At 42.4% G+C, this 144,179-nt stretch overlaps 1 pseudogene; it reads left to right on the top strand.

Moving 5' to 3' along the window:
- The first annotated feature begins 58,339 nt into the window (after positions 1-58,339).
- LOC106966725 (40S ribosomal protein S27-like) lies at positions 58,340-116,579 on the top strand (annotated as a pseudogene).
- The last annotated feature ends 27,600 nt before the right edge of the window (positions 116,580-144,179 follow it).

Genomic DNA, 144,179 nt, shown 5'->3' with positions numbered 1-144,179 from the left:
AGAATTGCATGTTTGAAAGTTGCGCAGAGAATAAATCTTAAAAGTTCCTGGCACAGAAAATTTTAACTATGTGTTGTGACCGACATTAACTAGACTTACAACGGTCATCATTTGGGAATATATACAAATATCGAAGCGTTATATTGTACACCTGAAACTAACATGCTGTGTGTCAATTATGGCTCAAAACAAAACAAAACAAAACAAAACAAAAAAAGCAAAGGACACACGAGGAAAAAAATCCCCGACTCCTCAGGCACATATCACAACTCTTTGGTCACTTTAATACTTTGGTATTAAAAATTCCACCTAGTCCAACCCATTTCAATGCTCCAACTCATAGGGCATCTGGGTGGCTCAGTTGGTTAAGCGACCGACTTCGGCTCAGGTCACGATCTCGCAGTTTGTGAGTTCAAGCCCCGCGTCGGGCTCTGTGCTGACAGCTCAGAGCCTGGAGCCTGCTTTGGATTCTGGGTCTCCCTCTCTCTCTGCTCCTTCCCTGCGCATGGCTCTGTCTCTCAAAAATAAATAAATGTTAACTTTTTTTTTTAACTGCAATTCACTGCCAATTTCTTCTTCATCTTCTTTCTCCCCTCAGGAACAGCCAGACTTCAGCTTCAGGGACTTAGAGCAGTAAGGAAATACAACTGGCTCTTATTCCTCCCCTCTCTTTTCAGAGTCCCTTTCTCCCCTGCAGGGTTGGAGATGGGAAGAGCTCCTGGTATACTCTGTATTTAGCTGTCACTGCTTCCTTCATTATGAACGGCTGGCCATCAATGCCCTCTATGAGGCAGGTATCCAAATCACAGGCGTGTGTGAGCCCTTCTGGAACTGTATGGATGTGTGGCCCCTCCTTGCATTCTCCTCTTGCAATCTCTTCCAAGCCAGCATCTGTAGCATACTTCGGAGCCTCTGACTGCTGGGAAAACCTTCATCCGCCAGCAGCCCTCTTGGGTAGCATCCTGGCAAGATGACTCCAGCCTGGCTGCCTTTGGTGGCATCCATTTGACCAATGGGAAACACATACACACTTTCCATGCCAAATTGGGAGTTCAGGCCATTCCACTGACATCTCCTCTCTTTGCCCTGCCATGTCTCTTCTGTTATCTTCTCCTGCTGCTCAAAGCATCATAAAGGACAGATGAGACGGTCCACTAGATACGCAGACGTTGAAAGAAAAGACAACATGGCGAGGTCTTCCTTTTGCCAAACCTGCAATTTCTGGCAAGCAGTTATCTCGGAGTCTTCTCCACCCTAACTTGCCGTTGGAACGCTCCTCCTCTTCTTTTTTTTTTTTTTGAAAAAGTATTTTCTTTACTTTTGAGAGGGTGGGGGGAGAGGGGCAGAGAGAGAGGGAGAGAAAGCATCCCAAGCAGGCTCTGGGCTGTCAGCGTGGAGCCCGACGCAGGGCCTGAACTCACAAACTGTGGGATCATGACCAGAGTTGAAACCAAGAGTTGGAAGCTCAACCGACTGAGCCACCCAGGTGCCTCCCCTCCTTTTCCTATTTAAGAAGAAAGAGGTCTTGGGGTGCTACCTGGGTGGCTCAGGCGGTTAAGCCTCCGACTTCGGCTCAGGTCGTGATCTCGAAGTTCGTGAGTTCGAGCCCCGCGTCCGGCTCTGTGCTGACAGCTCGGAGCCTGGGGTCTGCTTCGGATTCTATGTGTCCCCCTCTCTCTGCCCCTCCCGTGATCATGCTCTGTCTCTCTCTCTCTCTCTCATTAAACATTAAAAACTTTTTTTAAAAAAAAGAAGAAAGGGGTCTTATTGTGGTGATCACTTCACAATATATGCAAATATTAAATCATTACATTGGACACATGAAACAAACATGCTATATGTCAATTACATCTGAATTAAAAAAAAAAAAGAAATCCAAAGAAAAGGGGAAAACTATACCACTTCATACATACAGCTTTATACACATAATTTCTCAAAGGTCCCCTATGCGAGGGGCAGATCCAGGAACCGGCTCTGGTTCCCTGATTCCCAGGCCCCTGCCAGTTGCTGGAGCCCCCCACCCCCACCCCCACCCCCCCACTCTAACACTGACTTCAGAGGCTCTGCCTTATTCTTGCAGCCAGACTGACACGAAGACTCTCAGGCAGAGTTGGTCCAAGATAGAGCAGCCTTACTCAGGATTTCATCTTGCTGACGAAAGCCAAGTTCTGGTAAAGAAAGGGTTATCGACTGCGTCCACTACCCTGGGTGCTGTGGGCAAGCTTGCATAATTGAGCTTGGGGTCTTTTCTCACGAGGGTATTAGGGAGTTGAAGGAGACAATGAGCCGTCAATTGTGAACACAGATTTAAGCGCTCAGATGATAGGAATAGCTGGGGAGAGTTTCACGGGGGGGACTAAGGATAAGGCTTGACGGCCAGGATTAGTGCTTACGGGACAAGAGAACTGTAATCAGGCAAGAAGGGGCATAAAGCAGGTCTGACTAGAGCACAAGATTTTGTGTTGGGGAGGGAGAGTGGAAGAAGTGGTTCAATTCAGTAGAATTACCAGACCGCAAAATTCGTGGAGGCACCTTGTCTTGTCCACCCGTGTGTCGGGAGGCCTGGAGCGTAACAGGCTCCATGAATATTTAGTGCTTGCCGAGCCAGTAAAGATCCTTGAATCTGGATTCCATCCTGTAGGTAAGAGGGAGCCTTCAGCGTTTTCCACTTGAGCGTTTTCCAAAGTGCCTTGAGAATTAGTTCAAGTTTCATTTTGTATCCAATCTTCACCATGCTGCACCTCTACCCTACAGAAGGATATCTCCAAGTGAAGAAGGGCAAACCGGCAGTCCCCGCCCACGAAATAAGGCTGAGGAGTGACCAAAGTAGTGTTCGTTTTTATTTCTTTGGCTGTCATCAGAATAGAAGGTCTGATGATATTTGTGTCACTTCCTGTGGTTTGAAAACGCAGATTCACATTCATTTGCGTAGTTGATAGGACTGTAAATTTGCCCAAACTTCTGAAAGGCAGTTTGGCAACACGTATCAAACGTTTGAAGAATGTTCATATACTTTGACTCGGTATTTCTTAATTCTAGAAATGGAGCCCAAGGAAACAAAGACGTAAACAAAAATTGAGCATAATTGAGAAAAACTAATAGCACACTGAGTACCTAAACGTTTGTGAATGTTCAAGTAAATTTCATACTATTCAACCAAGAAAATGTCTGTCGTAGAATAACGACATACAAAAACGTAAACATATCCACAAAATAGATTGGAATAAGTCTGGAAAAAATACTGCTAAAATATTGGAGGGTGTTTGCTCCAGGCGGCGACATTATTAATAACTTATATTCCAAGTTATCATGGGTATTTTTTATAATCAGAGAAAAACCACGCTTGCTGAGTTTATTTCATAATCTATCTTTGATTTTGTCTTCTCGCACCTACTGCAGAGGCAAAACGGAGAAATGGAAGTAACAATAAATTCAGTGCAGTTTAGTTCTGAACATACCAGTGGGTCTTTAGGGACTTTGCCTGACTACCCTAAACCCATTCCCAGAATAAACCTGCAAATCCCTCCCTTACCTTCGCGTTCTTGCCCCAATATGGCTGCCCATGCAAATAACCAAAAAAAAAAAAAAAAAAAAAAAAAAATTTTTTTAAAGAAAAACAAAAAAACACAGTTCAATTCAGATGGTTCTCTGCTCTGTGAGGTCGCAGCGAGGAAAGAGAGTGGCGTGTGTAGCTCTAAGCCTGGGATTCTCTTTGAAACTCTAGCCTAAACCTCAATTCTTCTGCTGCCGGTCCTTAAAGTTGGTCTAAAATTTGGGTTTTTTGAAAGTTTATTTATTTATTTTTGAGAGAGAGAGAGAGAGAGAGAGAAAGCATGAGCATGAGCAGGGGAGGGGCAGAGAGAGAGAGAGGGAGACACAGAATCCGAAGCAGGCTCCAAGCTCCGAGCTGTCAGCACAGGGCCCAACGCGGGGCTCGAACTCAGGAACGGTGAGATCATGACCTGAGCCGAAGTCGGATGCTTAACTGACTGAGCCACCAGGCGCCCCTAAAATTTGCTTTAAAAAATGAAGGAAATAGAATATAGAAGTTTTGACACTGTTTACTATACTCCACCCCCCCCCCCCAACTTTGCAGTAATTATGAATCTCAGGAAATAGGGCTACAAGTCTCACACGGGCAGTTCCCTGCTTGGGGACTTTCTGCCGCCATCATCCAAAGCAATGCCTGCGTAGCAGCCGGAGCGGGGGGTTCTTTTCTGAACTCCGTGCCCTATGGCCCACAGTCTTTCCCCTTTCTTTCCCTCTTACCTCCACCCTCGGGGCCACATCTACTGCTCACACATGCTCAGTCAGCCCCCTGAACTGCACAACTACGTACAGAGCTTGGCAATTTGAAGCTATCAACTATACGCAGCTTCGGTCAATTGCAGGTACACAGGCCTATTATTTGAATTAGCTAGACACAGCTTACTTGTTAATTAGGCCCTTAAAGAGGCTGTTGCTCCAGATTTTTCTCCAAGGCTGGACAGCTCACACATTTGGCCCTCTTCTTTCCTGACAGACCAGCAGGCCCACCCCTCAGGGTTGAGGTAAAATTGCACCATCGTTAAATACACCAAAACTGTACCGCAGATAGTATTTAGTGTACCTACTGATTGTAAAAGGGATATTTTTGTTTAAGAAAATCACGGAATAAGAAAAGTATAGAGTAAAACAAAAATTATCTATAATGCCTCCACCCAGAGGAAACCACTGTTGTTCGATCGTACGCTTTATATATCTGTAAATGTCTATGCGTCTATATGTATGTATAAACAACAAAATCAGTTTGCTATTATTTAAAAAAGTTTTAGGGCCAGTTTGGGCACCTCGTATTTTATTTTGAGCATTTTTTTGTTAACATCTTTTTTTTTAATTTTTTTTTAATGTTTACCCATTTTTGAGAGAGAGAGAGAGAGATCATGAGCAGGGGAGGGGCAGAGAGAGAGGGAGACACTGAATCCAAAGCAGTTTCCAGGCTCTGAGCTGTCAGCACAGAGCCTGACCTGGGGCTCAAACCCACGAACCGTGAGATCATGACCTGAGCCAAAGTCAGACGCTTAACCCACCGAGCCACCCAGGTGCCCCTGTTAACATCTTTTAAAACGGCTCCATCAACTGATGAATGGATAAAGAAATTGTGGTTTAAATTGTGGAGTACTACGTGGCAATAAGAAAGAATGAAATCTGGCCTTTTGTTTTTTTATTAAAAAAAATTTTTTTTCAACGTTTATTTATTTTTTGGGGGACAGAGAGAGACAGAGCATGAACGGGGGAGGGGCAGAGAGAAAGAGAGACACAGAATCGGAAACAGGCTCCAGGCTCGGAGCCATCAGCCCAGAGCCTGACGCGGGGCTCGAACTCACGGACCGCGAGATCGTGACCTGGCTGAAGTCGGACGCTTAACCGACTGCGCCACCCAGGCGCCCCTGAAATCTGGCCTTTTGTAGCAACGTGGATGGAACTGGAGAGTGTGATGCTAAGTGAAATAAGTCAGAGAGAAAGACAGATACCTTGTGTTTTCACTCTTATGTGGATCCTGAGAAACTTAACAGAAGTCCATGGGGAAGGGGAAGAAAACAAAAAGAGGTTAGAGAGGGAGGGAGCCAAAGCATAAGAGACTCTTAAAAACTGAGAACAAACTGAGGGTGGATGGGGGGTGGGAGGGAGGGGAGGGTGGGTGATGGGCATGGAGGAGGGCACCTGTTGGGATGAGCACTGGGTGTTGTATGGAAACCAAGTTGACAATAAATTTCATATTAAAAAATAATAATAATAAAAAGCAAAATGGCTCCATAGCCTCCTATCACATGGGGTCAGCAATTTATTTGACCTGTTCTCGGTGATTTATAATTTTTCAAGTTTTCATTGCTATAAATGATGTTTGGGTAAGCATCTGTGTCTAAATACATTGTTAAGGATTATTTCCTCAGGATAGATTCTTAGAAGGGTGATTCGAAATCAATGGAATGGTTGCTTCCAGGTTTAAAGCCGTATTCCCAAATTACCGTCACGACGTGCGCCAATCCACATTATCCCCAGATGTGCCAGGGTCACCCTATTTATTTGCATCCCTCATTTACCACCACAAAACAGAAAGAGTCTCTGTGGATCTCGATGGACCTTTATAGACGGTGACCTTTTGATATGGCCACGGAGCCCAAGCAGTGGTTTTGTTATCGGACGTCTCTTAGTTACATTTCTCGGTCAATCCCACTTAACATCCGAACTCTCACCCGAATGTAGTAAAAGTTACAGGACGAAAATGTCCATGGGAAAATCTTCACCAGCTGCCAGTTGTGATTTCAGACCTGACACCATGGCTGGAGCTGTCTCCACTTCACCACTACTCTTCGTCCTCCCCCTAGTACCCCTTACTACATTCGGTTCCATTTCCAGCCCAAACGTCCTACCATGGGCTGTTACAACCACGGGAACATTCTGAAGACGAATCAATAAGTGATTGCGGAGCACATTAGAAGTCTAAATACAGCCACCTAATAGCACAGCACAGCCATGTAAAGTACATGACCTTAAAACCACTGTAAGATGGAATGACTTAAACCCAGTGGCTGCAACTGTAATGTCATCTATGAGTCTACCCGGAGATGTTCACTTACTTATTTTACGTTACTTGGAAAGAAGATTTATCCTCAGACACCCTTACTGTAACTCTTGCTGATGTCTTAAGAGTTCCACATAAATATCTGGGGGCAGAATTTGAGTATCTGTACATCATGGATTAAGTTACTAAATATGAGGTCAGAACTAGTCTGATGTATGAATCAACTTCTTTCAGAGCATCTCCGTCTTTCCACTTCCCTTAAAAGGCGCGGTTGGCTTTTCATGTGTCTGTTTCTTGTTTCTTTGAATAAATTGTTAACCACTTGTATGAGAATCCTATAAACGTTTGGGAAACAGTCTTTGAGACGATTCTTTCTGTCCACAGGAGCCATGTTGAATACATTCAAGTTGTTGGAATTTACGAGATAGCAGCCTAGTCACAGAACAGGTATTGTCCTAGATCACCTCATGCAACAAGCCTTGTAAGGCGATTTGTGATGATCTCTACCTAGTAGATGACACAAGGAAGCCCTCACCCAAGTCATGACCATCAAAAATGTCTTTAGATGCTGGCAAATGTGCCTGGTGGGGGAGTAGTACCGCCCTCAGGAATGTTTCATAACTTCTTTGTAGTGAGGTTTCCATTTCTACTTTCCACTTAAAGCTTGAGGTTAGGGTGAAGAAGGGAGACATGGCTTTTGAGAGGAAAACCTTCGAGTTGGACAGAGGCTGCTAAGAGCAGTAGGGTATATGTAAATTGATACACTCTTAACCTCTCCCCTACTGCATTGTTTTAACCTTTGTTGTAGGTTTTTTAGATTTTATTTTGTAGGGGGTTTTTTTGGGGGGGGGTATTTGTTTGTTTGTTTTTTTAAGTGGGCTCCACACCAAGCATGGGGCTTGAACGCACAACCCTGAGATCAAGAGTCGCATGCTCTACAGACTGAGCCATCCAGGTGCCCTCCCCTAGTGGATTGTTTTAAGGAAGAATCAACAAGAAAGGTGCATTTGCACTATGAGATAGCACATATTTAGGGGAAATACATCAGAAAGGTTGAGAATTTCCTGTGTATAACAAAATGGATCTTTATGTGAATTCTGTCTGCCAGTTTCCTCATTTGGAAAAGGGGAACAATGATATAGTACTTGTTTCACTGACTTATTGTGATGATTCAATAATAGAATGTAAATAAAGTGCTCATCAGGGCAAAAAAAAGAAAAGCACTTCAAAAAGGCAACTCCCTTTATGTAAACAACAAAGGAAAACTCTTGGAAAGCTGTTTGGCTAGTTTTTTTCCACCTTGACATTATGATTTGGGAAACTCGAAAACAACAGCAGCAACAACAACAACAACCACAAAGTGGTACTGTATCTATTTTTATGAGCTAATCCATAGAAATTTTCCTGAACAATCTTTCTAATAATCTTCCCGTCCAGATGGAATTCAACTTTCTGATTTGTAACAGGGAAGCGATTCCTTGAATTTTAAATCCTTGCATGGTTATCAGAAACTAGGCCAGGACAATTGGTGGAGACCAGGGAAGCTGCCCACAGGACCTGTGATTCACATGCACCCATGCACCCGGAACTAGAGAGTTCCAGCTGCGATGGAACCTCTACAGGGATTATCCAAAACTTGTAAAGTGAGAGACAGTGCAACAGGGGGTGGCTGGATTTGGGCCAATAAAATCATGTTAAACCTGTTTGGTTCACGTGCGACTGAATTGGCCTGTGACAAAACACACAATTATGAGGCCAAAAGCTTGATCTTTTCTGTATCACTCAGAAAAACCCACCAGTTGAACGGAAAGCATGGAAAGTTCAAGCTCCTGTACCTCCCCGCTTAAATCACAACAAATTTAACATGGAAGCTTCAACTACAGAGTAGTTTGAACGGTAAAGAAAGACATTGGTTTCCATGTACATAGAGATTGAGCAGTCAAAAGCTCTGTTAAAAACATCTGTATTGTTCAGCCCCTCCCTTTTTGTTCTCTTTCTTCGAGGCACAAAGTCTAAGATCCCTGGAGGGCCATGAGAAAAATGAGGAAAATGTTCCGGTTTTGTCTCAGCCTCCTTAAATCACCCTTACGTTTCAGTGTCAATGTTAACTCAGCCAAATAACTCAGTGCTTCAAGAAAGAAAAGTGTTGTTTGTACTGGCGGAGAAGATCTCTACTGAGCTCTTGTTGATTGAGGGAATGATTACACCTAAGGGGAATCTGAGAGATTTCTCTAGCATTTGCCTCTCTTGCCAGCCTGACTTAAATCTGTCCTATTTCAATGTGTAGTATAGATTCCCTTGGTTTACTCAAGATCTGAACTAAGCCTTCAGGAAGTCCATGTTTCTTTCTACGTTACTCCCACCTCCGAGAAATAAAAGTCCAAAGCATGAAATCAAATTCATCAGTGATCCCACCCACCAAAATGTAATATTTTGGCACATCCATAAAATTTAAATCTTTTTTCTGCGGAGATGTGTACAGTAAAACCTTGGTTTGTGAGCATAGCTCGTTCCGGAAACATGCTTGTGGTCCAAAGCACTCGTACATCAAAGCGAATTTCCAAAACCATTGGCTCGGTTGTGATCGTGTGACGTTCGGCGTTACGTACGACTCGTGTCGCAAGACATCATTCGTTTATCAAGTTAAAATGGATTAGAAATGTTTGCTCGTCTTGAGGAACACTCGCAGAACAAGTTACTCACAATCCAAGGTCTACTGTATTTTAAACAAGTGATTGCTTGGTATATTTTTTAGCAGGTGTTTTTCCTTACTTATTATCTTACACGTGAATATGTGTATACATACATGTGTACATATAATAGAAGTGCTATGTATGTACACACAACATACTGATAAAGAAATGAACAAATTGTAAGTATATGGTTGGACGATGTTTCACAAAGTGAACATGCCCCATGTAATCATCACCCAAGTCAAGAAATATTACTGGCTTCCCTGTGCTTTGAGCTTTCTTCCAACCACACCACCCATGCCAAAAGTAAAACACTACCCTTACTTCTCTCACCGTCCAACTACTTTTGTTTCTGAACTTTGTACAAATGGAATTGTAGCTATGTACTTATTGTTGTGTCTAGATTCCTCTGTGTCCCATTATATTTATAAGATTCACCCAAGTGGTTGCGTATGGCAGTAACGAGTTTCCCTTACAATTGTACAGAAGCCCATTGTGTGAATATACAACAAGTTGTTTATTCCTTCTATACTTGATGAACATTTGGAATGTTTCCAATCCTTGGCTCTTATGAAGAGAACCGCTAAGCAGATTCTTGTACATATCTTTGGTGCACTTATGTCCACATTTCTCTTGTATCTAATTAAAAGCAGAACTGCTGGGTTGTAGGCTACGTTAGCTTTAGCGTATAGAATGTCCGTTTTGCAAAGTGGTGGTGTAAGTTTACATTCTCACCAGCAGTTCGTGGGCATCTGGCTGCGTTACATCCTGGCCAAGCCTTGTTATTACCTATCTTTTTCATTTTAGCCATTCAAGCGGATGTGCATTTACGTCTCAATCTGTCTAACCCTTTTGACTATTGGGTTGCCTATCTTTATTGATGTGTTAGGAATTCTTTAGGTATCCTGGCTACACCGACTTGGCTGGATATATGTACTGTAAACATCTTCTCCCAATTTTTCACTCTCTTTAATGATGGTTTAAAGAACACAAGTTCTTCATTTAATTATCCAATTTTATAGCACGGTCTTGATTAATAGAGTTTTTTGTGTTCTATTCAAGAAATCTTTGCCCAAAGTCAGTAAGATATTCTCCTGTGTGTTTTTTCGGGAAGCTTTACCATTTTATCTTTCACATTTAGATCTATAATCTGTCTGGAATTGATTTGTGTATCATGTAATAGGAAGGGGAGATTTCCTTTTTTTCTATTTGCTACCGATTGACCATGAGTCCAACGCCATTTATTGAAGAGGTCCCTGCCGCCCTACAGGGAAACCAAATACTCATATATGTAGAGACTGGTTTCTGAACTCTCTTTTGTGCCCTCATTGCTCTATTTCTCTCATTTTGTGCCCATATCATCATGCTATGTTAATTATTGCAAGTTCTATTGTAAGTCTTGTTATCAGGCATGTAGGTCTTCTATCTTTACTCTTTTTTTCTTGATTATTCTTGGCCCTTCCCATTTCCATAAAACCTTTAGAATAAGCATGTCAGTTTCCACGAAAACACCTGCTATGGTTTTAATTGAGACTCTTGTGGAACTTACAGATCAATCATAAACATTGATATTTTTATAATAGTTTGCAGTGCTATACATGCATGGTATATGTCTCCACGTATTTAGGTCTTTTTAATATCTCTCAGTAGTTTTTTATAGTTCACTATGTATTGACCTGGCAAAATGTGCTCTTTTAAAACTTCATCTTCTATGATTGTTTCTGGAATATAAACACAATTTTACATTTGATTTTGTGGTTAATAACCTTAATAATTCACTTATTAATTGCCAAAGTTGCTTATAGATTCTTTTAGGTTTTCTACATACACAGTCTCTCGTCTGTGAATAATAACAGTTTTGTTTTTTCCTTTCTAATCCTTACACCATTTTTTTCCTTGTCTTGCATTGACTAGGACTTCTGGTACAATAATAAATGGGCATTTTTGGTCTCATCCCCAATTTTGTCTCATCTTAGGGTGTATTGAGGGGGAGAGCCTTTCATATTTTGTCATTAGACAGGTTTCCTGTAAGCTTTTGATATATACTTATCAATCTTTAAAAAAATTGTATCTCTTTCTAGTTTGCTACAAGTTTTATTTTTTTAAGTTTTAAATGGATTTGGGGCACCCGGGTGGCTCAGTCGGTTGAGCATCCAACTTCAGCTCAGGTCGTGATCTCGCGGTCTGTGAGTTCCAGCCCTGCGTCGGGCTCTGTGCTGACAGCTCAGAGCCTGGAGCCTGCTTCGGATTTTGTGTCTCCCTCTCTCTCTGCCCCTGCCCTGCTCATGCTCTGTCTCACTCTCTGTCAAAAATAAGTAAACATTTAAAAAAATTTTAAATTTTGAATGGATTTTATCGAATGTGTTTCTCTGCATCTGGTGAAATAAAATACGAATTTCTCCTTGATTCTATTAATGTGAATTACAGTCTCTGAAATAAGCCTAACCTATTTGGGATTTTTTTTCTCTTTTTTAATATAGCACTGCACTTTATTTGATAACACGTGAGGATTTTCCATTATACAAAATTTAACATGTTACAAGGATCTGACCATGTCAGTAAATATGGGTCTATTTTATCATGTGTAATGATTGAATCCATTCCCATATTGATGCACTATCATGTAAGTTGTTTTGAAAATTTTGCCATTATAAACAGCATTGCACTGAACACCTTTGGGCATACATATTTAGCTTATACTTGTTTTCCAAAGTCTTCTTTGTTTTGCTTGAATTCAGCAATAGCTTTATAAGTATCAACTGCCAAGAATAGAATCCAGATTTCCTGGTTGCTGTCTGTAGGTTTCCCGGATAGCAGAAGCTCCCTAATACTCTCTTGAGTTTTCTCCTATTGGCCCTGGCTGAACACTGATATCTATTCAAAGGACACAGGAACTAGGAAGTGAAAAATCTAAATACCTTAGTGCTAAAATTAAAAATAACCTCAGGGGCACCTGGGTGGCTCAGTTGGTTGAGCATCCAACTCTTGATTCTGACTCAGGTCATGATCCCAGGGTCTTAGGATCAAGCCCCGCTTGGGGTTCCATGCTCAGTGTGGAGCTGCTCAAGATTCTCTCTCTTTCTCTCTCTCCCTCTGCCCCTCTCTCCTGCTCACATGCGTGTGCTCCCTCTCTTCTCTCTCTAAAATAAAAAATAACAATAAAAATAAAATGTAAAAAAATTTAATAACCTGGGAAAACACTTCACGAAACAATTGAATGTGGCTTCAGGGAAACCCAAACTGATCATCACGAGAGCAAGGTAAATGAAGTCAGAAACACTAGATTCACGTACCAATTACCAGCCATGTAATCTTAGGCAAATCCATGCTTGCTGAAACCTTGAGTTTCTTCACCAATAAAATAGGAACATATTAATATTAAAAGACTGCTAAGAAGATAAAATGAGTAGCCCTTGCTACTGTATTTTTATAGAGCTGACAGTCAGTGAATGACTTTTCTTTTAGTCTCTCTGAGTTAAGAGGCTGTGACACAAAGAAGAAAAGGAAGGAGAAGGGGAAGAAGAAGAAGAAAGAAAGAGGAAGGAAGGAAGGAAAAGAATCTGGAAAGGATTATCTAGTTTTTCTTTGAGGATGCTCAGCAAAACAAAGTATGTCTTTTCCTCCATCAAGATCTTCCTTTCGCTTTAGTACATGTCAACAAATTAAACTTCTCAGGCTTGAAAAACGCCTGGAGAGAAAAAAAAAGGTGTATATTATTAATGACATCATTTATTTTCCATGGTCACCGGAATGTCCATGTAAATATCTTCTCCAGATGACTTTTTAACATGTCATGTAAGGCTAAAACGCCAGGGTAAAGTCCTACTTTAGAGATGACTAATTGGGATCAGAGTAGGTACGTTTAGTTATGAAATAATTGAGTCACACTCTCAGGGTACACCTTTTGATCTGAGGGTGGTGACATAAAATGAGCAGAAAGCACTCAGGGTATGATGCATTGGTTAGTTATTTCAACTTACTGGCACTTATGCCAAAGATAGCTTACCCTTAATGGCAACCCTGAGTCTGGGGGCCAATGTCATCTCTTTGTGCTTCCACTGTTGGCCTTAGTTTTACCCTCTGGGGCTACAAGAGTTATAGTGTAAATCTTGTTTATGTGACAGTCTTTCAACTATGTAAAGTCAGTGCTCAGGGCGCCTGGGTGGCTCAGTCGGTTAAGGGTCGGGGTCTTGATTTTGGCTCAGGTCACGATCTCACGGTTTGTGAGTTCGAGACCCGCGTCAGGCTCTATGCCGACAGTGCGGCCCTGCTTGGGATTCTCTTCCTCTCTCTCTGCCCCTCCCTCGCTTGTGCTCTTTCTCTCAATGGAATACTACTTGGCAACGAGAAAGAATGAAATCCTGCCATTTGCGGCAACGTGGATGGAACTAGGAGGTATTATGCTGAGTGAAATAAATCAGTCAGAGGACAGATATCCTATGTTTTCACTCATATGAGGATCTTGAGAAACTGAACAGAAGACCATGGGGGAAGGGGAGGGGGAAAAATAGTTACAAACAGAGAGGGAGGGAGGCAAACCATAAGAGACTCTTAAATACAGACAACAAACTGTGGGTGGATGGGGGGTGGGGGAGAGGGGAAAGGGGGTGATGGGCAATGAGGAGGGCACCTGTTGGGGTGAGCACTGGGTGTTGTATGGAAGCCACTTTGACAATAAATTACATTAAATTTTTTGAATTAAAAAATTAAAAAACAAAATAAAATAAACTTAAAAAAATAGTCAGTGCTCATTTCTCAATGTACTTTTCAGTAAATATGATTATGTAAACCCAGCTTACAGAAGAACAATAATCTTCTAAAAGCACAGGTATAGCCTATTTTCAAGTAATAAGTCATGACATCTGGTCCTATAGGATGAAGCTATTCCCATCTTTATCAAACCATCCAAATCAATACTCCTGTAAAATCAGTAGGCAGTTTAAAAAAAAGGGGGGGGGCATGAGAAAGTTGACCCTTCGTGAATATCTGTTTATATAGCACCAACATTTGAATATGTGTATGACTTTTAAATTTCTTAATAAATCCTGACTTATCGAATTGTTGGATGGATGATTGAAAGAAAGGAAAGGAGGTGTTAGAACTATCTTCCCCCTTCCTTTTTATTGACTTTTGCTACGGAGTAAAGAGCAGTCCAAGCTGCAGGAAAACTGCATCCACTGACTCTCGAAGCCAAAAATGTTAGAGCTCTAAGAGACCTTTAAGATCGCTGGTCCAACCTCCCTATTCTGCAGATGAGGAAACCGAATGAACAGAGGAGGAAGAGGATTTGTTTTAAGGTCATTCAACCAATCCGAAGTGGCACTGACCTTCCAATCCCAATTTACGGCTGTTTTCACCATTCTTGTTTGTTTATTGTTAATGAAATTCCAGTCAGTGAACATCCAGTGTAATATCAGTTTCAAGTGGACGATACAGTGATTCAGCATTTCCATGCATCACCCACTGCTCATCACAGCAAGCGCCCTCCCTAATCTCCATCACTGATGTCCCGCGTCCCCCTCCCACCCTTCCTCCAATGGCAATCATGCGTCTCCCCTCTATAGACAAGGGTCTGTTTCTTGGCCTGCCCCCCTCTCTCTTCTCCCCACCCCCTTGCTCACCTGTTTTGTTTCTTAAATTCGACACATGAGTGAAGTCAGATGGCACCTGTTTCCCTCCAACTGACCCGCTTCACCCAGCACGACACTCCCCAGCTCCATCCGAGTCACCACAAAGGCACGACGACGTCATTCCGTTCCCCGACCAAGCGATATTCCAAAGAATATATACACCACATCTTCTCCATCCGTTCACGAGTCAGTGAACACCTGGACTGTCTCCACCATCTGGCCGCTGTAGATGAGGCTTCCAGAAACATCGGGGTGCACATATACCCCTGCACTAGAGAGAAGAGCAGTTCCATTTTTTTAACTTTCCAAGGACCCTCCACACCGTTCTCCAGAGTGGCTGCACCAACCAACGCTCCCGCCAACAGTGCAAGAGGGTCCCCTCACCGCATCCTGGCCGACACCGGCGGCCTCCTGCGTTGTTCAAATCACCAGGTAAGTCTGACTACAATGTTGACTCACACGTACTTCTCACTGCAAGGCTGTCTGGGGTATGGTTTTGAGAACCGTTTGCCCAAAGAAGGAGCAATTTACAAATGTATTGCTTGTTCTTCTGCGCCTACCTTCCCAAATCGATCCAAACCCCTTCTCTGCCCAGTGGGGTTGCATCAGCAGTGACCGTGCTCCTTTGTGACCCCAGCTCCTGCTCATGGCTGCCCCCCACCTTCCACAGATCCCAGCTCTCCTTGGCCTGAGGGTAAGAACTTCCCACGCTTGCTAGTCCCATTTCTTCCTGGTTCCCTTAAACTTTGCCTACACCCCTGTGAAGAGCCCCCTCATTAAATTTCATTCAGATTCTTAATTGAGCGCATGCCCCATTTTTCTTTCTTTCTTTCTTTCTTTCTTTCTTTCTTTCTTTCTTTTAAATTTTTGAGAAAGAGAGAGAGAGAGAGAGTGCATGAGCAGGGGAGGGGCAGAGAGAGAGGGAGACACAGAATCCAAAGCAGGCTCCAGGCTCCGAGCTGTCAGCACAGAGCTGGACGCGGGGCTCGAACCCACGGACCGTGAGATCATGACCTGGGCTGAAGTCTGCGCTTAACCAACTGAGCTTAACCCCGGGCGTCCCAGAGCGTATGCCCCATTTCTTGCTGAAATCCTGGCTGATACACAAGCAGCCCTACATCTTTCCCATATAATGCCTCGACTTGCGCTGAGCTTTTACATTGCGTCCCTGGGGAAGGGAAACAAACAAACAAACAAAACGAAAAACAAAACAAAACGCAGGCACACCGTAGCCCCAAACGGAGAGTTGGCTTCTCCAGACTCCTTCTTTGGAAATCCTCAGATATCCCTACTTGTGTATTTTTACCTTTGGTCTATTGCTGTTGGCAGAAATTAAACATCAGCTATCTGCTTTCTGTAAATAGGCAGGAGATGTTGCAGCCGACCGAGAGCACCAGCTCTGCACGTTGTAACAACATTTTAAGAAAGCTTCAGTGCAGCGCAACGATTTCAACTTCTTGTCAAAACTCATTCAAAGAGAGTGCGTTTGTGCAACCACCTCCTTGCAGGACCATTTTTCGTTTTTTCGACAGTAGCTGGCAAAAGAGCCGCGGTGAAACATGTCCATAGTCTTCCCTAAAGGTGGTCTTGCTCCTTGGGGAACGTTGCAGTATCTCTGTGGCGCTTCAGTATCATGGAGAGATGGGAACTGACCTGAATATGAGCCCAAGGTTAACCAAGGCCAAGGAGAAGAGAATTTGATCCTCTCTGGGCATTAGGGACTTAATATAGTTATTTTGCCACGAGAACTAAGGCAACAGCTCCACGCGCATACAAACACGCACGTCCACAGAGTTCTATTAAGGATCCTCTGCACTTTCCTTGCCTAATTTGAAGCACATTGTTCTTTCTTTCTTTCTTTCTTTCTTTCTTTCTTTCTTTCTTTCTTTCTTCTTTCCTTCCACGTAGTCAATGTATGCTCCAAATGATCCCCCTGGATCTTTTTTCTAAACCACTAACAGATACCTAACTCGTAAAGTCACTTTCTTATGTTTAAAAACAAAACAGGGGCCCCTGGGTGGCTCAGTCGGTTAAGCGTCTGACTTCGGCTCAGGTCAGGATGTTGCGGTTTGTGAGTTCGAGCCCTGCATTGGGCTCTGTGCTGATGGTGCGGAGCCTGCTTGGGATTTTCTCTCTCTCCCTCTCTCTCTCTCTGCCCCTCCTCCACTTGCACTCACTCTCTCTCTCTCTCTCTCCCCCCGTCTCTCTTTCTCTCTCTCTCTCTAAAAATAAATAAGTAAACTTAAAAAAATTAAAAACAAAGCAAAACAACTTTCACTGATTTTCCATTACCTTCAAAACTGAATTCAAACTCATTTACATGGCATACACGGTCCCTCATTATCTAGCCCCTTCTAACCTCTCTAGAATCTTCTCACACTCCTCCCATTTCAATTCTGGGATCCAGCCAAACACAGTGCTCTCACACTTCTGGGCTTTGGTTCATACTATGCTCTCCCTCCCGCCCTGCCACCTCCCTCCCTCCCCTTTGACTTAATTGCCACGTTCAGGTGTAAGCTTAGATATCACCTCCTCCAGGAAGCCTTCCCGAATACCCCAAGTTTAAGTTAGGTGACTGTTTAATATGCTTCCCTAATATCCTACAATTTCTCTTTTTCAGTGCTTGTCATTGCCTAATGTAAATATCTATGTATTTGTTTCCCCCACTAAACCAAAATTCCTCAGGGCTGAGAATTAGATCTTACTGGGTTATGATGAGATCCCAAGCACCTAACACAATTCGTGGTACGTGAAAAGCGCGCCGTATGTGTTTATGAAATGAAAGAAAGAACATCCACTTTCCTGTGGCTTTTTACCTGTAAGTCCTCCCTCTGGAACCACATAGTTGCATTCTTAGATCAATAGGTGGTAAGTTACGGGAAATCTTCTTTGAAAGAAAGTCTTACCCTGGTTCTAAGCCATCTCTGATCCCTCTAAATGTCAGGCAGTTTTGAACCACTATATAGTGGGTTCTTGATGGCTTCAGACTAAACTAATGTGACAGATACATTCATAGCCCAGGGAATTAATTCCTTCATTCATGCAATAAATATTTATTTCTTATTTTACATGTATGGAACCATCCTAGGCATTGAACATATAACACAGTTCATAAAACAGACAATAATCCTTATCCTCATGGAGTTTACATTCTAAGTGGGATGAGATTGGAATAAAACAAAGCGAGTAAACTATATCAGTCACTAGAATGTGATAAGTGCTAGGGAGATAAATAGAGCAAGAGAGAGGGTGAGAGATAGTCAAGAGGGGATGAAATTTAAGGTTTTTTTGTTTTTTTTTTTTTATTTTACAGACAGTGACCACACGAGCAGCAGGGGAAGAGGGAGAGAGAGAGAATCTTAAGCAGGCTCCACACTGAGCGTGGAGCCTGACGTGGGCTCAATCCCACGACCCGGGATCATGACCTGAGCTGAAATCAAGAGTCAGATGCTCAACCGACTGAGCCTCCCTGGGCGCCCCAAGAGGCGATGAAATGTTAAAAGACCGGATGAGCTGGGCAGATATCACAGTGTTCCAAGCAGAGAGAAAAACAAGTGTAAATGTCCTCAAGCAGAACTGTTCCCGGAGGATTCAGAGAACAGCATAAAGACCGGCAGGGCTGGGGCCAAGCGAGCAAGGAAGGGAGTAGAGGAGGTGCAATCAAGTCAGTAATGAAGTTGGAAGTGGGACCAGGCATGTAAGGCATTGTAAACCATCATCACGGTTTTGAAGTTTACTCTAAGTGAGACAGGGAGCCCCTAGAGGGCTGTGAGAAGTGACACGGCCTGATTTGATGTTGTAAACAGATCACTCCAGAAGCTGTAGGTAGAACAGACTACCGTGGAACAGACCAGTTGAGAGACAATTACGATACTTCAGCCAAGACGAAGCCGCCGTTTTTTAAAGAGAAAGAGGGAGAGAGAGAGAGCGTCCCCAGCAGGCTCCATGCTGTCAGTGCGGGGTCTGACGGGGGCTCCATCCCACAAACCGTGAGATCACGACGTGAGCCGAAATCGAGAGTTTGACCCTTAACTGGCTGAGCCACCCAGGCGCCCCGAAGCCGCCATTAATTGAGATGGAAAAACTGAAGGAGGAGCTAGACTTAGAGTTTTTGATGTATTGTCTTTTCAATGCCTACTGTACATCTGAGTTGGAGGCCTTGAGTTGGCTACTGGATGTGTGAGTTTGGAGTTATGCGGAGAGGTCTGGGATAGAGATAAATTTAGGATCCGTCAACAGACAAATGACCTTCAGTTTTTTTTAAGGTCTGTTTATTTACTTGTTTTTTTATTTGGGGGGGGGGAGAGTACCAGCAGTGGAGGGGCAGACAGAGAGGGAGAGAGTATCCCAAGCAGGCTCGCACTGACAGCATGGAGCCCGATGTGGGGCTCGATCCCACAAAGCATGAGATCATGGCCCGAGCTGAAATCAAGAGTCGGTCACTTAACTGGCTGAGCCACACAGGCGCCCCAGATGAATGAGCTTTAGAGCTGTAACATGGGATGAGATCAGAGGAGACACGGAGGGAGATCAAAGTTATGAGGACTGAGCCATTGAGAGGTATCAGACCCCTTCAATGTTGAGGGGTAGGGTAGATGAGAAATGAAGAAAATGAAGTAGGAGGAAAGAGTGATGTCTCAGAAGCCAAGGGAATCTAGCGTCCCAAAGAGGAGGGAGTCATCAACTGAGCAAATCCCACTGATGGTCAAGTAAGATGAAGGCTGAGAAACGATCATTGGATTTAGACTCTGAAGGTTCCTGGGAATATTGACAAGAATAATTTCAGTTCATGGTGACAACAAAAGCCTGATGAGAACTGGTTTAAAAGAGGATGGGAGGAGTGTCTCGGGTGGCTCAGTCGGTTAAGTGTGTCCAGTAGGTCATGATCTACTGGTCCTTGAGTTCCAGCCCTGCACTGGTCCCTCTGCTGTCAGTGCACAGCCTACTTCAGATCCTCTGTCCCCCTCTCTCTGCCCCTCCCTGGCTCTCACGTGTGCACTCTCCCTCTGAAGAATAAATAGACATTTTTTTAAAAAATTAAAAAATTAAATAAAATCGGACGGGACTAGAAGAAATGAAAACAGCGAATAGTGACAACTCTTTGAAGATAGGAACTGAAGTAGTGATACATTACGGAAGCTTCTCAGGACTTTAGGTTACACATAGGGTGGCCAGATTTAGCAAATAAAAATGCAGAACACCCAGTTAAATTGGAATTTGTAGTAAACAGGTCATTTCAGACAAATTTCAGATAAAATTCTAGATAGACCATTCTTAGTACAAATATGTTCAATGCAATATTTGGTATAGATGTGTACTAAAAATTCTCTGTTTATATGAAATTCAAATTTAACTGGGCATCTTGCATTTTACCTAGCAACTCTAGCTACAGATAAACTCTAACAGGATAGACATGAATTTAAAATTTCCAGCACTTCCAAATCTGTCTAGATTTCTGAAATGTTCCTGGCTTCCTGGGCCACCTCAGAGAACAAGGTAACTAGTGACATAATGGAAAGGTCTGGAGCATGTATCTCTGAGGACAGGAAGAAAACAAAACAAAACTGATTAATATTCTCTTCTCACCAGGGACCCTGTAGAAAGGCAAAGCAAATCACATAGTCCAAGACTGCTCTTTGGCAAGAAATCTAAGAGTACTCAATCATCCTCAGACCATCTGTAGTTGTTTAGAAATGGGTGAACAAGGTGGTTTTTTCCTAGGCAGAGGCAGGCACCAAAATGAAAGACAAAAGCAGTAGGGTAGGGTAGAAGAACATTTTCATTCTACGATGGATGACTAAAGAAGATTTAGGCTAATAAGGGGATACGGGCACCAAGCGATTGACATAAATGTTACATAGATAGTAAGTATTGCAGAGATCAGTTGATGTAACAAAGTCGCCTTAAGCAGCTATGGTGTGTTGGTCACCGTGTGCGAAGCTGAGAGGCAGGTAGAACTGAATGAGACCCACCCCCCTTGCAAAGAGTTGAAAAGGAGCAGACAATTGAAAAATCATCGTAGGTTGCACAACCTCTTTGACCTCATTTCCTACCTTTCTCATTCCCATCCAGCCCACTGAGACGGCCTACTCGACTTCTGGGCCTTTGCACCTGCTGTTTCTTCTGCCTGTTAATGTTCATCCTTCAGATGTCTCCGGGGCTCCCTCCCTCCCTCCCCTCCTTTGCTCAAATAGCACCTTCCATAGAGGTTGTCTATAGCCACCTGACTGAAAATAACATCCATCACTCTCTCTGTGCCCTGCTTCATTTTTCTCCACGATACTTAACGCCTTATGAAATGCTATCCATTGTCTTGTTTAATCCTTTACTACCTGTAACCTCCGATTGGAATGCTAAGGTGAAGGAGATCCTTGGTCTGTTTTGGTTATTACTGTATCACCAGCACCAACAATGACATTTGGTGGATGAATGATGCTGTGCAGTTTTCCTAGAAACCGTGCCAGGCAATGCAGCTACGTGAACTCATTTAGCTGAATTCCTCACTACAATACCATGAAGTAGGTAGAATCCTTCTCATTTTCCAGATGAGGAAATTATAACACGAGAGTTAACGATGTATGGTAGGCAAACTGATGCCTCCTTCCCAAAGATGTCCACATCCCGATCTCTGGTACCTGTGGGTGTGTTATGTTACATGGCAAAGAGGTATTAAAGGGTAGAGAAGGAATGAAGAAGGAATTGAGGTTGATAGTTAGTTTGCCTTGAAATGGGGAGATTATCCTGGATCGTCTCAGTGGGCCGCGTGTAATCAAGAGGGTCCTTAAAAGTAGAAGTGAGAGGCAGAATGAAAGGTCAAAGTGATATTATGTGAGAAGGACTCAGCTTGCCCTTGCTGGTTTTGCAGATGGGGGGTGGGGCCACAAGGCCAAAAATACGGGCATCTTCTAGAAGCCGGAAAGGCAAGGGAACAGATCCTTCCCCAGAGGCTACAGAAAGGAATCAAGCCCCACCAGCACCTGGATCTTCACCCAGTGACACTTATGCCATACGTCTGCCTCCTTCCAGAACTGTAAAACAATAAATTTGTGTTGTTTTAAGTCACCAAATTAGTGGCAATCTGTTACTGCGGCCAAGAAAGTAAATAGGCTGAGTTACCCGAGAGCAACTAGTTTGTGATAAAGACATTTTCAACCCAGCTCTGACTCGTGTATCCTGCCCTGTGTCAGGCATCACAAAATGCTATGGGGGTTCAGTGAAAACAGAGAGCACTTGTAACCAAGGCACGAGGAAAGGTGTCCTGACACAGTTAGAATTTGAACCGGGCCCTGAACGATTGGTAGAGCTTCCAATGGTGAATATATCAGAACAATCCAGCGTCCATCAATCAAGGAATGAATACACAAAATTGTGGCATATTCATGCAATGGACTACTACTCAGCAATAAAAGAAGAACCAATGATGGTGTATAATGTAAGAGACATCAATCTGATGGACAATTTTGAAAAGAAAGAAACCAGATAAAACACACTACACACCGTATGGTTGTAATTATATGAAGTCCAAGAACAGGCAACACTATATTGTTAGAAATCCAAACGTGGTTTCTGGGAGGCAGGAAAACTAATTGGAAAAAGGACACAAAAGAACTTTCTAGGGTGATAAAAATGTTTTTATTTCGGGGGAGTAGTTCTATGAATGTCTAGAACTTTCAAAATGCATAAGACCAAACACTTGACATTTCTTTAACTTATTGTATGTTAATTACGCCTTTAAAAAAAGTTTAGTATGAAAAACAAGATACGCGCCTCAAATTTAGAAACCGAAAGAAAACAAAAATAGTGTAATTGGCTTGGAGAAGTTCTACTTCCCAGTTGCATATCAGAATCACTTGGGGAGCTTTGACGTATACATATGCCAGTGCTGACCCATTGGTTTGTGATGAGTCCCAAGCATGGGTATTTTTTTTTCAATCTTGAGAGAGAGAGAGAAAGAGAACGTGTGTGCACGCCTGTGTGCGCATACACAGGGGAGGAGCGGAGAGAAAGGGGGACCGGAGGACCCAAAGCGGGCTCTGCGCTGACGGCAGAGACCCTGAGGTGGGGCTTGAACTCACGACCGGCAAGATCATGACCTGAGCCACAGTCGGGCACTTAACCTACGGAGCCACCTAGGCGTCCCAAGCATAGGTATTTTTATAAGCTCCCCAGATAGTTCTTATGTGAAGTCAGGTTTGAGAACCAGGGGCTGAAAGCACAGGTGCCATAAAATAGACAAATGGTGAACGTCTCGGGACACATGCTAAGGAGTTTTAGGTCACCTCCAGGGAGATACAGACACAATAGAGGTTTTCTAAACAAGAGGGAAAAACTCAAAGCTGCCCCTTAAGAACATTGATCTCACATCTGTGTCGTCTGTGACATAGAAGGCTGGACCGGTGATCCAGGCAGCAAGTAATGTGAGGCGGAACTGATGCGATGGCTTCTGGAATGGAAGAGGGATCAGGTGGATTTCTTCAGCCGTTCAGTCAATGGTTAGTCATCTATCTGAAGAGAGATGGATGGCAGTGCCTGGGTGGCTCAGTCGGTTGAGGGTCTAACCCTTGATATCGGCTCAGGTCGTGACCTCGCAGTTCATGAGACCGACCACGGAGCCTGCTCGGGATTCTCTCTCTCCTCCTTCTGTCCCTCCCCTGCCTGTGCACATGCGCTCACGCGCTGTCTCCCTCCCTCCAAATGAAGAAACGAAATACGTAAACCGAGAGGGATGAGTAGATTACATGGATGAGCACGTTCATTTATTCAGCTAATCAACACATATTCATGGAGTGTTAAGCTGTCATTCTCTAGGAATAAAGTAGAGGAAAAGGCAGATGTGCCCCTGCCCTCCTCAGACTTGCCTTCATGCCACAGGTAGTTTGGCTATAGGGGAGAGGCAACGATAGAGAGAGAAAATGTAAGGCTGATGGTGGATCGAAATCAGCGAGTCGATAACAGAGAAGACTCCCTTCAGATAAGGGGAGGAAAGGAGAAGAGGCTTGTTTTGGCTTGTTTCTACTTGCGTCTGTGGTGTCTGTGCTGTATCTAGGTACGAACGTGGAGCTAGAGTTTAGGAGGCAGATCTCGGATAGGGACAGGGATGTTACAATGACTCAAGCCGGTGACGTTGGTGGGTTGTGAAAGTATACGGAAAGAAGAGGGAGGGAACGGAGACTAAGCCCTCGGGAATGCCCTCTTCAGGGCTCGCCACCAGATAACATCAAACACAGAGCAGTAACTGGAAGAGTGTGATAATACGGAAGCCAAGGGAGGGGATTCACGATGGAAAATGCTGCAAGGACACTGATAACAAGCCACTTGGGTTTGAAATTAGGAAGTCATTGACAAAGCTGCTTTGTCAGAATGGGTGGCTGTAGAATTAAGATTAGACGTCCCAGCCTCCCTCTCTGTCTCTAGAATGCCCTAGACCCTTTCCCCATTCTGGTCACAAAAGCCTCCAAGGCAGGTTTTTGAATCCGTACAACACAGGGGTGAACGTTTAACCAAAAGAGCCCCTTCCATCAGTGGCAAAATATCTGAGTTCCAGTCCTGACTCTGCCACTTGTTGGCTGCATGATCCTGGACATCTCGCTATTGGAAATAATGCTGTGGATGGGGGTGCCCGGGTGGCTCGGCTGCTTGAGCGTCCGACTTCGGCTCAGGTCACGATCTCACAATTTGAGGTTTCGAGCCCCGCGTCGGGCTCTGTGCTGACAGCTCGGAACCTGGAGCCTGCTTCGCATTCTGTGTCTCCCTCTCTTTCTGCCCTTCCCCTGCTCACACTCTGTCTGTCTGTCTCTCTCTCTCTCTCAAAAATAAATAAACGTTAAAAAAAAAAAACTATAGAAATAATGCTGTGGGGGAGTGACATCAGCAAAATGGCTCCAACAGCCCCAGGCAGCCCCCATGACATGAGGTTCCCAGCAGGCTCACGTCAATCAAAAAACCTGCTTGCACCGGCACCTGCCTACTCCAGCAGCCCCAAGCACCTCCCCAAGCTTCCACGCAGAGACCCCCTGCAGGCTTCTAGGAACACAAGCCTCTGTCTTCCCTTGGCACCTGCCAGCTGCAGCAGCCCCAAGTGGCTCCTGCGACCCCAAATGATGTCCTTGGAACCAGGTTCCTGTGGGCTCCTGTGAACCCAGACCCTGGCTCACCCTGTGCCTACCTCCTCGAGTAGCCCTGGGTTCCTCCCATAGCCCCAGGTGACCTGCACGGCAATGCTCCCTGTGGGTTCCCAGGAACTCAGGACCCCGTCTCCTTCTGGTGCTCGCTGACCCACGCCTCCAGCAAGCTCATCCAGGTGTCTGCCTTATCCAGGGGCCCCAAGAACCCCCCCCCACCCATGACCCCAGGCAGCTTCTACAGACAGCTCCCTAGAGATTCCCGAGAACCCAGGGCTCCTAGCTCACCCTGGTTCCAGGCGTCTCTCATGGCTGGTTGGCACCTCCCGGCAACTTGTGGGGCAGAGCTCCCTGCAGGCTCCTGGGACCACAAGCCCCTGTCTCAAGGCAGTGCCTGCCACCTCCAAAGGCCCCGGCTGGTTCCCACGGCCCCAGGCAGTCCCCCAGATCCAAGTACATCCAAGCACTGGCCAGAGCCTGCAGCCTGGGTGGATATTATGGCCTCAGCCTCTCAATACCCATGAACCCAGGCTCCAGGGGAGAATCTCTGAATCCCAGCCCAGCACCAGGCTGCCCAAGGACTCCAGGAGCAAGCCCACTCATGGACACCACCAGACTGCCCAGCCAGAATCGCCGGTTTCACAGGCTGGCCGGTGAAAATCTTTGCTGTCCAGAGCCAGTCTGCAAAGGCTGGAAGAGGCGTTCACAGACACGAGTGCAAGCCTACAAAGATCGTAATCGAGGAGACATGACACCACACACACACAAAACTAATAAACTTCCGACGACTGGCCCTAAAGAAATGAAAATCTATAACCTGTCTTACAAAAAATTCAGAAACGTCTTCTTAAAGAAATTCGGTGAACTACAAAAACACAGATACAGAACTAAATAAAATTAGGAAAACAATGTATGACCAAAATGAGTTCCACAAAGAAATAAAAACCATTAAAAAATTAAACGGAAGCCCTGGAGTTGAAGACTACAATGACTGAACTAAAAAGTTCAATGAAACTTAAAGAGACTCGACCAAGTAGAAGAAAGAATTAGTGAACTAGCTTTACTCAGTGGCAGTATCGTAACCAATGAGGTTTACCTGAGGCACGATTATTGGTAAGGATTAGTGAACTAGAAGACGGGTCGTTTGATTCCTCTAGTGAGAGTAGCAAAAAGAAAAAGGAGTGATAAAGACTAAAGAAAGTCTTCGTGGATTATGGGACACCATTAGTGGAAATAATCCGTGCATTATTGAAATCTTGGAAGAAAAAGAAAGGGAGAAAGGGGCAGAATGCATATTTAAAGAACGAATGGCTTAGGGTGCTAATAAAATATTAGTTAAAGAACAGATATGTGGCTGGGGCACCTGGGTGGCTCAGTCGGTTGAGCGTCGACTTCGGTTCAGGTCATGATCTCGCGGTTCGTGAGTTCGAGCCCCGCGTCGGGCTATGTGCTGACAGCTCAGACCCTGGAGCCTGCTTCAGATTCTGTGTCCCCCTCTCTCTCCACCCCACCCCTGCTTGTGCTCTGTCTCTCTCTGTCTTTCAAAAATGAATAAACATTAAAAAAATTTTTAAAGAACAGACACGTGGCAATAAGGACCTAGCTGAGGGCAGCACGAATTTTCATTAAACCACGTTAGCAAGGCCTTTACTTCCAAAAGCTTGGAATTCTTGAGTGAGAACACAGCAAATGGTGGCTACCTACATTTGGGGATCCGCGAAATAGTATGGAATAAACCCAAGAGGATAAAAGAAATTATTGACAAAGTACTGTTGAAATGGCTTCCTGTGGGGTCCAATTGAGGAGAGAGGTGGGATGCAGCCAATTGGGATGAAGGATTAAATAAATAGAGAGGATTAAAGTGACTGCAGCCCATGATGAGAACAATGAGGAAATACACAAATTTAGCCTACTCAGTAGGTGGGAAGGAGTGAAAAGGGGGAAAAGGTCATAGTGAATTCTGATTCCTAAATGGAAAGCTTGTCTTCCTGTGGTGTCTGTAAAATGTGAGTTCTACAATTTCCCATTATCCTGTTTTGCCTTATGTTTTGCCTTATCTGAATGACTTCAGATCTTATTCATATTTCAATTCTTGGCTCAAATAGGACTTCCCCTGGGGAGACTTCCTTGACCTCTCAGGCAAGAATATGTTTTCACGGTGCTTACGTAGCTCTTTTTTTCCAGGGGTTATTGGCATTGTGATTTTACATCTGTCTGATTCTTTGATGGCTACTGACACAAAGTAAATATTCAATAGGCATTTCGTGAGGAAATTAGTGAGCGGATGTTATCCTGGACAAAACATGAGCTATAACAAACCGATGTGCCTAAATTTCTATTACCAATAAAGAAGAAGCCGTTCTTATATAATAATTATACTGCTCATATTACCGCCCTAGAAATCCTTTTTGAGAAATGCCTCCAGAGCTTCTGGTGTAGATTTTTCACTTAATCACTCCTGGAGGGTAGACTTGAGTTTGGGCAACAGCGAAAGTTATCTACCAATCGTGCCTTACGGAAGCCCAACTAAGCCATGTTCTTAAAACAAGACTGATATTTTTATGTGACTTATCACCTATTTCTGAAGACAATTTAGCAAAGGAGTCATACACGTGATTAAACATTCCCGCGTGGCTGCCCAAGATCCTGGACCGCTGTCTTGAAACAATCTTTAATGTTACATCTGGTACGCTTACCCGCTCCATTCAGAAACTGGGAGCTACATGTATGGTGAACACGGGCGTAGGAGTTCTGGGAGTTCCTTGCATCTTGTTGATGCATTTGGAAAACTCTAGTCGCTCCTAAATCACCGTCACCAGTAGCGTGGTTCCTGACCCCTGCATTCTCCGGGTTACTCTACCTTAGAGGCCTTACAGTAATGGTCACAAGTTATGGTTCTGCTTCTGCCCAATCTGTAGAGATGGCAACCCCCAACCCCCTTCAGAAAACTTTCAAATGTATCTGGGAATACACACGGAGTGTTTCCCCACGTCCTCTTTAGTCGGCCCATGGCATTCACAATTCCCCTTCCCTCTAGTCTCCTTGCTTGCTCTAACTCTTCTTGGGCAGGTATCCCATTACCACCAGCGTCAAAAAGTCACAGCGACGCTGCTGATGTTCAGCAAAGAGGCCGATGATGCCGATGCCTGACAGAGACACTGCTTCCAGTCCTCGGGTTTACCTAGATCGACATCGAGCCTGCCACCGTCCACTTTAGCGGGTGCTTATGGCCCCAACAAGGGTACTGGCTTCTGTCGCCGAGACCACAGGCATGGTCTCCCGTCTCTTCAGGAGCCACCTGCACCACCTGCCACGGAGTATTCTTATCTACCTAAGAGACTGGAATGAAAACAGCCCTTTGAGATTTTACTCAATGCCCTTGCGTTAGCCTTTCAGGCTAAGTCCCAGGCAGGAGTCCAGACGGGCTGGGCCAGAAAACAACCGTGCCTTACGGTGCACATACTGAGTTCAGAAAACTCTCTCCTTTCAAACCATGGCCCACTGTCCTTTGAACCAAGCAAGCGTGTCTCCTGTTTCTTTCCAGTTAGAGTGCATTGCAACTTTTGGAGGCGATGGATATGTTTTATGCCGTAGATGGTGTTGATCGTTTCATCAGTGTCTCCTTATCTCCAGATTCATCAAGCCGCACACACTAAATATCTACAGCTTTTGGTATGTCGGTCTGGCGTAAATAAAGTGGTTCAGAAAATAAATACAAATAAAGTCCATTCTACCCCAGGTTTCCTTTCAAATAAGCCCCTTGGTGGGCATGTTTCACGAGGCCCACTGGCCTGCCCGTAGGTAGGTCACTTACGAGAGGAGAAAAAGCAATGTAGGCTTCAGCAAATACTTCTGCTCCAGATCTAGAGTCACATAATGACATCAAAAACTTATTTTGGACGAGCGGAAGAAGGGAAAACATCTACTTTGTGAAATGTAATGATCCAAATATCCTTTCAACATAAAACTTTAATTTGAGGATGAGGGTGTTAATATATACAGCCCTCCTAAGTGCTATTAAGCTCTGGAACGAAGAGAATAATTGGTAGATTATTCACAGATGATAAAATCAAGGCAACCAAACAAGCGAAAGTGCATTTATATGAATCCACTCAAGCTCTCTTTCACTTGTTCTCGGCTTTTATGTATTTAATAATATTCATTGCAAAAGCATATAAGTCAAGTGCATGAGATGTGTTATCTTGAATAACCCTCATTATGGTGGTGCTTACACAAAATCTACAGATACTACTACTAGTAATAAAAGCTAGTATTTATCCGCCCAGCGCACACTGTGTGCTAAGCACCGCGATGAGTGTGTGCATTATTTTACTTCATTTTTACAAACCTTTGAGACAGGCTCTCTGACCACTCCCGTGCTACCAATGAGGAAATGGAAGCTTAGGAAAAACAATTAACCTTCACAGGGACACAAAGAAGGCAGGAATCAAGCCCAGACAGTCCAAACACAGGGCCTTTGCTTATAACAACCTCCTCTCAAAGTTGCTGGATGCTGCTGAGGCCTCCTATGGTAGACTCTCTTGTTGCAGCATGACGTTTCCACTGGGGACAACTGTAAAAGACACATTACAAAGTGATGTGAGGGCATTCGAGTGGTGTCAAGATGACTGAAACCTGAGGGACCAGGACCTCAGAAAAGGGAAGTACAGAGAAGTGAACCAACACTCTCCACAAGAGGCGTTTCTTTTCAGGGTATTTGCCTATTCTAGGTATAGGGTGAGAGGCTGGGGAGGCACAGGGCTGTAGCTAAGAGGCAGAGAAGTAAACAAAGCTTCTGGCAAACTTTCAGGACCAGGAGCAAAACCAAATAAGAGCTTGGGGCTGTCAAGGGAACCAAGGCGTGTAGGACAAACATTTCAGATGGGAGAAAGGCAAAGAAAAGTGAGCCTAACATCCTGCCCTTTTCCATCTGGAGGATTTGCCAAAGCCATCGCCTGGACAGGGCAGCAGACTGGGTAAGGAGCTAAGTAGGCAGCTGCAAAACTTGAGGCCAAATTTCAAGCAACTTCTTAGTGATGCAGTCTCACAAAGCAGGAGAGTTCTTAGTAATCACAACTGCTCTCCAATGAGATTTGTAGGGAGCTAAACTCTAGGTCTGGGGCAAATTAGAGATAGACTGAGGCTCAAAAAAAAAAAAATCCTACCACCAAACTCAATCCCTGATTGGATCAAGGTGAACTATCCTTAAATAGCCTGCCCGTTAGAGATTAGCGTGAGCTCACTCTAGAGGAAGATAACATCATCCACAGTCTCTACGGTTTTTCATATGCAGTGTCAAAGTTATTTTTCACATAGAGTGTCCAGCAAGCTCTCAAACATAATGTCCAGCATTCAATCAGGTAATGCAGAAATAATCCCCTACTAAAAGAAAAAAAGTCAGGAAAGGATGAAAGGCAATGGAAAGATTTCTATCTTGATAAATATAAATCGATATTGACTACACATAAAGTTCATAATAAAGCCTTGTGTGGCCCAAACTGTATGTAGAGTTAAGACACTTTGCAGCAACACAAAAGAGAGAAAAGGATCAATGAACTTGAACTACTGTCAGGTCGCGACATTATCAAGGAAGGGGTAAAAGTACTAATTTAAGTTGAACTGTATGAAGGATGCATGTTGTAATCTCTAGGGCAGTGGTTCTCAAGTTTGTGTTCTCAGGCACTCCTAAAATTTACTAAGGATTCCGATAAACTTTTGTTTTGTGAGTTACATTTCCTGACACTTAGCATATTAGCGATGAAAACTGATGTTCAGGTCTTTTGCATTCTTACACTTTTTTGCCTACTTGTTTTATGGTTTATTGAGTACATTATCTCCCGTTATGAAACTAGTTCTCTACATTTCTTTTGGTTTCCCCCGCCCCGGACTTCTGTTTTATATATGGTGAAGCAATGAGTATAAATTGGGACAATTCTTGGAAAACTGACTGGCAGCATTTACTAAACTTGAACATAATGCACACCTTACGATCCATCAATGTTACTTTTTAAAGTATTTAACCAATAAAAATGTGTACAAATGTGCATCCAAACACAATGTAGAAATATACTCATTGTTGCTTATTCAAATAGCCCCAAATTAGAAAGAACCCAAATATCTAGCAACGATAGGGTGGATAAACAATTTGTGGTGTACATATACAATAGAAAACTATCCAGCAATGAAAAGCCATAAACTGTTCCGTAAAACAACTGTGTGTATAAATCTCACCAACATAATACTGTAGCTAGATGGGGCGCCTGGCTGGCTCAGTCGGTTAAGCGTCCCGTTGAGTTCGAGCCCCACGTCGAGCCCCACGTCGGGCTCTGTGCTGACAGCTCAGAGCCTGGAGTTTGCTTCGGATTTTGTGTCCCCACCCCCCACCTCTCTGCCCCTCCCCCACTCGTGCTCTGTCTTGCTCTGTCTCTCAAAAATAAATATTAAAAAATTTTTTGAAAGGAGCTAGACACAAAAGAATACATATCCTGTGATTCTATTTATATAAAATTCAAAAGGCTTGTGAATGTAATCTAAAATGATAGTTCAAAGTGATTAAATTTGGAGGTGGGTAATGACTTGAAAAAGGGTCTGAGGGGAGGCTTTAGGGCTCTGGTAATGTGTTATGTGTTAATTTGGATGGTGATTATCTAGGTGTGTTTATATTGTAAAAATTCACCAAGCTGTACATGTATAATTTGCACACTTTTTTATATATTTGTTATGCTTTGATATAAAAGTTTAGGGGGAAAAAAAAAACCTTTATTTCCAGCCAGACTGCTCTCTTGTGCTCTAGACATCTCCACTAAGATATTTCTCGGGTAATTCTTTTTTTTTTTTAATTTTTTTTTAAGTTTATTTATTTTTGAAAGAGACAGAGTGCGAGCATGAGCTAGGGAGGGGCAGAGACAGAGGGAGACACAGAATCTGAAGCAGGCTCCAGGCTCCAGGCTGTCAGCACAGAGCCTGACACGGGGCTCAAACCCACGAACTGTGAGATCATGACCTGGGCCAAAGTCGGTCGCTCAACCAACTGAGCCACCCAGGCACCCCTCAGGTAATCCTTAACATGTTCAAACCTGTCCCCATCATCTTCCCTTTCTTCTTTCAAATAATTTCCTCCAACTTCTTTCTTTTAAATCCTTTCCTACCTGAGTGGATGGCATCCATAGCCATCCATTTACCTAAGACAGAAACCTGGGAATCTGTTAGTTCTCCTCTCTCCACAAACACTCCATGCTATGACATTCAAGGTCTCAACAAATGATTATTTCTAGAACCTATCTGGAGTCTTCTCTTGTTCATCCCCATTTAGTTCCTTGCCCTACTTTAAAGTTTCAGCATCTCTCATTTAGACTCTCTCAAAAGCCTCCTAAACTGATTTCTGGGCCTCCAGTCATGTGGTCTTACTCTTCACACAGCCCAAGTGACATTTCTAGAACCCAAATCTGATCATGCCATTTTCTTACTTCAAATCCTTCAATAACTCTCTATTGCTTTCTGCATGATGATGAAAGACCTTAGTATTGCCTAAAAAGTACAACCTGTCGGGGCACCTGGGTTGCTCAGTCAGTTGACCATCCAACTCTTGATTTTAGTTCAGGTCATGATCTCACAGCAGGTGGGAGGGAGCCCCACGTCGGGCTCTGCTGTCAGTACAGGGCCTGCTCGGGATTCTCTCTCTCTCTCTCTCTCTCCCTCTTTCTCTGCCCCTTCCCTGCTTGAGCACTCTCTCTCTCAACATAAATAAATAAACTTAAAAAAAAATACAGAGAACAGAAGGACATGTTAAACTATACCTTAAGGATAAAATCAGCAAAACCCAGACTGGGGAAACTCCAAGGAATAAACAAATCAGTTCCTTCAATAGGTAAATTTCAAGAAAAAAAGAAAAAGAAAAAGAAACCAGAAAGAGAACCCATAGGTTAAATAGACTGAGGAAATATATCCAACAATCATAATACATGGATCTCAATTTTGATCACCGTTCAAAGAAGCAAACACGATATTTATTATACAATTCTGCATTTGAATGATTTACTGGATGTGTGATGATACTAAGGAATTCTTGTAATTTTCCAGGTATGCTCATTATTTAACTGTGATAATTATGGTTAGGTTTCTAAAAATTCTTATCCTTGGGGCACCTGGGTGGCTCAGTCGGTGTCTGACTTTGGCTCAGGTCATGATCTCACAGCCCATGAGTTCGGGCCCTGCGTCGGGCTCTGTGTTGTCATAACAGCTCAGAGCCTGGAACCTGCTTTAGATTCTGTGTCTCCCTCTCTCTCTCTGCCCCTCCCCGACTCACACTCTGTCTCTCTCTCTCTCAAAAAATAAACATTTTAAAAAAATAAATAAAAATTCTTGTCCTTTAGAAAATCATACTGAAATATTTGCAGATGAAATAAATGATGTCTAGGTTTTGATTCAAACTAATAGGGGAAGGAGACACTGGATGAGAGTTATCAACAATACAAGATTAGCCATGTTGGATAATTACTGAAGCTGAGTGATGGGTACATGGGGGATCATAATTCAATCATCTCCACTTGTGTATGTGTTTGAAATCCTCCATGATGAATTTTATTTTTTTAATTTTTTTAATGTTTTATTTATTCGTGAGCGAGAGAAAGACAGAGCATGAGCGGCGGAGGGGCAGAGAGAGAGAGAGAGAGAGAGAAGGAGACACAGAATCTGAAGCAGGCTCCAGGCTCCGAGCTGTCAGCACAGAGCCCGACGTGCGGCTCGAACTCACAACTGCAAGATTGTGACCTGAGCCGAAGTTGGACGCTCGACCGACTGAGCCACCCAGGCGCCCCTCGATGATGAATTTTAAACATCGATGTCTAAATGAAATTTGAGAGAGAATCTAGAGCTACACCAAACACATTTGGTTATCTGCACTTATAGCCGTTTAATGCCTTTGGGATAATTTTCTTCTATCGACATTGAAGCTTATATACTTCAGGTGCCAATGAACTACTTTCAGCTCTCCATGTCGAACAGCTTGCCAATGAACTCAGAACTGCATCCCAACTTGTTTCAAATCTTGGGTCTTTAGCAGAGGAGTTTTGATCTCGCACGTATTCGGGTAGATTAGTTTAGCGAGTCGTGCAGATCTTCGGTAGCAGGTGAGCAAAATGTTTGGATGGGAATTTGTACTGATCTACATTTACGGAATCAATGAAGAGAGTTGGCTTTGACTGTGGGAGAATGATAATTGAGACAGTATCCTCATTCCTCTGCCAGCTTGTAATACAGCAATGAAAACGTGAAATGTACGCAAATCGTCAGAACACAAAGCAACTAGTATGAAAAATGGACCAGAGCAGAGGCAGCAGAGACTGTAGGCAGGGAGACCACCTCAAGGAATATCTCAATAGTCCAGGTCAGCTGTAACGAGGAGCTGATCGCTCAGACAGTGGTAGTGAGTAAGGGAGACGACAGAATAAGTTCAGCGTGGGTCTGTGCCTTTTTTAGACATCATCTTCCTCGAGCCTTGGTGGTGGTAATGGCTTTCCTTCAACTCCATGGCTCACATGCTTTAGATGCCTTAGTTCCAGTGCGGGGTCCTCAAGTGTGTGTAATCAACATCACAGCCAACCCCAACAGTATATGTCTTGCTTTGCTAAAATGCGTCAAAGTCCAGACCCTAAGGCATGACATCTCTCGGGACACACTGAAGTCGGTATGCTCTGTTTTGGATGTAAAGGGCACACCCTCGGGGGGGGGGGGGGGACTGTGACTATGATTAGGCAAGGGGGGCCTGTATCCACTGGTCGTCCTCATGATCCCTAAGACAATGTCAACACTAGGTAGCCACTGAAGTAACACCTGCCACCAAACCCCTCCCCCAATCCCATGCAGTTCACTGGCGGCTAAAGTAAGACACAGTGATGTTCAGCAATGTAGTGTCACGCTGACCTTCTGTCCCCTTCTAGAACATGCCAAGCTCCTCACAACTTCAAGTTCTTTCAACATAGTCCCTTGAACTGGAAGGCTTTTCCACAAGCTCTTTGCCTGTTCCGTATTCTCTTTTTTCAGGTCTCAGATTGGAAATCACCACGTAAAGAGGGGCCTTCCCCTGCATGACTCTAAACCAGGCGCCCTTAATCACTCTCTATCAAAATCCCCTTTTAAATTTACCTTTTAGCGGCCATCACCTTCCGTAATTAGCATAATTCCTCTAAATTTTCTTGTTTCCTCTGTCTGTCTCCCCCATTAAGATGTCAGCTTCTTGAGGTCAAAGAAACAATGCCAAATTTATTTTCTGTTTTATCTGCATTACAGTGCTCGGTAAATACCCGTGGAAAGATTGAGTCAATGTTAGGTCTTCTGCTTGAACTCTGTAAATAATGGAATCTGCGGCTAGTTCTGCCTTCGACTTCCTTCCTTTGACGAGCTTCTTGACAAGGGCTAAGTCCAGGTGCCTGGGTGGCTCAGTTGGTTGAGCATCTGACTCTTGATTTCGGCTGGGTCATGATCCCAGGGTCGCTTGGGATTCTCTCTCTCTGTCTGCCCCTCCCCTGCTCAAGTTCTATTTCTAAATAAATACATACATACATACATACAAACAAGAGCCAAGTAAATAAGGCGTCAATAAATATTTACTTCTAATCATGGTGAGGCCTGCCATATCTTTGCATCAAAAAGTCTGGCTTTTCTTTTTTTAAAAAAAATTTTTTTAATGTTTATTTATTTTTGAGACAGAGAGAGACAGAGCATGAACGGGGGAGGGGCAGAGAGAGAGGGAGACACAGAATCAGTAGCAGGCTCCAGGCTCCGAGCCATCAACCCAGAGCCCGACGCGGGGCTCGAACTCACGGACTGCGAGATCATGACCCGGGCTGAAGTTGGACGCTTAACCGACTGAGCCACCCAGGCGCCCCAAAAAGTCTGGCTTTTCAAAGTATCTACTGACTTCACAGTCTTACAGTCTTCTGAATACTTAGGAAGTAAACCTTTGGTTGGATCATTTGACATTTTCCAGAGATATTTTGCCTACCATTATCGGTTAAGAATATTAAAAAAATATTTAGAATATAAAGGCATTTCTAAACTTTCCACCGGTCCAACACATCGCCCAGCAACAAAGATTTCAGAGGTATTTGAAATCAATAATACAGCTCATTTTCCCCCTGTGCTCAGCCTCATCTGAAATTTCATCTGGCTTCCACTTAACCATCAACACAACACCCCAGAGAAGGTTTTATTTTACTGAGGTAAAAATTGGTATATAACATTATGTAAGCTTCTGGTGTGCAACATTATAACTTGATATTTGAACACACTAGTTACCAACCAACACCATAAAATTGAGACCCTCTACCCTTGTCACCCACCTTCCTAACCCCTATCTTTTCTGGTAGGCAGCAGTCTGTTTTCTGTGTGAGTCTGGTTTTGTTTAGTTTTGTCTGTTCATCTGTTTTTATTTCGATTCCACTAATAGGTGAAATCACACAGTATTTGCCTTTCCGTATTTGACTTGTTTCACTTAGTATAATACCCCTCAACGTCCATCCATGTGGTCACAAATGGCAAGATCTCATTCTTTTTTATGGTTGAGTATATTATCCCAGTGTGTGTGCGTGCGCGCGCGTGTGTGTGTGTGTGTCACATTTCCTTTATCCGTTCATCCATTAATGGGCGTTCACACTGTGTTCATATCTTGGCTGTTGTGAATAATGCCGCCATGGACATATGGGTGCAAATATCTTTCTGAATTACTGCCTTTGTATTCTTCAGGAGTAAAATATCTAGATCTCAGGGTAGTTCTATTTTTAGTTTTTGGAGGAGACTCCATAATGTTTACCATAGCTGCACAAAATTACATTTCCGCTAACAGTGTAAAAGGGCTCCCTTTTCTGTACATCTTCTCCAGCACTTTATTTCTGTCTTTTTGGTAATAACCACTTTACCAGGTGTAGAGTAATACTTCATTGTGGTTTTGATTTGCATTTCCCTGATCATGAATGATGTTGAACATCTTTTCATGTGTCTGTTGGCCAGCTGCATGTCTTCTTTGCAAAAACGTCTCTTCAGATCCTCTACCTACTTTTAAATGAAATTGGTTTTGTTGTTGCTGTTGTTGAGTTGTAGGAGTTTTTTCTATTTTTCGATATTAACCCCTCATTGCATATATGATTTGCAGACATCTTCTCCCCTCCAGCGGGTTGCCTTTTTGTTGTTGTTGATGATTTCCTTTGTTGTGCAGAAGCTTTTTAGTTTGATGCAGCCCCATTTGCTTAGTTCTGCTTTTGTTTTCCTGCTCTCGGAGTCAGATCCCCCCTCCCCCCCCCCAAAAAAATCTCTAAGACCAATGCCAATGACCTTACTGCCTATGTTTTCTTTCTTAATTTACTTTAATTATTGTATACAGTGTAAGGTCGTAGTCTGGCTTCATTCTTTTGCATGTGGCTGTCCAGTTTTCTGGAACCATTTATTTTAATGTAATTTCATTTTTTGAAGTTTTTATTTAAATTCCAGTGAGTTAACGTGCAGTGTGAAATGAGTTTCACGTGTACAATTCAGCGATTCAACAAACACATCCGTATACCACGCGGTGCCCATCACGATGAGTGCCCTCCGTAATCCCCATCACCTATTTAACCCACCTTGTCCCCTCCGTCCACCCCTATAACTATGCATTTGTTCTCTATAGGTAAGAGTCTGTTTCTTGGTTTGCCTCTGTCCCCCTTTTTTTTCCCCTTTGCTCACTTGTTTTGTCTCTTAAATTCCACATGCGTGAAATCCTATGGTATTTGTCCTTCTGTGACTGACTTATTTTGCTTAGCATAACAATCTCTAGCTCAATCCATGTTGCAAATGGCATGATTTCATTCTTTTTTATGGTCCAGCATCATTTATTGAAGACATTGTCCTTTACCCGTTGTATATTTTTAGCTTTATCATAAATTAATCGACCACATATACATGACTTTATTGCTGGCTTTCTGTTCTGTTCCATTGATCTCTGTGTCTGTTTCTGTGCTAACGCCATACTGTTTTCATTACTATAGCTTTGTAGTATAGACTGAAATCAGGGCGTGTGTACTTCTGGCCCTTCTTTGTGATACCATTGTAAATGGGATTGCTATCTTAATTTCTCTTTCTGATAGTTCATTATTAGTGTATTGAAATGGAACAGATTTCTGCATATTGATTTTGTATCCTGCAACTTTGCTAAACCTCATTTATTAGTTCTAAAAACTTTTTCATGGAACCTGTAGGGTTTTCTGGATATAGTGTCATATCATTTGAAATAGCAACGGTTTCGCTTCTTTCTTTCTTATTTGGATGACTTTTATTTCTACTATGTCAAATGGAAGCAGGAGTGTGTGCATTCTTGAGGAAAGAATCTTAGAGGAAAAGCTTTCAGCTTGTCAACATTGCGTGTGATGTTAGCTGTGGGTTGGTTCCATATGGCTTTTATTATATTGAGATGGATATGTTTCCTCCACATACACTTTGTTGAGAGTTTTTGTCATAAATGGAGGTTGAATTTTGTCAAATGCTTTTTCTGCATCTATCGAGGTGGCCGGATGATTTTTGTTATTCATTTTGTTAAGGTGGTGCGGATGTTGAACACTCCTTGTATTGCCACTTGATCATAGTGTATGACCCTTTTAGTGTATTATTGAGTTCAGTTTGCTAATATTTTGTTGAGGATTTGTGCATCTATGTTCATGAGGGATATTGACCTATAATTTTGGTTTTTGTCGTGTCCTTGTCTGTCATTTGTTTTTGTTTTTGTTTTGAGAGAGAGAGGGAGAGAGAGCAAGCATGAGTGGGGGAGGGGCAAAGGGAGGGAGATAGAGGGCTCAGTCTCAGGAGGTGTGAGATCATGACCTGAACCAAAATCAACAGTTGGACACTTAACCAATTGAGCCACCCAGGTGCCTCTTGTCTGGTTTGGGGATATCCGAGTCATGTTGGCCTTGTAAAATAATTTTTGAAGCACTCCCTCCTCTTCAGTTTTTTAGAAGAGTTTGAGAACGGTAAGCATTAATTCTTCTTTGAATATTTGGTAGAATTCACCACTGAAGCCATCTGGTCTTAGGCTTTGGCTGTTGGGAGTTTTTGTTTGTTTGTTTGTTTGTTTGTTTTGTTTTTATTATTACTGACTCAGTCGTCTTCTTAGTAATTCGTCTAATCAGATTTTCTAGTATTTCATGATTCAGCCTTGGAAGATTATGCTTTTAGGAATTTATCCCTTTCTTCTAAGTTGTCCAATTTGTTGACATCTAATTATTTGTAGTAGTTTTTATGATCTTCTGCATTTATGTGGTATCAATGATAACTTCTCTTTCATTTCTGATTTTATTTGAGTCCTCTCTCTCTCTTTTGTGTGAGTCTAGGTAAAAGTGTGTCAGTTTTGTTTACCTTTTCAAAGACCCAGCTCTTGGTTTTATTGATCTTTTAAATTGTCTTTTTATGGGCCCCTGGGTGGCTCAGTCAGTTAAGCATCTGACTTCCACTTAGCTCATGATCTCTCCGTTCCTGAGTTCGAGCCCCTCACCAGGCTCTGTGCTGACAGCTCGGAGCCTGGAGTCTGCTTCAGATTCTGTGTCTTCCTCTCTCTCTCTGCCCCTAACCCACTCATGCTCTGTCTCTGTCTCTCAAAAAAATAAACATTAAAAAATAAATAAATAGATAAATAGTCTTTTTAGACTCTATTTCATGTATCTGTTCTGATCTTTATTATTTCCTTCCTTCTACTAATTTGTTTGTTCTTTTTTTAGTTATTTTTTTATTTCCTTTCGGTGTAGAGTTAGATTGTTTATTGGAAATTTTTCTTGTTTCTTGAGGTGGGCCTATCCCATAGTTTTTTAACTACTGTATTTCCATTTTCATTTGTCTCTAGATAATTTTTTATTTCTCCTTTGATTTTTTTCATTGACCCAATGGTTGCTCAGTAGCATGTTTCATATTTGTGATGTTTTGTTTTCTTCCTATAACTGATTTCTAGTTTCATACTGTTGTGTTAAAAAAAAAAGATGCTTGACATGATTTCACTCTGCTTAAACTTATTTGCACTTCGTTTTGTGGTTTAGTATGTGATCTATCATGGAGAATATTCCATGTACACTAGAGAAGAGTGTGGACTCTGCTTTTGGATGAATTGTTCTTTATCTATTAGGTCCATTTGGTCTAATATGTCATTTAAGGTGGATGTTTCCTTATTGACTTCCTGTCTGGATGATCTATCTATTGATGTAAGTTGGGTGTTAAAGTCCTTTGCTATTATTGCTACCGGTTTTTGCCTTTAGGTATGTTAAGATCTGCTTTATATATTTGGATGTTCCTATATGGGTGCATATATATATTTGAAATTGTTATATCCTCTTGTTGGATTGTCCCCTTTATTTTTTTGTAATGTCCTTCCTTGTCTTATGACTGTCTTTGTTTTAAAGTCTATTTTGTCTTGGAGCACCTGGGTGGCTCAGTCAGTTAAGCATCCAACTCTTGAGTTCGGCTCAGGTCATGATCTCATGGTTTGTGAGATCAAACCTCGTGCTTACAGCACAGAGCCTGCCTGGGGTTCTCTCTTTCCATCTCTCTCTGCCCCTTCCCTGCTCCCATGCCCCGCCCCCCTCTCTGTCAAAATAAATAAATAAACTTTAAATAAATAAAGTCTATCTTGTCTGATATAAGTATTTCCTCTGCCCTGTCTTCCAGAATGCTGATCCGTTTTCCTACTTCATCTATTCTGCTATTGAACCATTCTGGTGTATTTTTCAGTCCAGCCACTGTAGTCTCCAGCTCTGTGACCTCTGTTTGGCATTTTATTATGTTTTCCTTTTCTATTTCTATTTCATATCTTCTATTTCTTTGCTGAAGTATCATTCTGTTCATCTATTCTTCTCCCAAATTCGATGAGCATGTTTATGCCCATTTCTTTGAGCTCTTCATCAGGTAGACTACTTATGTCTGTTTCACTAAGGTCTTTTTTTCTAAAGTTTGGTCTTGTTCTTTCATTTGGAACATATTCCTCTGTCTCCTCACTTTGCTTGACTTTCTGTGTTTGTTTCTACGTATTAGGAAAACTACTGTCTCTCCCAGTATTAAAGGAGTGACCCTGTGTAGGATATGAAACTTATCATTCAACCTTGCCCTAGCTTTTGCTTGTCTCTCAAACCTTTGTGATGGTCTACGTAGTCTGGCTTGTTCTTAATAGGTTCCACTTACTGACAGTGTGTCGACGACTGACAGTGTTCCAAAGGGAGGGGTTCGGACTGCCTAATCTTGGTCTAATTGTAAGCCACCTCTTCAAACAGAAGTACTTAAAGTATGTAAATATACACAGTCATATGGGTCCACAGCCATCAATCCTGCTGGCTTCCAGACCCAGAGATCTGGAAGTGTCCCCTGGGTGATAGTTGCAAAAAGGGTGGCCTTAAATATGTGGAGGTACCAGTGAGCCGTGTCCTGTCCAGGGAAGGGGGCTAATATGATGGCTCCCTGCCCAGGTTTCCTAGTGGTGCTTCTGTAGTGGCAAACTTGAAGCCTGCCCCTGAAGGGGAAGCTCCAGGACAAGAAAACAGGTCTTTTCCTGGTAAAGACTGGGGATATGTTAGAGTCTGCTGTTTGTGCCGTGCCCTGGGCACGGTAGCCTGCCAAAGACTATCTCTCCAATTGTTTCAGACCCAGGAGCTCCAGGGGCATCCTCTGTGTGGCCTGTGGGCATCTTCCCGCTGTGGCTGGGTGTACCATAACTACAGCCTGTGGGGGGTTGGGGGTTCGGCTGGCCACGCTGGGGCAGGCAGGTTGTGCCTGTGGCACATGGGGGTGGGGTGGTCCCACCAGAGCTGGCGGGTGAGACAGGGGTATGAAAAATGGCCCCTGTCAGCACAGGCTCCAACAAGGCAGAAAGAGAACCCCAAACTAACGCCTCCCAGTGCCTCCATCCCCAGGAAAGTCCCAGCGGGTCCCTGCCCCTCCAGCAGATGCTTTAACATTAACAAATGAGTCTCCTCATATGGTTCAGGCCTTCCAAACTGTTACTTCTGTGCCGGGTCCCAGGTTGAGTGGGTCTGTGTGCAAGCATTTTAAGAGTGGATTTTTTCTTCCTGAGAGCCCTGTGATTCTCCTGATAGCCCTGCTGGTTTTCAAGGCCAGACGCTTTGGGGGCTCATCTGCGTGTGCACTTCCCAAGGGTTGGCATGTTGATATGGGGCATAAGCCCACTGCTCCTCAGGAACAAGCACCATATTATGAGATCCTTCTCAACCGTGGGTCACCACGCCTGGGGTGTGGTTTCTTGCCAGACCCCCCCCCCCCGCCCTACCCATCTCAGTGTGAACCTTCTGTCCTTGGCCGTGGTGGCACTGATCAACTAGATTTTAGATCATTTTTAGAAGGAGTTGTTCCATATGTAGCTGGAGATTTGTCGTGTTCATAGGAGGAGGCGGGCTCAGGATGTTTCCATGCCACAATCGTGAGGGAGGGGGGAAGATTTTACACTACATTGCTCTTGGCCCTTTGATTAGGGAACTGCCGTTAAGAAGTGAAAAAGAAGATAGGAATTGTAACTGATGACTGATCGCGCCATCCCAAACCATCTGGGAGCATTCTTCTAACGTGTCTCAAGCGTCAGTAGTTACCAAATCAGTGTCCCTCTCCCTCTTCTGTCTCAACTGAGATAGAGCAAAAGGGCAGAAATGTTAAACCTTGGTGTCTTAAGACTAAATCTCCGCACCACATGGATTTTTCTTATAGCCCCATTTACTTCTTAAGAGGCCAGTCCTCATTTGGAGCACTCTTTCCTCCCAGAGTACCCTGGGAAACCTCTGGTGCCGGGTAAAGAAACCCAGCCTAATGGTCACCACCTCAACATTCCAGCTTTAGTGTTTTGGGTTTGGGTCTCAGACCAAATAAATCTGCCTTCCTATTGCCGCACCCCCAGAAGGCCCCCGCAGAGACAATAAGAGCAGGCATTCTGGGATCAAATGAGATCGATCATGTATTGCAATTTGTCCCAGAAAGTATAAAATACCTTACAAAGTACTTGATTTCTGTAACGGACGCACAGATTCCTCTAGGTAACGCTCAAGGTAGGCTAGCTAGCCCGTATTCATGTGAGAGGCATTTCAGATCAAACCAGGGAAGAATTTAGGTGAACGCGTATGTACTTAGGTCCTCCTAATCCACATTCTTGTTACAAACTCACAAAAAATAAAAGACCAGCTCGTTACTGCTCGAACAACATTGGCATCACCCTGGGTCTTGTTATATACATGGAGAATTATGGTCCCCACTGCAGACCTACTACGTTCAAGTCCCAGGAGTACTGCGTAGCCTAGTAGATATCTTTAGAGGCTATCCGCTGTGCTGCTCCTTAAACTTTAATGTGTACACGAGCTACCTGGGCACTTGTGAAAATTCAGTTAGTGATTTCCCAGTAGGTCTGGGGTAGGGACTGGTGGTATCTCTCATGGGGGCACTATTAAATATTCAAGAAGGTCTTGCAGATCAGAACACTGTAGCGTGAAAGCACCTTCAAGTTGCTGTTTCTCTGAGAAGTACCTTTTTTAAAAAAATGTTTACTTTTGAGAGAGAGAGAGCATGAGTGTGGTACGCGCGGAGACGCGGGGAGGCAGGGAGGACAGAGGATCCAAAGTGAGCTCCATGCTGAGAGTCCGATGTGAGGCTCGAACTCACAAACCGCGAGATCATGACCTGAGCTGATGGACAGCGCTCAACCGACTGAGCCACCCAGGCGCCCCTGAGAAGTACGTTTTCTTAAACCCTGGAATAAACTTGCTGTTGGGATGTGCTTGAGAGAAAATACCCAGGAGATCTTCCAATGACCATTCTTTATTTTTAAATTTTTGTAAACATGTATTTATTTTTGAGAGACAGAGAGACATAGAGCATGAGTGGGGCAGAAGCAGCGAGAGAGGGAGACACAGAATCCGAAGCAGGCTCCGGGCTCTGAGCTGTCAGCACAGAGCCCAACGCGGGGCTCGAACTCACTCACAGCAAGATCATTACCTAAGCCGAAGTCGGACTCTTAACCGACTGAGCCACCCAGGTACCCCAATGACTATTCTGCATAACCAAATTTCGACTGACAAATAGGCAGATAGGTGTAATTTGGGGTACCTTTAAAACACCTCACGTAAAATGCAAATCAAAACCACCATGATATCACCTTACATCAGTCAGAGTGGCTAAAATCAAAAAGAGAAGAAATAACTAGTGTTGGCGAGGATGTGGAGGAAAAGAACAGTCGTACACTGTTGGTGGGAATGTAAATTGGTACAGCCACTGGGGAAAATGATACAGAGGGTCCTCAAAAAGTTAAAAATAGAGATACCTTATGATCCAATAACTCCACTACTGGGTATCTCCCTATCCCCAAAACAAAAACACTAATTTGAAAAGATACATGCACCCTTATGTTTATTGCAGTATTATTTACAATAGTCAAGCTATGGAAGCAACCTAAGTGTCCATTGATAGAAGATGTGATATATATATAATATGGAATATGGAACAGAATATTACACGGTCGTAAAAAGATGAGATCTTGCCATTTGTGACAACGTGGATGGACCTAGAGGATACTGTGCTAAGTGAAATAAGTCAGACTAAGAAAGACAAATACCATATGAGTTCACTTGTCTGTGCAATCTAAACAAGAAAACAAATGGATAAGCAAACAACAACAAGAAAGAGCAGAATCAGATCTGTCAACACAGACAGCAAACCGATGGCTGCCAGAAGGGAGGGGGTAGGCAGATGGGCACGATGGGGGGAAGGGGAGTGGGAGGTACAGGTTTCCCGCTATGGAATAAAGGAAGTCGTGGGGATGACAGTCATGGGGACTATCAGCATAGTCGATGATATTGTAACAGAATCGTCTAGTGAGATGGTAGCTGCACTTGTGGTGAGCAGAGCACAACGTATGGGGTTGTCGATCACTGTGTCGTACACCTGAAACTAACATAACATTGTGTGTCAACCACACAATGGGGGGGGGGGGCGGGGGCGGAATCTGCTTCGGCTGCTTAGGCAGAGACCAAAGTGTAATTAACTGACGGACCACTGGCTGGAGCTCAAACCCTTAACATTGTCATGATTTTTAGAATATTCTCACCGTGCACTTTTAATCTCCTTTATCATAAACGCTCTTGGAAGAGTTCCAAAGGTGTTTAAGAACACCGGATACCGAGGAAAACCATAATATGCTATGTAGATGAAATGCTGCCCACAGGAGCAATTTGAGACCTAACGTTTCAAAGTTTAGAACTTAGTGTTGTCTTCACCCAGGGTGGCCGCACTGTCACTCTGGGTAGATCAGAGGCCAAGAGCAAAAGAAGCCCTCGCTATAACACAAAATGTCCTGTGAGAAACAAGAAAAGCCTGATGACTCGGCTCACGTTTTATCAGTGTCCCATAACTAAGGCTCATCAACTTTCCTCATCGTCTCTACAAACCAAGCAGTCTTCAGCCAGTGACATCAAATCATGGAGTGGAGAGATTTTTGCCGGCTCCCAGAGCAACACAAATACACGTCTAAGTAGCCAGTGTAAGCACATGGCTAAATATTTACTGTGCCGTTCTAAACTTATATACCACAGCCCACAGTGGAAGGAGACAAACCAAAGCCTCTAAAATTAGCTGTCACAGAGATCCAAGATGATAGATCACCATTTTGAATGCTAGTTAATGACACTTCCCCCAAATTAAAGATGTCCGTAGGCTTTAGAAAACTGTGATTTCTGCAAACAGGTGTGAGGTCTCTTGAATATACTGAAATCCATTGAAGGGTATACTTTATTTACTTTTTAAAAATGCTTATGTATTCATTTCGAGAGAAAGCGTGCAAGCAAGGGAGGCCAGAGAGAGAGAGAGGGAGAGAGAGAATCCCAAGCAGGCTCCCTGCTGTCAGCGCCAAACCTGACTCGGGGCTGGAACTCACGGACCTCGAGATCATGATGTGAGCTGAAATCAAGAGTCTGCCACTTAACAGACTGAGCCACCGAGGTGCCCCAAATGGTATCCTTTAAATAGGCAAATTACACGATACGTGAATTATTTCTCAATAAAGCTGTTATTTATAAAATATTGTTCAAACATCTTCAATGATTCATCTATATACACAGAGCCACAATTTCAACATTTCTAAAGAAGATGATCTTTCCTAAGCCATACTGGGAAGGTAAGTCAGGATAAAAAATATCATGCCTTATCCCTTATTTCAGAGGTAGTTAAAATATGTTGAAATTAACTATGAGAAAACTCATTGAAATATAAATTCTGCATAAGAATAGATCCCCGAAGATTTAGATCCCCCCAAATAAGTCACAAGGTTTGAAGCAGTTCAGCTGAAACTAACCCATAAATCAGTTTTTAGTCAGAATTTTGCAAGTTATTTTTAGAGATCATAGACTATTAAAGTTTAGGGGGACCTTCAAGAAAGTCTGAGCCAATCCTCTCATTTTCCAATGAGAAAACTGAGGGGAGAAGAAAACGAAGTGACTCACTAAACAGACACATAAATTTGGGGCGCCTGGGTGGTTCTGTGGGTTAAGCTACAACTTCGGCTCAGGTCGTGATCTTGCAGTTCGTGAGTTCGAGCCCCGCATCGGGCTCTGTGCTGACAGCTCGGAGCCTGGAGCCTGCTTCGGATTCTGTGTCTCCCTCTCTCTCGGCCCCTCCTCTGCTCACGCTCTGTCTCTGTCTCTCTCTGTCTCTCTCTCTCTCTCTCAAAATAAATAAACATTAAAAAAACTTAAAAAAATGTAAGGGGTCCCTGGGCAGCTCAGTTGGTTAAGCATCTGACTTCAGCTCAGGTCATGATCTCACTGTTCATGAGTTCAAGCCCCACATCCGGCTCTGTGCTGACGGCTCGGAGCCTGGAGCCTGCTTCAGATACTGTGTCTCCCTCTCTCTCTGCCCCTCCCCTGCTCATGCTCTGTCTCTATCTCTCTCAAAATAAATAAACATTAAAAAAAATTAAAAAGAGAGAGAGAGAGAGAGACATAAATTCATTACAGAATAATACTAGAACATGGGCTTCATGACTTTGATCTGAGGCTCCTGCTAAGGAGTCGAGTCCCAGCAACAGAGAACATGGAAGCTTCTGGTATACCACAGACATGAAATCAAACCAAAGATCAAGTTTCTGCCCATGGCTCCAATCTTATCTCATGTCACTGTTCTCTTGCTCACAATGCTCCAGACTCTTTGGCCTCCATTCTGCTCCTCTTACAAACCACAGGACATTTTTTCATTTGCTGTTCCCTCTATCTAGAGGGAGTCTATGTCTATGCGTTTCTTTGTTTATTTCATGGTTTTATTTAAATTCTAGTTAACATACAGAATGATATTAGTTTCAGGAGTAGAATTTAGTGTTTCATCACTTACGTGTAACACCCGGGGCTCATCCCAACAAATGTCCTCCTCGATGCCCATCCCCCATTTAGCCCATCCCCCCTTCCAGTAACCCTGTTTGCTCTCTATAGTCAAGAGTCTGTTTTTTTTTATGGTTTACCTCTCTCTCTTTGCCACCCACATGCTCATCTGTTTTGTTTCTTAAATTCCACATGTGAGTGAAATCATACGGTATTTGTCTTTCTCTGACTGACTTATTTCCCTTAGCACAGTATACTCTAGTTCCATCCATGTTGTTGCAAATGACAAGATTTCAGTATTTTTCATGGCTGAGTAATATTCCAGTGTGTGTGTGTGTGTGTGTGTGTGTGTGTGTACCACAACTTCTTCATGCATTCATCAGTTGATAGACGTTTGGGCTGTTTCCATAATTTTGTTATTATTGATAAGGCTGCTATAAACATTGGGGTGCATGGGCCTCTTTGAATCCATATTTTGTATCTTTTAGGTAAATACCTAGTAGTTCCATTGCTGGGCCACAGGATAGTTCTATTTTTAACTTTTTGAGGAACCTCCATACTGTTTTCCAGAGTGGCTGCACCAGTTTGCATTCCCACCAACAGTGTAAGTGGGTTCCCCTCTCTCCGCATCCTCGCCAACACCTGTTGTTTCCTGTGTTGTTAATTTTAGCCGTTCTGACAGGCGTGAGGTGATATCTCATTGTAGTTTTGACTTGTATTTCCCTGATGATGAGCAACGTTGGGCGTCTTCTCATATGTCTGTTAGCCATCTGGATGTCTTGGGAAAGTGTCTATTCGTGTCTTCTGCCCATTTCTTCACTGGATTATTTGCTTTTTATGGGTGTTGAGTTTGCTCAGTTCTTTATAAATTTTGGATACGAACCCTTTATCTGATACGCCATTTGCAAATATCTTCTCCCATTCTGAAGACTGCCTTTTAGTTTTGTTGACTGTTTCCTATGCTGTGCAGAAGCTTTTTATCTTGATGAGGTCCCAATGGCTTTTGTTTCCCTTGCCTCCGGAGACGTGTCTAGTATGAAGTGGTTACGGCCAAGGTCAAAGAGGTGGCTGCCTGGGTTCTCCTCTAGGATTTTAGAATGCTCTTTCTTCACATGAATCTTTGCATTACTGGCTCTTACCTATCCCGTAGAGCAAGCATTGGCCTATTTCCTTTCGTGGCTCTTATCAGAATTGTCAGGTTACATTTGTTTGTTCTTTTTTTTTTTTTTTTTAAGTTAATGTAGCTTTCTCGTGCCAGACGATAGCTTTATCAGAGCAGAGTTCCCGGCGCAAAATAGCTGCTTAATATATACAGGTCAAAGGAACAAATAAATTTCTGAACTACTTCCTGAGCATGCTCCTTATTGCCTGATGTCTGAATTCTGAAATGCCCTATTTTAGTTTCCCAGGAGCCAGAAATAGCTGAGCCAGAACTCGAGTCATGAGTGCTAGAGCTTCATCAGATTCAGAGAGGTAAGCTAAAAGCCCCTGCAGAATCAAGCCGGATGCACAGTGGTTGGTCCAAGGCGACAAATCCAAAGGTCAGTAGCTGCATCAAAAAAGGGGAAACAAAATCGTGCATCAGTAATAGTGCCGTCGGATCGGAACGGCAGGTAAACCCAGAGAGATGCATTGTAGGTCCTATGTAGATGCTGAACATGGGCTTTAACCTCATTGGTTTGAGAGCATATGGTGTGTCAGTGAACATGACTCAGTTAAAGCTGCAGGATCAGGAAGGAGGTGCTGGGGTGGCTCAGTCAGTTAAGTGTCAGACTCTTGATGATGGCTCACGTCGTGATCTCATGGTTTGTGAGTTTGAGCCCCACAACGGGCTCTGGGGAGCCCGCTTGGGATTCTGTCTCCCTTTCTCTGTGCCACTCCCCTGCTTCCTCTCTCTCTCTCTCTCTCTCTCTCTCTCATAAACAAACAAACAAACAAACTTTTCTTTTTAAAAAAAGCTACAGGGTGTGGGGCACCTGGGTGGCTCAGTCGGTTGAGCGTCCGACTTCAGCTCAGGTCATGAGCTCACACTTTTTGGGTTCGAGCCCCATGTCAGGCTCTGTGCTGACAGCTTGGAGCCTGGAGCCTGCTTTGGATTCTCTCTCTCTCTCTCTCTCTGCCCCTCCCCTGCTCATGCTCTGTCTCTCAAAAATGAATAAAGTTTTTTAAAAAAATGTTTTTTAAAGCTACAGGGTCAAGGCTTAAATGAACCATAACTTTAAAAGGTTAATTCCGGCTCCCCATCCCCAATCCCCACAATGACTTGGTGGTGCTTCCATTAAAATTAAGGACACCCATTGGGGTCACTTTACCTTCAGCAGCAGTTTCATTATAAAAGTGACGTGAAGTGCGATACCTTATTTTATTCATCACTGCCTGTGGCACTGTGCTATGCACATATTAGATGCTGAATAAATATTTGCCAATTGAATAAACAATTGAATGAATGGAGTGTTGTTCATCAGGGGCGATCGAGGCAGTACGCTAAAATGTGCATGGGGGCGATACAAATTCTAAAGTGACTCAATCGTTGGAGAAATTTTTCCTTCTTTAAAGGTCAAGTTATACTCTGCAGTATATTCGGATGCTGCATGCGAGCTGTGACTCACTCCTTGGCCTGTGCCGTCTTTCGGTGTCTGCCCTCCTTTTCCATCTGAGACTGTTTCAATCTTTCTATCCAGTTTTCTAAAAGGGTGTGGGACTTCCTCACTCAAAAGTATGTTCCTTCCTGGAGAAGGCGTAGAGAACTATACATAAATTATCCAGAGACTTAACTAAGCTATAAAAGCAAACACTAGTTGTCTTTAAGCATGGGGAATACTAAATTTGAAATAACATAAAGCCCTCTCAAGGTCTGTGTGTTATAATGATGAATATTGTCTTCTCTCTCTCTCTCTTTCTCAGTCTCTGTCTTTCCCTTTCCTGAAGCTCTTAAACAGACATATCTAGCAAAAAATGAATGTTCCTTGGATGTAGCAATAGAGTTTGATTGTTTGTACTTACTCCCAGCACCAGAAGAAATATGAAAATACAAATTTCAAGCTGTTTTCTTAAGATAGATCAGGTGTGATTCTCTTCTTTTCCTTTATCCAGACAAGTTTTTGGAATAAATTCGAAAGGACGGACAGTTTACACTGGGGACAGACAGCTCAAATGAGCCCGGCAGGCCTTAAGAGCCATTAAAAGAACCAGTCCCCCAGTGAAAAATCAGGTAGAGGAGTAAGGTAGCATGTAAGAAAGGAGAAGGGAAGGTAATGTATATTTATTGAGCAGCCACTATGAGAAAGTTTCACCTGTATCATCTCAACCTTCATAAACACTCAGTGGCCATAGGAGCCACCATTATTTCCATTTTACAGAGGGGAAACTGATGTTCAGAGAAATTCATCCAGGGCTTCAGTCTCCAACCAATGTATACTAACGAGCGTGGGATTTACCTTCCCGCTTAAAACAACCACAAAAACAAAAACAGACAATATACACGAAGACACAGTTTTTAAGACCCTGGATATTAGTCAATGAAGGACATTGATAACAGAGATGGAAACAAATAAGGCGAACCCTACGATAGTTCCAACTTGTTATCTTTTTAAAAAATGTTTATTTATTCTTGAAAGAGAGAGAGCATAAGCATGAGTCGGGTAGAGAGAGACGGAGACAAGAATCCGAAGCAGGCTCCAGGCTCCGAGCTGTCAGCATGGAGCCCGACGTGGGACTCTAACTCACCAACCATGGGATCTTGACCTGAGCCGAAGTTGGACGCTCAACTGAGTGAGCCACCCAGGTGCTCCCCAACTTACTATCTTAACATATTTTTGAGCTGTCACATAGGGAGGGGGAATTGAGGCAAAGACAGTGGGGACACTAATGCAGCTAAAGTTTATAGGACAGATGACCAGAAAGGACAGAGCTTCACAGAGAACCCTGGAGGCCTGCAGAAAACACCCCAAAGTATTCGGCAGAGTAGTTATTGATATACGCGTGTGAGGAAAATAACCACACCTGGGAAAGAGCCAGCTGAAAAAAAAAATGAGAAGAAACTGTTTGGTGCTCACACAGGGCTGGAAATAGTACCTGTCCCCACCATCCAGACTGGAAAAACTCATAATTCATGAGCACCGGGCAGAGTACACAGAAGGGTCATTCCTCAATAGTGGGAATTAAGTCGCCCCAGACCGAACGCTGCTCCAGAACCACCTAACAAATCATTAAGCAAGACCCAAAAGGATAAAAATATTTCCAAGTAAATTAACTGCATCCTAGAACAAGGCTCAGGAATATTTATAGAAGTACCAAAATGTCTAGCCACCATCAAGGTAAAAATCACAATGTCTGGCAGGAAACATGACCCATAATGAGGAAAATAATTGATTGAAACTGACCCGGAATGGACCCATGTGGTTGAATCAGCAGAGAGAGACATGAAAACATTTTTATAACTCAATTAGGTATGTTCAAAAAGTTGAGTAGAGACACAGATGATATTTTTTAACAGATCCGCATCAAACTTCTAGAGATTAAAAACTCCGATGTGTGAACTGAAACGTACACTGGATGGGGTTAGCAAGGTTGTACATTGCAGAAGAAGGATCAGTGAATTAAAGACACAGTGACGAAAACTATCCAATAGGAAACACAAAGAACAAAAACAAGAAAAAAACAAAGAAACGGCGCTATGGGACACCTTAATTGGCCTGATGCACCTGTTTGAAGTCACAAAAAGAGGGGGGAGAGATGAGTGGCAGAAAAAATACTTCAAGACAGAAAAATGGGCTGAAAAAAATCCAGATTTGATGAAAACTACAAATATGCCCGTACAAGAAATCTGCTCAACTCTAAGCACAAGAAACACGAAGAAAACGACATCAAGGCACATTATGATCAAACTGCCTAAGACCAACTGATGAAGAGAAACCTCTTCAAAGCAGCCAGAGAAAAAGCACTTGTTACATACAGAGTAACAAAGGTAACGACGACAGCAGATTTCTCATGGGAGACAAAACAAAAAAGCAATTGTGTAGCAATGTCTTCAAAGTATTGAAAGAAAAAAAAAATCTGTCCACCTAGATTCTACACCTGGCCAAAATATCTTTGAAAAGGGAAGACAAATAAACACTCTTTCAGACATTCAAAAACTGAAATGATTCATCACCAGGAGCCCCTCACTACAAGAAGTGTTAAAGGACCTCCTTTGGGCTCAAGATAATTGACTGTTTGGGGCGCCTGGGTGGCACAGTGCGTTAAGCGTCCGACTTCAGCCAGGTCACGATCTCGCGGTCTGTGAGTTCGAGCCCCGCGTCGGGCTCTGGGCTGATGGCTCAGAGCCTGGAGCCTGTTTGCGATTCTGTGTCTCCCTCTCTCTCTGCCCTTCCCCCATTCATGCTCTCTCTCTGTCCCAAAAATAAATAAACGTTGAAAAAAAAATTAAAAAAAAGAAAAAAGATAATTGACTGTTTAAGCAAAATTAACAATGTATTGAAGGCTTTAAAACATAGAAAACTGGGGGGCGCCTGGGTGGTTCAGTCGGTTGGGCATCTGACTTCAGCTCAGGTCATGAACTCTCTTTCGTGAGTTCAAGCCCCGCGTCAGGCTCTGTGTGGACAGCTCGGAGCCTGGAGCCTGCTTGGGATTCTGTGTCTCCCTTTCTCTCTATCCCTCCCCTGCTCATGCTCTGTCTCTCTCACTCTCAAAAATGAATAAATATTTAAAAAAATAAAAAAAAAAACATAGATAACAGTAAAATACATAGCACCAATAACAAAAAGGCCAGAAGAGGTGAAATGGAGGTATACTATTATAAGATTGTTATAGATACACTATTAACATACTAATTAATAATTAATACTCACTGTTAATATACTAATTTTAAATAGTAAAACAGTAAATAAACAAAATTTGTAAAATAGTATGTAACAGTATAAAATTCTAGAAGGCAGACTGTGGTAAGTCAAAGATGTAAGCCAAACATCCTAACACAACCACTAAAATAACAAAACAAAGAGTTAATAAGCCAAAGAGAGAGAGAGAGAGAGAGAGAGAGAGAGAAATGAATCCTAAAAAAGTATTCACCTGATCAAAAGATAAAGGCAGAAAAGGAAGGAAAAAGGGAAGAACAGACAGAACAAATAGAAACCAAGATGATAGACTTAAATGGGACCGTATCAATAATCACATGAAATGTAAATAATCTAACATTCCGCTTTAAGGGCACACATCATCAGATTGGATTCAAAGGCGAGATTCCCCCTATATGCTGCTTACAAGAAATACACCTGAAATGTAAAAACACAAACAGGTTAAAGGGATCGAAGAAACAGAACAAAGAACTCCATTGATTTGCTTAAGGTCACATACCTTACAATATTCTACCCGGGATTCAAGCCCTGATCTGTCCAATTTCAGAGACTGCTCTTAGCATCCTCACTTTATACCAGGATGCCTTTTGTTAACTGTTTCTCGACAACTTGTGGCTCAACGCTCTCAAGAAAAGAATCACACACAGACACACACACACACACACACACGCACACACAGGTCCAAAGAACACCCAGTGAGGGGTCGGAGGAAAGACTTCCTTCCTAATTCGTACTGCCGCTGAGTACCTGTGCAAGCACCAGCCCCTTATTTAACCTCTTTGGGCCACGGCGACCTTTCCCATCACATCAGGATCTTGGATCATATCTTTTGCAAGGACACGTGGGTAGCCATCGCCACAGCCAGAATTTGACCGTGGTCTAAGACCTTCCTTCAAACAGCGCGGGGCTTAGCACCAGATATCAACAAGACACCATGCAGGAGACTGTACTCCCTAAGAGGTTCGTAGGAATTCGGAATACTGGGCAGCGGGGTGGGAGCCAGCGAGGCACTAGAAGGAGGCAGGGGTCTGGAGATGTAATTGGAAAAGGCATAGTTGATGTTCTTGGAAAGGGTCCTGCTAAGGTTGTACTGGGGCAGCGCTCAATTCTGCTGTACAGCAGGGCCTTCTCCAGCCGGGACGATGACGCATTTGAAGTTCATTTCCTGACTCCGAGCCAGTCTCAGACTTGGATCAATGATCTCCCAACTGCCTTCAGTCCCAACGGTCTTGAAATCTGTCACTGCATCTGACTTGGGCCAGCTGAGTGTTTTCTGGATCTGTGTAAGGCAGACGCTCAGGCACATTCATTCAATGGAATATGTTTGCCTTCAGCGCCGACATGGAGATAGCATTTTCAAGGTTTTTCCACAGAGAGGGCTGTTCAAGCATAATATTTTGAAAAATCGTTCGTCCTGCCTGGTGGATTCGAGTTTCTGTTCCAGGGACCATTTTTTTATTATCTGTAGTGCTGTGAACAATCCACAATACGCCTCTGTAAGGCAAGTCTTAACCTCTGTCTATGGCTAGCTTCTCAAAGGTATCTATTGTTACATGTTCCTGCTCCTGGACTTCTCATCTTCCAGCTTTCATGGGCAAAATAAAAGGCAGCCTAATCTATTGTTTTTACCGGGCTTTCCTGGTATAACCGGGTGATAGGGAGGAGAAGAAATGGAGTGTTCACTGAGCCACAGCTCCAAGCCCTATTAACCCGGAATAACAGCCCGGCAAGGAACCTCAGAGGTTACCTGGTCCAACTCTCTTCATTTTATAGATGAAAGCCTAGACAGAGGACTTGCCCAGAGTCACACAGTGAGTTTGTCGTCGAGCTAGGACTAGAATTGGGAGCTCACAGGCCAACTGTAAGAGACTCTTAAATACAGAAAACAAACTGAGGGCTGCTGGATGGGAGGTGGGGGGGGGATGGGCTAACTGGGTGACGGGCATTGGGGAGGACACTTTTGGGGATGAGCACTGGGTTCATATGTAAGAGGTGAATCACTGGGTTCTACTCATGAAGCCAAGACTACACTGTACGTTAACTTGAATTCAAATATTTTTTAAAAGTACACATTGATTTTCTGCAGTTCACCCTCACAAGTGATTTCAGCACCATGCCTTTCAAAACAAAAATCCCTTTCCATATTTCACACTCAATGTACCCACTCCCCAAAAGAATGGGCAAAATTAATTAGGAAAAGTATGCAGAGGAACAGTCTTCTTTTGTGATTTTTAGGCTTTGGATAACTACACACGCACATCTACATACACTTGTGTGTGTGTGTGTGTGTGTGTGTGTGTGTGTGTGTGCATCTCATGTTAAGTGAGAAATAAGAAACCAAATGAGGTCTACAGACCAAGGCCATTTATATAAATTTAAAAATACAGGCGTGCCGGGGCAGCTCAGTCGGTTAAGCATCCAACTGTCGATCTCAGCTAAAGTCTTGATCTCGGGGTCGTGAGTTCAAGCCTCGCATGCAGCCTACTTGAAAAAAAAAAAATACACGCGCATAAAGTACGATGTGGCATTTTATAAAAACAAATAAGATGATACACACCAAATGCATTAGAATGGCTGTCTGTGGTAAGGGAAGGATAACAGAAGTGGAAAGCGGAGGGAAAAATAAAGTACATACATGCATACATACAAGAGCAGGGACGTTCAGGGCTAGGGGCACTGGTGTGCAGTCAATGAGGTAGACGGTGAAGTCAACCTTCAGACTTGGAAGTCTAATGAAACACAACCTCTTTCTGACTCTCACTCTGGGAAAGAGATCCAGTGAGGAATATTTGACTGTTCATTTTGTAGAAAACAGATGACAAGCTTTAGAGACAAAATTGAAATGCTTATAGTGAGTAGGTGTATTTGAATCGTTGTGGACCTATCAGTTGCCTAGATGATATATGAGTAAATTACATTCCACTTGAGTGTGACTCCGGTGTCGGTCACCAATACCCAAGCAAAGGATTGCTTTGTTAAAATTTAGAAAGTTAAAGCTTTAACCAGCTACATGTGTGTATTTAATTCTTTTTTAAATTTTTTTAACGTTTTATTTTTATTTATTTTTGAGGCAGAGAGAGACAGAGCATGAACAGGGGAGGGGCAGAGAGCGAGGGAGACACAGAATCCGAAACAGGCTCCAGGCTCTGAGCGGTCAGCACAGCGGGGCACAGCGGGGCTCGAACTCACGGACTGCGAGATCACGACCTGAGCCGAAATCGGAAGCTTAACCGACTGAGCCACCCAGGTGCCCCTGTGTGTATTTAATTTGATTGGGGAAGGAGGTTAGAGGCTTTTCTTCATTTTGCCAGTTTCTGCTTTCACTAATTTTAGTCTAATTTGGTCATTTGGGTCATGGTTTTCATTTTTGTTCTTGTTGTTGTTGTTTCTTCCACTTGAGTGCTTGGCCACACTTCTGGTCCATATTGCATTAATAATGCGTTTCATTTTGAAGTTGTTAAATAGAGAACACGTTTCCATTATAAGAACATAATGGTGTAAACTTCCATTCTGGGTCTTGAAACATATCAGAAAGTGGAGGGTGGGAGGGAGGGGAAAGTGGGTGATGGGCATTGAGAAGGGCACCTGTTGGGATGAGCACCGGGTGTTGTATGGAAGCCAATCTGACAATAAATTTCATATTAAAAAAAAAGAAACATATCAGAAAATGTCTCATCATACTTCGTTAAATAAAAAAGTAAGCATCTTCCCTATGAGAAGACGCATCAATGCATTTCTCACTCTTATTCTAATAAGCAATGCAGTCGTATTGGCTAGCATTTGACCTCTCGGTGGTTGGGAGAGGACAGAGTAGAAACAGGACAGGAAGGTGGGGGCCCACCCTAGCTACATTTGCTTTTTTAATTGGATTTCTTATGGGCTGTGAGACAAGAAAGTGCACAAGAAAAGGAAGGATACATTGTGGTATAGTAGTTGTTAAGCACTGGGGCTTTGATGTCAAAAACTCTGGACTAGATTCCAGCTCTTGTCGCTGCGTGATTCTGGGAAAGCTACCTAACCTCTCTGAGCCTCTGTACCCAGTTAGATGGAGATAATAATTGTGCCTGAGGTGGCTATAGGGATGAGACGTTTACATAAAGCGCAATTCCTGATACATACTAAAGCACTCAATATATGATAGCTCTTGTAAATGCAAAAAATCTCTGCCATAAACCAACCAACAGGGTCCCAAAGTCAACCTTGTAAATTGTAGGGCTGCTTTATTATGAGGGGAAATGTAATGACTAGGTGATTTTATTTTATTTATTATTTTTAAGTTTTGAGAGAGAGAGCAAAAGCGGGGGAGAGGCAGAGAGGGAAGGAGAGAGAGAGAATCCCAGTCAGGCTCCAAACTGTCAGCGCAGAGCCTGATGCAGGGCTCGAGCTCATGAACCCGAGCGAGATCATGACCTGAGTTGAAATTGACAGTCCAGCACTTAACGGACCGAGCCACCCAGGAGTCCCACGAGGTGATTTTAGATAGCTGTCATAGGCCTCCATTTTCAGGAGTCCAGTTGCATTAGTAAAATTCATCTGGGTCCCAGGTAAAGCCTGGCAAGTCTTAGTGATGATTCTCCACTCCGTTTCCATACCGTTAGGCATCTCTCAGTGCTTCTATGCCCACCTCGGAAAGATAACGCACCCTTAATTGAAAATGGAGCAGGGAGGGGTATGGAAGTCAATCACTGATTGAATTATATTCATGGCTATCGTGAGCATTTGCCATAGTAATAGAAAAAGTAAAATGTTTTCTATATTGTAACTATTTCATTTTCATATCGTGTGGGTAAATACTAAATTTGTTTCTGTGTATCTATACATAGCTACCGTATCCATTTATGCCACTGTTGTGTTTGGCTTAGTGCTTCTAAGAGGGCCAGGACCTTTCTGTTACTTTTGATTTCTATAGCTCATCATAGACAGGCCTTAAGTAATGGTGGCAATGCTTTTCGGTGCAGTCAGGAGGGCTGTTAATAAATAAAATTGTTCCTTTCTCACCCTGGGGGTCAGAGGCTATAGCTTAAAAGATAGCTGTAGCTTTCTAATGTTTATAGGTTATTTGCAGTAAGACTTCCTTATCCCCCAGCCACCGCACAAGATTTGTCAAGTTCGTTAAGATGTTTTTCATCGCCTTGGCTGGTCACCCGGGGTCAAAACAGAACAGAAACAAATTGACCCCATGCTGCAACACGGAGACCCCTGTGGAGCTCCAGAGACAAGAAGAAGCCGCATATGCTGGGTCACATTTTAAAGGTAAGATAACTAGATCTCAGTTGCTCCAAAGGTCTCCGTACAGACCAAAATGCCCTCCTACCAATGGGATCTCTCTAGGGCATCAGTGGAGCTCTCGTGCAACGACTACCAGCTCTTAGGTCGATTCAAACACACAGCAGTGTAACATATTTGCATCTAAGGGACCGGCAGCACGTGCGGGCGCACACCAATGTGGCCGCTTTCGAGTTCAACTCATGCCGTTATTAGCAAATGATAAAGCACTGACACAGACGGGCGGCCCATTCGTCATGTTCCTCGACGGCTTGTGTGAAAGTCTGCGACTTTACCACCCGCGTTAGCTGCTGCTCAGTCTCAATTCCTCTGTTACTTCCATCTCCTCCTTCTAAACTCAGCTTTGGAACTTGTCAGCATCTGAGGACCTGAGCTGAGTCAGAGGGTTTCCATTTTACAACAGCGAGTTCAGAAGGCCAAGGTGTGGCCTCAAGGTGTGGAGGCACATTTTTGTCTCATGAGGCTGGTGGAAGCATTCCCCCTGACTTATGGACCCAACACATACGTTGCTTCTTTCTTATATGCTTTTGGGCTTATACGAAAAGAGATTTATTGGTTGCCTATGTAGTTTTAATGAGATGTGGGACTTTAAAAAGCACACACACACACACACACACACACACACACACACAAGCTTATTTAGAATCCAACTATAATACAAGTTTGCTTTTTGGTTAAACGGACCCCTGTTGATCATGTAGATGAGGATAAAGATATGCTTTCCTTTTTATCATTTGAAAGGCTTTCTCCCAACCAAAGTACTTACAAACTATCCACCAGAAGTAGTTATTGAGAGCTCTCTAGGTAGGCCAGTAATCTGCAGTATTTCACTCACCTCCCGCATGTTGCAACGGTGAGGAACAAAGCCCAGTTCTCTAGAACTCACAGTCCATAAACCCTAAACAAAGTCCCACAAGCCTATAACTTGGATACACACATACTGCCTATATCTGGTGCTTATTAATGCTTGGTGCTTGATTCATTGAAAAAGCTTCACGTACCCTTTTCCTCTCCCTCGGTCTCTCCCTCATTCCGCGTTGAATTAGTGATGCACGAATACATTTTTAGGCAATTTTGTGTAAAAAAAAAAACATGTATAGCCTCTACAAATCCAAATCGAAATTACAATATTTAACATGGTGGGCGCTACTCAATTGTCAACAATATATATGTAAACATATGCGTATCGACAATTTCATATTTCGTGTAAGCTCATAATATAAAGTCCTTCAACTTGATTCCTTGCTATAAACTGAGTATTGTCTCTGATCATGACTGGATGTACATTATTGGGGATGAAAAGCTGAGATAAGCAAAAGTGATGCTGTAATTCCCATCTGTAGCTATGAATTGGGAGGTTCGAGTGTAATTTTATTTCTGACAACAGGCATTCACATTGCAGTTACTCTGACCAGTTGAGCTGAAATACGGACAGGAGTCAAGGTCAGCAGGAAAAAAAAAATGGGTCTGGTATGCTGGTTGGCATTACCGAGAGGAAGAAAGGAAGGAAGGCAGGAAAGAGGGATGGAAAGAAGGGGAAAGGGAGGGAGGGAGGAAATTGTATATCATTCATTTGGCATTTATTATCGGTTGATTTATTTTAGTCAATTAGCTTTTCCTTTTTTTCTTGAGAATTTAATAGAATAGGTTAGTATTCTTTAAGAAATTCTTAAAGAAAAAAATCTTTAAGAAACACAGGAAACCTACTACCTACAATAGGAAATTACTAGCATTTTGCCATTTTGGCCTTATGTCTTTTAAATAAAAGAAATCAAATAATACAGGTGAAACTGAAGTACTCCTTGTCCCCATCCCCAATTCTGTTTTATTCCCTCCATCCACACACACACACTCTCTAGGGGCAGCCCACCTCATGACTTTAGTGGGCATCCTTCCTTTGTTATTTTGTTATAACACATTTACATGCCTATACGTGTACTTACAAAAAGTATAGAACATGTTCTTGTTTTTTTTTTCAATATATGAAATTTATTGTCAAATTGGTTTCCATACAACACCCAGTGCTCATCCCAAAAGGTGCCCTCCTCAATACCCATCACCCACCCCCCCCTCCCTCCCACCCCCCTTACACCGGGGCGCCTGGGTGGCTCAGTCGGTTATGCGTCCAACTTCCGCCCAGGTCATGATCTCGCGGTCCGTGAGTTCGAGCCCGCCTCCAACTCTCTGCTGTCAGCGCAGAGCCTGCTTCGGACCCCTCTGTCTCCCTCTCTCCCTGCCCCTTCCCCCCACCGCGTGCACGCTGTCTCTCAAAAATAAAATATAAACATTTAAAAACAATAAACGCTTACATCGATGGCACACACTACTACATTTCATTGTCTCCTGGTGGCCCTCCCCTAGAATGTAAGCTCCACGGGAACAGGGATTTTTGTCTGCTTTGTTCAGGGATAGAACCCCAGCACATAGAACAGTGGCAGGTATATAGCGGGCATTCACTAAATATGACTGAACGACACGATGAACGTTATTGCACTTGCCTCCTTGAACTCAGGGATGAGAGCCTATCTTTGGTATATACCTAGGTCCAATACACAACCTATGTATGCAATTTGAGTTCCATTCGGTACTGCTCCCTAATTACACTCCAAATAGGCTATGTTCCTTTACACTTCCCCAAGTAGTCCTTGTTCCTCACATTCTTACCAGGCTTCGGCATTATCGGATATTTTCTGGATGTCCTTTTTGCAATACAGACGGATTCTATAAATAGTTGCTTAATGAGGTTTTAATTTGCATTTGTTCAGTTACCAGTGTGGTAGAGCGTATTTTTATTTTTATTGGCCAATTACATTTTCCTTTTCTTTCTTTCTTTTTTTTCCTTTTTTTAAATTAATTTTATTTATTTTTGAGAGACGGGGAGAGACAGAGTGTGAGCAGGGACGGGGCAGAGAGAGAGGGAGACACAGAATCCGAGCTGTCAGCACAGAGCCCAAGGCGGGGCTCGAACTCACGAACTGCAAGATCAGGACCTGAGCCAAAGTCGGACGCTTAACCGACTGGGCCACTCAGGTGTCCCCATTTTCCTTTTCTTAAATTAAAAATATTAAATTAAAATAAATTTTTCAGGGGCGCCTGGGTGGCTCAGTCAGCTAAGCGTCCGATTCTCGGTTTCAGCTCAGGTCACGATCTCACGGTTTGTGGGATTGAGCCCTGCATCGGGCTCTGTGCTGAAAATGTAGAGCCTGCTTGGGATTCTCTCTCTCTCTCTCTCTCTGTCTGTCTCTCTTTCCCTTTCTCTCTCAAGATAAATAAATTTAAAACTTTTTGATAAAAAATAAATTTTTCAGCTTTATCGAGATCTTAGAGACATATCACAGAGGTAATGGAAAGTGTACAATGTGATGATTTGATACAGGTAGTTATTGTGAAATGATTACCACAGTAGGGTTAATTAATACCTCCATCCTCTTACATAATTACCATTTTTTTTTTGCTGTGATAACATCTAAGATCTACTCTCTTAACAACGGAACTTACGCATCTTGTAATGGAAACTTGGTACCCTTTGACCAACATCTCCCCCCTTCCCCCCCCTCCCCCCCAGCCCCTGGTCACAACCATTCTACTCTGTATCGATGAGTGCAGCTTTTTTAGATTCCACACGTAAGTGAGATCACACAGGATTTGCCTTTCTCTGCCTGACTTATTTCACTTAGAATAAGGCTCTCAAGGCCCATCCAAGGTGTCACAAATAGTAGGATTTCTTTCTTTTTTATAGGTGAATTGTATTCCACTGTGTGTGTACATGCGTGTCTGCACGTGTGTGTGTGTGTGTGTGTGTGTATCACATTTTCTTTATCCACTTACCCGATGATGAACACTTGGGTTGTTTCCATGTCTTGACCACTGTAAATAATGTTGCAGTGAACATGGGGGCACAGATATCTATTCAGTACAGCGTTTTCATTTCCTTCACATATATACCCAGAAGAAGGACTACTAGATCATGCGGTAGTTCTATTTCTCGTGTTTTGAGGAACCACCATATTGTTTTCCATTCCCGCCAACACTATACGGAGGTTCTCTTATCGCCACAGCTTCATCAAAGCTTGTTATCTCTTCATGATAAAAGCCATTCGAACAGGGGCGAGGTGAAATCTCGTTGTAGTTTTATTTTCCTGCTTGCCCATTTTAGAGCTGCTTTGTTCAGGCCTACGCAGAGAACTCGAGAGTTGCATCGTGATCACTGTATTCAGAATTCTTGCGATAAACTTTAACCTCAGCTCAACACGTGGAGTACCGTGCCAACCCGAGCTTGTATTGTGATTCTCAGAGCTAGGTGCGAACGGGGGGAGTCCTCTTAGAGTAAGGAGGCTCCCTTATGAGGTAAACATAGGGTGAGCCTACCTTTAGTAAGCTGAAATTTATGCTGCTCGGGCCTGAACAGCTATCACAGGTCCTCAGGTCATTATCTCACCTGGATCAGGTTTTAGAAAATTGTGAGGTTGCTCCCAATCTCTCCTAATGGAAAGGGGACAGATGGGACCAACACAGGCACACCGATAGAGACACAGGCAGACACTGACCCAGTCATTCTTCCATGTTTCCCACTGAAATAAAATCTTATCCATAGTTCAAAGTTATTTGGAACGCTCTCCTACTTCTCCCAACTACAAGTTTCTTCTGAACGCCCAAACACCTCTCTTTTCTTTGATTTATGACGGTGGATGGGCCCCCGACAAAATTCCGGCCCAGGAAACATCATGAGCAAAGTCACAGGAGCAGACGTAAGCGTTGGATGGTGAGGAGATGAACAGACCATTTGGGCTGGAGCAGAGGCTTTCTGGCACGGAATTTGGGAGAATGTTCGCGAGGGATTCGGGTCAGCGTCTCCCCTAGAGCTTTGAACAAACCTTTGAAGACCAGTAGTTTTCCAACAATCAAAATTTAATGGGTAGTAGGTGCTCCAGGAAGAGGGAATAGCCAAGGCTTGTGGTTCAAAAACAAATGGAGCATGACTGAGGAAGAGCAAATAATCGTGATCGGCTGGGGGTGGGGGGTGGAGATCTTTGAAAACGTGGCTGGGGATTTGGAGGCCAAATTAGGTGGAATCGTTTGGGGACACAGAAAGACACTGCCCCCGCCTTGTGCCCCACCCGCCCCCCCCCCCCCCGCCTTGTGACCTGAAACATCAGTGGTGTCTGTGGCAACGGAAAAGGATAAACACTGTGAGCCTGACGTCATTAGACACATATTAACACTAAATCCAGGGAACACTCCTTGCAACTTAAACAAGGTGGTTTTATGACCAATAGGAGGAAATGTGTCTTAACACAGCAGGAAGTACACACGTGGGGCGTATTATTGCAGTGGGATATGCAAAGAAAAAGAAAATAGAGATTCAGGGGTTACGGGTTTGTAACAGGCAGCCAGCTTCTGAAGAAGTCATTGAGGGAGAGCCGAATGTACCACACCAAAATATACCACTTATGCGTATTATTTTGAACTCAAGTTACTGGAGAAACAGATATCGGGGGGAAGGACGCTCTGGCCCTCCTTTGTTCCCCTGAGAGCAGGAAATAAACATCTCCCGGTGAGAAGGTATTCTCCCGACACCAGGAGGGTGGAAGGCATCCTTATCGCCAGAGATAGGGAATTCAAGGCCCACAAGGCTGTGTAAACAAACCTTGTTGGTTCCTCGCTAATTACCTACTTGTGTCTTGTCAATTCTCCGCAAATTGGTTCTTTTCGAAAATGTGTAAAATCTGGCTCTTTCGGTCACTTCTTTGAGTCTTAGACTTTTATGGGCTCCCGTAGGCACAGCATTAATCTACTGGACCTGCCAAAGAACCTTGAACTCACTCGTCTGCGAGGCCAGCTTGAACGGCAGGCTTGCGGCGCCCATGCTTCTGTCCTACCCTACGGTTTTCCTCCTTGTGGCAAGTGACACAAAAGACAGGCACAAGGGAACACAATGACCCTCTCCGGGAGGAAAGGGAGCAGGAGGAAACAAGAGTCCTCGTAACGCATCTTTACTGAAGTCGCTGTACCCAAGGAACTAGTTACACAAATATTTTCTCTGGCTAATCTAAGTTTATTTATTTTCGTAATGTTTATTTTTGAGAGAGAGAGAGAGAGAGAGAAAGACAGAGACAGAGCACGAGCAGGGGAGGGGCAGAAAGAGAGGGAGACACAGAATCCGAAGCAGGCTCCGGGCTCTGAGCTGTCCGCACAGAGCCCGACGCGGGGCTCGAACCCACAGACCGCGAGATCACGACCTGAGCCGAAGCCGGACGCCTAACCGACTGAGCCACCCACGGGTCCCATCTCTGGCTAATCTAAATTTACAAAAAGGAGAAAGTATGCTCACCACTCCTGCTTCCAACAGACGCTGCAGGTAGAGACGTGAGAGGCTGATGTCGTTAAGAATTTTTATCTTCTGTGTGGTTTATGTATACAATGGAATACTACTTGCCAATGAGAAAGAACGAAATCCTGCCATTTGCAACAACGTGGATGGAACTGGAGGGTATTGTGTTCAGTGACATAAGTCAGTCAGAGAAGGACAGAGATCCCATGTTTTCACTCATATGTGGAACTTGAGAAACTTAACAGAAGACCATGGGGAAAAAATAGTTTCAAACAGAGAGGGAGGCAAACCATGAGAGACTCTTAAATACAGAGAACAAAGTGAGGGTTGATTGGCAGGGGGGAGGGGGGAAATGGGTGATGGGCATTGAGGAGGGCACTTGTTGGGATGAGCACTGGGTGTTGTACGTAAACAATGAATCGCCGGAATCTACTCCCAAAGCCAGGAGCACACTGTATATGCTGTATGTTAGCAAACTTGACAATAAAGTATGTTTTTTTTTTTTAAAAAAAAGCATTTTTATCTTTCGCCAGCACTTGTTAGAGGTCCCAGGACCCCTCGGTTGCAGCAGCCCCCAAAATGAGCAATATCCAGCCAGCAGAGAGCTCCACATTGGGCACGAAAACTGTAAAAGAGAAAAACTTTTCCCTTCTTTGCTTCTAGGTTCATTGGCCTTAAGTCCCCTCTTACTAGTATAAAAGAATAGAAAATAGACTCAGAACAAAAACCAAAGCCCACGTGGATCATAGATCCCCCTCCTTAAATCCAGCCCCATTTCCTCCGTAAATTCCCATGGCTCCCAAACTCCTCGACCTTCCCCAGAAAATTTCCTTGAACACCCAGCTGCCGGCTTTAGCTTCCCTCCCCCTCCAAGATTTGAGGAGGTTCACTTCAATTTACTCCTACAAGATTTACTCCAGCCTGATCTCCAGGCCCAGAGGGTACCGGCTACTCGCGTAAATGCTGAAAGCCAGAGATTAAATTTAGCGGAAGCACCCAGGACTGACTGTAACGCTTTGTCAACTTCGGGTCTTCCAATGCAATGTCCTTTAGGGATGAATCTCGGACCCACCCCCCCACCCCCCCGCTCCGCCCACCACAGAGCATTCATGGTCCCTGGACACCAACAGGTCTTTGCAATTATAAAAGCCTTTGACCTCCACATGGGGAAGATCCTACCACACTTAGAGAGAAATTAGAAAGATCGGTGGCCACTCACATCCCAATTTACGGGGACTTTAGCTGACTGCTGAGTGCCATTCTTCCCAACCCATGATTATACTATAGCTAACAGATAAGGCAGATATCTCCCTAGAAAAAAAAATAAAAAACAAGGGGTGCCTGAGTGGCTCAATCAGTTAAGTGTTTGACTCTTGATTTCGGCTCAGGTCATGATCTCATGGTTCACGTGCCCAAACCCCACTCCGGGCTCTGCTCTGGCAGTGCCGAGCCTGCTTGGGATTCTTTCTCTCTCCCTCTCTCTCTGCCCCTCCCCCGCTTGCTCTGTACCTCTCCCTCAAAACAAATCTTTTCATTTCTACCTGAGCAGCACATTTTCTCCCCAACATAAAAGGCAAATTCAAAATCGTGCGCTTGGGTGGACCCGTAAGCCTCTAAGCATTATAATGGAACCGGCTACCCAGTGCTTTGAAGATGGTTTACAGGAGTGCAAGAAACACAAAAAGAAAAACGAGTTCAAATCAACTTTTTTCCGTAACTTGAAGATGTAAATCTTACCATGTCTTTAAATGTAAACACCCCAGGAATGAAAACGAAAACACTGCCCACTGTCACCTGAAACTGAAGGAAAGAAGAGGAGAAAGAGGCTTTTTAAAATGCAAACCACTGGGGCGCCCGGGTGGCTCAGTCTCTTAAACGTCCCTCCGTCTCTCCCCTCCGATGACTTCATCTGCTCAGGTCATGGTCTCCCCGGTCCGTGAGTTCAAGCCCCGCGTCGGGCTCTGTGCTGACAGCTCAGAGCCTGGAACCTGCTTCAGATTCTGTGTCTCCCTCTTTCTCTGCCTCTCCCCTTCTCATGCTGTCTCTCTGTGTCTCTCAAGAATAAATAAACGTTAAAAAATTTAAAATACAAACTACTACAAAGGCTCCCTTGCCCAAATCTAGTCTGAAGCCTCCACAAGGTTATTTGTTAAGGACAAATACGCACCTTAAAAGTCTTCTCCAAAAAGATGAGTAAAAATCTTTAACCATTTGAGCAGGTGACTGTAACTTGTTCCATCTGCCAGAGACAATAATTTATAAAGTAGTAAGTTTTATATTGTACCTGATTCATGGCTACAGTTTTCAAATGGAACCTAGAGGGTCTGTTTGTGCAGATCGTTCATATCGAATGTATCAGGATATATATGATATTTTTCTACCTCCAGATGGTATTAACCAAAATTAATTTGTAAAGAGCTCTATGTAATTAGCTTAAAGGCAAATAAGTGCTTATTGAATCAAGTATTTCTTGGGGCGCCTGGGTAGCTCAGTCAGTTAAGCATCCAATTTGGCTCAGGTCATGATCTCGTGGTTCATGAGTTCAAGCCCCACATCACGCTATATACTGACCATACAGAGCCTGCTTGGGATTCTGTCTCCCTCTCTCTCTGGCCCTACCCCACTCTCCCTCTCTCTCCCTCTCTCAAAACAAATAAACTTTTTAAAAAAAGTATTTCTAAATCTCAGAGATACAAGAGAAACTAACCCAATGCTTTTTTTTTTTTTAATTTCTGTTATCTAGAATCATTTTCAGTAAATAACATCTAGTTTAAGTTTGTTGGTTTTAATGAATACAGTCATGTATTTAGAGTTACCAGCATTAAGTCAAATAAGGTCATGTTATCTCTGTTACAAAATCTGTCAGCTGGAAAGGTAACAAAATAATGACTAACTGCTTTAATGTTTCATTAAATGTTCATGTGTGATCTGAGTATAATTGTTAAGAACAAGTGAATAAAAGAGACAGAAGTAGGATAGAGTCTTAGGTGAACTTTTTAGCAATGATTGCTTTGTGATGTGTTTACTTAGTTTCCAAAATCTCTTTGGTGACATACATCCTTAGAGTTTTGCTAAGTTAAGTTAAATGATAGGAATTCATTAAATTTCTAGGTCGTTTTCAAATAAGATAAAATATAGAAACATTGATTATTGAACATATCCAATTTTGGCTTCTTCTGACAGAGAAACTAAAGATATTTGAATCAGATATGACAGTAAACATATCTGGTGCTCCATTTAAAAAAATCATACTGTGAGAAAGCGTAAGCTTCTAGAAATTATGAAATATATTAATAACTTTGCCAGTCTAGAGAATGTTGGTATAAGAGACAGTTCACAATTAGTTTTTACCAGAAATTAAGTTTGCTAAGGGATAAAAATGCTAATATAGTTAATTAAAACTACTAGAAATAAGGGAAACAATCCTGAATACAAACAAAGTAGGATGTAATTCTGGCAAAGAAATGGTATGAGGTATGGAGATGCATTTTTGTTAAGAGAAAAGAAAGTAAATTTTGCCCTGAAATGAAGCTGGTTATTTCAGAATGGAAAAAAAGAAAATAAAGGACAAACTCTGGACACAGAAGTTGGGGGAGAGAGAAAGAGGGAATTTTACCTTGTGTAATCAAGCTGGCTAAAAGTGAACTTTTCATAACAGTTTTAAAAGTAAGTTTTAAATTTTTTTAAATAATAATAAGCTTTAATATCAATAGTGTACTCATGTAAAACTGAAACTTAATTTTGTTCTTTTGATTAAAGGACAAAGTTTTTTTTTGGACTCTTTTATTGATCTGCTCCTGATAAGAGATTGCAAAAGACTTTTTTTACCTTTTAAATAATCTACCTAGAAACAAAGATTCTGTGTTTTATCAAAATAATTTCCTGTGCTTCATGTTGTCTTTGTTAGCTCTTTGATTACTAAGGAAAACAGGGGTTTTTTTTTATTATTAAAAGAGATAAAGTCTTCTACAATTACGTAACTTTCTGTATTTCCTGCAAAGTCTTTGTTAAACAAATGAGGATTATTTCACAGTGACCTATGATGCTAATAAAGTGTTTTAAAAACCTTTTTGATATTTTTGACAAACTTCTTACAATCAAATTCTAACTTTGGGGTTTTTCAGAGGGTCCTTGGACCATCTCAAAAGATTTGTTCTCTCCCTTTATAAAAAAGGACATTGAACTAAGTGGGCATATTTGGTATGTTAAATTACATGGGAAGCCTTGCCAAGTAAGAAGTAATATTAAGCCTTCTTTATGTAGCATTTGTATAGGTGTATGTCATGAATGTTCCAGAAACTGAATGAAATTCTTAGAAATCAGATGTGCAGGTATAATGTTATCATTTGTAATTCTACTTATTATCTTGAAATGTGTGTCACAGAAACAATTAAATTTTCTTGTCAGTCACACATGTCATTTACAGACGGTTTTTGTTTTATTTTGTTGCTTTCGCAAAAGTGACCCCCACAAAACTGCTTTATTTTCAGAGAGATTAATGGAAAGGACTCTGAGAAGTACTCTAGAATCCAGGTTTCTGATAACTTGAAGGTCATCAAACTGAACTGGGTAAGAATTTCCAGAACTAATGGAAAAATTAGATTCAAGCAGAACAAATATTTATTACATGGGACTGAATGAACTAAGGAGGAGGATTATGATTTTTATGAACTTTGGTTTGAAACATTGCTTTTTAAAAATGTTTGCTTTTCCAGATTAAGGAAAAAGTTTTCTCTTTTCTCTTCAACTGTCTATAATTTACAACAATTTGGTAAATTATACCTTTGTAAGAAGAATTGAAACAATTCATTTTTTCCCTATTGAAGCAATTACTTCTTTCCCTACCTCATGCCTCCAGAATTGGGAAACTCTTAGTGAGCATTCTTATTCTTATGGCAATGTAGTTATTTGCATAAATTCAGTGAGATTCTGGTCTCATAACGAGCACAATTGGAAACATTGGTTATCTTACTAAAGCTTTGACTGGAATGTCATATTTGAGAGAGATGTACCTAAACTCAGCTTTAAGGAACTAAGGTTGACTTTATGGGCCCAATAAAGCCCCTTGGAAAAATCAGCCTAGTACCTTACTGATAAGTTTCCCAGGTGAGTAAGGAAGGTCACTTCCCAGCAGCCACAGGAACCTGAGGATACTTTAGGGGTCTCAAGAAGACAGGAACTGACCCAGATTTATAGGAATTGCAGTTGAAGTGTGAGGGTGAGTCCTTGGCTTGGTTTCCTAACCTTCAAGATGCTTTAAGAGCTCCATCTGAGATTCTTTATGAAAAGTTCCCACAGAGCAGGTTTAAAAGAGACTGCATAGTCAATCGCTATAATAACCAGACCAAGCTTATTAAAACTATACTGAATTTGCAAACGAATTAGTCTTGCTGTGGTTATAGTTGATAGAAGTGGGGAACGATTTGATTTTGTTTTCTACCATAAACTAACTGGATCCTGAGTTCTTCTAGTTCTTCTGATATTTCACTGTAACTCCCCAGACTAATGTTTCCAATGTTCTCCCACTTTTCTGATTTGGGATCGTCGGGAACTAAAACTGTCCCTTTCCAGAAGCTAAAATGTGACAACGTGATATATACTTCAGAGAAACCAACACAATAGTTCATATGTGGACAGTCTTCATGCCTGTTGCTATGAAGCCACTCAGGAAGATCACCTGGGAAATTCACACCTCAAACCAGGAAAACCTGTCAGATTGCCACTTCCTGCCCTCAGTCCATTTAAAAATGCTTCTAGCCGGCCACCTAGTAGAAATCTCCTCCACCGGCTGCCTTCGGAACTCAGAAACTAGAATTACAGTCTGCTCCCATCATTAACCATTGTTTTTCTTTTGTTTCCATAGAAATGCCTCTTATTAAATGCCTGATTGTTTGCACACTACAGGCCTCGCTTGGGGATCCCACCTGCATTACCGCATCCTAAAATGAGACCAAATGGAACAAGAGACCAGCTCAATAATATGGAACAATCTACCAACTCAATTTCTGGATAGTGAAACTTCTTTGGGAAGTTTCAAAAGCTGGACCGAGGGACACTGGCAGATGCCACCCCAAAACACAACACTTGGGCATATCGATTATTTTGAATTACAGTTACTTGAGAAACACCCAGTACAAGAGAGATATTCTGATTCCCCTCTGTCCTCCTGAAAACAAGAAACAGATCTCCCTTGTGAATGTATCCTCCCTGTACCAGGAGGGTACAAGGCATCCTTATCACCAGAGATAAGGAATTCAAGGCAAAAAAGGCTGTATAAACAAACCTTGTTAATTCCTCACTAATTTACTACAACAAGCCAAAACTTATTTATCTTATCAATTCTTCACACGTTTATCGTTTCTTTGTCTAAAAGATATAAAAGGTGATTGCTGTGGTCACTTTTCTGAGCCTCGTGTCTTAGGGCTCCCGTACGTACAAAAGCAAATTTGTTTTTCTCCTGTTGATCAGTTTTATGTCAATTTAATTATTAGGTTAGCACCTAGAAGGGGGGAAGGGAAAAGTTTTCCTCTCCTATAGCATAAGGCAGACAGTTATTATACGTTCCCACCAAATCCATGGCAACCTCAGGTAAATCCATGAATGAATGGGATATAAGGAGGCCTTGCGATGAGAAAGGGTTAAGAGGACCTGGAAGCAGATGAGAATCAAAAAATCAAGGAACAGATAGTTGCAACAGGCCACAGACAAGAATGGATCCAGAAATACGTTGTCACTAGAAGAGCAGGAAACTAGCTTCAGGAGAACAGCAATCAATCCAGCAAATCCCAGCATTGACAACAGAATCAGTGGGAAATGTAGCAGGGAATCCGCAGGAGTTTAAAAAAAAAAAAAAAACAAACCCCACAGAAAATTTGAGGAAGTCACTTCATAGCGCTGTTTCCAGTAAGAGTCTTGAGACAAATAATGTTCTAATTCTCTGACAGCTCGGAGCCTGGAGCCTGCTTCTGATTCTGTGTCTCCCTCTCTCTCTCTCTCTCTCCCTCTCTCTCTCTGCCCCTCCCCTGCTCACGCTCTGTCACTCTCTCTCAAAAATAAATAATGAGGGGCGCCTGGGTGGCGCAGTCGGTTAAGCGTCCGGCTTCAGCCAGGTCACGATCTCGCGGTCCGTGAGTTCGAGCCCCGCGTCAGGCTCTGGGCTGATGGCTCAGAGCCTGGAGCCTGTTTCCGATTCTGTGTCTCCCTCTCTCTCTGCCCCTCGCCCGTTCATGCTCTGTCTCTCTCTGTCCCAAAAATAAATAAACGTTGAAAGAAAAAAAATTAAAAAAAAAAAAAAGATTCAAAAATAAATAATGAAAACATCTAAAAGTTTTGAATAAATAATAATAATACCGTAATTCTCCTCTTTCTTAGGCAAAGAATATAAAAACCTTTGAAAACGTGAATTGGTCACCAAGGGCAACATGTTTCTTCTACGGGGTGTGGGGAAGGAGAGAGGGCTAAGTCTCAGATAGCTGTGCACTTGCGAATGTAGATACACACGTGAGCTGCTTTTGTTCTCCCTCGAAGACTGTCTTCCTGGATGAGCAGCCATCTGCCAGCTTCAAAGCAATGGTTCTGACATATACTGAGAAAGAACGGGTTAGCAGAAGGAGGATTAATCTGGAAGAGGTCTAGGAAAAGGAACCAAAAGAGGGATCTCCAACACCGTCCAATGCAGACACAGCCAGAACCAGAAGGCTCAAGTTTTTGGGTCCTTATTGTCGTCCCATCCCTGCCAAGGTGATAGAAGCACAGATTTCCAGTTAGGCGCTACAAGGCCATTAGGATCACTCAGCTAACCCCTCCTCCTCTGTTGTTGCTCTCACTCTGATAAAAGCTATGTTATCAGAGAGGCCTCGTCAAGCTATCTACCTAAATAGCAACTCGCCAAAAGGGTACTCTCTGTCCCTTGTGCTGCTTTATTTTTCTTTATAGTACTTTCTGTTGTCACTTGTTGACTCTCTCTAACTGCTAGAACGTAAGATCTGTCGGGGCAAGAATTCCTGTCTGTTTGTTCACTGTTAAATCTCAAGCACCTTGAACAGTGCCTCTAACGTTAAAAGATGCTTCATTAATATCTCTTGGGCGTATGAATGAATGAATGAATGAATGTCATCAGGAGCCATAGGAAAGAGTGAAAATTATCTTACAGTTCTTAAAATCAGTGGCAGACTAGGAAAATAGAAGGTCTGTGGGTGGGCATATAGTGGCAACTCCTATGTCCTCCTGCTCTAAATCAGCAGATCTCAATCCTCTTTCTACCAGAATGCACTTGACAAATGAGCAATAGATCTCATGGGCAATACCCAGTTCCCTAACTGTTAGTTCATCCCTTTCTCACGTACTTCTCATCTACTCAAGAAAGTATATCAAGATACAAGTGACGGGGCGCAGCAAAAGAGACGATTAACAGAGTGAAAAGGAGACTTACAGAATGGGACAAAATATTTGCAAACTATGTATCTGATGAGGAGCTGATATCCAGAACATATAAAGAACACCTACAACCCAACAACAGCAACAATGAAATCCAGTTTAAAAATGGACAAATGGGGCGCCTGGGTGGCTCAATCAGGTAAGCGTCCGGCTTCGGCTCAGGTCATGATCTCGCGGTTCGTGAGTTCGAGCCCCTCGTCGGGCTCTCTGCTGTCAGCACAGAGCCTGCTTGGGATCCTTGGTCTCCCTCTCTCTCTTCCCCTCTCCTGCTCTCTCACTCTCTCTCAAAAATGAACACACATTAAAAAAATTTTAAATGGACAAATGACTTAAATAGACATTTCTCCAAAGAAAATATACAAATGTACAACAAGCATATGAAAAGAGCTCACCATCATTAATCATCAGGGGAGTGTAAATTAAACCACAATGAGATATCATCTTAAACCCACTAAGATAGCTACTATTTTTTTTAATTTTTAAAAATTTTTTTAACATTTATTTATTTTTAAGAGACAAAGTAAGACAGAACATGAGTGGGGGAGGGGCAGAGTGAGAGGGAGACACAGAATCTGAAGCAGGTGCCAAGCTCTGAGCCGTCAGCCCAGAGCCTCACGAACTGTGAGATCATGACCTGATCCAAAGTCGGACGCTTAACCAACTGAGCCACCCAGGTGCCCCAGCTACTTTTTTTTTTTTTTTTTTTTTTTTTTTTAGAAATGAAAATAACAAGTGTTGGCAAGGATGTTGAGAACTCTTACACGCTGTTGGTTGCATTGTACATTGGTGCAGCTGCTATGGAAAATCGTACGGAAGTTCATTTAAAAATTAGAAATAGAACTATCATATGATCCAGAGATCCCATTTCTAGATATGTATCAAAAAAGAATTGAAGGGGCACCTGGGTGGCTCAGTCGGTTAAGCATCCAACTCTTGATCTCAGCTCAGGTCATGATCCCACAGTTTGCGGGATTGAGCCCCACATTGGGCTCTATGCTGACAGCACGGAAACTGCTTGGGATTCTCTCTCCCCATCTCTGTCCCTCCCCTGCTCTCTCTCTCTCTCAAAATAAATAAACAAACGTTTTTTTTAAAAAAGAACCGAAAACATGGTCTTTTCATCGCATCATTATTCATAGTAGAAGAAAAGTAGAAGTAAACCAAATGTCCATCAACAGAGGAATGGATAAAGAAAATGTAGTATATGTATACACCATGGAACAGTATTCAGCCTTACAAAAAGAAAGAAATCCTGTCATGGGGCACCTGGGTGGCTCAGTCGGTTGGGCGTCCGACTTCGGCTCAGGTCATGATCTCGCGGTTTGTGAGTTCGAGCCCCGTGTCAGGCTCTGTGCTGACAGCTCAGAGCCTAGAACCTGCTTCAGATTCTGCATCTCCCTCTCTGTCTGTCCCTCCCCTGCTCATGCTCTGTGTCTCTCTGTCTCCCAATAATAAATAAATGTTAAAAAGATTTAAAAAAAAATGGTTAAGATGGTAAATTTTGGGTTACATGTTTTCAGCACGACAACAAAAAAATACAAGTGAGGGAAAGGATGTTCTTACAGGAGCAGTTTTGAACCTGCTGTAAATTAGTTGTTAAGAAAATCATCGCCTATACGATCTCATGTATATGCGGGATGGGAAAAGTAAAGCAAACAAAAAGCAAGCTCATCGATACAGAGAACAGGCTAGTAGTTGCCAGAAGGGGAAAGGGGGGTGAAGCGGGTGAAATAAGTTGAAAGGTGCAAGTGTCCAGTCATGAAACAAGTAAGTCAAAAGGATGTAACATACAGCAAGGTGAGGACAGGTACAAACACTGTATTGAATATTTGAAAGTCGCTGAGAGAGTCCATCTTCAAAGTCTTTATCACACAGGAAAAAAAGGGGGGAAAAATGCAACCACGTATGGTGACGGACATTAACCGGACTTGGGGTAATCATTTTGCAACATACGAATATGGAATCAGTATGTGGTACGCCTGAGGTTAATGCAATGTTCTATGTCAATTATACTGCAGTTAAAAGAAAGAAAGATAGGTCCACAGACCCCGTCCTACTCCCCGCCTTGGTAGACTCTGGCCCTATACTTTTGGGCCAAGAATCTCTAGCTGCTGACCCAGACCAGTAACATAAACTTCGGTTGAATTGAGAACGACATCCATGGAGAGCTTTCAGGAGATGGATTCTGAGGCCACTTTTGCTGTGAAAGGGAGGAAAAACCGTGAAACAGCAGAAGGTGGAAATAGTGGGAGTTCTCAATCTCAAACCATAGAAAACCTTTCCATCATCCAGGGTTTTCTGTACCCAGTGCTTTGTGTGGAATGGATGCAGATGGTTTTAACCTATTCATGGCGATCTTTTCCAAAAACTTAATTTTCTTTCCAGAGATAAAATCCCTAGTGGAATTGAATTTCTGACCTTATAATAAAATGCCTTTACTAGGAACATTAGATGAGATTTTTTTTTTTTTGGTGAGAATTTTTTTATTTGCCCCCTTAAAACTCATGGCATTTCACGATGAGTTTTATATGTATTTTTCAAAACCTCTTAAAGGCATATCTTGAGTTTGGGGGTTTAGCTTCGTGGAAGCAGTGCTTCCCTTTTCCTGGATTAAAAGTGGAAACCTGTTCTTGGCAAGATTTCAGAATCTTTTGTCTCTCCAACGGGAATGTTCAGTAACGAAGTTTGAATGTATAATGAGAGCCAATCACTCTCTGTTTCTCTAATCTGATTTGGCATAAGTACCATTACAGCTCATGGTGGATATGCTTCTGGAAAAGTGCACATAAGACTGACTAAGAATTTGGGAATATGTGGCTTACACACTGAGACGTGCTGTATTCTTGGATTTATGGGCTGACTTATGGTTTCGATATGCGCCTAAAGCTCCCTAACCAAGACTGCATATGGGTAGAGACGCCAACAAATGGAAGAACATTCGGGCAGTAACTAGGCATTTTCACATTTGCTAAACAGGTCTCAAAGAGCCACTCATTCCTGCCAGCTATATTATAGGTTGGCCTCTCTGAGGCTAATTTGAGAATTAGTGTAGAAAGTCTTTTTTTTTTTTCATGTTTTTAAATGTTTTATTTAGTTTTGAGAGAGACAGACAGAGTGCAAGCAGGGGAGGGGCGGAGGGAGAGGGAGGGAGACACAGAATCCAAAGCAGGCTCCAGGCTCCCAGCCGTCAGCGGGGCTGGAACTCACGGACCGCGAGATCATGACCTGAGCTGAAGTCGGATGCTTAACCGACTGAGTCACCCAGGCGCCCTAGTGTAGAAAGTCTTAAGCTAGGCCCTTCGTGTTTAGGAAGCCCATTTAAATTTCCATAAGCACTCTGAAATGAGGCCAAAAAAGCAAAAACAAAAAAAAATTTTTTTTAATTAGAAATAGTTTAATTAGATTTTATCAGACACTCACCACCACCAGAAATACACATGCCTCTCACTTGAGATAGAAGCTGTGACTACTCTGGTGGTGCAAAGTCCCCTGTTTGGTGTGAGAAGATTCTTAATGCACCGAGAGGCTGGGCAGTGTAATGACAGCAAGCATAGTCACGTGTCCTCATGGAGACTTGAGCCCCTTCCTGTGCGTGTCGCCATGGGAAATGTACATGACCTCTCTGAGCCACACCGTTTCCTCCGTCTAAAACTGGGAGGCAATACTCCGTCTCCAATAAAATTGTTCTAACGATTTCTAGTGTGGGACACCAAGCGCCCCAGGCAGTAGCTAACATATAGCAGAAGCTTAGTAACTGGTGCCCCTAACCCAGTTTGAAACGGCAGCGTGGCAAACGTTTGAGGAAGAAAACGAGAGGAGGGAAGAAATTGTTTTCCCTTGGTCAAACGCTTGGTCCGTGGTTTCAGATTAAACAGGCGGAGATAACTCTGGCTATTAAAATGCAATCTCTTTCCGTAATCGGTTAGAAACAAAAAAGTGTTTCCCTCCTTAGGCAAATACGAGGCTCTTATAAAAACTTTATTTTAGATCAACAGGTGACTTGGCAGCACTGATTTCTTTGAAGTTCCATCCAAATGAATTACCATCGGAGCAGCCTACATCACATGCTATGAGAAAACATACCCACCGAAACAATAAGAGGGGGTACTTTTCCATTTTGTAACACGTTTACGATTGATATTTTCACATATTCCCAGCTACTCTCCTTGCTTCAGTTTTTTGTTTGTTTTGTGTGAGGGAGAGGGTGCAAGTGAGCGAGGGGCAGACGGAGAGAGGGAGAGAGAAGCAGGGCTCATGTTCTACCCGAAGCGGGGCTCAAGTTCACCCGACGTAGGACTCGAGCTCGCAAACTGTGAGATCACGACCCGAGCCGAAGTCGGAGGCTTAACGACTGAGCCACGCAGGCGCCCTCCTCACTTCAGGTTCAACCCTCCGTTGAAAGAAGATCGTGTGAACCATCCACAGCAGGCCTGCTTAGAGGAATGGTGCTGGAGTTTCAGTTACAAAAGGCTGGAGTCAGATCAGGGTTATCTTGGCGACACCCAGGAGTAGAAGGAACCGTAGAGTGAGTATGAGTCAGACTTCTTCAAGAGCTCTGAGCCTGAGTCAGAGGCAGGCAAGATTGGTAAGTCCAGGCACTGAGAACGCGGGAAAATGCCAAGGATCAGCAGCCAGGAAAAGACTGAAATAAGATAGAAGTTCACGAGGGAATCGGAAAAAAAAAAAAAAAATCTGGCCATTATTGTAAAGAAATAAAACCTCTTTTAAAATGGGGATACTTGATGAGCGTTGCTGACTTAAAGATACAGCATTGGGGTAGACACCGTCAGAAAAGTTTCCACTCTAAGACACTAGAAGGACTTTGGCCACAACGCCCACCTAGCCACGTGGTTAGCTCACCTAGTTAAAATAGGCTAACATAGATTTGAATTTTTTTTGCTTAACCGATAAACAATTTTCTTACGTTGCTATTGATTGAGCACACGTTGTATGACAGGAAAGTGGTACCCATTACCCCATTTTGTCCTTACAACAACCTGGGGTAGTTAGTATTATTCTCAGGAAAAGGAGGGTCAGAGAAGTTAACCCACTTGCCCAAGGTCAATGGGTACTAAGGGAGGAGCCGCGATTCGAGCCCAGGTTTGTCTGACTTCAGAACCCATGCTTTTAACTATTAGGTACAGTCAGTTTTTCTTTGATTCGCAGGCTGAAAGCATAGCCCAGGGTGAGCTGGCTTACAAATATGTATCATTAGCCATAGCAGGATCTGAATGTGGGTGGCCCAGAGCAAATCCATCACCACCCAAGGGAAAAAACATAGCAATTAAGGCAAGGTCCTGATGATGGCCTTCTTGGGCACATGTCTTTTTGGCTGCCAAATTTCACAACACAAGGCCAACCCTAAATTGTCATTTAAAGATCTATTTAATTGGTAATTTGGAATAGCAACCACCCAACATCCATTAAAAGCTGAGCGGAGAAAAACATATTTATTGAACTTTATATGTATTTTTGTAAAGACACTGGACTTTCTGGTTTTTTTCTTCTTTTGTTTTAGTCTGTTTGTTTTCATTACTCGGTGTTTTCTTAAGCGTAGATTGGATAGATATCTCTCCCTGGTCTCACGATCAGGAATAGTGACCTTTTTTTCCGGAAGCAGATTTTGTTTGTTTGTCTTGTTTTATTGCAAGTAGGTGATGGTGGGCATTTCAAATATCTCAGTGACTTTCAATCCTGGTTACACATTAGAACTACCCGGGAAGGTTTTTGTAAATACCGATATTTGGATCCAAGCCCCCGCTAAGAAAATTTTTGATATATTCTGCCTAATTTGGGCCTGGGAATCAACATGTTATGTCTCCCCAGGTGATTCTAATGCAGAGCCAGAGTTGAGAACCACCGATGCAGCTGATCAAATTTAGACTTTCCTTCTTCGAAAAAATATTTCGAAGGCTTAAAGTCAGAGCTGTGGTCCACGCATGGCCAGCAAGGACTCTGAGGGATGCGTTCTTTTTATTAAACTCATTCCTGGTTCTGTTTTATGTCTCACCCTTGTTTTCCCTTTTAGTTTCTCACCTACTAACTCGAGTTAGTTTCTTTAATGTCCCCAGAGTCTCTGTTTCAATGTAAACTATAAATTTCAGAATGTGTTAATGTATACAATCAAGACATTGTATTGTAAATTCTGTTCCCAAGTTACTTTTTTATTGTCACATAACTGAAACATTAGTTTCAGGTATATGGCAGAGTGACGTGACATTGGTACACATTGTGAAGTAACACTGCAATAAGTCTCGTGACTGTCTGTCACCATAAAAAGTTAATACAATGTTATTAACTGTATTCCCCCTACTGTACATGACATGCCCATGGCTTATTTATTTTATAGGTGGAAGTTTGTGCTTTTTGATCCCCTTCACCCATCTCACCCCTCCCACCCCCTACCCCTCGCAGCCACCAATCTGTTTGTATTTACAAGGTGGGGAGTTGGGGGGTTGTTTTGTTTTTTTTGATTGTTTCGTTTTTGTAGATTACACACATAAGTGAAACCATGCACTATTTGTCTCTGCCTGATTTCCTTCACTTAGCATAACGGCAGCAAACTCCGTCCATGTTGTTGCAGATAGTAAGATCTCATTATTTTTATGGTTAGGAAATATTCCACTGGATATATAGACCACATCTTCTTTATCCATCAATGGACGCTTAGATTATTTCCATATCTTGACTATTGTAAATAATGCTGCAGTGAACATAGAGGTGCATATACCTTTTCAAATTAATGTTTTTGTTTTTTTCAGATAGACGTCCAGTAGGGGAATTGCTAGTCATATGGCAGTTCTATTTTTAATTTTTTGAGGACACTTCATACTCCGTAGTGGGTGCACCAATTTATATTCCCATCAATAGGGTAAAAGGGGTTCCCGTTTCCCTAAAACCTCTCCAACACTTGTTATTTCTTGTCTTTTTGATAGCCATTCTGACAGGTGTGAGGTGATATCTCATTGTGGTTTTCATTTGCATTTCTCTGAAAATTAGTGATGTTGAACATCTTTTCATGTGTCTGCGTGCCTTATTTGGAAAAACGTCTATTCGGACGTTCTGCCCCTTTTTTAATTGGATTGTCAGAGGGTTTTGTTGGTTATTAAAATATCTTCACCCATTCATTTGTTGATGACTTCCTTCACGGTGCCTATTAGTTTGATGTAGTTCAGAATGTTTATATTTAGTTTTGTTTTCCTTGACTTTGGAGTCAGATCCAAAAGAAACATCATGAAGACCTATGTCAATGAGCTTGCTGCCTATGTTTTCTTCTAGTACTAATGGCTCCGGGTCTTACGTTCAAGTCTTTAATCCATTTTGAGTTAATGTTTTTATATGGTGGAAGAAAGTGGTCCAGTTTCATTCTTTTGTGTGCTGCTGTCCAATTTTCCCAACACCATTTGTTGAAAAGACCATCCTTTTCCCATTGTATATCCTTGCCTCTTTTGTCATAAAATAATTGACCATGGATGCATGGGTTTCTTTCTGGGCTATTTACTGTGTTCTATTCATCTGTGTGTCTGTTTTTATGCCAATACCATACTGTTTTGATTACTATAGCCTGTAACATAGTTTGAAATCAGGGAGTGTGACACCTCTGACTTTGTTCTTCTTCAAGATTTTTTTGGGTGTTTGGGGTCTTTCATGGTTCCATACACATTTTAGAATTACTTACTCTAGTCCTGTGAAACATGTCATTGGAATTTTGATAGGGGCTACATTAAGTGTGTAGATTGCTTTGGGTAGAATGGACATTTTAACAATATTAATTCTTCCAATCCATGAGCATGGAATATATTTCCATTTATTTGTGCCTCCTTCCATTTCTTTCTTCAATCTCTTAAAGTTTTCAGTGTACAGGCTTTTCACCTCATTGTCTAAATTTATTCCTAGATATTTTATTCTTTTTGACTTAATTGTAAATGGGATTGTTATCTTAATTTCTCTTTCTGATAGTCCGTTATTAATGTATAAAAATGCAACAGATTTTTGTGTATTGATTTGTATCCTACAGCCTTCCTGAATTTGTTTATGAGTTCCAACAGTTTTTTGTGTGGAGTCTTTAAGGTTTTCTATATGTAGTATCATGTGATCTGCAAATAGTGGCAGTTTCACTTCTTCCTTTCTCATTTGGAGGCCTTTTATTTTATTTTTTTTCTTGCCTAATTGCTGTGGCTACGACTTCCACTGCTATGTTGAACAGAAGTGGCAAGAGTGGATACCCTTGTCTTGTTCCTGATCATGGAGGAAAAGCTTTCAGCTTTTCAACATTGAGTACGATATTAGCTACAGGCTTGTTATATACGCCCTATATTATGTTGAGGTACGTTTCTCTATACCCACTTTGTTGAGAGTTTTTATCATACATGGGTACTGAATTTTGTCAAATGCTTTTTCTGCATCTGCAGAGGTGATCATATGATCTTTATTCTTTATTTTGTCGATAGGCTGTATCACACTGATCGACTCACAGATGCTGAACCATCTGTGCATCCCTGGAATACATCCCACTTGATCATGGTATATGACTCTTTTAATATGTTGTTGAATTAAAGTTTGCTAATATTGTGCTGAGGATTTTTGCATCCGTGTTCAGTAGGGATACTGGCATGTAATTTTCTTGTCTTGTCTTTCCTTTTTTTGTGTGCAGTATCCCTGTCTGTCTTTGGTATCAAGGTAATGCTGGTATTTGATGTCATGAAGCTTGGATGCATTCTCTCCTACTCAAATTTTTTGAAAGAGATGGAGAAGGATAGGTATTAATTCTTTGAGCGTTTGGTAGAATTCACCAACAAAGCCACGCTGGTCTAGGACTTTTGTTTGTTGGGAGGTTTTTAATGACTGATTCAATCTCCTTACTAGTGATTGTTCTGTTCAGACTTTCTAGCTTTTCATGATTCAGTCTTGGCAGTATAAGTTTCTATGAGTTTATCCACTTCTTCTAGGTTGTCCAATTTGTTGGCGTATAATTGTTCATAGTAGCCTCATGAACCTTTGTATTTCCGTGGTGTCACTTCTTCTCTTTCATTTAAAACCACAATGAAATATCACCTCACACCAGTCAGAATGGTTAGTATCAAAAAAACAAGACATAACGAGTGTTAGAGAGAGAATGTGGTGAAAAGGAACTCTCATGAACTGTTGGTAGAAACGTAGATTGGTGTAGCCCCTATGGAAAGCAGTATGGAGATTCCTCAAAATATTAAAAATAAAAGTGCCATACAATCCAGTAATTCCATTGTTGAGTATTTACCAAAACAAAATAAGAACATTTCTGAATTTATTTAGTTCAGCCCCCTCTCTTTTGTTGATGGTAAGCCTAGCTAAAGATTTGCTAATTTTGTTTCTGTTTTCAAAGAACCAGCTCCTAGTTTCATCGGTGTTTTCTGTTGTCTTTTTAGTTTCTATTTCATCTATTTCTGCTCTGATATTATTTTTTCCTCCAGTAACTTTGGGCTTCATTTGTTCTTTTTTTCCCCCTAGTTCCTTTAGGTGTGAAGTTAAATCGAGATTTCTCTTGTTTCTTGAGATTGGGCTATATTGCTGTTGCTATGAACGTCCATCTGAGAACCTCTTTAGTGCATCCCATAGATTTTCATATATTTCTGCTTTCATTTGTCTCTGAGTATTTTTTTTTTTATTTCTCTACTAATTGATTCTAGCTTTTCGGTAACATTTCGGTTAGTCTCCACATATTTGTAGTTTTTCCTGTTTTCATCTTGTAATTGATTTCTAATTTCATTCCATTGTAATCAGAAAATATGCTTGATATCATTTCAATCTTCTTGAATTTATCAAGACTTGTATGTGGCCTAACATGTGATCTATCCTGGAGAATGTTCCATGTGCACTTGAGCAGAATGTGTATTCTGCTGCTGTGGGATAGACTGTTCTGTGTATGTTTAAGTCCATTTTATAAGGTATAATTCAAATGCAAAGTTTTCTTATTGATTTTCTGTCTGAACGATCTACCCATTGATGTAAATGGAGTGCTAATGTCCCCTACTGTTATTGTATTTTTGCCAATTTCTCCCTTTAAGTCTGTTAATATTTGCTTTATACATTTTGGTGATTCTGTGTTGAGTGCATATATTTTTATAAGTGCTCTATCTTCTGGTTGGATTGACACCTTTATCATTATGTAGTGTTCCTCTTTGTCTTCTACTACAGTCTTTGTTTTAAAGTCTATTTGGTCTGATATGACAATAGCTACAACAGCTTTCTTTCTGTTTCTGTTTCCTTGGAGTATCTTTTTCCATTCCTTCACTTTCAGTTTGTCTGTGTTCTTACTGCTGAAGTGAGTCTCTTGTAGGAAGTGTATAAATAAATGAGTCCCTTTTTTTTAAACCCATTCAGTCACTCTGTCTTTGGACTGCAGAATTTAGTCCATTTACATTTGAAGTAATTATTGATAGGTATGTGCTTACTGATATTTTGTCAATGGTTTTCTGGCTGTTTTTATAGTTTTTTGTTCTTTCTGTCCTTTCTCATTTTCTTCTGTGTATCTACTATAAGTTTTTGTTTTGTGGTTAAAATGAGATACACATATATTATCCTATGTATACAGCAGTCTATTTTAAGTTAATAGCAATGTAAATTTGAAGACATTCCCAAACTCTACAGTTTTAGTTCCCTCAGTCTTGCTTTCAGTGTCACACTTTACATCTTTTTCAAATGTATTCCTCAACAAATTCTTGTAATTTTAGTTAATTTTACTACTTTTGCCTTTTAGCCTTCGTAGTAGCTTTAAAGTGATTAATCCCCTACCTTTACTCTATATTTACTTATTCCAGTAAGATTTTCACTTTCATATGCTTTCTTTTTATAAATTAGTGCCATTTCTTTTCAGCTTAAAGAAGTCCCTTAACATTTATTGTAAGGCAAGTTTAGTAGTGATGAACTTGTTTAGATTTTGTCTGGAACTCTCTGTCTCTCAATTCTGAATAATAACCTTGCTGAGGGGCACCTGGGTGGCTCAGTTGGTTAAGTGTCCGACTTTGGCTCAGGTCATGATCTCAGGGCTCATGAGTTCAAGCCCCATGCCAGGCTCTGTGCTGACAGCTCAGAGCCTGGATCCTGCGTCGGATTCTATGTCTCCCGCTCTCTCTGCCCCTCCCCCATGCTCTGTCTCTCTCTGTCTCTCAAAAATAAACATTTAAAAATTATAATAGTAATGATAACTTGCTGAGTAGAGGACCCTGGCTGGAAGTTTTTTCCGTCTAGCACTTTGAATATGTCATGCCACCCCTTTCTGGCCTGCAAAGGTTCTGCTGAGAAACCTGCTGATGGCCTTATGGGGGTTCCCTTGTACGTAATAAGTTGTTTTTCTCTTACTGCTTTTAAGATTCTCTCTTCATCTTTGACTTTTGGCATTTTATTTTATTTTATTTTATTTTCAACGTTTATTTATTTTTGGGACAGAGAGAGACAGAGCATGAACGGGGGAGGGGCAGAGAGAGAGGGAGACACAGAATCGGAAGCAGGCTCCAGGCTCTGAGCCATCAGCCCAGAGCCTGACGCGAGGCTCTAACTCACGGACCGCGAGATCGTGACCTGGCTGAAGTCGGACGCTTAACCGACTGCGCCACCCAGGCGCCCCAGACTTTTGGCATTTTAATTAATGCATCTTGGTGTGGACCTCTTTGGGTTCATCTTATTCGGAATTCTGGGCTTTCTGTACCTACATGTCTGTTTCCTTCTCTAGGTTAAGAAGTTCTCAGCCATTATTTCTTCAAATAAATTTTCTTCCCCTTTCTCTCTCTTCTCCTTCTGGGTCCCTTTAATGTGAGTATTACTCCACTGGATGTTATCTCATCGGTCCCTTAAGTTATCTTCCTTTTTTTTCCAGCTCTGTCTGGGTGTGTTCCATTGCTTTGTCTTCCAGCTCGCTGATGAGTTTCCCCTTCGTCCAGGAAGCTGTTGAACCCCCTCTAGTGCATTTTCCCATTCACTTACTGTATTCTTCAGCTCTGTGACTTCTCTTTGCTATTTTCTTACATTTTTTTATCTGCTGAAGTTCTCACTGTGTTCATCCATTCTTCTCCCAAGTTCGGTGAGCATCTTTATGACGCTTCGAACTCTATCTCGGGTGGATTATGTATCTCCATTTCGTTAAGGTCTTTTTCTGAGGTTTCGTCTTGTTCGTTCGTTTGGAACTTCTTTCCTGGTTTCCTCATTTTGCTTGATGCTCTGGGTTTGTCTCCATGCATTAGGCGAAGCTCTTGTGTTGAAGGATTGGCGCTGTGTACGTTATTGTTCAGCCTTGCCCTAGGTCTTGGTTGTCTCTTGAACCTTTGTGAGTGCCTAAATTGCCTGATTTCTTCTTGATATGTCCCTGTTGTTAAGGGTGTGTCCAGACCTGTCAGTGTTACCAGGGGAGGAATATCATTTAGCATGTAGTTTCTGGCCGATTGGAAGCCAGACCCTCAGGCTTTTAACATACGCAAACACACAGTTCTGTGGGGCCACAATTTTAATCCCCGCATGCCTCCAGACCAGGAGATCTGGAGGCGGCCTTTGTACAACAGTTGCAAAAACTCGGGTTCCAGACAAGCGTATAAGTTCCTTCCTGGGAAGTTTATCAAGCTGTAGCAAGGCCATGGAGGTGCCCAAGGATAGTGTCTTCCTGCTTCCATTCCCTGATAGCACCTCTTTAATCTCTAGATGTGTGGGAAACCTGAAGCCTCTCCCTCAGACTGAAGCAACAGGTTAAGTAAATAGGGCCTTTTCACAAAAAGACTGGGGTTATGTTTCAGTCTGCTGTCTGTGCAGTGCCCTGGGGGTGCTGACCTGCCAAGAACTGTCTTTCCAATTGTTACATTCCCATGGGGTGATGTTTGCAAGTTATGAAAAATAGTTTAAGGAAGTGATCATGTTCACTCTCAGTTTCTGCAAAATTTTAAGGATGCAAAGATTCACCCCTCCCCTTTGCACTATTGGCGTTCGAGGTCATGAAAATCTAAATAAATCTGAATAGTAATGGCTCATTTCAGTACTGATTCATTTTTCTGTTCTATACTAACACATAAAGAGCCATGTCAATTGTCAAATAAGGCATGGTGTATTGGACTAAACATTGGATTCAAGAAGAAATCTGGGGTTATTGGACTGCCTCTACTAACTACATAGCTCTGTGATCTTTGACAAGTTTTTTTTTAATTTTTAAAAATGTTTTTATTTATTTTTGAGACAGAGAGAGACAGAGCATGAGCAGGGGAGGGGCAGAGAGAGAGGGAGACACAGAATCTGAAGCAGGCTCCAGGCTCTGAGCTGTCAGCACAGCACCCGACGCAGGGCTTGAACCCACAAACCGTGAGATCGTGACCTGAGCCAAAGTCATACGCTCAACCGACTGAGCCACCCAGGCACCCCTGATCTTTGACAAGTTAATTAACATCTCTGGATCTTTGGTGTGGGGAAGTTCACCTTCAAACACACTTGGAAAGTGGTGAGAATCCGGATTAAATTTCTTTTCCCTCTACCAGCTCTAAAAATCTATGAGTATCAGAACTCATTTTGCCATCTTGGATGTTTGGCCTTGTTTCTCTAAATGACAATTAGTGGACTCTGATGATCTATAGTGACAACTTTGTAGCTACTACTCTTTTCCTACAATAACATACATGATGACATTTTTAAATACTTGGTAAAAATTCAAAGCAAGTGTGTATTGTACTGAACCGATAAATCATTCAGAAAAGAATTTAATATTAAAAAAGTGTATCAAAGTACTAAAAAGGCAAAAGGTATCGCTGAGATATACAGACATGGTAACAGAAGGAAGCAGTGAATACCTCTTACAGTTAGGGCAATGATTAAGCCAGGTGGCCTTGGTAAGGGATTTCTTGAAGAGAAAAATCCTCAGCAATGTTTTGAAAGGACAAGCCCTGGTCAGATAATAGGATAGGGTAATTATTTGAAACAAATTCATCCCTTCCTCTCCACCTTCATTGTAACCACCTTAGTTGAAGTCACTATCATTTCTTACCTGCCCTAATTGAGTAGGCTCCTACCAGATATCCCTTTATATATATATATATATATCCCTTTATATATATATATGTATATATATATATCCCTCTTTATATATATATATCCCTCTTTATATATATATATATATCCTTCTTTATATATATATATCCCTCTTTATATATATATATATATATCCCTCTTTATATATATATCCCTCTTTATATATATATCCCTCTTTATATATATATCCCTCTTTATATATATATATATCCCTCTTTATATATATATATATATCCCTCTTTATATACATATGTATATCCCTCTTTATATATATATATCCCTCTTTATATATATGTATCCCTATTTATATATATATATATCCCTCTTTATATACATATATATATCCCTCTTTATATATATATATATCCCTCTTTATATATATATATCCCTATTTATATATATATATATATATATATATATCCCTCTTTATATATATATAATGTTTTCTTTTTGACAGAGCACAAGCAGGGGAGGGACAGAGAGAGGGAGATAGAGGATTGGAAGCGGACTCTGTGCTGACATCAGGGACACCAACGTGGGGCTCAAACTCATGAACCACAAGATCATGACCTGAGCCAAAGTCAGATGCTCAACCGATGGGGCCACCCAGGTGCCCGCCAAAATTATAGTTTTAAAAATAAGATATCAGAGGATGCCTGGCTGGCTCAGTCAGTGGAGAGTGCGACTTTTGATTAGGGGGGGTCATGAGTGTAAGCCCCACGTTGGGTGTGGAGATCACTAAATAAATAAATAAATCTTTAAAACAATAATAAAATAGCAGATTATGCAGCTTTGCTGCTCAAGACTTAAATGGCTTGCCTCTGCACTTGCCAAACAAAATCCAAATTCTTTTCCATGTCCTGCAGGGACCTGCATGACCCCACTTGTGCCTACCTCTCCGGCCTTGATTCCACAGCCTGTTCTTCCCCCCCTGATCTCTTCACTCCAACCTTATTGACCCTTTGGCTGCTCAGAGCTGCTATAATTCATTCTGCTACACAGTCTTTGCACGTGCTGTCCCTGCTTTATGGAATGATTCCCTTTCTTTCTTTTCTCTAGTTAACCCTCCCCCCCATCCTTCCGATCTTAAGTTGAAGTCAGCTCCTCAGGAAAGCCTTCCCAAATGAGGCTGAGTCCCCCTCCTACGTGCTCTCAGGACAACAAAGCACTCTTTCCTCATAGCATATGCACTGCCGTTTATAACTGTTCACCTTGTTTGACTAAATCTGTCTCTCTCATTAGACAGCAACTTCTTTGAAGGCTGAACCGGATCCGGCTTCTTCGCTATTATATGCCCTGCATGTAACACAGGGTGGGCAATGAACGTATATTCGGTATGTTTTTGAATGAATAAATTAATGGATTGCCTTAAGGACAAGAGCTGGGTCTTATTCTCCAGTGCTCAGCACAGTGCTTGGCATTTAGTAGGTACTCAATAAATGTTCATTAGAACACCAATGGTCCTGAAACCAAAGGAAGTTGAGTTATTTTCCTAGTTATACAATTACCCGGCATCACCACCAAGGTGTTTCTAGAAGTCTCTCTATTGACTTTGTTGAGGGGAGTAAATGACTGCTTAGCAGAACAGGTCTTATATGCAAATTGTGAAGTCTATGAACTGAGCAAGAAATTCTCATCTCTAAAAGCCTGCTCCAACGTTCCCCTCCCCAGCCCGATGATGTGTTCTTCCAATCAGAGGCATGGAGATTGGGGCAACTGGGTGGCTCAGTCGGTTGAGTGTTGGACTTTGGCTCAGGTCATGATCTTGCAGTTCATGAGTTCTGGTCCTGCGTCAGGTTCTCTGCTATCAACGCAGAGCCCGCTTTGGATCCTCTGCCCATCCCCCACCCCCCCACCGCTCCTCCCTCTCTCACCCTCTCTGTCTTTCTCAAAATAAATAAATTTTAAGAAAAGAAGACTGGATATGCCATGCTACTTACTTATAAATTCCTCTTTATTTCTTTTTTCATTTAAAAGTCAGAAGGCTGAAATATGAGTTTATATCCATTTGTGAGATCATATCATTGAATCCATTTGTCCAAGTGTAACTTCTCCCCAGGGTTCCTTGCAACACCTTCTTGGAGATACAAGGCTCTTTGTCAATTGAAAAAGAAAAGATGAAGACACTTTGGCATACCGGAATCGCCAGTCTGCTGAGATATCTTTATATGTAAACTCAATTACATTTGGATCGTTAAAAGCAATCATAACAACATTAATTCACAAGAGCGATAATACTCACCTTCCACTTAATGTTTACCCTACTTCAGGAACTGAGTTAAATAGTTTTGCCATAATCATCTCTAATTTTTACAACAATCTTAAGGGGCAGGTGTATTTATTGAGTTTCATGTTGACATATAGGAAACCTGAAGTTTAGAGATGTTGAAGTACTTTCTGAGTAACAATTTAAATTGGCTCTCTAGTTACAAACACAAAAACACACTGTTACTGCCAGTTGGTTTACTGGTCATGTGCTCATTTCTTGTTTAGTAATTTTGACTCCTGTCTCACCCTCCTCCCCTCCCAATCCATAAAACAGTGTTTATTTTTGCCTCTCATTGTCCCTGCTTTGGTAACCTACTTCCCATGTGAATGACTATATCAAAGAATTATTCTGAACCACTCAGAGACGTGATCTCATCATGGATGGATTTTAATTTCATGTTTTTGTCCTGACAGGGCAGTAGATTATATGCAATATTCATGTCTCTTTCACAGTAAACACTTTGGAAAAGAGAGAGAATAGCGTGGCTCAATGAAAAGAGCTCATGTCTGGGATTCTGGTTCCCAGTGCTCCACAAACAAGGTGTATTATCTTAGGCAAACCACTTAACCTCCCAGCTTCTCAATTTCAGACTTGAAAAGTTGAATCTCTTCTAACTCTAAACTGCTCTGGGTGTGTGATTTTTCCTGTAACTAAAATCCACCTTTGAAATTCAATGAAAGAGATATAAAATAAAGTCATTATCATCTTATTCTGGGCACTGAACAAAAGAAAAACAAAAAAAGGTAGTGGTCCTTTTTCCATGGCCCTCTGCACAGCTCATTGAAGGGCTAGAATTCAGAAACAACATCTCGATATAATAATAATAATAATCCCTCCTCCTTCTTTCTAACCATGGTGTGATGCACCCTAATTACTTGGTAAGCACAGAGGATGGGAGTCATATACAAGCATAGTGTTCAGTACATAGAAGTTTCTTAATAAATTTTGTGTATCAAATACAGGTTACTGCTGAATCCTCACTCCCGCTGGATCCAAAGATCGTGTCTTCCAAATTCAAATTTGGGTGCCCTTCGATGTTCATTCAAAGGGCCACAACCGACCCAAAACACTTCATGATTCATTTGTCAATATCTCTATTCTACACAAAGGTTTATAAAGCCAAGATGCATGCATTTTGGAGTGATCTATCCTTAATAAACAAAATTAAAATGAGCCCGAGTAAACAAATATAATCTCCAGGAGGGCAATGTCTATGTCTTTATTGTTCAACTGCACAGTGTCTGAAACACAGTAGATTATCAGTAAATATTTTTTGAGTGATTTTGTGCAGTATAGCTCTATCACCTGTCTGTCTCCTCATTGATCATCAAGATTGATTTGACAGGCATAAGTAAGGTGAATATTAGAATGAATCAAATAAGAGAAATACATTTCACTTTTAAAACCTGTACACAGACTTTCTATACCATAGAACAGAAACAGTGAACTTTTTCTATAAGGGACCAGATAGTTAATAGTTTGAGCTTTGTAATTCACATGAGACACACATGTGGTTCGTAGGTCTAAGTGATGCAATTCTGCCATTGTACCCCTTAAACGGCCATAGACAATAAATAATGAATGGGCATGTCTGTGTTCCAAGAAAACTTTGTTTGCCAAAACTGGAGGAAGTCTGTTGTTGGGCTCTAGGCAGTAGCTCGCTGATCCCCAGTATGGAGGAATTTACAAAACAATGATAACTTTGTAGTCTAACTTCTTTCATCTAGGCTAGCAGTTCTCAATATTTTGGTCTCAGAACCTCTTCATAACTCTTAAAAATTATCGAGGACCCCAAAAAGCTTTTTTGTTTATGAAGGTTATACCTAGCGATATTGACCATATTAGAAATTCAAATTGTGAAATTTAAAAAATATCTGTTTGTTTAAATGTTTATTTATTTAATTTTGAGAGAGAGAGAGAGAGAGAACACACACACACACAAGCAGGGGAGAGCTAGAGAGAGGGCGCCAGGGACATGGAATCTGAAGCAGGCTCCAGGCTCCGAGGCGTCAGCACAGAGAGGGCTTGAACCCATGAACCGCGAGATCATGACCTGAGCCAAAGCCGGACGCTCAACCGACTGAGTCACCCAGGCGCCCCCAAAATATTTGTCTTTCAATACACTTAAACCACAATAATAAACCGACTGTGTATTAACATAAATAAATTTGTGTGAGAAGTGACTATATTTTCCAAATAAAATCTAGTCAGAATGGCTTTGTGTCACATTTTTGCAACTTTGTTACATTATAACTTAATAGAAGGCGGTAGGATTTGCATATCCGTTTTTGCATTCACCCAGTTGTTTGGCGAAATATATGAAGAGCATCCAACCTAACACAGATGTGTATGTGGCAATGGAAAGACATTGCAGTTCCCCAGAATGGGACCCAGGTACCCCCAGGCCACAGTTTGAGAATGGGTGTTTCAAACCTATAAAGTAGCACATGGGAAAAGAAGTACACAACTGTGTCTGAACCACAATCAAAAGTCTATTATTTCCTACCTCCTTCCTCACCTCTCGCTGGCCTCGCCACGACAGCACTAACATCGGCACACCTCGCTTATTAACATTACTTCAAGAGTTTTTAGTCACAGCCCAGTTGGCCGGCTGAGATGACCTGGTAGAAAGGAACAGAGCTAGATCCCTAAACAAGACTCTAAACCAGTAGCAGCGAAGGCTTTTGATCAACACACAAGGATAGAAAAAGAGCTAAACAGTTAGCTAGAGATCAGAAAAGCCTGGAAAAGGAATGGAAAGCAAACCAGCGCCTCTCGCCAGCACTGTGATTTGTTTTATAAATGTGAGCTCGGGGGCGCCCGGGTGGCTCAGTTGGTCAGGCGTCCGACTCCAGCTCAGGTCATGATCTTGCAGTTCATGGGTTCGAGCCCCGCGTCGGGCTCTGTGCTGACAGCTCAGAGCCTGGAGCCTGCTTCGGATTCTGTGTCTCCCTCTCTCTCTGCCCCTCCCCCACTTGCACTCTGTCTGTCTCTCAAAAATAAGTAAACATTAACAAAATCATAAATGTGAGCTCACAACAACCGCAAGAGAGAGGTATTATTATCCTAATTTTTTAGAGTCGGGAATGAACACTCAAAGAGGTCACCCACCTTGACCAAAGTTATACAGTCTTTAAAGGCAGAGTCCGTTTTCTTTCTTTCTATATGACATTGGCGCAAATATTCAGTCAATGTCTGAAAAACAGAAGAACCATGGCTTGGAAGTTAGGACGTTTGGAAACATTTGGAAGCTTACATCGTTTGGGAGGGGTGTCCTCTAACTGCCAAAATTTAACTGGCATCAGGAGGAATGGGCGAATTACATCAAGGTGCAAGCATTCACAACATGGGCCCTCCCCTGCACAATGAGGACATCGGATCGAATGATTACTCATATTTTCTTCCTATCCCTATCTAAGTTGGTAAGTCAGAAATCCGAGGTATATACATAAAACGTCTGGCCTGGAACTTTAGTAGAGCCCCTATCAGGGCCCAAGTCCACAGCTATAAACTACTAAATGGATAAAGTTGCTTAGAAAATGAGACAAAGGAGTGATCTCTTATTGAGTGCCTTGGATGTGCCAGGCACTACGCGGGGTACTGCTTTCTGCTGTTGATTTAGTAGGGAGAGAGAAATACGGCTGGAGATCCACTGGTATCCTAGCTTCCTGTTGGCAAGACTTCACTGAGCGAGCCCCTAGTAGGAGCCGAGAGTTGTGAACAGCTGCTGAGGAGGTTGAAAAGAGTAGAAACATCAAAAACAAAATGTGTGGGGCACCTGGGAGGCTCAGTCAGTTAAGCCTCCAGCTTAGGCTCAGGTCACGATCTCAGGGTTCATGAGTTCGAGCCCGTGTCGGGCTGTCTGCTGTCAGCACAGACCCTGCTTCGGATCCTCTGTCCCCCTGTAAGCGCCTCTGTCCCCCTTTCTCTCTGCCCCTTTCCTGCTTGCGTGCACTCTCTCTCTCTCAAACATAAACAAACATTTTTAAAAAATGTGATTAATAACTCCGTGTCTGCCATTATGCTAATTACACATACCTCTGGGTACTTCACAAAGAAACTTTGTAAATATCCATTACAGAAATGGACTAGAAATGGACTGTTTTATTGGCAGGTAATAATACAATGAATCGAATGAATTGTGAGTAGTGAGTTCAGTTCAGACAGGAGATAGGAAGAAAGAAAGGAAAAGTATCAATAACTAGGGACACACCTCTGTTTGTAAAAGAGAACACATCCACTCAGAGTGTTGTGAACTAGCCTGCATTTGTAAGTCAGAGTAAATATGGGATATGTGCCTATAGGACTCATAAGAATTAACATATTTTCGCAGCGTTCAGGAAGGAGGGGAAAGAGTACAATAGAATTCCGATGAAACTTCTCCAGGGGCCAAAGGTGAGGGTTGGGTGGTGTAATAGAAATTCAGAAAGTTACACTGTAGTCTTGCCTCTGTCACCTAGAAGTTCCATGAAACTTAGAAAAATCACATCCCTCCTCTCTAAGCTTCAGTTCCCTCATCAATGAAATAATTGCACACAGAATTTTATTTCTATAATTCTGTGACAGTTTCTAAAAAGAGGCTAGATTTCATAAAATATGCCCTATACCTATAATGCATTGACTTGTACATATCATATTTCATGGACTCTGAGAAGCCATTGATTCTAAGATGTATTATTCTACGTGTCACTAAGGAAGGAAGGAAGGGCACAGTCAATTATAAGTACAAGGCACCATAGATTTTTAAGGTTCATCTTGATGTCAGAGCTTCTAAAATGTGAAAAAAAAAATACATTTCAGAAATGATGAAATAGGGCAATTCATGCCAGGAAATTCTTAAATGGTAAGGCAACTAATTTCCTACCTGTAATTGTAAGATGATACGCTATGGCTGAAAACTATTTGGGCAAGAAAATGAAAGAGAATTGAACAGCTCCTAACGCTGTGGCTTGTGGGACAACGGTAAGGAAAGAGAGGAAAGAACAAATGAACAAGGCCCGGTGCTAGGTCATTTGCAAGCCTAATTTTGTCTGTCCCTATGAATAGCACTGAGACGTCAGTATTCTTAGGACACCCTCCGGTATTTTGGAAAAAGTGTGGGATTTCTATTCAGAGAGAGCTGGCTTCAAATCTAGGTGCTACCATTTGCTGAGTGATCTTGGATAAATCACTTAACCACTTGAATCCCAGTTTCCTTGTTTTACTAAGAGGAAATACGATCTCCCTTGCATGTGTACTCTAAGGATTAAAGACAATGCATGCAAAGCATTCAACAAATATTAGCTATTGTATGTTACAATAGGATGAGAAAGAGGCGACAAGAGGTCAAATGACTGTGGGTGTATGGAAGATGACATTCTAGTAAGCGGAGGGAACGTCCACGGTCTGTCAGACTTTCCCCAGGTCGTGCTGTAAAGCTAGGAGACGCCAGCATACCTAGCACGATAATGTCGTGACCCGAGTCGCCCCAGGTTGACAGCGTTTGGGTGTTCTTGGCAAAAAAGAATTTTAAGCCCAGTGCAGAAAGAGATAATGGCCCGGATCTCGAGAGAAGCTAGGGGAGCGTTCAAGCAAAAGCATAGAGGCAGGCATTAGGCAAAGGCTTGTAAGTCCCAGCCAGGGTGGGAGGTTTCTGACCCTTTGCAATCACATCCACTATATCTTGAGAGTCTTGCTTGAAGGAGTTACAAAAGCCAGCTGAAGTTGTCTCTTCTCTGAGCCTCGGTTTCTCTGCTGGCAAAATATGAGCGATCACACCTGCCCTTCCCTATCTCATGATATTTCACATACGCATCAAACGGGACAGATGAAGAAGCACTACATGTAAACATCACGAATTATTATCAGGATGGCTTTTTAAAACTTGGACTATTGGGGCGCCTGGGTGGCTCAGTCGGTTGAGTGTCCAACTTCAGCTCGGGTCATGATCCTCGCGGTCGGTGAGTTCGAGCCCCGCATCGGGCTCTGTGCCGACAGCTCAGAGCTTGGAGCCTGCTTCCAATTCTGTCTCCCTGTCTCTCTCTGCCCCTCTCCCACTCACTCTCTGTCTGTCTCTCTCAAAAGTAAAAATAAACATTAAAAAAATTTTATAATAAATAAATAAATAAAACATTAAAAAAATTGTAATTGTACTATCTGCTCACATCGATTCTTCAACAGAAGGGAAGCCTACAGATCCTTAGAGAAGGTGCTCCAAAGCCCAGGGAGTTGAAGGAAAAAGAAAAAAAAAAAAACCCTGCTCCTTTCAGAATGTACTGCCCCTTTCAGGAGACACTTGAAAGGCAACTTTCGTGCAACAAACTGCCAAGCTAAGAAGAGTCTACTCCAGGCTGTGCCAAAAAACTCACGCTCTCACTTAAAATACCGCATTCTGTCCTTTGCCACAAAACCCCACACAGTTGTCTTAAAGTGCACATCTCACTTTCACTACGTTGAAAGAGTCTTGCTTGGTACAGGTGTGAAACACTGATGCATTTTGTTCGGAGCCTCTCTGATCCCCTCTCATCTAGTGATCAGGTGTCTTCTCTACTTTCAGTCTCAAACTTCAGATTCGGATCTAAACAGTGCCTAAAGGTAAACATACTGCGTACATTCAAAATCACTGAAGAAAAACATGTCAGAGCATGCTCTATACAGTAAAATGTAGAAAACAACAGAAAGAAAGAGAAAGCAAAAGAAGAATGAAAGAAAGAGAAAGAAAGAGAGAAAGAGAAAGAAAGAAAGAAAGAAAGAAAGAAAGAAAGAAAGAAAGGAAGGAAGGAAGGAAGGAAAGAAGGAAGGAAGGAAGGAAGGAAGGAAGGAAGGAAGGAAGGAAAGAAAGAAGGAAGGAAGGAAGGAAAGAAGGAAGGAAGGAAGGAAGGAAGGAAAGAAGGAAGGAAGGAAAGAAGGAAGGAAGGAAGGAAAGAAAGACTGATGAATGGTTAAAGAAGATGTGGCACATGTATAATGGAATATTACTCAGCCATCAAGAAGAATGAAATCTTGCCATTTGCAATGACGTGAATGGAGCTCAAGTTGTATTATGCTAAGCAAAATAAGTCACTAAGTCAAGAGAAAGACAAATACCACATGATTTCACTCATAGGCAGAATTTAAGAAACAAAACAGATGTACATAAGGGAAGGGTGGGGAAAGAGGAGAGAGGGAAACAAACCACAAGAGACTCTTAACGGCAGAGAACAAACTGAGGGTTGATGGAACGGGGTGGGTGGGGGATGGGCGAGATGGGCGATGGGTACTAAGGAGGGCACTTGTGATGAGCACTGGATGTTGTATGGGAGTGCCGAATCACTGAATTCTGCTCCTGAAACCAATATTGCACTATACATTAACTAAATAATATTTAAATTAAAAAAAAAGAAGAAAAGAAAGCAGTAAGGAAGAAAAGAAAGAGAAACCGTTAAAGTGACAACAAAACTTACAGACTTAAATTCACCTATTAGAAAACAAAAATCTTCATATTGGGTTAAAAATCAAAACAAGGGGTGCCTGGGTGGCTCAGTCGGTTCAGCGTCCCACTCTTGATTTCGGCTCAGATCACGATCTCGCGGTTCACGGGCTCGAGTCCCACATTGGGCTTGGCGATGACAGTGTGGAGCCTGCTTGGGATTCTCTCTCTCTCCCTCTCTCTCTGCCCCTCCCCTGTTTGCTCACTCTCTGCCTCTCAAAATACATAAACTCAAAAAATAAAAAAAAGACAGTGGCAAAAATATGAATAAATAATTATTAGATAAAAGCACACTATGTTCTTTTTTTTTTTATTTTTTTTAATGTTTATTTATCTTTGAGACAGAGACAGACAGAGCATGGACGGGGGAGGGTCAGAGAGAGGGAGACACAGAATCCGAAGCAGGCTCCAGGCTCTGAGCTGTCAGCACAGAGCCCGACGCGGGGCTCGAACTCACGGACCACGAAATCATGACCTGAGCCGAAATCGGACGCTCAACCGACTGAGCCACCCAGGCGCCCCAAAGCACACTACATTCTATATTCTATGTTCAGCATGCAAAACACTATACACTAAACTGTATAACCTTCATAACAGTCCATGAACTAGACTCAACTCAATGAGGAAGCAGGGAAGGATTATGTAATTTGCCCAGGACCACAATCAGTGAATGGTAGAATCAGATTTTTAAATCCCGCTTGTCTATAGAAGGCAGCTACCCTTGTAGTGAGCACAGCATGACCCATAGAGGTGTCAAATCACTATGTCCTGCACCTGAAACTAACGTAACATTGGGGGTCAACTACACTTCAATGAAAAAAAACTAAAAAATCATGTCTGTCAAATGCATAAGGATAAATAATATAAATAAGAACAATACAAGGTAATTTATTAGATATTGAACATTGTACCTTCCACAAGAAAAGCGCAACTTCCTTCTGATTGATTAGACTGTGATCAGGTCCCCAAAGCACGAAACACACAGATCCCATTCTGTGACCACAATGCAGTAAGGCAGAAATCAACACAAATTCCAGAAAATTGAGTTATGAAAATAACAAATGCACTTCTAAATAACTTATTGCTCAGAAAAGAAAATGAAAAGTACTATAATTATACCAATAATTTCTAAAAATAATTACCAATGATTTAGAAACCCAGTGCTTTAGAAAACAACATATCAAAAGTATGGACTATTCCCATAGCTGTACTCACAATAATTCATAGCTATAAATATTCTTCTTATTAAATATGAAGAATGAAAGCATACATTACTTAGACTATAACTCAAAAAGCTAGCAAAGGACAAAACATCCAAAGAAAACAGAAATAAAGAATTAGTAAAGATTAAATCAGAAACTTATGATTTAGAGAACAGAAGAAATACTAGTCAAGTGTAATACAGAGAAGTAACAAATATAGGAAGTAAAAAATGAGAAAGGTAATGTAAACATAGCTATGGAAACAATTAAAAATTAAAAGAAAACATCTAGAAAAATTATAATAAATGCACAAGGAGAAATGTAAAATTTTCCTGCAAACATTAAACCTAAGTTAAGAAGTATAAATAAATTTAAACGCACACCTTATACCTGGTTCATGGACAGGAAAAGTAAACCCTTAAAATAATCCATACATTTAACATATCCCAATAAAAATACTAAAAGGATATTTTTGGAACCAGCTAAGCTGATTCTCAAAATCAAACACACACACACACACACACACACACACACACACACACACACAAATGAGCACATGACGATAGCCAGAAGAATACTGAAGATAATACCCACCAGAGCGATAACTAGCCTTAGCAGATTTTTTTTAATGTATTATAAAGCTCAACTAATTAAAACATTTTCACACCATGAACGAAGAGATAGACACAGTAGTGAAACCTAAGAAAGAGTCTAAAAATAGATGCTAATGACTCAGAAATTTAATAGAGGATGTGATATTTAAAATCAGTGTGTAGGGGCACCTGAGTGGTTCACTTGGTTAAGCATCTGACTCTTAATTTCGGTTCAGGTCATGATCTCACAGTTCATGAGTTCAAGCCCCAAGTTGGGCTCCAAGCTGCCTGTGCGGGGCCTACTTGGGATTCTCTCTCTCTGCCCCTCCCCTGCTTGTGCTTGAGTGCTCTCTCAAAATAGATAAACTGTAACACTTTAAAAGAAAAAAAAAAAAAAAAAAGAAAAGCAGACTCCAGGCTCTAAGCTGTCAGCACAGAGCCTGACACATGGCTTGAACTCATGAACCACGAGATCATGACCTGAGCCAAAGTCAGACGCTTAACCAACTGAGCTGCCCAGGCGTCCCTCAAAATTAATACACCTTTAAAATAAATAAATAGGGGCACCTGGGTGGTTCAGCCAGTTAAGCGGACGACTTCGGCTCAGGTCATGATCTCACAGTTTGTGAGTTCAAGCCCCGCTTTGATCTCTGTGCTGACAGCATTGGAGCTTGGAGCCTGCTTCACATTCTGTGTCTCCCTCTCTCTCTCTGTCTCTCCCCAGCTCGTGCTCTGTCTCTCTCGCTCGCTCAAAAATAAATAAAAATTTAAAAAATTAAAAAATAGATAAAATCAGTGTTTAAATATCAAATTGTTTTGGGAAAAGGGACTGGCCATTGGGGGGAGAATAAGGCTGTATCGTTAACCCAAGAACCTAATCCTATATGTTTACTGGTCTTTGGCAACATAATTGGTGACCATGAATTCTCCCATCCCACAGCATGGGGTAGTCACAAGCCACTAAGATAAATACATTGAAAACTAGAAATTGTGTGGCATGGTCAAGGTAAGTCTGGGAAGGGGCGAGCCTAGGGAGCTACCCTGGCTTTACTTGGACAGTAGGAGTTGTGACTAAATGGTTGTATTAGTCGGGGTTCTCCTGAGAAACAGAACCAATGGGATGTATATACACATATATATAATCAAATAAGACATATCTGTAGGTACTTTACATTTACATGTTTACATATAAATTTTACATTTCTCTAATAGATATAATAGATAGTAAAATTGGCTCATGCTATTGTAGAGGCCAATAAGTCCCATGATCTGCCATCCACAAGCTGGAGCCCCAGGAACATCAATGGCACAATTCAGTCAGAGTCTGAAGTCCTGAGGACCAGAGAGAGGGTCAATGGCTGAAGTCCCAATCTGAGTACAAAGGCCCACGAGCCGGGAGCCACGGATGATACAGGGCAGGAAGAGATGGATGTTCCAACTCAGGCAAAGAGGAAATTTCCCCCTCCCTCCTCCTTTCTGAAGACCTCTCTTCTGGTCTTCAACTGATTGGCTGCTGCCCACCCGCTTGGGTGAGGATGACCTCCTTTACTCAGTCTACCAACCCAAGTCCTAATCTCTCCCAGAAACGGCCTCACAGACACACTCAGGAATAATGTTTCTTTCCGGGTATGTGGGCATCCCTTAGCCCAGCCAAGTTGACACATAAAATTATCCATCACAATGGTGGACGAGAGCCTTCTGATACAATGGCTTTAGGTTCCGTGTAGCGCTTAGCCCAGGGTGGGGCACATCCTATGAAATACATAATTGGTTTACATCTAAATTGAAGTTCAATCTCATCATTCAACCAAATATGAACATGAAACAAATTGCACCTATATCGAAAACTAGTTTAACCAAAACTTGATTAAAAGCAGCAACTGGTAAGGCACCTGGGTGGCTCAGTCAGTTCAGCGTCCGACTCCAGCTCACGTCATGATCTCGTGGTTCGTGGGTTCGAGCCCTGCGTCAGGCTCTGTGCTGACAGCTCAGAGCCTGGAGCCTGCTTTGGATTCTGTGTCTCCCTCTCTCTCTCTCTCTCTCTCTCTCTGCCCCTCCCCTGCTCACACTCTGTCTCTGTCTCTCAAAAATAAATAAACATTTTTAAAAAAATTTTAAAGTCATTTTTGACTGGAGAAGAATAGGTTGCCAAACTTCTGGAAAGCACATTTTAATAGGGCACAAATAATTCATTTATTCTTACAAACCTTCTTGTACTTCCTTAAAACGTAGTTTATTTGGTTTCAGGTATCGTCAAAAGCCAGGGTACTTCTGAACAAGGAACTTTATTTGCTTTTCTATTTAGCAGAGTTCAATTAAGCTCCACTCCCCACCCCCCAGTCAGTTCCTGCAGTTGTCAAATATAGCTTAAAAAATTCCACTCTAAGGAGTCTTTTTTTTTTTAGGAATCATTTTTTAAAATGAAAGACTTGGTCAGGAAGAGGGACTGACACTATTTTAGTAAAAAGAATAAAATGAAACAAAATCCTACTGCCCGAGATTGACAAGCTCAGGTTGACAGAAAGGTTCAAATAAACACTGATAAACCAAAAATCAGCATATTAGGACTGTAAAGCATAGGAATTCATTTTGAAATAGAAAATAATGATTCCTCTAGCCAAAACGTATCCCATTAGTAAACTCCCATAATATAGGGTTTAGTATAATCTAGATTATTCTAGTGTAACATAAAATATGTTATACTAGTATACCATGATATAGTATAGTCTAGTATCCTGTAGTATAATATAGATTACCTCTAAATAAATTTTCTCTTTCTCTCTCTATCCCTCTACACACACACACACACACACACACACACACACACACTCCTACACACACGTGCACACCTGTGTGATACTGAAAATTCATGTTCAAAGCCACATGTTCTTTCTCACCGACTTTGAGAAAACTTAGTGTCACGATACTTCTAACAAAAGTAGTTTCAGATCACAGTGGGCATTCAGGACCTTCTTTGCCACTTCTGAAGGTAAATATTTCTCTCTAACTTTTCAAAGCGTATTCTTAAAGTGTTATGTCTTCCTGTCCATGAAAGTTCTCAAATACAGATAGTATATTTCAGTGAAGAGTTTCTTTTTCATTCCTGAAACTGCCTCTTGTCTGATTCTAACTTAATCTAAATTGATTTATGTGAAAGTCAGGTAAGCAGACATCCCGAGGTGGAAACTATTTCAAGAAGATGACAGTGAGAAAACAGATTTAACAATAGTCAATAATCACAGAGGTGTGAAAGTTGACATGAAATCAGGCTAAGAAAAGTCGTAGTTTACTCTGAATTCTTTTCAAGGCCTTCTTGTATCATACAGCAATACTATTCCATGAGGAATTTTTCTTGAAAGCAACATTGCGTTTATGGTCAACCATGTCAATTTCCAAAACCACATCGAGCCCATAAACCCATCGGAATGAAACCCGTTAGAATGAGAAGAAATATGGTCAACAATAAAGCAAACATTTGTCTCCATACTAAGGTAGACTTTCATTAAGAAATAAGTCCTGCTTGATTTAGCTGTGGATCGGACTTAATAGTCCATAGCACTCTGATCAAGGGCAACAGACCTTACTAATAGTTGAATCAAGGTAGGTTATTTGCTACGTTGGACCATCGAGACGAAATCTGAGATAATAGAGCTGAGGTTCCCACAACTGTAGTATTTATTCTGTCTTCTTTGCCTCTGGAACAGCATTTCTCAAGCTGAATTTTAACGGCACTATGGTTAAGAGATACTTCTCGAAAGATATGTTCTCAGGTCACCTATGGTCGCTATCTTTTCCATGTTCTATTCCCCCATTGGACATTCACCTTGCATACCAACATACTTAAATTTCTAAGAACTCCTCCAGTAAAGAAACCTGTTTAGCCTAGCATTTGCCAAACTAATTTGACCACAGGGGTAATTATTAATTCAAGAAAGACCTTCGTAGTGGATGTTATAACGCACCTCAGATTCCACTTAAGGACCAAAGGGTTTATTCCCCAGCTTCTAGGAATGGGGAGCTGACTGCACTCAGCTGCCAGTCCTCTCCAGATACATCATCAGCTACAGAGAACTGCGTCTCCCAAGTTCACAACCCTTTCCCAGGGACCGCATGCATCCACGACTGGTCAAGGCGGAAGTAGAAAGCCCTGACGGCTCATCACAATGTGGGACGACTCTAAAGGAAGATCCCAGTTTCAGAGCTCACCTTGGCATGGCTGAGGCCTTTACTGGGACTGTTTCACAGTTGAACTTCTCTCTATGACCACTGTTGGTTTCTTCCCTTCTTTTCTTATTTCCCTTCTTTCTTTTCTCTTCCCTTGCACAGTTGTTGATCCTGAGAGCACCGCTTGATGAACTTGCTGAATGCTTACCTCTGTCTCAGAGTTTGCTTTTGGAAGAATCCAATCTACAAAACATTTTAGGACACTTAGGTCTAATGGAGACTACTGATGGAAGGAAAGAGGGAGTCTACCCTAAGTCATGTGTGGAAAGAAGCCGTTCCAGACTTGGGCAGAAGGTTTCTGGAAACCCTAGAGTGAACAATGAACCTCCACTTAGTTTACTTCAATCAGCATCGATTGGAGGACCGGCCGTGGAGTGCTCCATGAGGAATCCAGAAACACGGCATTTCTTGATTCTAAACCAGTAATGTAGAAGCTGTGACAAAGGCGAAATCAATGTCAAACCTCTGTCTTCCTTTAATAAAAGTAATGTCTTGAGCCTATAAAAAACGTACACTTTTCTTTTCTAGTCGCTCCTGGCTTAATAATTTCTGCTGTAGCTCAACTGAAGTCGTGAGTGTCTATATACAATTTATATATACATTTCTATTTACACTTGGATCTATATATTTAGGAATACCATCTGTCTAAAATATAACTTACTGGGGCTCCTGGGTGGCTCAGTCGGTTGAGTGTCCGACTTCGGCTCAGGTCATGATCTCACGATCTGTGAGTTCAAGCCCCGCGTCCGGCTCTGTGCTGACAGCTCGTCGCCTGGAGCCCGCTTCAGATTCTGTGTCTCCCTCTATCTCTCTGCCCCGGCCCCCCCGCCCAGCTTGCACTCTGTCTCTGTCTCTCTCAAAAATGCAAAATGTTAAAAAATTAAAAAATAAAATAAAATAAATAAAATAAAATTTATTAAGTATCAGGTATACATTAGCATAAACTTTAGCATAGCTTTCTTCTATATATAATATGATTTTTAGCAAGACTTTAGCTGTTGCCTTGCATTTGGCAGCGAAATGTCATTTTTTTAAGAGAGAGAGAGAGAGAGCAAGTGAGGGAGGGGCAGAGAGAGCAGGAGAAAGAGAATTCCAAGCAGGCTCCACACTGTCAGAGCAGAGCCGGACACGGGGCTTGAACCCACGAACCGCGAGACCAGATGCTCAACCGACTGAGCCACCCAGGTGCCCCAAGGCTGTTGCTTTTTAAAAAGTGCCTTGAAAATTACGTAAAATCCCTGGAAAAATAAGTTCCCAGGAAAAAAAAAAAAAGAAACAAGACAGGAAGAGTCTACAGAATAGAATGAACTCAGGGACAGAAAAGTCACGAAAACATTTCACATTTGTCCCCCACTGGGGGACAACTGCCAAAACAAGTTATCAGTATGTTCCGTGGTGGTTAGCATGATACAAGGCATGGAAGAAATGCACCATACACATGACTTGGTTGCTAAGGAAGAGTGTGCTTAGCTGGAAGCCGAGCCCAGGACTGAAGAGGAAGACGGCGTAGGAAGGACACAATTCACAATGTAAATTGTGAAGACAGGTTAGGACGTGTTAAGGGGGATGCTGTGAAAGGGAGGCATTAAGGAGGGGGAATGAAGGCCTCAGAAGAGAGTCAAACGGATGGGGCGCCCGGGTGGCTCAGTTGGTTAAACATTCAACTCTTGATTTCGGCTCAGGTCACGATCTCACAGTTCTCCAGGTTCGAGACCCATGTTGAGCCCCATACTGAGCCCCGTGTTGGGCTCCTCACTGCTGACAGTGCGGAGCCTGCTTGCAATTCTCTCTCTTACCCTCTCTCTGCCCCTCTGCCATGTGCACTCTTTCAATCTCTCAAAATAAATAAGTAAATTTTACAAAAAAAGAAAAGAGTCAAGTGTAGGAGGAGAACAAAGAAAAAGGCTGCATGGAGGAAGCATATATATGATAATTTTTTTACTGTTTATTTATTTTTGAGAGACAGAGAAAGATAGAGCATGAGTGGGGGAGGGGAAGAGAGAGAGAGGGAGACAGAATCCGAAGCAGGCTCCAGGCTCCCAGCTGTCAGCACAGAGCCTGACACGGGGCTCAAACCCACAAACCGTGAGATCAGGACCCAAGCTGAACTCGGGCACTTAACCGACTAAACCACTCAGGCGCCCCTTAGCCAACTTGAATTTAAATAAATAAATTTTGAAAGAAAAAAAAAGATCTCTAGAAGTCACATTTAGAGAGCAAAAGTGGACAGCTGTGAAATTAATCTTACTCACGTTTTATTTAATCCACATATCCCAAGTATTACCATTTTAACACATAATCAATATTAAAATCCAGATATTTTATGTTTTTCTGTATGAAATCAAAACCGGTGTGTATTTCATCATCTCAGCTGCACTCACCACATGAGCGCAGTGACTGCCATATCGGACGGCATGGTTCCAGAACAAAACAGACTACAATAAAAAACGGAAAGATTAATGCCCTCAAAAAGATCAGCCAGAACCTATCTGCAGTGCGGCCTGAAGCGGAATTTACCACCTTCCCCCAAACAGTGGCCTGAGTGTTTCACGCAAGAAAGAAACAGTGATTTTAGGGGCATCTGGGTGGCTCAGTTGGTTAAGCTCCAACTCTTGACTTCAGCTTAGGTCATTATGTCACAGGTTCGTGAGTTCGAGCCTCACATCGGGATTCTCTCCCTCCCTCTCTCTCTGCCTCCGCCCACTCTCTCTCAAAATAAATTTTTAAAAAGGAGAGAAACAGCAATTTTTCCTCCTAAACAGCCATACAGCATATCTACCACTCAAGCACCATGAAAGAATTATAGTAAAACTTCCGTGCAGTCTTCAGGCTGCCTTATCCTGTGAATCACCAGATTGGCCATTGGGACTGAATTGGCTGGCCAGTTCGGTTGCCCTATCCACGTATCTGGTCAGTCACTTGGTCAAATAGAATCACCAAATAGAACTAACAGTGTATTTATTTGCTTCCATGTGGTACAGCAACAGCATTATGTCGAAAAAAAAAAAAAAAAACAATACAAAGACCTTAATTTAAAAATGCTTTATTGCTACAAAATGCTAACCACCATCTGAGCTTTCTGTGAGTCATAGTCACTGATCACAGATCACTGTAACAAATATAAAAATAATGAGAAAGTTTGAAATATAGCGAGGGGGTGCCTGGGTGGCTCAGTCGGTTAAGCGTCCGACTTCGGCTCGGGTCATGATCTCATGGTTTGTGGGTTGGAGCCCCACATCGGGCTCTGTGCTGACGGCTCAGAGCCTGGAGCCTGCTTTGGATTCTCTGTCTCCCTCTCTCTCTCTCTGCTCTCCCCCGCTCACGCTGTCTCTCTCAAAAACAAATAAACATTTAAAATATTGTTTAAAGAAATATAGTAAGAATTACAAAATGTGACACAGAGGCACAAACCACAGACCTTCAATTTGTTAAGAAAAAAAACCCACAGTGTCTGCTAAACACAATAAATCGAAGCACAAGAAAAAGAGGTATGCCTGTAGTGGATAAAATCGAGGGCTCTAGAAAGAGAAAAAGGCAGATTCCAATTCTGGCTCTGCGTGGGAACAGCTCTGTGGCCTTGGGCTCCTTGCGCCTTGGTTTGCTCATCCGTAAAGTAGGAATAATTATAGTTCTTACTTCCTCCAGGTGCTCTGAGGCTTTACAGGAGGTAATTCATGTAAAGCTTCTAGCCCTATCCAGAAGAAAGGAACACTCGGTATTAAATATTGTTGTCATAGTTGTGACAAATTCTCTAAGCACATGGGTTCCGGCCAATATCTAGAGTCATTGGTTGAAGATGTAATTGCTGCATTATTTTTTTCTGTTGGAGCCTCAGTGCTTTACTAAATGTCTTTCTGTCTACAGTGAAACACGTGAAATGTGTCACCAGCATTATTAGACCAGACGCTAGAAAGAACTCCATTCAAGCTCGTTTGAAACTTTTTTTTTTGGTTTTGGTTGCACTTTTTGTACGGCTCAGTGAGGAATGATCCTGTCACAAAGGAGTCCCTGCTAAGAAACAATATTTCCTGGGTCTAAGGAGGCCGTCAGGACCACATTTGGAGTTTTTATTTAGGTCACTATGCATTTCCCATGACGTATAGATTTCAATTGAGGTACATTTGGCTACCAAAGCCCTCTGCTTAAGTTAGCAAAGGATTGAATTAAAATACTAATAAAAGTAAATGTTATCTTAATGGGCATCACGGCAATTATATAACAGCCTAAATCCTATATACATAGAAACTTAGGACAAGAAGCTGATTATGATCACGAATAAATAGATATTAGCCATAGGTCAGACTTCCTTTCCTTTCCTTTTTTTTTTTTTTTTTTGCCTTGTGACCAAAATAGTTTCATATAAACAAAATAATTTTTCTTCCTTATCTTCCTGTTCCTTCTGCCATATTAATTAAGATTTGACATGTCCCCATATACTGTTTATGGCAAAACGAGATGAGTAAACTGATTCAAATCAAACAGCTGACTTTTTACCCCAATCCCATGCCAAAGACAAATGGAACTTTCGAGAGTTTGGAGGTTTGAGTTTATCTACATGTTATTCTTTTCTTTTCACTTGCAAGTATCTAGGTATAATTTTAGCTTTATGCATTTTGTAGTGATCAGATATGTAAGGGATTTTTGGAGAGTTTGGGTTAGTGCAGTAGAAATGTTATGTAAGTCTTTAAAAAAAAAAACGACAGAGGGGATATCAGTGCAAAAGTGAATAACTCTACACCTATCTTACAGGCCTATGATGTTTTAAATGGTCTTTGCAAAGTTGACCATAGCCCAACACAAAAGATTCAATTACAGAGAAATACAGAGATCGAAATAGGCACAAGTGTAGGATTAGGGCCCCTAACTTTAGCCCCATCTCTAAGTAAGATTGTTCTGGGGAAGGGAAGGCAATTTTTGGTCCTTATTCTCCAATGTTTTCCCACACCCAACCAAAAAAAATGAGAATAGGAAACTGGTTGGGTTACACCAGTAACAGTTCTGCTTTGTATGTGGTTTATGCACATTTGAGTGACCAGACACAAGTATCTGGAGGCTTAATGCAAATAATCCAAGACCTGTGCCTTCAAATCATTCACCATCTAAGGTGGACAACCCTTAAGGTGTGCCTTCAAATCGTTCATCATCTCCGGGTGGACGACCCAGAGAGGTCAAGGACTTAAAGTAATTTGAGAGACAATGACAACCCGACTTGTCTCGCTCTGCCTTATTCTGGAGTAGAGTGAAAATGTAATGCCAAGTTAGCTTGGCCATAGACAAACCCTCTAACTCGTGGAAGTTTTCTCCCACCCATACCCTGGATAAGTCATCATCATCCACAACATTATCATCTTGCCATATTCACAGCAGAACTTCAAGGATTGTTATTCACATCTCGAAAGATGCACTGCCCCCATGGCCCAAGCTTAGACCAGTGCTCCTCAAAAGTTGTAATAAAAATCGCCTGGGGATCCTCTTAAAAAACACGTATTTCTGGACCCTACGTCCAAGGGTTTTGATTCGGTGGCTGTGGGGTGGAGCCCAAGATTTTGCATTTCTAACAGGTTCCCAGGTGACCCTGATGATGCTGGCTCAGGGACCACAATTTGAGTAGCACTGATCTATTTTATTTTTTTATTTTGAGAGAGAGAGAGAGAGAGAGAGAGAGAGTGCATGCATGTGCACACATGAAAGCAGGGGAGGGGCAGAGAGAGAGAGGGAGGGAGAGAGAGAATCCCAAGCAGGCTCCGTGCCATCAGCACAGAGCCTGATGCAGGGCTCAATCTCGTAAACCAGAAGACCATGACCTGAGCCAAACTTGAGAGTCAGACGCTTAACCCACCGAGCCACCCAAGCGCCCTGAGGATCACTGATCTAAAATTTCCTTCACTCTCTAATATTCTCTCTTCCTTCCATCCTATCTCAGGTAAGGCACGTATCCTTCCCCCTTATTGAGTAAAACCCATCACTTTCACTCCAATCCCATCCCAATATCAATTATCTGCTGTATTAGGATTCACTTCAGCTGCAAGTGATGGAAAACCCAAAACAGTAGTGCTTTAGACAAGATGAAAGATCCCTCTGAGATACACATAAGCAGCCCAGGACTGGCATATTATTAGCTCCACAAGCATCAGATCACAGATTCCTTCTATCTTGTTCTTCCATTCCCATCATACTGCTTTCACCTCAAAGTCTATCTCATAGGTCAAGAACTATAGCTCTGGCCATTAGGTCCACATTCCAGCCAATAGGGGAAAAAAGGATAAAAGGCACACTCCTTCCTTTTAAGAACACTTTCCAGAAGTGCACACATCACTTCTGCTTATCTCCCGTAGGCCAGAACTTCGTTATATGGCCACGCCTCGCTGCAAAGAGGATTGGGAAATACACCTTTACACATGCCCAGATAAAATATGAGGTTTGAGGAGGGGAGGTGGAGGGGGATGGGCTAAACGGGGGATGGGCATTGAGGAGGGCACTTGGGAGGGGGATGAGCACTGGGTGTTTATGTAACTGATGAATCACTGGGTTCTACTCCTGGAACCAACAATACTGTACTGTATGTTAACTTAAATTTGCATAAATAAATTAAAAAAATAAAAACAAAAACCATGGGGCTCCTGGATGGCTCAGTCGGTTAAGTGCCCGTCTCTTGGTTTCGGCTGAGATCCTGATCTCGCGGTTTGGTGAGCTTGAGTCCCGCATCAGGCTCTGCGCTGGCAGCCCAGAGCCTGCTTGAGATTCTCTCTCTCTCCCTCTCTCTCTGTCCCTCCCTCACTCGCATTGTCTCTGTCTCCCTCAAAATAAATAAATAAACTCAAAACATTACATGAGGTTTCTATAACTAAGGAAGGAGAGGACAGATACTGAGGTACAATTGGCAGTCTCTATGACCCCCCCCCTTGATATTTATCTTTAACCTATAATTTCTTCAAGTTCTTTTTTCTAAGTCTATAAATACTCTAAAAATTTACTTCAGTAGTACTCCTTCCATTAGCTGCCACCCAACCTTGCCTCTTCTTTTACTTCCAAACTTGACAAGGGGCACCTGGGTAGCTCAGTCGGTTGAGCGTCCGACTCTTGATTTTGGCCCAGGTCATGATCTAGAGGTTGGTGGGTTCGAGCCCCACATCAGGCTCCACACCCTGACAGTGCAGAGCCTGCTGGGGATTCTCTGTCTCCCTCTCTCTGTCCCTCCCCCCTCTCAAAATAAATAAATAAACGTTAAAAAATAAATGAAAAACATAAACTTTTCAAAAACCAAGAATTTATTTCTCTTGCTTATACTTTGTGACCACCCCCTTACTCATCAGCACCTTGTAATCTGGCTAAGACACCATTGCCATTGAAACTACCTTCTGCTATATCATCAGTGATTTCCTTATTCCCAAGTCCATTGACTTCTAAGTCTTTGTAATACTTCCCTAAGTCTGAATTATTGTCGTGGAAAATAATATGGTAAAACTAAGAAAACATGGCAAATAAGTAGTTAGCTATCAAAGGAGAGAGTCTTACATCAGGAATCTTGTATTTTCCATGCAATCCTAAAAAACCTTGCCTCTAAGAGGAATATTTTGACTCAATACGTGTCATAATAATTTTTCTTGTGAAGTGTATGTAGAGATAGGCACTTCAAAATAAGTCCACTTAGGCATAAATAAAGATCTCACACAAATACATGTGAAATTAGATAATAAAATGTTTCGAAGGAAATGCTGTAATAACAAAGTATGTGGCACACACAGAAAATTATCTTGTTTAACTTGTTTTTCAACTGTCTAGTATTAACTGCACTTGTCAATCTGCTGATATTTTTAATGCATTACACTCATTGCACCTTTGTATCCCAGACTTCTTTCACTCAACTTTAACCTGACATGATTGCTGCAGCGAATATTAATAATAATAGCAAGAAGAAGGAGGGGGAGGGGGAGAAGAAAAAGAAGAAGAGGAAGAAGAAGAGGAAGAGAAGAAGAAGAAGAAGAAGAAGAAGGGGAAGGAAGAAGAAGAAGAAGAAGAAGAAGAAGAAGAGGAAGAAAGAAGAAGAAGAGGAGGAGGAGGAGGAAGAAGAAGAAGAAGAAGAAGAAGAAGAAGAAGAAGAAGAAGAAAGAAGAAGAAGAAGAGGAGGAGGAGGAGGAAGAAGAAGAAGAAGAAGAAGAAGAAGAAAGAAGAAGAAGAGGAAGAAAGAAGAAGAGGAGGAGGAGGAGGAAGAAGAAGAAGGAGGAGGAGGAGGAGGAGGAGGAAGAAAAACAAAGAAAGAAGAAGAAGAAGAAGAAGAAGAAGAAGAAGAAGAAGAAAGAAGAAAAAAAGAAGAAAGGAAGAAGAAGAAAAAAGAAGAAGAAAAGGAAGAACAAGGGGAAGAGAAAAGGGGGCAAAGGAGAATTTTTGTGGAAAATTGGATTTTCCTGAGTTCTCAAAAATGTCCAAGGCTGGTGAGCCAAATAATTGGAGAAAGACAGACTGTGTGCACATATAAAGCCTATGGTTTTGTAATAAACCCGATTTGTTTTGGAGCCCCTTGACTGCAGAAGTGAGACCCTGTAAATTAGTCAAGCTTGATGGACCCAAACCATGGCTCCAAAGGAGTGTACAATCTCCGGCACCTGTTTGTTATACTTAGAAACCTTGCTCTCTGACCATCTCTGATCTCTGCACATTAAACTTCTGACTCTTATCTGGCTATTATTATGGAACTTAGCATTAATCAGCCCTTTATTCTATGTTCTGATTTGGGCTCCTCCCTGCTTCATGGGTCTGTCTCCGTAATTTCACACCTGGATTCAAATTCTTGACTTTGTAGTTATACCTCATCTCCTCTCCTATTTCCACTTCAGCATGGACACTACCTGACAATACTGGGCTCCTCAAGTTCAAGCTCAGTGGTACTTCACCCTGGCTGCATGTTAGAATCCCACAGAAAGACTTAAATACTATCACTGCCTGGGCCCCCATCCCCAGTATTCTGATTTAAGGTCGGAGATGAGACCAGGGATTGAGAGCTGTGAAAGTCCTCCATGTGATTCTAATCTAATCTGCAGCCAGGTTAGAAAATTACCATGCTGGCTTCCTTTTCTGTTAAGAGTAACTATGGACTCTACTTAGGGCGCCACTCAATTACCCTTTCCTGGCACCAGACCACACTGCCTTCACTGGTCCCGTGGAGCTCAGCAAACACAGGTGCCAGCAACAATCCGTTAGCTCTAAGGTAGTAATCCATTTATTCAAAAAACACCGGACAAGCGTTTACTCTAACTGCTCAGAGAAAACTAGAATGTGGTCCCTTTCCTCCAGACCCGTACATGCTAGTGGGGGAGGCAGCAAGGAGACCCACGATTATAGCAATATGATAAGTGGTATGGATAAAATGCTATGGGAATACACAAGAGGAGGCAACTACCTCTCTGTAAAAGTCTTGGAAGTCTTCCGGAAGCATGTTTGAGTCTCAAGGAGTAAACGGAAGTTTGCTGGGAAGGCAAGAGAAGATTGGGATTCCAAGCAGAAGGGACAGTCTAAGCAAAAACACAAAAGAGAGTCTGCATACATATACATGCATAGTTTAAATTTTTCATTGAAGAAGAGCATGAATTCTAAGACGATCCTAAGTCGTTGGGAGTATTTCATATGCTTTTTTATTTTTCTAAAAGATTTTTTAAGTGTATTTATTTATTTTGGGAGAGAGAGAGAGAGAGCACAGCAGAGACAGGAAGAGAGGGAGGAGAGACAGAATCCCAAGCAGGCTCCGTGCTGTCAGCCCAGAGCCCGTTGTGGGGCTGGAGCTCACAAACCTTGAGATCGTGACCTGAGTCGAAGTCAGACGCTTGACAGACCGAGCCACCCGGGTGCCCCTGAACAATATCCATTGACTGCAAAGTGCTATATTATCCTTGTGAGCAAGACTAAATCACCTTGATGGCCCTCCAAAAGGCAAGGACTGATAAAGCTATGACAGGAAAAATAAGGATTACCTCATGATATTTATTTTTAATATCATTTCAGCTTGTTTGCAAATTCCGACTTTTGGGCAATGCACACGATTACAACACCCCTTAAGCTGGTTTGTCTTTCTGTATGACTAGTTGGCAACCAAATCGATGCAATTCTTCTTGGTTCTTCCCTCTCAACTCTGAAGTATTTGTCCTTGGGATTAACTGACTCCAGCCCTCATCTAAAGACACAATCTTCTATCCTTGAGGTGCACAGCTTCAGGACTTTCCTATCGCCGCATATGCAAAACGCTTGCGCGGTAACAAACTAGTTAAATGTTTGTGTAACGGACAGGTCAGTTTGGCGACAGAAACATGTGTCCCTAGCAGTTATGTTGCCTCGTTTCTTGGTCTTCATCCCTGAGAACCCCGGGCAACATATTCTTGCAAAAGGTCCCAGGGCCCACCCTTCAAAAGACATCTGAGACAGCAGTGAGGTTCATACCCTTATACACTTTTGCATTTCTTCGTCAAAATCAAAATCCTGCCAAACTGTCCCTGTTATTTATTGATTTATTCATTTAGTTACCTACTTAGTTATTTCGAGAGAGAGAGAGCGTGCCCGTGAGAGGTGGAGGGGCAGAGAGACAGGGAGGGAGAGAATCCCAAGCAGGCTCCGTGCTGTCCGTGTAGAACCTGGTGTAGGGCTCGATCTCACAAACTGTGAGATCGTGACCTGAGCCGACACCGAGAGTCGGACATAACTGACTGAGCCACAGGGTGCCCTTGTTCCTGGGTTTTGTTTTGTTTTTTATCTTCCTACTAGGCTTAGTGGTGTATTACATTCAAAACTTTCAAGTTAAAAACTGAAAAGAGAGGCTTTTATGACCCAGAAGTGTCTTCAACAGGCCCTTTGTGTTAGGTTAGTACAAGATGAGCTGGACTAGGGAAAGGAGGAACTTCTTCCTTGGACCCCAAGTCAGGGAGGGTATGCTTGACCAGTATCCAAACAGTTATTTTCCAGAAAGAAGCTTTAGTGGCACAAAGGGTTAATGACAAAAACTACCAGAAGGAAAAAGCCAACAAAGTATCACAGGAACGAGGAAGAAGGTGGGTGGCTAGAAGCAAGGGGGAGATTATGACAACCCAAGATTAATTAGAGCAGCTTTTAAAGATGTCCAATCATGGCCTAGCTTTCCAAGTTCTTAGAGGGGCCAGTGAAACAGGCTACCTTCAGTCTCTTCTTCCCAAATGTCTACCTGAACTTCACTTCCCTTTTATTATACATCAATTCCTCAGTAAATGTCAATAGTTAACTGACACGGGACCTATTTAAACAGAATTATTAATAGTTGACTTCATTGCCGATATGCCATGTGATAAGGCGTGTCCAATCATTTTCCCCAAGTGTAATAAAGTCTATGTTTCCTTTCCCACTTACAGTTATTGGGATGGTAAATAAAGATAGGTGATATCTCAAACATCACAATAAACTCTAAACAGTCTCAAACAACCCCTATATAGAACTTCTAGTAGTCTCAAACAACTTCTGTATAGAATTTCTAGTACAAAAGGGCAATATGCCATAATTCTTTTTATTTTATTTTATTTTTTATTTCTTTAAAATTTACATCCAAATTAGTTAGCATCTAGTGAAACAATGATTTCAGGAGTAGATTCCTTAGTGCCCCTCACCCACGTAGCCCATCCCCCCTCCCACAACCCCTCCAGCAACCCTCAGTTTCTTCTCTATATTTATGAGTCTCTTCTGATTTGTCCCCCTCCCTCTTTTTATATTATTTTTCTTTCCCTTCCCTTATGTTCATCTGTTTTGTCTCTTAAAGTACTCATATGAGTGAATATCCCATAATTCTTAATATATGTATTAGCCTGTTTTTTTAATCTTCCCTACATGATTTAATAATGTGTTTCAAAAATAAAGAAGTATGAAATTCCCACCTTCTCCAGCCCAGCTTTCATTACATTGGTTTATTTAGGCTACCAAAGATTTTTCTTTAAGTTTATTTATTTTTGAGAGTGAGCGAGCAGGGGAGAGGCAGAGAGACAGGGAGAGAGAGAATCCCAAGCAGGCTCTGCACTGTCAGCACCGAGCCCGATGTGGGGCTCGAACTCACAAACTGTGAGATCATGACCTGAGCTGGCACCAAGAGCTGGACACTTAACCAACTGAGCTACCCAAGTGCCTCTAGGCTACCCAAGTTTTCAACACTGCAGAAGGTGTAGGTAAGTATTTCTTACCAATAATTACAATAAACCAATTTTAAAAATACTAAAAACTTGCTTTACATGGAGTTGCATAACTTTTGTAAAGTTTTAGTAAAACTCTGATTTCCTTAAGACTATCCCTGTAAGTTGGGTAAGGCCAGTACTTTTGCCCCATTTATAGAGGTAACTAAGCCCAGAGACATTAAAGACTTACTCGTTCTCAGATTCTATTATTTGTACTGTAAATCCAAGCACTTGTGATGGTCATGAAATCTTGAAAAACATTAAATTATTCACATAAGAATTTTAGCACAACACTTGATCCATAGTACGTACTCAGTAAAACCTGCTATCAATTACATATACTACTTACACCCTTTATTATGAAATTAGTGATCTTGTCACTAAGATCCAAAAGCTGATGTTTCAGGACAAGTTTAAGAGAAATACAAAAGCTTACTAAGGATCCAACAGAGCGATGCCCAACATCTGGTCGGAGGCCAAATAATTTAATCAAGTGTGTTCAAACCCCTGTAAGAACAGAGTAAAACATCCATGCACCAGTCAGTCATGTCATGGGGTCAAAGTCTTTTCTCAATGGTGTTATTCTGGAATCTATACTAGGAGAAAAAATATCCAAAATACAGGAAAATTTTTATGCACAAAAATGCTCATGACATTTTATAAAAAGCAAAAGGTCGGGGAAAAGCTACATGTATGAGAGATGAGCCATTGTACATGCCCTAAGATATTATTAAAAGGAATATACAGGGGTTCCTGGGTGGCTCAGTCAATTAAGCGTCCGACTTCAGCTCAGGTCACGATTTCACGGTCCGTGTGTTCGAGCCCCGCGTGGGGCTCTGTGCTGACAGCTCAGAGCCTGGAGCCTGCTTCGGATTCTATGTCTCGCGCTCTCTCTCTGCCCCTCCCCTGCTTATGCTCTGTCTCTCTCTCTCTCTCTCTCTCTCAAAAATAAATAAAACATTAAAAAGGTTTTTTCAATAAAAAAAAGGAATGTACAACATAGGGAAATTATTACCATGTTATAATTCTTAAAAAAACCTCCCTATAAAAAGCTTTAAAAAGCTCCCTATAGTCCCCCTTCCCGGCGGTGATGATCTCCCCATGAGAACATCCCCTCCCAAAGGACCTCCTCCACCCTCCCGGGGAAGAGGAGAAGAGGAAACACAGGAAGAAGCTTATGGTGCACAGCCCCAGCTCCTCCTTCATGGACGCGAGGTACCCAGGATGCTCCAAAACCACCACCATCTTAAGCCGTGCCCAAATGGTAGTTTTGTGTGTTGGCTTCTCCGCTGTCCCTGGCAACCTGCAGGAGGAAAAGCAAGGCTTGCAGAAGGATGCTCCTTCAGATGGAAGCAGCGCTAAAAGCACCCTGAATCAAGAGGAATGGGCGGGGCACCTGGGTGGCTCAGTCGCCGATAGGTTGGTTTCCACTCAGGTTATGATCTCACGGTTGGCGAGTTCAAGCCCCGCGTTGGGTTCTGTGCTGACAGGGTGCAACCTGCTTGGGATCCTGCCTTCCTCTCTTTCTGCCCCTCCCTTGCTTGCTCTCTCTCTCTCTCTCTCTCTCTCTCAAAGTAAACAAATAAATTAAAAAAAAAAAAAAGATGAGCGGGAAACTATCCCAATAAACACATTTTGGATTAAGTAAATAAATAAATAATAAATCTCCCAGTGTGATCTCATTTAGGTATAAGATCCACAGAAAAAGCAGGAAATCTGCCAAAATATTAAGTATGGTTACTTATTGAGTTTTAGCCTATCACAGCTTTCAGTGTGTATGCTTTTTAAATCTCACAAATTTCCCCCAAAGCACAGTGGAAAATAAATGCCAGTTCTTAAACAAGTGAATAAGGCAGGTGGTCATCCTGTTTCCTGTTACCAAAATGACTTTGCGTGCCTCGTATCCGTGACACAAATATCTACATGAGCGATTCTTCCCGCTCTGGGACGTTTGCTATGCCTGCTGACCCCGGCCACCTCTTTGGGCTTTCGTGAGAAAGCCACCAGGCTCAAAGTAAAATACCGTTCCAGTCTGAGTATTTCAAAGAGAGATGCATGGAATATTCAGAGACTTGGCTCACCTTTGTGACATTGGCTATGCAGCTATCTAGTGGCGTTCAGATCTGCATCTACTGTCTGAATTTTCGGGCTGTTGTGCTATGCACACAGATGGTCTCTCAGTTGTCTGCCTCCTCGATTGCTCCCAATCAAGATCTGCTTCCACTAAAGCCAAAAGCAAAGCTGGTAAATGGCTGTTTACCCTATTGGGATGAGAAGGGAAGGAAGCTGTGATCCGTAAGTAAATTGCAATGGAGCCAGAGCCATGGAAGGGAATTGCTTTCGGCCGATATGTTCTATTGCTTCAAGGTCTTTATTTTGCTTGTATTTTATATTGTCTTCGAGGTCTGTGAATAAGGTTAATTCAGATCTTAAGGCCAAGTTCAGAAGGGTGCCAGCTCATCAAAAAGTTCCCTGAGAAACCCGGCCAAACAACAACCAGCACAGTTCAAGCCGTATTACTAGCAAGCTGCACCCCACACCTCCTCAATGTTGGTTTCCTTAAAGCACGAAAAAGAAACTCCTGGTCTGTGTCCTTGCTGCGTCTTCTGGAGAAAAAAAAAAAAACATCGACCACTGAGGAATCCATTTGGGGAATGTGGTTGGATTTGTTAATGTGTAAAAACAGTGGAATTGGTCCTTGCAATTGGGAAGGATGAGATGCTTTGATTTAGCTGGTGCAGCTCGACAAAGGTTGAAAAGAGATCACTGGAACCCAAGCAAAGGGAGGAGTGGACAATAAGAGAAATGGGGCCAAGAATGGGGCAAAAATAGCATGTAGAGTAGCTTACCGGTCATTAGCAGGGCAGCTGGGAGAGTCCTATGAATCTGGAGAACATTGCCCCTCAGGGGCCTGAGGGTGTTCAGCCCCTCTAATGTACTCCGTCTAGTGGGACTCAAAGAGGACTAGAGTTCTGGTCCAAGTTGCAAATAAAGGGTAAATAAAAAGGCAGAACCAGGATGAGAAATGGAACTTCTCAGTCCGTGAAGCAGAGACGGATCCTTCAAGGAGGACCCAGGGTCGGTCACACACCCTAGTATATTTCATCTGCCTTCATATAGCTGACACCTCAAAGGCTCTTATTTTACCTGTAGCAAAATAGCTTTCTTGTATTTGCTCCAACTGGCCAGCCTGTGGTGTGGCTCATGACTCGGTGCTACTGAGAGAAGTCAAAGCCTTGAGAGAATCTTCTAGTGGGAGCGCCCGGGTGGCTCAGTCGGTGGAGCCTCTGACTTCAGCTCAGGTCACGATCTCGCGGTGCGTGGGTTCGAGCCCCACATCGGGCTCGGTGCTGACAGCTGGGAGCCTGGAGCCTGCTTCAGATTCTGTGTCTCCCCCTCTCTCTAACCATCCCCTGCTGGCGCTCTGTCTTTGTCTCTCTCAAAAATAAATAAAACTTGACAGCTTTCAGTCAGTGGCTCTTGATTTCGAGTACGTAACCTATGGAAGGACATCGTTACCCATGGTCGTCTGACCCTTGCCCCATCTCAAGTCACTTCCACACACGGACTCTATGCTCAGTCAGATAGATCCAATTGTAGGACACAGATAGAATGTACTCATGAGAGGGGCCTACCCTAACATTTATGACCTAGAGGGACAGAGAAAGATACGGGGTCCCTGTGGACAGGGTCACTCCCAAGGAAAGGAGGAAGAAAGGGTCTAGGCTACATATGTCTGATTTCTCCTGGATGGTTTGGCTGGAACAAAGGTGGCATCAGTTAGGCGTCCTACCTTTGGATCCTCTTGATTGAAAATCAATAGATGTGAGCTTTCAGCAACATGACTTCTGTTTGCCCACTTATCTCAATTTTTTGGTTACTAAATGCCTCCTTCCGTGTCTGATTGTCCCTATATGTTAAAGCTATTAATCCCTGTGAGTAAAGGGAACTGTTTGCCAAGCCAGAAAGTAGGAAGAGAGAAGACCAGCATAAAAATCACAATGGCTTTTTGGTCCCAGGGCCTGCACCAAGTAGGGAGGATACATTCCATCAGTCTTGCCCAGGAGATGATTTGCATTAGCAACTGGGAGATGACGGAGGAAGATTTGTGGTCACAAAGAAGTTCATTTCTGAGTCAGCTTCCAGTCCAGGCTTTATACATTTTTCCTAGTGAGTCAAGTGACCGTTTCATCAGCACCCTACTGTCGGAGAATGCGTCTAGAACACTGCTGGCTTTGATTACGCTTAGTTCCCAAAGGGACTTTACAGATTGCCTCATTTGACATTCTCGGTCGTCATAATTAGGCATCAACTTGTTAATCACTGTTTCTCTAGCAGCAAACGCAGTGCCTGGCACAGAGGAGGTGCTCAGTATTTGTTGCATTTACAAGTGAGGGAACCGGCTTCCAGAATGATTAGGTACGAGACTAGCTGACAGAAGAACCGGGGCCAGAACCCAGGCCACTAGCCACACAAATCTTTCCACATCTGCTTGCTAGTTAAGCAATTAAACTACAGGCAAGGAACCGTCCTTAGTTTCAAATAGACTGCCACAATTTCTGAATACCTTTTAAAAGTATTCACGGATTAAAAAAAAAAATCCTTGTAAGCATGGTGACTTGGAATGCAAGCCATAGTTTGGATATGGGCAGATAGCCAATGATAATGCATGTTACTCCTGCCTAATAGTTAGGAGTACAGTTCTCAAGGCAGGCTGCCTAGTGCAAATCTGGGTTGAGCCACTGAACCAGTCCTGTGACCTTGTGCCAATTACTTAACCACTCTGACTAAAGTTCTTCACCTATAAATGGCAGAATCGCACCTACCTCATAGGGCTGATGCAAGAAGCAGAATAATGAACACACGTAAAGTGCCCAGAACCATGCATGGTATGTAACCGATGTAAGCTCTTGGTATTGTTCTGGCTATTATAAGTCAATAATTCAACCTATAGGACTGTGGCAACTTCACATTTATTTTCCTGGTCTATTTGAAGTTTGAGGGGTACAGGGATACAAGTGAGCCTCCTCATACTCCTTTCCGACCAGATGGTTGGGGATGATACTTCAGTACTGAGGTTACAGGATTTCATACGCTAGCCAAGGCCTATCAAACCATCTCTCTCGTTCGCCTACGTGTAGGACTGTGGTCTTGGAACGCGAGACGTGGTAGGTTGAGTTTGTCTGGTTGATAAAACTCCCCTGTCTTCAGTCTTCTCAACTGCTGGCCCAGGAAACTCTAAGGGGGAAGTAGATTCCCAGCTTCTTGGGGCTGGACGGTTGAGGCAAGGGATTTGTCTGGATGTCCACCTTGTGACAGTCAACCACACCCAAAAGTGAGAAAGTGCCGAAGTAATTTTGGCCGGTTCCCAATGTGGAACCCAGGTAGATGAAAATCTAACTTCCCTTGGTCCGACTGGTAGATAGGAAAAACAGATCCTAGGGAGATGGAGAGATTACAGCAGGGTTTTGGAAACAAGCTTAGAAAACAGTGGGAAATCGCTAAAATTAGAACCAAGAGGGGCCATGATGTATTGACTTGCCGGGCTCTGCTATCTGAATGGCTGAAGACTAAGCGAAAGAAATCCCCAGTGAAGTCAGCCTCCTCTTTCTTACGACAGATGCAAAGATTACTTTGATGCAGGACGCCTGGGTGGCTCAGATGGTTGAGCATCCATCCGACTCTTGGCTTCAGCTCAGGTCATGATCTCACCTGAGATCGTGAGTTCAAGCCCCGCGTCAGGCTCTGCGCTGATGGAGAAGAGCCTGTTTGAGATTCTCTCTCTCTCTCTCTCTCTCTCTCTCTCTCCTTCTCTCTCTGCCCCTCCCCCGCCTGCGCTCTCTCTCAAAATAAATAAATACACTTCAATGAAAACAAAAAAGAAAGAATACCAGATGTGGTATCATAACCGAAATGTAGGAAACAGGGTGGCTTTGTTCCACTTAAAAAATCCCTTGAGTCCATGTAAATTTCAACGCCTGGTCCCACTGCTACATCGCCCATGTGTTGAGAAGTAATTACTTCCTGGGAAGGTGTATGGCTCACGTCTCATATCCCTGTAGCTATGACCCTGTTTCCTGCTTAGGCCCAGCTCTCCTTCTCTGAAATAAAAACAGAAATTTCTCAGTGGACGATCACACAAAGGGACACGGACACTTTCCTGATATCATCATTGCCTGTTCAAAGACATGAAACAACGACTGGGAAATGCTGTGCCTTTTCTTAGGCAACTGTTCAAAACTCCATTCTCCGAGACCTTTCTCTAAGCAGCCATACAGGCTCCCGAGTCTGGTGATAAGAACATCAGACAGAGAGGAACTTGGTTCAAGTCTTTCGTTCTTCAGTTTACTAAGCAGATGACCTTAAGCAGATAATTTGCTTTATTTTCTGCCTCGATTTCCTTGAGTTGTTCTGGATCGTTGCTGAGGTCCCTTCTAGTGTTAAAAAATGGCCCATTGCTATTTGATCGTTGTAACTACACTTACGGGTGGCTAAAGTCTTTAAAAGGACATTGAGGTAGTGAAGCCTTCAGGTCTCTGTGCTCGACTGTGGGGGAAAAGATTTGGTTATAATGGTACCTCTTCAGCACGTATCAAATCGCTACTTTCTACAGAAAGTAGAGGCAACACAGTATAATGGAAAGCATACAGGATTTAGAGTTAAAGAGCTTGGATTTGGATCTTGGCTCATGCATTGAGCATCTCCTAATTTCTTCAAATGCATCAACAGCAATAATAGTTAACACTTGGAAATCAAATTTTGCTAAAGCATAAGAAAGCAGGGGAGAGGTCTGTTTCTGTTTATATAGAATAACTAGTACCAAACGTGCCCTCCTGCTATTTAAAAAAAAAAAAAAAAAGCAACACACAATATGGGGCACCTGAGTGGCTCAGTCGCTTGAGCCCCTGAAATGTGGCTGAACTCCACCTATCATCCGACTTTGGTCAGATCATGATCTCAGGTTTGTGAGTTTGAGCCTGGTATCGGGCTCTGTGCTGACAGTTCAGACTCTGAAGCCTGCTTCAGATTCTGTGTCTCCCTCTCTCTCTGCCCCTCCCCTCTCTCCCACTCTGTCTCTGTCTCTCTCTCTCAAAAATTAATAAACATTAAAAAAAATTTTAAACACAATAGCCAAATTATGGAAAGAGCCCAAATGTCCATAGGCTGATGCATGGATAAAGAAGATGTGGTATATACATATATATAATGGAATATTACTCAGCGATCAAAAAAAAATGAAATCTTGCCATTTGCAAAAAAGTGGATGGAACTAGAATGTATGATGCTAAGCAAAATCAGTCAGTCAGAGAAAGACAAATGTCATATGATTTCACTCATATGTGGAATTGAAGAAACACAACAGATGAACATAGGGGAAGGGAAGGAAAAATAAAATGAGATAAAAACTGAGAGGGAGGCAAAGCATAAGAGACTTAAATACAGGCAACAAACTGAGGGTTGCTGGAGAGGTGGGGGGGGGGGATGGGCTAGATGGGTGATGGGCATTGAGGGGGACACTTGTTGGGATGACCACTGGGTGTTGTGCGCAAGTGATGAATCACTAAATTCTACTCTTGAAACCAATGCTATACTATATGTTAACTAACTTGGATTTGCGTTAAAAAAATAAATAAAAGCTACCTCCATGAGGAAGGATTTAAGAAAAAAACGAAAAAACCTATAAAGCTGAGCATAATATAAAGCAACTGCTTTAAGCTATTGGACATAGGCAGTGCAGGACTTTAATCACTGAGAAAAGGAAAACATACCAAGCGAGCCCCGCATTCGTGTCCATTCTCTGCCTCCTGGCAAAGTCCAGAATGAGACACAGGGAAATAAACATGAAACAGACAATAACTGTCCTGCTGAGCTGAGGGAATGAAGATTGGAGTTTAGGGAAGGATACCAGGGAGGAGACAGCTGTGCAGTAGGGCTCACGGGTGACTCTGTTGGGGTTTCTCATAAGTTAGGATTGGGCTGTACGTGTGCAGGGCAGGACTGTGCTGGACGTAGCAGCAAGAGGCTCTTATTGGGTTGAGAGCGGAACAGAGATCCTAGAGGCTGCACGGTGCCCGGAAACATGGAAATTCCACCACAACCAGAGTGGAGAGCCCTCAGTAAAAGCCCCAGCATTCAGCTAAGATAACAGAAAGGCCATTCATTAGGAAAAGGACAGTGCTATGGCGTAAAAGCTACCCGAGACCCACCCTAAAAAAGCCTATAACCAAACCTCCACAAAAGCAAGAAGAACTGCCAGTAAAGTAAAACAAAGGCAACATACATCATTGATTCCTTACAGTGTATCATCCAAAATGTCTAGCAACACATTCGATTTTTTTTTCAACAGACAAAATATGACTCTAAATTGACAAAAAAGCAATCGATACAAAGAGACCCCAAGATGGTCCAGATTTTAGAATTAACAGACAAGAATTTTAAAGCTGCTGTTAAAAATGTATTTAAAGATGTAAGGAAAATACGGTTTGAATAAGAGAACAAATGGAATAAGAGAACAGAGTAAGTCTTATCAGAAAAATGAAAACAATAGAGGAGAACCAAAGGAAAATTCTAGAAATTATAAGTAAAGTATCTGAAATGAAACAATTCATTCAAAGAGCTTAAAAACAAACTGCAGGGGCGCCTGGGTGGCCCAGTCGGTTAAGCGGCCGACTTCGGTTCAGGTCATGATCTCGCGGTCCGTGAGTTCGAGCCCCGCGTCGGGCTCTGGGCTGACAGCTCGGAGCCTGGAGCCTGTTTCAGATTCTGTGTCTCCCTCTCTCTCTGACCCTCCCCCATTCATGCTCTGTCTCTCTCTGTCTCAAAAATAAATAAACGTTAAAAAAAAAAATTAAAAAAAAAAAACTGCAGTTAGCAAAAGACAGGATCAGGGAGTTTGGGGGCAGACTCCTAGAATTATCTAATCTGAAAAACAGAGAAAAACACCAAAAAACAATTAAAGGCCTCAGTAACTTGTGAAATAATACAAAGCTCTCAAACATACATGTAATTGGATCTCCAGAGGCAAGGAGAAAGAGAAAATGGGACAGAAAGATTTTTTTGAAGACATAATGTTCAAACTTTATTAAATTTGGTGAAAAAACAACAGCCTATATATCCAAGAGCTCAGCAAAACCCAGCAGGCTAATTACAATGAAAACCGCATTCAAGCACATCATAGTCAAACAGCTAAAAATCAAAGATAGAAATTCTTAAAAGCAGCTGGTGAATAATGATCTATTGCACACAAAAGAATAGTAACATGATACGAGGTCAATTTATTTATTTATTTTTAAGTAGGTTCCATGCCCAGCATGGAGCCCAACATGGGACTCAAACTCACGACCCTGAGATCAAGACCTGAATTGAGATCAAGAGTCAGACGCTCAACCGACTGCGCCACCCCAATATAAGGCCAATTTATAGTAAAACTAAATGTATTCATACATACTAAGAATAAAAAAGTATAAAGATAAATTTTATACATAACTTCGTTCAATACGCATAAAACACTTGGGGATCAACTTTCCAAAATACGTACTAGAACCGTATGCTGAAAATTATACAACATTTCTGAGAGTAAAGAAAATTGAAATAAATGGGCAGGTATGCCATACTCATGATGGGACGACTTCTGTTTGTAAACGTGTTGCTTCTCCCCAAATCGATCTGCAGATGCAATACAATTTTAGTCAAAAGCTCAACAAAATTCTTTGCGTAATGGACAAGCTTAGGTTAACAATATGAAAATACAAAGAACTTAAAATAGCCACAGCAATTTTCAAAGGGAAAGCAAAGCTGGAAACTTTAGAGGACTTCATGTCAAAACTAACTATAAAGGTCTGGTAATCGGGACAGTGTGATACTGGTGAAAACATATTCAACTAATATCGATGGAATAGAACCCCGAAATAGATTTATTTATGCATACTCCACTGAGTCTTAACAATGGTCTCAAAGTAATTCAATTGAACTGGATCCACTAGATGTACAAATGGGGGAAAAAATAAATCTTTACTTCATACCATATACACAAATTAACTTGAAATGGATCATATACCTGAAACATAAAAGCGAAAGTTATAACATTTCTAGAAAAATATATAAAAGAAAATGTTTGTGACCTTGATTTCTTAAGACAAAACCACACTCCTCATAATAGAAACAAACAAAAAAAAATGCTAAGCCAGACTTCATGGAAAATAAGATTTCAAGTCCCAGCAGCGGAGGGGCAAAGAGAGAGGGAAACACAGAAACCGAAGCAGGCTCCAGGCTCCGAGCTGTCAGCACAGAGCCCGACGCGGGGCTCGAACTCACGAACCGCGAGATCACGACCTGAGCCCAAGTCTGACCCTCAGCCGACTGAGCCACCCAGGAGCCTCATAACAGTTTTATTTAGAATATCTAACACCTTGAAACAACGCAAAGGCTGATCAACAGAGAATAGATACATTGTCGTAGATTCTATAAAGAAATGTAAATTAGAAAGTAATAAAAAATGGACAATAATTAAAAATGAACAGAAATTAAAAACGAAGATTTCTGATACATGCGATAGCATGGATGAATTTCCAGACTCCAGATTAAATAAAATAATACTGTATTATTTCACATATATAAAGCTCTAGAAAAGGGTTAACTATTTTATAATGATAAAAACAGATCAGTGGCAGCCGGAAGGTCGGGGTTTCCATGAAGATTTTGACTTCAAAGGGGTAGGAGGGAACTTTCTGGGACGACGTTCCATTTTATATCTCACTAGGAGCAATGTTCCTCAAGGGTACGTATTTGTCAAAAGTACTGAACTCTATACTTGAAATGGGTACATTTCACTTGATGTAAATTTTACCTCAATAACGTGGATTTAAGAAAGAAAAAGCATTCTAACTTTGAGCCATAGGTGTACTCTCCTCTCTCGTCCCTGGAGCAGCATGGACACATTTTTAGGCTGAAAAGTGATAGTTGTATTTGTAAACAAATGTCCCCTTTTACCCCGCGAAAACTAAGAAAAGAACAGGGTGGGGTAATACAGATTTGAAGAGGGAATTTAAGCATTCCAGGCAAGAGCACTGACCTGGAAAGGGTTACACCTGTGCATATTCCATTAAGAAAATAATCTGAGGGTGTGGACAGGTAGGAGACAATTAGGAGGAAGTAGCTAGCACTGATTCAGAGGCTTTGCCACGAGAGGCCTTGGAGATGGAGTCTGGCGCCCCTTCACCAAATGCGTGCTCAAGCACTGGCCCTGAGGCCAGCCGGATTTGTGTGAACCCTTTCAAGAGGTTCCTGAAGTGCAAGAATCCCTTCACGCCTGCGGAGGAGTCCATGCCTCAAGGAGAGAGGTAAATAAGGCTGGATTCGCTGACTCCGAGCTGGAGGAGAATCCCACTGAGATCTCTGACCTAGTGAGGAGAGAGGGCTGCTACTCGAACATGATGTTCAGAAGGAAAACTTGCAGAATTTTTTCCCCTCTTGACCGATGACTCTTGCTTTGACCCGGTGTCAGTTACAAACCTTCCAGTTGAAGCATCTCCCAGCCCCCCAAGATGAAGAGCCAATTACCCTGTGATTCTTTCTGCTTCCTGTCTTGTAAGGGACGCTGGCTCTTCCTTCCCAGATCTCCGCTGCGCTCTCTCATAAGTTCCTTGTTCTCACAGCCTACCGTGAGATGAAAAGAAAGACATTACAATCCTATTGGCCACATAAAATTAGCTATTTCTTTCTATAAGTCTCCAGGGATATTGGGAGGGGTACTGAAATAAGCCAGGGAAGGGGGCTGAAATGCCTGGTTCAACTGAGGTTGGGCGATTTTCTGGCTTTCTATTGCGCTCAAGCTCCCTGGCCCCTGTATCCGACTCTATATACAATTGGCAATTTCACTGAATGAGTTCTTGCATTTTCTTTCTTGTGCAGCAACTAGGGATGATGTTTGACAGTATAGCGATAGGGGTAGTTAAACCACAGAAAAGAGCGTCCACTGGAGACTGGGTTCGGATCCCGACTCTGCCACTCATGCTAGCTGGGCAACCGAAAATAGGTCAACTGATGTTTCTGAATCTCAGTTTTGTTATCTCTGATACGGGCATTGTGAGCTATTGTTATTTATTATGGGTTCTCACCCTTCTTGACTTCTTGGGAGCATTTTATCCTATTATCCTATTTTATCCCACCCTATCCAGTTCCTGAAATTCCGGACTCCCCTCCCTCAACCAAATCACTTACCGTGGTGCCTTGCACATCGTAAGCCTTCAGCCGATGGTGCTTATTACTAAATCTTAGTGTCATTACGTTGGATTTCTGAACATGTGGTACAAAACAGACATTAGGATATTAGTGGCTTAGAGACACCTCACACGACCATGTTTTGCCAAGTGAGAATGTGGAAATCTCAAGTATTTCTTTGAGGACCAGGTCAAAGACCCTGAGTCTTAACTCAGAATCTAGGGCCAAAAGTAGATTTCGTCTGAGCCTGGACTGCATAACTCTGAGCTTTAATGAATGGTCAGCAAGAGAAGGGTTCTATCCCTTGCCTTTTATCTCAAATCGAATTTCCATGTTAATCCCTGTTGATCTCTCTCACTGTGACTCACTCGTGTTTTCTGACATCTTATTCTTTGCCTCACCTAATCATGTCTTGACCTGCTCCTTTGCCTTCAAGGATATCCTTCCACACCTTATTTTTGGCATCTCTCTTCTTCCCCAGCAACAGATACAACTCCCTTTACATCAAATTGTATTTTTCATCCCTTCTAAACTGCTCTTATCTAACGGCTTTCCTGCCCGGGTCTCACTCTGCCCAGTTCAGGTCTCCTGTGGATTCTGGATCATGCTAAGTGCTGGAGAGATTATGGCAGACGAAATGTCTAAGGAAGTCCTTGTCCACAAAACATTTACAATTTCTTTAGGGAAATGGGACAAACTTGAAAGATGAATTCCACAGACAAGAAGTGATTCGGCACCCTCCGTATACAGGCTACTTTATGGGGCCCCGGAGATACACAGTAGTCTAGAAGCTCTGGTTGCCTAGTCTCCTGGGGAGGAGACAGAAGAACGGACACAGGAAGGAAAGCAAAGCATCATCACCTACATAATGTCGAATATAGAGCCATATTAAAATGACCCAGAGCGCAGGAACAATCACCAAGGGTAGACAGATCAGGGAATACTTCCTGGAGGAAGTGGAGCCTCATTTGAACTTGAAAGAGGGTATAGTTTAGGGAAATGGCCAAGAGGAGGAGGGCCTGTTGGGCATTCCAGACTGGAGAGCAGTGTGAACAAAGGTGTGGTGTCAGGAATATTGTAGGTAGTTTGGAGACAATGAATGCTCTGTTGAGCGGCAGCTGAGAGGTAAGATTTTACATGGCTTTGAATGCATATCTAAAGAGCTTATCTTGGATCCTAGGGCTGTGTTTCACAGAGCCCGAGGGCTCTTCAGAAGAGATCTCACATTTAAAAACTCAGTTGGTGCAGGCGGGATAGAGGGAAGCTAACCAGGCCGATTTCAGCCATCCATTTCCAGGTAAAACTGATCCCATGTTTCCTGTTTGATATATTGAGGGATCGTGTAGGATTTTATTTTGCAAAAAGTCTTCCCCTGCTTAAAGAATTGAAAAATCCTTGTTGTAGATAATAAAAGTCATTGAAGGGTTTTGAGCATAGACTATTAGAATTAGGATCCCACATGAGTTTATATCTCATCCAGTATGTAACCAAAGCAGGAATCCTACTTAAACATCCCTGACATTGTTTCTTTAAAAACTATTCCTGTGACCGAAAAACTACAACTTTACATGACTTTTCATCCCACTCTTGGATACCTCTAATTCAGGAGATCCTAACATGGAATCCACAAATCCCTTAGAGATACCATGAACTTTGATGGGCTATATATATATACATATATATATATATATATATATATATATATATATATATGTATATATACGTATATATATCTTTATTTTCCCCAATTGCCACTTGAAATTGACCATTTCTTCTATTATGAATGTAGGCAACAAACCCTAGTAGTATGATTATCAATAACCAAAAAACTCAGATATGTTCAAACAACTTAAAATCATTGCAGATATCTTCAATTTTTTTAAGACTAAAAAATTGTATTTCCACATAATTCATTTCCTGCGAAATCTTACACATTTTATTTTCTGCACTTAAAAAACATTATTCTGGGGCGCCTGGATGACTCAGTTATTTTAGCATTCAACTTTATCTCGGCTCAGGTCATGATCTCACAGTCGTGAGTTCAAGCCTCACCTGGGGCTCCATGCTGAAAGCATGGAGCCTACTTGGCATTCTCTCTCTCCCTCCCCACCCCTTCCCCCACCGCACACGCACGGGCACACTCTCTCTCTCAAAATAAGCTTTAAAAAAATTTCTTTAAACCATTATTCTAAGCAGAGTTCATAGGATTTGCCAGATTTCCAAAAGGGTCCAAGGCATAAGATAATGTTATGAAACTACGTTATGTTTATGAGGTTGTTTTCTGTTGATCCAGAATTATCTTCCTCTAGTGTTTTCCCATTATTCCCACATTTCTCCTCTAGTGCTACATAGCATAAGTCCAATGCTACTTCTACCTGACCGTCTATCAAATATTTGAAGACAGCTATCACATGTCAATAGGCTTTTCCTCTCAAGCTAATCATCCCACATTTCTTATCTATCCCTCAGAAGATACGATAGTGGGTCCCTTCGTCATTCCGACCTGTTTCCACAGCATGCTCCACATGACCCATCTCCTTCGCGTGGTTGTACCAGAGCAAACATCTAGACAGGCAAGTTGTAAAGGCAGGACTTGGAATCTGTCTCAATCGTCTCAGTACTTCCTGTTCCCCCAAGTTATCATAACGTGAGCCCACGGACGGAGATATAACCACATGTGGCCATTGACTCTTCTCCCGTGTGAACACCCTGGGACCCAAACAAAGTGAATCCATTTAAGGCAGTATACTAAAGTGGTTAAATGGGGCTATGGCAGGTCTGCTTCTTATAGCCTGTATTAGCTGGGTGACTTTGGGGAAATCGTTTGATCTCTGAAATTCTATTTTCTCATCTGTAACATGAATAAAATCACAGTCCTTATTTCATAAATTGTGCATTAATTAAATGAGGTCATGCATGCAAAGTGCTTAGCACGGTGTCGTATCTCCCTAATGTCAGTCAAAATAAGATAAGCATTACCCTCTTCCTTATCTCACCTAAACCCGGGGCAGCTCCTCGTAATCCCCATCCATCCCGGTTTCACTCCCTTTTTCTGGATCCATAATTTAAATGTGTTCCCCACCCACTCTCGCTTTTCTCATTGCCTGGCTCGGCCAAGACCCACCTCCTCCTTAGAGGCTCACTCTCTCTTGAATTCCTATAGGAATTTTAAAGAAATAAGCCACTAAGACTGAAAGTGATTTCTAACTAAGGTTTCTGTGGAAATGTGCTCCCGGCAGTTTAGTTTTAAGAGGTGAGGGCTATATCCCAAATAATTAACTTCCTCTTATTTTGTCAGTGTGAAATCACCCTTTTAAACCTATCTAATGAACCTAGGGGTGCCTGGGTGGCTCAGTCGGTTAAGCGTCAGGTTCTTGGCTTTAGCTCAGGTCATGATGTCACAGTTCATGAGTTCGAGCCCCGCATCCGTCTCTGCACTGACAGTTTGGAGTCTGCTTAGGATTCTCTCTCTCCCTCTCCCTCTCTCTCTCTCTCTGCCCTGCCAACATTCTCTCTCTCTTTCTTTCTCTCTCTTTCTCAAAATAAATAAATAGCCTTTAGAACAAAATAAATAAAAACAAATCTACTTATTGAACGTGTTTATCAGTCTATCTCTCCCCTCCTCGCCATAGAAAGAGTCCTAAGGGAGTTATGAGAAGGACAATAGAAAATGAGGTAGGAGGAGAAAGTCCTTGAGAAACATGAAATGGGGATTGGGGTGCCTGGGTGGCTCAGTTGGTTAAGCATCCATCGTTGGCTCAGGTCAGCTATGCTGACAGCTCAAAGCCTGAAGCCTGCTTCAGATTCTGTGTCTCCCTCTCTCTCTGTTCCTCCGCCTCTCTCTCTCTCTCTCTCTCTCTCTCTCTCTCAAAAATAAATAAACATTAAAAAACTATATAAAAAAGGAAATATGAAATGGAGAAAGTAAGATAAACTACCCCAAAATATTTTCAGCCTATATCATTTCAGGGTAACAAGTTTCCTAAATTTGAATTCCACTGTACAAAATACTACACCATTTCCTTTGCCGAAAACTTCCTTTAGACTTAATCACATGTTCTCCTGGTATAAGGTCCCAGGGTCTGCATGGAAATCTGGTAACCCATGGGGTCATCCTCACCTGGCTTTGGTTATTCCCACATACAGGGTTTCCTCTTCCAGATAGAACCATCAAGATTGTTTTATCCTCTCTTAGATTGTGTATCTTCTGCAATGCCTGACACAGTGCCGAGGGCATCCTCTCTGTTCACGAAGCTTTGAGTAGCCGCTATAATCGGTCAACCAAGAATTGAACGTCCCCTCTGGGCTAAGGCTTGGGTTAGGTGTTGACGTGCGGGTAAGACAGTCTCTAACCCACCCCCCAAATGCTTCCAGCTTCATTAGGGAAAGAAATAAGGCAAATAAAATATAAAGACTAAATATTATATGTATGCTAGGCAGTTTCCTTTCCAACCTGAGTTATCTTTCTGTGGGTTTTCTCTTCAAGTCCTAAACGTAAGTCAAATTCTAATTAAAGTGAAGATGTTTATATCCTCTTCTACCAAACATGCTTTCTCTCACGAGTTCTCACGTTTTCATGTATCTCCGCCCCCCCCCCCCACACGCATATCCACTCTCACTTTCTGTCTTTCCTCTGTCTTCTAACTTCAACTCGCTCAAATAACAAGTAGCTCTGATGCATCACAAAATAAAAGTCTATGGTGCATATCCTTCCAAATTGTTCTCATTTTCTTACCACTCCTATTGAAACATGCATCCCCCCCACCCTCCCTTAGTGTGTAAAATTCCGGGAGCTAGCTAGGAGGAAGAAAGCAAATGGCACCATTTAAAATTTTACTTCTAGGGGGTGCCCGGCTGGTTCAATGGATGGAACCTGCAACTCTTGATCCCGGGGGTGTGATTCAAGTCCCACGTTGGGTGTGGAGCCTACTTTAACAACGTGTTTTTGGGGCGCCTGGGTGGCTCAGTTGGTTAAGCGTCTGACTTCGGCTCGCGGTCCGTGAGTTCGAGCCCCGCGTCAGGCTCTGTGCTGACAGCTCAGAGCCTGGAGCCTGTTTCAGATTCTGTGTCTCCCTCTCTCTCTGCCCCTCCCCTGTTCATGCTCTGTCTTTCTCTGTCTCAAAAATAAATAAACATTTTAAAAAAATTTTTTTAAAACGTGTTTTTAAATAAATAAAATTTCACTTTTCTATTTTAAGAGCCACTTGTCCTTTTAAATAGCTTTATGCGTTCAAGCAAGCGAATCTGATACTTTTGGGGAAGACTTACTGGGGCCTTTCAAATCCCATCATCAAGAGGCTTCCTCCTCAGGTAGGACCATTCCAATCCCTCTTCTAAGCTGTGTCTTACTTGAGGATGATTAGCCAGGGCTATGTTTAGTTCTCTATGGGGTTGCATCATTAAGTATAATGTAAGATCGTGCTGATGCAGGCATTTGTCCATCAAAATCTGGATCCACTAGATGCTAAATAAGTGGTTTTTAAATATAGACTAAGTGACATGAGCTATTACATCTGAACAAAATAAGCCTGTAGCAAACACAAGTAGCAACGTATATAAGCAGAAGGTGGAAGGACAGGAGTCTTGAAAGTTCTATGTTACCCGGTAAGGTTCAGGAGGCATTTGGAATGTTCTTTCTAGTCACCCAGGGATGACTTCGCGAAAAAGGTAGGCCTCTCAGGAGCTGCAGACTACAGACTGAAGAGCCCTGGGAACATTCCAGGCATATGGTGCAGCTTGGGAAGAAGGCTCAGGGGTGAAAGTAACATATTTGGGTTTGAAAAAAAAAAAAACCAAGAAGCATTTTGCCAAACATGTTTTTCCCCTCAGTGTTCAAAGTGAAAAAAGGAAATGCAGTCCATATGGTTTGGATTCATTTATGCTCAATTATGAAGAGCTTCAAGACATTTTCTAACCTCTTAAGTTGTTAGGCCCTTTTTCTCCCTGAAGAACAGGAAGTCTTAATTTTCCTAGCTTAAGGGAACTTGAAAACTGAACGATTTATGTTGGACTTCAATATATGAGAGTTCCTGAGTTTAAATTCAGACAGACCTGGTATAATCCAATGTCCAAACTGGTGCCAGTGATGTTTTTCTCTACTCAGAACCCTCCGTGTGGTACCTTTCAGAGAAATTCTGATTTGGTTTTTGTCTTTAAATGGAGGAGAATATACTCTGAAATAAGAAAATACAGGGGGTTCAGAATTTGTAACTGGGTTACTGATGGCTCGAGCCCAGTTGCGCATCTGAACAAATTACCTCCATATGCGAGCATAGCCCTGTATTGTTTGTTTTTTTTTTACAGTTTGTACATCTGCGGGGCAGCGGGGGGTGGGGGAAGAATCTCAGAATATGTTAGTAAACAAGCATACCATTTGATTTTTAAGCCTTATGTGAGCACTTTGATCCGAGAGACCTCTTCCACACAAAAATAGCGTTTTTACTGACTTTCCTCTGACATGCCCCAATTCTTACATTTTCATTTTGTTCACCGCTACGAATTGCCTCATACACTGAAACACACAGAAATACATTATTTCTGCTATAAATTCTATGAATGGGAGGTATTTGAGGAAGGCCATAAAGAAGGAGAAGGCAATCAAAGTGGAGACTTGGACCAGTGATGGCACCACAAAGATATTATTCCGTCTGTTTTGGCCCCACGATACTCAACCTTAGACGTTGATCTTCACGTATGCTGTTCCACCCTGCCCTTCAACCTGAGCTCTAAGAGATACTTGGCTTTCTAATTTGCATCGCCTCAATTTCCATTCCGTTATGACTCTTTCCAGTGTGGAATCTGCAGTCAGCAACATGCTAACCACCCTGAGGAAGTTGTGACCCCAGGAAACATGGTGGCCTATTCCTTCTGTACTCCCGTCCTCTTCACTGACTCCTCAGTCACTCTGACGTTCAAACAAATTTCGAGTTTCAAGATCCTTGAACTGGTGCGATTCACTGGTCCCAAAACAGACCATTTTTTCCTTCCCTCTCCCACTAGAGCAACTGGGTCCGACCGTTCTTTCTGTCTGGTGTCCTTCTACTTGTCTAGAAATAGGCAACAGGAATGCTTAGATGTAGGCCTCCTGGCACCCAGATATTCTGTATCATAATTAAGTCAACTGCCACAGATCGCCATGAGTATTATCTGCTCACGTCGACCAAACAATCATAGCGCTGCCTTTTCGGTGAGCCTGGGGGTTGCTGGGGGGGGGGGGGGGGGGGAGGTGGCGCTCCGTGGAGTCAGGCTGTGGCCAAAGAAGGACCAGTATTGAAAGAAAGGTAATGAGATCGGTGGCTTTGCACTGAACCAAGGTGAGTTGGAATAATATCTCATATGAGCGGAAGTACATAAAGCTTTGTTAAAACATGACTGAATTCATTTCATTCTAGGAAGGAGCCGGTGAGGTAGTTCCTGTTTTTATCTCCAGTTTAACAATGAGGAAAAGGGAAGCTCAGACTGGTGCAGTGGCCAGCTCAGGTTGCATTATTAGTAGGGTATAGATGTGGGAATCGAGCCCAGGCCTCTGGGTTCAAGTCCAGAGTCCTTTGTTCTGTTCTATGAGACACCTGCAGTGACGATTTATTCCAGGTGTTTTGAGGGGCGACACAGTTAAAAAAAAGGGGGCGGGCTTTATTCCTTCTTCTGCTCCCTTCCTTCCGGACACGCTTCTCTTTTTGGTACATGTGAGGTTTTCCTTTCCTTCGTGAAATATCCTACTTTCTGAGGACTTCTCACGCTTCTGGAACAGAGGCTTCCCAAGACGTGTGCATTTGCCTATCTCAGACTCAGCTGTGGGTAGCGTTTAGCTTAAAAAGATCAAATTGCCTCTGAGGAAGGTAACAGAGGGGCAGCAACCACAACTCCTGAGGATCACTATTGAGTGTGCCATTTTAGGAGTCCTTACAGCATATCTCAATGAGAAATAATCATAGAAAAGGAAATGGACAAGGGGATCTTTGGAACCTCATAGCTTGGCCCCAGTGGAGCTCTTAAGGGGAGGGAAGGGGGCAAACGACTAGCTCCATCCGTTCTTGTAAAAATAGGCGAGGGAATGCGGGGTCATGGTTAAAACATAGGCTATCTACAATCAGATCCAAGTTTAAATCCAGTCTCCATCACGTCCGAGTTGTATGGCCTTGCACAAGTTGATCAACCTCTGTGTTTCTTCATCTACAAAATATGGATCACCATAGTAACTCTCTCATAGGGCATTTGTGAGCCCTAAATAAGAGATTAGGTATATATATACATGTGTGTGTTTATGTATATGATGGAATACAGTGGTCCTGGTTGAGCTTCAGTAGAGCCAGGGGCCACAAATCACCCAGGCAACTCCTGTTATAAGTGATCGGTATAGGAGAAGGACCTAGAGAGAATGATATATTCAGGAAGCATTGGAAGGTATAAAGCGAAGAAGAGGAGCTGTTTTTTTTTTTTTTTTTTTTTTTTTTGCTTCAGCATCGCAGAGGCGATTACTCAACCTTCTGTTTATTTATGTAATCTTGAATTAAGAAGAAACTTGACAAGACATTTAAATTCATCCTTTCTCAAGAAAGGACCACACCCAACCCAGCCCCGAAGCCTGAGGACAGTTGAACAACTGGTTATTTTGTTGCAACTCTGAGGTCAGAAAGAGTCCTTTAAGTTAGGAAATATAATAATTATTCACTTTAACAGCATTCCTGAATACCTACTCTCTGTGCAGTGCGGAGGGAACAAGGTGGGGGGGGTGGGGGCGGAGGGAGTGGGTCATCGTTCCCACATTCAAGAAACTCACAGGTTGTGGACGTCGACGGCTAAACAGATATTGATGACACGACAAGGAGGAGCAGGTATATGCAAACGAGAGAAGTAATAATGGCTGATGACTTAGGGGAGGATTCCCTGAGAAAGTGAGATTTGAGTCAAGTCTTTCAAGATGGAGAAAAGGACCATTAGAGGTCAGAGGCAGGTAGGCAGAAGGGACACGTGCAAAGGCACTGTGGTGTAAAGAACAGAGCCCAAAACAGCACCCCGGTGGATCTAGAAGCATTTCAGGAGGGCTGGAGCTCGGAGTGGAAGAGGGGGGTAAGGGATAGTAGGAGATAAAGCTGAAGAGCTGGGCAGGAGACAGATCACAAAGAGTTGTTTTGGGGTTTTGTTGTTGTTGTTGTTGTTTTTAAAGCACACTGAAGGCTAGAACTCGCCAAGCGTGAGGTCGTGACCTGAGCCGAGATCAAGAGTCAGACACTTGACCGGCTGTGCCACCCAGGCATCCCAAGACACCAAAGAATTTTAAACACGGGTGGGACATGATCAAGTTTGTGTTTTAGATCAGTCACTCTGGTTGCAGCGTGAAGAATGGATTGTAAACAGCAAAAGACTGAGCCAGGGAAACCAGTTTGGAGGATGTTGCAATAGCGTAGGCATGAGACGATGGTGATCTGGACTAAGGTACTAGCAGTGGCCACGTAGAAAACCATAAAGCATCAAGCACTGCCCAGGTGCAGAGGCTTCTTATCTTATCAGAGAGACCGAAAGTGGGGACAGAAGTAGTCTCAGGAGGCACACCAGTAAGTCCTCAAAGCCTTCAACTGTAGGTGTGAATGCAAATCACATCTGTTGTGTCTAACTTCCCTTGAACAACCAGAACAAGGAGGTTGCTGGGGCCCCGACCCTGTCGGTTTATCAAACAGGATTGATAGTGTATTTCTTCCCTAAAATACACACACCCCAGGTCACAGAACTCGAAAGAAAAACAAGACAGGACTAATGTGGTGTTGGTTCTCCCTTTTGACACAATGCAAGCCCTTGTGTTCAGTTCCTCGCCAATATGGCTTACACGGCAGAGCTAAAGATGCAGAGATGTTCACATTCTTCCCTTGGGGGGCTCCCTTCGCTCACCTACTACTGACATCAAGGGTGAAGGATGCACGGGGCGCCTGGGTGGTTCAGCGGGTTAAGCGTCCGATTTCGGCTCAGGTCATGATCTCGCGGTTCGTGAGTTCGAGCCCCGCGTCAGGCTCTGCGCTGCCAGCTCGGAGCCTGGAGCCTCCTTTGGACGCTGTGTCTCCCTCTCTCTGCCCCTCCCCCACATGTTCTCTCTCTCTCTCTCTCTCTCTCTCTCTGTCAAAAATAAATACAACATTAAAATATTAAAAAAAAAAATAAAGAGTGAAGGATGCAAGGCAAATCAAAGTACCAGTATTTCCTGAATGCCTCCTAGGTGCAGGAGGCTAGAACCAGAAGATAGACTCCTTGCCCTCAAGAAGCTCACACTCCATCCGGGAAGGCATACCAGAGATACAACCAGCACCCCCATAACAAGGGAGTGGAAAATCTCGATGACGTAAACTGGAAGTGTCCCAGTAGCCTGGGGGAAGACTGAGGTCAGCGTGGGCTGACAAATCCAAGGAAGGCTTCCTGGAGGAGACCTTGTTCTTTCCCTTGCCTCAGAGCGGAGTGGTTCCCTAGCTGTGGATGGTGCACTGGGCTTGCACTCTAAAGAGCTTGGCTCGCGGTTTCGCTCTGCCACTCACTACCTCTGTAAACATCAATCACGGCCTTTCTGAACTTCAGTTTCCTTATATATAGATATATGAAAGGCAAAAAATTACCCTATTCCGTCCACAGGATTGTTATGAAAGTGATACGGGACAATTCGCCTGAAGGCAGTTTGCGGAGCCTAAACACTACGCAGAGACATCCTATTCTAGTGCATGGAAACAGCAAGAGCTCGATTCTGCCATCTACTACCTGTGCAACCTTCAGGGGGCCACAGCTTTCCCTTGGCATCGTCTACAGGGCTGGAAAGATGACAAAGCACTGACCAAAAGCCACCCATCGACTCACCTATAAATGTTTATTGATTATCTACTCTCACCCAGGCACTGGGCTAAAAGCTCAGTACGAAGAGATGGCCCCATTTTCAAGGAACCGCCAATCTAGCTGGAGATACAGGCTGGCACATAAACATAATAAAAATAAGTCTTGCTTTTACGGGAGTATATATACACAGAATGCCGTGAAGCTTAGAAAGGTAAGCCCTGACAGTGACTAAGGGAGTCAGAGAAAGTGTCACAATGTTTAAGTTTTGAGCAAGGCTCCACAAAACGGAAAGGATTTGCCCAGGGGCCAAGAGGTGGGGTAAAAGAGCTCACCCAGCTATAATGCGTGGGATGAGGAGAGCCCGGGCCAAAGGTGAAATCCCAATATTTAAGAGATAGAAATAAAAGAGGCTCTTAAGTACACTGAGAAAAAGGTGGAACACAGAGAAAGAGCAGTGTCATGACACCCAAAAGATGGCTAGTAGTCAAGAGCCAAAAAAGATGAAATCATTGGGCTGCCTGGGTGGCTCAGTCAGTTAAGCTGCTGACTCTTGGTCATGATCTCTCGTTCATGAGATTGAGCCCCGTGGCAGGCTCTGTACTGACAAGTGCAGAGCCTGCTTGGGCCTCTCACTCTCTCTCTCTTTCTCTCTCTCCTTCTGCCCCTCCCCTGCTCATGCTCTCACTCTCTCTCCCAAAATAAATTTTAAAAACCTTTAAAAAAAGATGAAATTGTTATATCGTATGCCTGATAAAATGAGACTTGAAAAATATCCACTGAATTTTGCAGCAAGGGGGCATTGGTGACCCTGGCAAGATCTTGTTAGTGAAATGGTTATGCAAGTTGCCATAGTTAGGAAGCTTAGAAAGTGAGTGGGAATTGAGGAAGTGGAGGGTACTGTTATTCTAGAAATTTCACCAAGATAAATAGCTAAAGACAGGAAGTAATGTAGAGGGATGCAGGATTCAGAGAAACGCTTGTCTATGGTTTCGGTTTTTTGGAGGTCACGGAGACTGAAGCATAATATCTCCGCGGAAAGTATCTAGCGGAGAGGGGCCATGGAGAATGGAGGGGAAGTAAAGGAGACTTGACTGAGGTTCCGAGGAAGCAAGGGTATAAATAAGAATGCAGGAAGAAAGATACGTTTTGGACAGGAGAAGAGATACCTCTTTCTCCCCATCGCGAAGCCAAATCCTTACTCGTCTCTCAGACTTCATCTCAACTGTCACTGCGGCACGGAAGTCTTCTACTCCTCAGAGACAAGGCTTGGTCCCCCCGCCGTGGTATGCTTTTGTAGGATTCGTTTCTTCTCCCTCACGGCACTTTTGACAGTTTGAAAAATGCATCCATTAATGTGATCATTTGAATATCTGTTTCAGCCACCAGACTGTAAGCTCCATGAGGAAAGAAGTCAAGCCTTTTTCTGGCTCACTTTATTATCTCCAGGATGTAGTATATAGTGCTGAGCATAGAGTACATATTAAAGAAATACATATTAAATGATCTTAAATGTATACAATGAATGGCACTAGATGCTGACAAAATAGGAAATCCCTATTTTGTTTCCTATAAGGGAACATCGGTCTAGCAGAGAAGAAAAGCCCCATACCCAGGGACATCTGAATCTTGATTTCAGCTCACATCACGACCTCCAGGTCATGAGTTCAAGCCCCACGTCTGAGCTGACAGCCCAGAGCCTGCCTGGGATTCCTTCTCTCCCTCCCTCTTAAAATAAATAATAAACATTAAAAAAAAAAAAAAACACCCAGGGGCGCCTGGGTGGCTCAGTCGGTTCAGCGTCCGACTTCAGCTCAGGTCATGATCTCAAGTCCGTGAGTTCAAGCCCCGTGCATCGTGCCCAGAATCAATCACAACTTCTTAACTTTAATTTTCATTGCACTTTTCTCGTAGCACTATCTTTGGTCCACGATTTATTAGCTTAGTTACACAGTCTTCCCGTCCATTCTGTACACTTCTCTTAAAATCAAGTCAGAGTCAGCCTCGGTGGCTTTCAACGGAGAATCCTAATACACGTGATCATTTTCACTTAGACAGGCAGCCGTTTGGCTCACCATCATTTCAAAACCAGGTTTGCTCTGTAACTTTTTTTTTTTTAACCCGATGCCTTTTGGGGATACATTTGCTATAAATTTTAAAATTTGGTCAAAAAATGGATTTTCTGGGGCGCCTGGGTGGCTCAGTCAGTTAGGCGTCCGACTTTGGCTCAGGTCATGATCTCACGGTCCGTGAGTTCGAGCCCCGCGTCGGGCTCTGTGCTGACAGCTCAGAGCCTGGAGCCTGTTTCGGATTCTGTGTCTCCCTCTCTCTCTGAACTTCCCCATTCATGCTCTCTCTCTCTGTCTCAAAAGTCAATAAAGGTTAAAAAAAATTTTTTTAAATGGATTTTCTTTTTTTGCCTTTGCTTTTGCCTATCCAATGGCATAGTGGATTTTGGCTGGATAGTTAGGTAATTGAACAGGTCAGTTTGCTTCAACAACTGGCTGACTGGCATAGTTACAGTGGTTTAGGATTAGGCTGGTGTCGTGACACATTTGCTGATTTCTTTTCCGTTTCCTTTAAAAATAAAGAAACCACTCGCCCCCAAAGCACAAAAGCAGCTATATTTTCATGTGTGGGGCTTTTTGGGTTTTTTTTCCAGTTCAAACGAGTTATGACTTCTAGCATAGTTTGAGGCAATTAGGGAAAGTTACAAAGAAACGTCTAGGAATCCTGAAAGGTCTATCCAAAACCCTAGGATCCAAAAAAGGCATTATCACGCTTCTGGGAAATATGTTAGGGTATGGGGGAAGCACTGGGCTAGAAATAGGGAATGTGCAACCTTTGGCTGGGAAGTCTAAGTATCACATAGTATTCAGCACCTCCTGTCTTGGGTGAAATCATGACAGAACTTTGTGATCACCAATGATTTCCTAAGAGTCTTTGAGTCAAATTTTGCGGATATCACAATGCTATTTAGTCTGACATGGTGTGGTCTGGTGCATAAAATATCGTCAATGGTGTCTAGGAGGGAGTATCTATATTTTCACCAAAATAGCCAGACAATGGTATATAACATTATAGCTGATTATAGTTGGTAAATTATAGCCGATAAGGTCAGGAATTTCTCAATTCACCTCAACTATGCAAGGGGCGCCTGGGTGGCTCAGTCGGTGAAGCAACCGACTCCGGCTCAGGTCATGATCTCATGGTCTGTGGGTTCGAGCCCCGCGTCGGGCTCTGTGCCAACGGCTCGGAGCCTGGAGCCTGCTTCGGCTTCTGTGTCTCCCCCTCTCTCTGCCCCTCTCCCGCTAACGCTCTGTCTCTCAAAAAATGAATAAAGGTTAAAGAAAATGTTAAAACTATGCAAAAAATGCACCCCCCCTCTTACATTCCATTTTTCTAACCTGATAAAGAAAGACCAGGAACTTTGAAGTCAGCCACTCTTGGGTTCAAATTCTACCTCCATCACTTAGTAGCCCCCTTTAGGTCTCTTTAATCTTTAGTTTCTTTATGTGCGAAACGGGAATCATGCCACCTTCCTCGTGAGATTTTTGTGAGGATTAAGTAAAATAACATATGAAAAGTGCCTGAAACCCAGTGTCTGACTCATAGGATACACTCTGGAAATAGTGCTGTTCTTTTCATTTTTTTTTTTTTAAATAATGGGGAGGTAATTTAAAGCTTTATTTTCCATTTACTTTTATACCAACAGTAATTTTATTTGGGGAGCGATTTATTTGGTTCTCTTGCTATGAAATGAACTATCTTTCAGAAAATGTGTTCAAATCCTTATTTCACATAGCGGAATCCAATGCATATGACTTTGCATTCTAGAAAAGCATAAAATGAGGACCTCTATCTTTTAGAATAGCAGACAGACTGTAGACAAGACCGCTTTGCAGGAGCGTTATCAGAAAGTAGCACAGAAAAGTACCTGAGGAGCAGTCTAGCAACACGGCCTGGAAAGCTATGTGATAAGAAGGATCTCCTTGCATTTAAGAAATAAAACAGGGGCGCCTGGGGGGCTCGGCAGGTTAAGCATCTGACTTCAGCTCAGGTCATGATCTCCCGGGTCGTGGGTTCCAGCCCTGTAATCAGGCTTGCTGCCATCAGCATGGAGCCCACTTCGGTTCCTCTGTCACCTTCTCTTTTCCCCTCCCCCGCTGGTTCCCTCTCTCTTTCTCTTTCTCAAAAAGAATAAATAAACTTAAAAAAAGAAACAAAAGAAAGAAAAAAGAGACGAACCAAGAAACAGACTCTGAACTATAGAGAACAAACTGATGGTTACCGGAGGGGAGGAGCGTGGGGAGTTGGGGAAAATAGGGGATGAGCATTAAAGAGTCTACTTACTGGGGCACCTGTGTGGCTCCGTGGGTTAAGCCTCCGCTCGGCTCAGATCATGATCTCGCGGTTCGGGAGTTCGAGCCCCGCTTCGGGCTCTGTGCTGACAGCTCAGAGCCTGGAGCCTGCTTCAGATTCTGTGTGTGTGTGTGTGTCTCTCTTTCTGCCCCTCCCCAGCTCGCACTCTGTCTCTCAAAGATGAATAAATGTTAAAAAATAATTTTTTTAAAAAGAGTCCACTTATCACTGAGTAATGTATAGGCACAGAGTAATGAATGTATAGAACTGTTGAATCACTTTGTGGCACACACCTGAAACTACTATAACACTGAATGTGAGCTACACCGGAATTAAATTTAATTTTAATTTAAGATGATTTACATTTAAAATAAATTAGCAAGTTTGGGGCGGAAAAAAAAGAAGGACCTCCTTGTGATAAAGTGAGCTTCTGGGAAAGAACAGAGGTTGCAATACAAAATTAGGTGTGGGAGAAATTGGCTTATGCTTTATAAAATGAAGATTTAATATTTTTCTGGAAATGTTCTATGCATTATTCTTTGCATTGAATAGTAAAAGCATCTGAGGGAATATAATCTTAATATTTTACAGTTCAGATTCTGAAGCTGGTGGAAAATAAATATGATCATAGTCAGGTTTTCTACATGGACTTTTCTTTCCGCTTGCCTTGATGCTGTAGTTGATGGTTTTAGAAATATATTTTTTTTTAATTTGGGGGTAGTGCCATGGCTGATAATAAAGGAATATTAATCCATTTAGGCTTTGGTTTTGATTATGCCTTCTGTCTGTATTTACAATGTTTTTTTTTTTCATTCTTTATTTTTATCTACTGTGTGTGTGTGTGTGTGTGTGTGTAATGAGGAAGAAAGAGGCAATGAGATAGTTATCAGAAAAAGTTATGTTAGGGACACTTTACCAGTTCCAATGTTCCCTTTTTGCAGAGTCCTCTTAGTCTCCTAGGGACCTTTTTCTGAATCCTTTATTTATGCTGCCGGCATGGACTTGGGAGAGCACACGTGATCCGTAAACTTGGGAAGAAGAACCGGGCACGATTGGCTTGATTTTGTCTATGTTTCCTCTTCGGCGCAAGCCTTCCTACGGACAGCCTAAGTTCTCCACACCCAACCTGCGCTTCGAACCCACAACCCCGAGATCAAGAGTCACATGCTCCATGGACTGAGCCAGCCTGGCCCCCCATCCAGTTCTAAGACTGAATAGGTGTATTTGCCTAATTCTGGAGATCAGTGAGCACATCCACTTGGATACCAGACCTAAAGACAAACGCTCAAATTGGCCCTTCCCCGTAGTAAAGGTGGTATCTGGGTGCCCGTATTACAGTCTTTGCTTTGTTTTTCAAAAATATCTCTACACTGGCATACAAGACGATTGGCATTTATCGGGTGCCGTTTCTTCCTTTCCCAGGAAAACACACGGTGTAAGAAAAGCTGTTTTCTCTAAATATTAATAAATAACGTTAACCGGAAGTCCTATAGATCTGAAGTAGCATGTGACATTTTCAACGTTTGCTCTTTTCGCATGTGTCGCAACATGACATCTACTAATTTTCTCCACATT

The sequence above is a fragment of the Acinonyx jubatus genome, chromosome X (assembly GCF_027475565.1).
Source record: "Acinonyx jubatus isolate Ajub_Pintada_27869175 chromosome X, VMU_Ajub_asm_v1.0, whole genome shotgun sequence".
In the NCBI taxonomy this organism is placed as follows: domain Eukaryota; kingdom Metazoa; phylum Chordata; class Mammalia; order Carnivora; family Felidae; genus Acinonyx; species Acinonyx jubatus.
The sequence above is the reverse complement of the archived record's forward strand: the minus strand, read 5'-3'. Positions and strand labels throughout refer to the sequence as shown.